Genomic DNA, 142623 nt, shown 5'->3' with positions numbered 1-142623 from the left:
ATCTGTGAATTAATTCAATGTAAGTCCATTTTCGTTTATTACAAGATATTTCGAACAATGCTTTTGTCTTGTATTGTTTTCCTGCATTGTATTAAAAGTTGCATAATTAGATCTGGACCGGCCTATATATTTGTGAACTGATATTTAGAACAATTCTATCAATTAATACGTTTACCTTGCATTTTATTTTCACAAAAAAAGGTACACTATATTATTAACTGATTCCTTCGTCAGCTGTCTTAACAAATCTACGGCGCCCTCGCAGGTCTGTCCATTCGCTGACCGGAAATTGAAGCGAGCGCAATGAACTGGGCAGGTGAAAGGTCACGAGGGCATCCTAGCACGTGAACGGCAAGGGGCGTAGACCTTCTCCGTCCCCTGTTCTCCAGTCACCCGTCAGTCACGGTGGGGCTTAAGGTAGGAAGGCCATTCATGTTTTGTCCATGGCGCCTTTTGAATGTGTTCACTTCACACTATTCACAGCATTTGTGAATACTTACGCATTCACACGACAGCTGCCCTTTTAACCTGGCGCTTTCATCTCGTCGGATGGTCGCCCTTCGTACCTTCTCTCACTGTCCCCGTGTTTCATCTCCACTGGTTGTGTCCGCCCCATGTTCCCGTTTATTAGACACGAATTAGCCGAAACCTGATGGTTTGTCTCAAGTTTCTGAATTCACGCGTCTATCTGTGCAGCTATAAGAATGAAAGTGCGCTGATGTTAAATGGGTGGGATTAATTAGACCCTCTTAAGAAGCTAACAACAATCAAGTCACTGAAGCAAACCCCCCACTTCATTCCGTTCTGTTCTGACCGTCTAAGCCAAGCACAGTGGTTGGTATGGGAGCGCTTTTCTGCAAAAAAGGGAATTGAAAATTTGAATATACAATAAAAATGCTATCTTTCTTTTGGCATTTATTTTTCAACGCCTACGCGCAAGGATGTAGCAAAAACTAAAGATAAAATGAAATAACACCATCTGCAATTTCATTTTCCACAAACAGAAGAGTCATTTGAGAAATTCTTAAAAATAAAATTAAATCACCCTTTTGTCATTTCATTTTCCATACGCATCTTGGTGTGGCAGTGTCATAATTAAAATGAAAATGCAATCCCCACTTTAGATTTGCCTTTTCTTTATGACCTGCATAATAACTGTTAAAATGAAAATAAAAATCCAATATATATTCATATTTTCTTTTCCATTAGGTTTTCAATACATATGTGAGAAAATATAAACAAAAAGTCAAAATGGAAAAATCAATCACAAAGTCCCCTTTCGGATATTCATTTTTCAGCCTCAACAGCAATGGGGCAGCGAAAATGAAAAGCCAAATGCAAATAGGCACTTGAATAAACTGCTGCTCATTGAATTTTCATTTTCCACTTTGCATTTTTTGTTAAGTTTTTAACATGCAAATATAATTTAATTAGTGTGGGTCGACGTTTGGGACTTTGCACCTTGATTTCCCATAATTCTTTGTACAGTACTTGCAGCCATTTCTGGGCTGGCCTTGGGGTAGAAGTAGAGATTGAGAATGCATAATGTACCTACTCCACATACAGAAGATTGATCCTGCATTTGAACTTGTGCTGCACGATTAAATTAAAACTGAAAAAGCAATTTGAAACTGTGCAATTACTAATCCATAAAAGGCTGTGATTTATTATTGTCAGTGTTATATGTAATGCATCTTCATCTGTCGCACGTATTTGTAGTGAGTTTTGCTTCCAGTCTACTGAACATGAACTATGCCAGTGTGGAAGTGATGGTGAAACTGACCAATCAGAAGCCTCCTCAATTAGTAGCGCAGTGGAGTATGTGAGCTTTTGGAGATGTCAGAATGAGCTCATCTATCATTTTTGTTGCCAACATGAGTACAACAGATGAGAGCTGGTGACTTGGTTCCAGAAAAGTCCACTTCTGTCATTTCTTTTATTTAAATGAAGCAACATTGATCCGGTGAAGATATTGTGCAACATCTGCAGAGTTAAACATGCTGTGTCATGTCGAAACACAACTAACTAGTACCAGCATAACAGACAGCATATATAACTCTACAACTATTGCATTGCAAAAAAGGTAAATGCAAGTAAAAGTGTTGTAACCAAAAACCCAGCTGAGCCAAAACAAACAATAATATTGGAGGATTTGTGAGTGTTACACCATATGAGAAAATGTCAAGGAGACAAAAGATCATAGATACTGTCACATATTACTAGGTAGAGGACATGCTGCCCTTATATGCTATCAGTAAAGAAGTCTCAAAAATAACCAACAAACTCTATAGTAAGGAAACTAGAATACTAACAACCCACAGACCTTTGGTCAAGCAGGCTGACCCAGCTTTACATCAGAATAACAGTGCATGACATAAATGATGAATTTAAACTTAGATATTGATGCTTGCAGACATCATTTTCCAGTGGATCATACATTGCTCAAGGCTAGAAAGAAGTCTTTGCTGCATTGTGACAATGTGAGGGGCATTCAGTAGCTGTAAATGTTGAAATGGTGGAGCAGATTTCAGTGTTTCTGCCACAGGCTTCACCTTTCAGTCGGAAAGTCGCAAAATGTAATCAACCTTCATACTCTGAATGTAATATAAATCCAATTATTACATTTATTATATTCCATCCACAGTATTTGTGAATACTTGTACAAATCTATGTCTTACATTACACTACTGGTCAAAAGTTTTAGAACACCTCAGTTTTTCCAGTTTTACTTCAAATTTAATCAGTTGAAATGCAATGAATGAGCTAAATTGGTAAAAACGTAAGTAGTAAAATGCCAGAGGATTAAATTTAAAGTTTAGGTTAGCAAAAACTGAAAAATAGGACATACCAAAATTTTACATATGGGCCTCCTTCAAGGAACAAATAGTAAGTTAGAACCTACAGAAGTTCAGCAGCAATTAAAGTAAATTAAACCTTGTCAGTTGACGTAAACAATTTAAACAGGTGTCCCACTTCTGTCAATTACTTAAAAACCCTGTCTGTCTTAAAGTAGAGTTGGAACAGACGGTGTTACTACACCCTCTGAAGTACTACTTGGACAATATTCCAGTGATAATGGCAAGAAAATGGTAATTAAAAAATGACACGCGACAGAGCCTTAGAAGTGTAGGCCTTTCATTTTGAGAAACTACAAAAAAAGATCAAGGTGTCAATGAGTATGGTGTCCTACACAACCCAAAGGCAATTGAAAACTGGAAGAAACTGATAGGAAGAGATCTGACAGACTGAAAGTCACTACTCAATCAGAAGACAAGTTTCTGAGGGTCACCAGCTTGCATGATAGGTGCCTCGCAGCAAAAGAGGTTCAGCTTAACAATGGTCGAAAAAAAGCAAATCTCAGTTTCTACTGTGAAGAGGAGACTTTGTGCTGCCGGTTTGACAGAGCGAGTGGCAGTAAGAAAGTCATTCCTTGTTGGAGAAAATAGGGCTTTGAAATATCGACTGTGGACTGCTGCAGACTGGACAGACTTGCTCTTTTTGACCAATCTTAAGCTGTACTTGACAGGGAAGAACTTGTAAATGCAACAGTGAATCTGCCCTGCAGTGCATTTGTTTAACTTTATGGCTGGATTGTGTGGGTATGAAAATTGATGCGTCGCAGACTATACTTCAACACACTCAGCACATAGAAGCTTTCTCATGAAGAGGCATGACAGTGTATGAATATATACATAGATCAAGTGGCAATGGAGGAGAGGAAAACAAACTTTAGTGGATGCAGATCACTGGCCTGGGGGACCTTACTGCCCAGCTTGAGTTATGCATGTCTCAGACGATGTGGAGATTAATCCAAGTCAGCTTGAGAGCTTTAGGGTTCCACAGAATAGAATTAATGGATAAATGGAAGATGACAATCTGAGACTGAGGTATACTGCATGTGGCCAAAGATGTAAAACAAAAAAAAAATCCCAACAATTAAAAAAAAGAAAAAAACCAAAACTGGTTATATTTGTGTGAGTGAGAGACGCACCTCTTTTACCTTTGTAGTCCCCGACACCCAAAGGCAATGCATATCAAGAACCAGCTGAGGCAGTCAAGCAGTTTCTCTGGTATTTTGTGCACCTATTGGGGATTTTCTGCCGATGCCCAAGGGATCATGGTTAATTGATTGATTGATTATAAGCAAAACCAGTTCTGAACAATGAAAGCTTTATTAATGTTGGTCAGAGTGTGTCAAAAGAGTGGTTGCTGCTTCACAGTTTTTAGTCCTGGGTTCAAATTCAGACCGTCGCCTGCTGAGCCAAAAAAAATATACAGTATAAATAACTGAATTAAGCAGTTATTAGGTTTGCTCGTAGCTCCCTCTTCCTGCCCCTTTAAATTGGAACGATCAGATTCTGAAAACGAATGGGTGATTTTTGTTTACGTCTCTAAAGTGGCAGCTCAGTGTTTGGCACTGTTGCCTCACAGCTCCAAAGTTACAAGTTCAGTTTGCAGTCAGCCTTGATCTGCGTGGAGCTGACATTTCTTCTTGTGTTGGCATTTTTCTGTGAGTATTCTCTACAGGTACCCCATGCAGGATTGTTTCCTGTCTGGTGCCACCTTAATTACATAGTGAATGTAAGCATCAGTACCACCTATATTGATTTTAAATTTCAAAGCAGCATTTTCCACTGCTTATCCTGAAAAAAATTTAGCACAAATTGCCAAAGGGCCCATTCATCCATACACTGACACAGGACCAGTTTAAAATTGGCAGTTAGTCTAATACAGATGTCTTTACAAGGTGGGTGGAGAGTCAGAGAAGCCACTTAAAAACTTACACAGACATGGGGAGAGCATGCAAACTCCACATAAAGAACCTATAAAAAGTCTTTACATTTAATTGTTATCCAACATTGAATTATAGTGGATTTAATTTGGCAGCAGAAAAAAGACATGTCAAGATAACAGATCTCTGCAAAGTAATCTGAATTAATTATAAAAGTAGCAACCTAGAACATTATTTGAATCCTTGTTCTGAAAAATAGTTTGTCCGTGTTCAAACCGTTTGTTCAAACATTATTTCTTTGATTATTTATTGTACATAGAGATAACTCATTTCTTGATTTCTTGGTTTATACTTGCATCAACTCCAAGGAAACTCCATTTACTGTTAAAATGGGAGGGAAATGTTTATTAGTAGATTAATTTCTGTTCCTCAATGCAGTTATGGTTGGGATTGGTTGATTGATAAGGCAGAAAAGAAAGTGGCAAAAATTGGTAAGAAATAAAAGGATGGGCATGCAAGGAGGAGGCGTGCTGGCGTGGAGAAAAGGCATGTGGGCCATTTATTTTTGAATGGAGGGTGAATGAAAAAGAACAAGTAGAATAATAGTAAAATGTGATGAAGGGAAAAAAAAGATGACAGAAGGATGGGGTAGATTTGAATGTGTTTGGTGAACCAATTTGAAGATGAATTGGGGGTTTGAAATCATGGTTGTGAGCTAACATGAACCTGGATGAAGTGGCGGTTGGCATACTCTGCTAGAGTCAAGCAAGAGAAGGGCTTCTTAAACAGACCAGGAATATTGAAGTCTGGGCAGCGGGCTTTATGGAGTTCAAAGTGCTACTAAAAATACTGCATCTTTATTTTCTTCGTCTAGATGCAGCTTGTTGGAAACAATAAGACTGTTAGTAAAGGATTTTCTTTTTTTTTTTTTTTCTTTTTTCATTTCATCTGAGCTCGAACACACAGCAATGATAGGTAGATACCTCAAGCTTTAAAGACTCCAGTCACTTTACTATTATAATATGATGTTGCTGTTTGGGTCTGGATTTAAGAATGGCATGCCTGCTGAATAATGAATGACAACTTTGGGTTTTTTTTTTTGTATATTTATTGATCAAGTTATTTTTTAGACGAGAAGGTGGATGTGCTGAAGATTTGGGTTCGTTTCACTTTATTATATTCATGAGAAAGTTGACTTTTTTTCCTTTTTTTTTGCATACTCAAATTGTGATGCAACCCAGGGTCATTTTTTTTATCACCGGGGTGGGGGGCTCCCCTTTGGTGCTCTGAGTATGTGTGTATTAGTATATGATATCAAAATGCATCCCTTGAAGCTTCAGGCACTCAGAGTAGCACGGTGCTACATATACTGTATGTGGGTGCTCTTGTCATTCTAACTTTCTGTGTGATGCACTGATCAGGCTGCCTTCCCTCAATTACAGTGCAGTTCTACTAAGCAAGCTACGCTTAGTAATCCCATGCACCTCTTACTATGAATATAAGTGCATGATAGCTTTCTTGTGAGAGGTGCAAGTTAAAAAAAAAATGAATAAATGTACTTTGGAATTTTGAGGAAATTTTCACAAATGTTTGAAGCCAATTGACGATGTGTCCAGCCAGTTGGCAATTGATGAGATCATTGACCATTGGCTCAGCCCTACCTCCAAATCCTCTTATACTGTAAATGTTGCCTGTTCATTCCTTTTCAGTTGCACACCTGATGAAAGCTATACAGCAAAAATGTTGTGTCTTTTACCTTCTAAGTTTTTCAGTGTGGAAATAACATTGTACTTTTTTTCTTGGCAAGTGTTCGCTAACACAATTCGACACTAGAATACAAAATAATTAACTGCATAAGTATTCACCCCTTTTAATGTGACACATCTAAATTCTCATTAAATTCACTTTGATTCAATATTGTATAACAGGAAAATGTGAGGATTTCCAAGGGTGTGAATATTTTTTATAGGCACTGTGCATAGTAACCTCCTTTGGAACTGAACCCCGAATTCTGGGTCAGTGAGACAGCAACTGTGAGGACTACATCAATTCTTCACTCCTGTTTTCATTTCATTTTGTATTTTTAATCCTCATCTCTGACTTCATTTTATTTAATATTTTTTGCTTTTGCTTGATCCTTTTCGCCCAGTTGCCACTAGAATATTCAGGAATGAGGCCTCTTCTCAGATGAATTACATGAGGTGCTGCACTTATTAGGGCCGCAGTTTCCTGAGAGGCCTATTTAAGACTAACTGCCAAAGCCCACTTTGTTGTAACATGTATTTGCATTTGCAGCTTCTGAGATCTCCTTTATTGGTAATGTATGTAGTCTGTTAGACTTTTTTTTGAGATTCTTTAGTTACAAATTATAATTTTGTCTTTGAGAATTTTGAGTTTAGAATTTTGGGCTTTGTTGTTTAATCTGTTTTCTTTGTTGTTCATTTATTTCTGAGCTTCCGTTTCATTTTCTTTCTTAGACTTCTTTTTCTCTTTGTAATTCAGTTTCTTTTATACAGTATTTTTTATTTTTAGCATTTTTCTTTTCTGTTTTTTTTAAGCATATAGTTTCTTTCGTATTTCATTTATTTTAATTGGTTCTTTTTTAATTCACTAGTTGTTAGTGACATTGATATTAATGTTATGATTTTGCTTTTTTTTTTGTTTGGAATTCATTTTCATGTTTTTTATGTTAATTTTGACGTACATTTCTATTTTTTTTGTTCAGTCATGTTATTATGTCAGCATCTGGTTTTCGATTCACAGCTAAATTGCTGTTAGCAACATTACATCATTGCTACCATGTGATTACTAGCAATGTAACATGTGATGACATCACAACACCACTATTTAAAATGCAGGTGCGCTATCACACGCTTTCAATTTTCTGGTTTCAAACCAAATAATTTACAGTGTGTTAAGCATAGAGAGGACTCCCACTTTACTTTCCTTACCTTTCTCTGTAGTTGGGGTTTCTGGCCAATAGACTTATATGAAGGTAAATGAAGCACACTCGTTTTAAGAAAAAGGATAGTATATTTTTACTAATAAACACAAGGATTAGAGAAATTAAACTGCATGTATATCGACACAGAAGATAAGAAAGCAAAAACAAGCCAGACAGACAGACATGCAAAACAGAAGAGGCTGGCTGTTTGCTACATATTTAGAGTTCTTAGTACAGACAGTTTAACGATAACCAGCCTTTATAAGAATGTTGTCCGATGCTGTGTGGATTTGCAAATTGATTCTCTAGATTCAACTGGTGGACTCTTCTCGTGTTGGAGTGCATTCTTGATTTTTGTTACATAGTTCTTTGTCTGTGGTGTGGTGTGGTGTGGTGTTGCTTATGTCAGCTCACTGTTAAGCTGTGTACTGTGACCTCTGTAACTTCATTGGGAAAAACTTTACTCTTTCTTGCACAAGAGTGTTGGTACTGAAGTTCCCATCTTGAAGTAATGCTGCTTTTCTGTTTCTCAGACAGGGCTCAGTCACTGGCACAGAGCTTAGCTTGGCAAAGTGGATCTTAGAGCTAGTTCAGGGTGTCCAATGCTGTATGAAGTGTAGCTTCCAGGACAAAGAAACTTTGTGATATTTTTCACCCACAGAGAGTGGGTAGCTATTCATCTCAAGGAAAGTGGCTCGTTAGCTTTCAGCTCCCCAAAAGAGCCAAATGCAGCTTGTTTTAAAGGAATAACCTCTGGTGATTGGATCAAAGCCACATGCAATTGCTGACCCATTGACTGCTTATAGTTGCCTTATTTTGTCCATCACACCCAACTAGAGTTCTGTTTGTTGTTATAATCCTAAAATGAATGTCCATTTGGGTGCATTTTTGTCTAAAAGAGTATCTGGGAAGATGTCAGCTCAACTTTTATTTTACACCTTTACTATGAGATGAAGTACAAAGCTGACCAAAGTGTTGATAGAGCTGCAGTTAAACCATTCATTCTAGAATGCAGATTTGGGTGCAAATGGCTGTCTGCTTTCCCTGTTAAATATTCTCTGTTAACAGGCCTTGTGTGCCACTAAAATCCTAGCAAAGTGGGCAATGCTATATTTAAATCTTAAATATATTCAAATTTTTTACCTTTTAGTTTTCATCTCCATTTAAATCTTTTGAAAACATATTTTGCTTTATTTTCATATATTGTCTAATTCTAAATAGTACTTTAAGTAGTAAACATTTCCATTTTTTGATTGTCCATGTCTTGTAGACTGCTTTTTTAAATGTTATTATCTCCTGTCCCAGTCTTGGACTGGCCCACTATCTATGATTGCTTCCTGTTTTGTGCTTGATGCCACTAGAAGAGTTTGTGTCTCACTCTGACCCTGCAAACAAATTAATTGGCTTCAATGAATGCATAAGTAGATGGATGGCTTCTCTGTTATCCATTTATCCTTTGGTTATGCCTCATCCTTTTTTTATTGCCAATTACTTCACTTTAAATTTGAAATATTTAGAGTGTCTGGTTAACTTGCTTTAGATATTCCTTAATAATGCATTTTGATTCATGTTTAGGTGATTTTCTCCACATCTCAGTGTCCTGAGTTCAACTCCTATGCCCCATTGTTGTTCTTTCACAGTTCGTGTATCTTCGTGGTGTCTTTGGCTTTCCTCTAGTTGCTGTGATTTTCCTTACACATCCTCAAGGGGGTGCTATTTAGGTTAGTTGTCACCTCTATGTCTGTGAGTGACCTCAGCGATGGACAGGTGTCCAGTCTTGGGTAGGTCCATGTCTTGTATCCAGTGCTTTTTAGGGTTAGGGTTAGGGCTAGAGATGACTTTAAATTTCATGATTGGCCCAGTCATCTCAATTGACCTTTTTTAAAAGAAAAAAATATTCTTCTAAATCTCATTATTTTTGTTCCTTGGTGTACTTTTTCTAAACTGATGAACAATCAGATGCCACTGACCTTCACCTTAAAATATCCTGATTTTATTGCTGTGATATTGCATATTGCCTTAGATTCCATCTTCTTTAGTGTCTTTTTTCAGTTCCTTAGGGTGGATGCGTAGTACATTGTGATTTTTCTCATGTGATTCAACATCAGAAGATCATCCTCTCACATTTAATGACTTATTTTACTGATAGCTGATCGGGAGCAGGCATACACTATGCAGTTTTACAAGCGCATGAATGGGTGAAAGCCTTTTACATAATCTTGTGTAACTGCTTGGCAAGGCCATTGGGTGAGACTTTTGTGATACTTGGACAGTTTTTGACACTGTGAAGAATGGATGTGATATTTTTCTGTGTCTTTGTCTTCATGGTAGTCCAAATGTAGCTATGTTTGCTATTTAAATGCAGTATTTTGTTGATTGGCATTTTTATTTTGACTACTGAACTACATTTGTTATGCTAAAAATAAAGCAGGAGTACTAGAGTCAGCTACAACCTCACACCCTTATTGCACAATCATGCAGTGCTACCAGGAATTTGTACATGCTGGGCAATATCCCTCTATATTTCTTCTTTGAAGACCCAGCCATGATATACCTCAGAAGAAATATAATATAGGAGATGGCTTTCCTGCCACAACTTGACTAATCTGTCTGTCTTCACGTGCATCTGCAAACATTTTGTAGCCGTGCTTGCTAAAACATAAGCATGGATTTACTTCTTGATTATTCAGTGGAAATTGAAATGCTGAATTGAGTCAAAGAATCAGTCAAACGTGACAAACTCAATCCAGCAGCCCCCAAATACTTATCACTTTGTAAGGCACTAAAAAAATGACTCTTCATCTTTCTATAGTTGCAATTCCAACAATGGAAGCAATAGCACAACTCTGAAAGCTGTCCTGGCCAGGACATTAGTCAGAATAACAAATTAAGGCTATACTGTGGGGAAGATATTCAGACTCAGACCAGCACTGTGTAGTTGATCAGTGTCCAGTGCAGTGTAGAATGAACCCTAAACGCTCAGCCACTGTGCAACTTGTTCTTTGTAATCTGTTAATAAATAAGTGAAAGGTGTTATTTGAAGCTCATTTATATCAATTGTATTTTAAATGAAACATGTAGCTTTATATCTGCATTTTTAACTGAGTTCTTTAGCAATGGTAAGAAAGGGACACAGTTGTACTGAGAAAGTATAAGCAAGAGAGGTGGGGAATTGAGCTTGTATAATGCCTTCTATTATTATCAAGCAGTTTTCATTTCACTGCCTTCAAGTGGTGTCCTGTGCATTTCATATAATGTGAATATACACCATACACTATGCGCATTTTCTGTGGGCCACAATTATGATGTTTGACTGGCAACCTCATGGGTTCAAGTCCAGTGTCTTTATCTGTTTGTTGTCTGATTGCTTAACCCTCTTTAATTAGCTGTGTTGGCAGCGACAGACAGCAGGACGGATGAAATGAGCGTAAAGAGTTTTTTTATGGCTAATATACACAATGAGATTTTTTTCCTCTTTAAGTTAAAAATAGACATTAAACATTTGCTGTCCTGTGGGAAGCATTTTTCTTAATTCCATGCTAAGCCTTGTGGTGACATTACAGAAGATATATGTGACGCCACTTTGTTTTTTAAAATGTTAATTATGGAGGACAAATCAGCTTTCACGTGGTGTTATCATGTCTGCAGCATATGTTTGGAGGAGAGGGTCTCCTTTTGATGATCCTCTAAGCTCAGAATAATAGCAAGGTAGCCACAGACGCCAAAATGATGCATTTATTAAAGCTAAAGAACACAAAGTTAGAAACATTTGGTATACCCAAAGTAATACAAATAAAATGGAGAAAATAGAAAGCCCTAGCTTTGTTGTAGCACCTAATGATCAGAGCTCTTGAACTCTGACTACATATTTGCCCATCTCGGCAGTACTGCCTAAACTCTCCCAGCTATCTTTCTGTTAGAACTCCGATTTTGTCCACCCTCCCAAAGAGTGTTCACTATAAACACTTTCTCCGGCTCATCTGTCAATCTGACATGTTTTTTGTCTTTTTAGCGGCCATGCTGACTTGATTCTGAAAACATACACAATATACAACAAATGTTAATAACTTCCTTTAGGACACTAGAGTTAGCATTTTGCCCACTTTATTCAAAATATCTGAATTAAATTTTCATTATGTATACTTGTGTATACTTGTGTAATATACTTGAACTCCTGGGTTTTCACGTTCTTCTTTTGACTGCTTTAATGTTCCTTCTTCATCTTTACTTTTTCTCTTGGGTTAAGTGGTGATTCTAGAACTGGCCCTGTGTAAGTGTGAGCATAGAGGTCTTTATGAGAGGGCACCATTCAGGTTGGGTCCTGCTTTATGCCCAGAATTGTACATACAGATGCTTCAGCACCCCTGCAACCCTGAAATAATTCAAGTGCATCTGAGAATTTTATACTTTAAACAAGAGTCTTTCACTGGCACTAGGTAGATAAGAAAGGCCTGGATGGGGCACATGTCCATCTCATACTTACACATACAGTAGAACTACACTTAATTATACTGTGTCAGTTTAGAGTCACCAGTCTAATCAGCCTGTGTGTCCTTGAGACATGAGTAGTAAACCTATGAGGATTTGGAGGGAATATTTATTCGAAAAGTGAGCAGACTGGAAATCAAACCCAAATTCCTTGAGCTGTAGGGGAGCAGCATGACCTGTCATGCAAAAAAAAATGTATTATTATTCTAATGGGTTGCTCATTTGGTTAAGGATGACAAGGGAAAGCTCATGCATGCAGCAGAAAAACGGTCCAAAGTGGGCAGTATGTAAATGAAAAGAAAAATATAATTCAATAAAATATGATACAATTTATTTTTGTATAGCCCAAAATCACACAAGGAGTGCCACAATGGACTTCAACAGTCCCTGCCTTTTGACAGCCCCTCAGTCTTGCCTCTCTAAGAAGACAAGGAAAAACTCCCAATAAAAAAACTTGCGGGGGGGAAAAAAATGGAAGAAACCTTGGGAAAGGCAGTTCAAAGAGAGACCCATTTCCAGGTAGGTTGGGTGTGCAGTGGGTGTCAAAAAAAGGGAATCAATACAATACACAGAAGACAAGTAATCCTTACTACAATATAATAGTGCAATAGAAATATTACAAGTACAGAGCAGAATTCAGCAGTAGATGATATAAAATAATATGATTTGGATTTGTTCAGAGTCCTCGAGACCTCGTCCATCACGCTGCCTCCCCTTTTAGCCATTCCACAGCTGAGTCAGCGCTGGGCTGGCCAATCCAATGAAAGAACCCCTCTACCCAATGATTCCTGCAATCCTCCATCAGAGATGACTTTACCTTAGGCAGGCAGAACAACTTGGCAGTAGGGCAGTGGCACCAAGTACCACATTTGAGTACCAAGAAGAGAGACAGAATAGGTGAGGGTTAGTAACAAATTATAACTATCGTATTACTTATGTTTTAATGCTAATGACTAACAACAGAAGTTTTGTATTTACAATTAATTAGCAACTTTAGTCAGAATATGCTAAACGTGAGTAGTGAGTGAAGGGGTATATCTTATAGTAGCAGACAGGCCATTCCACAATTTAGGGGCTAAAAGTACGACCTCCTACTGTTATTTTATTAATCCTTGGAATCCTAAGCAGACTGGCATCTTGAGATCTTAATGTACGTTCTGGTTTGCAAGTCACGGTAAGTTCAGATAAGTGAGCTAGACCTTGGCCATTTAATGCTTTATATGTTAAAAGGAGGATTTTGAAATCTGCCCTAAACTTAACCAGGAGTCAGTGTAAGTATTTAAGAACTGGAGTTATGTGTTTGTATTTTCTTGTTCTTGTAATAATTCTTGCAGCAGCATTTTGGATCAACTGGAAGCTGTCTAAAGAACAGTTTGAACATCCAGTGAACACCACATTTAACTCAGTTGGAATTACTATTAATTTTACTGAATCTGTCTGCAATCTAGTTATCTTTGACTCTACCATGTCATTTAAAGTGCACATTACAAAATTGTCTAAATCAGGTTTCTTTCATCTTAAAAATGTTGGGAAATTGAGGTCAATCCTACTAGAAATAAATGCATGAATTAATTTTTTCAGAATCCTGCTTATTTAGAAAACACCTCAATTTCCCAACATTTTTAAGATGAAAGAAACCTGATTTAGACAATTTTGTAATGTGCACTTTAAATGACATGGTAGAGTCAAAGATAACTAGATTGCAGACAGATTCAGTAAAATTAATAGTAATTCCAACTGAGTTAAATGATTAAAAAATATTGTTGCGATCAGTATCATTCTCTCCAATAATTAACATCTCAGTTTGTCTGTGTTTAAAGACAAGTAGTTCTCATCCATCGACTCCTTTAATTCACTAACACAACTACAGTGGTGTGAAAAACTATTTGCCCCCTTCCTGATTTCTTATTCTTTTGCATGTTTGTCACACAAAATGTTTCTGATCATCAAACACATTTAACCATTAGTCAAATATAACACAAGTAAACACAAAATGCAGTTTTTAAATGATGGTTTTTATTATTTAGGGAGAAAAAAAAATCCAAACCTACATGGCCCTGTGTGAAAAAGTAATTGCCCCCTGAACCTAATAACTGGTTGGGCCACCCTTAGCAGCAATAACTGCAATCAAGCGTTTGCGATAACTTGCAATGAGTCTTTTACAGCGCTCTGGAGGAATTTTGGCCCACTCATCTTTGCAGAATTGTTGTAATTCAGCTTTATTTGAGGGTTTTCTAGCATGAACCGCCTTTTTAAGGTCATGCCATAGCATCTCAATTGGATTCAGGTCAGGACTTTGACTAGGCCACTCCAAAGTCTTCATTTTGTTTTTCTTCAGCCATTCAGAGGTGGATTTGCTGGTGTGTTTTGGGTCATTGTCCTGTTGCAGCACCCAAGATTGCTTCAGCTTGAGATGACGAACAGATGGCCGGACATTCTCCTTCAGGATATTTTGGTAGACAGTAGAATTCATGGTTCCATCTATCACAGCAAGCCTTCCAGGTCCTGAAGCAGCAAAACAACCCCAGACCATCACACTACCACCACCATATTTTACTGTTTGTATGATGTTCTTTTTCTGAAATGCCGTGTTCCTTTTACGCCAGATGTAACGGACATTTGCCTTCCAAAAGTTCAACTTTTGTCTCATCAGTCCACAAGGTATTTTCCCAAAAGTCTTGGCAATCATTGAGATGTTTCTTAGCAAAATTGAGACGAGCCCTAATGTTCTTTTTGCTTAACAGTGGTTTGCGTCTTGGAAATCTGCCATGCAGGCCGTTTTTGCCCAGTCTCTTTCTTATGGTGGAGTCGTGAACACTGACCTTAATTGAGGCAAGTGAGTCCTGCAGTTCTTTAGACGTTGTCCTGGGGTCTTTTGTGACCTCTCGGATGAGTCGTCTCTGCGCTCTTGGGGTAATTTTGGTCGGCCGGCCACTCCTGGGAAGGTTCACCACTGTTCCATGTTTTTGCCATTTGTGGATAATGGCTCTCACTGTGGTTCGCTGGAGTCCCAAAGCTTTAGAAATGGCTTTATAACCTTTACCAGACTGATAGATCTCAATTACTTCTGTTCTCATTTGTTCCTGAATTTCTTTGGATCTTGGCATGATGTCTAGCTTTTGAGGTAATTTTGGTCTACTTCTCTGTGTCAGGCAGCTCCTATTTAAGTGATTTCTTGATTGAAACAGGTGTGGCAGTAATCAGGCCTGGGGTGGCCACGGAAATTGAACTCAGGTGTGATACACCACAGTTAGGTTATTTTTTTAACAAGGGGGCAATTACTTTTTCACACAGGGCCATGTAGGTTTGGATTTTTTTTCTCCCTAAATAATAAAGAACATCATTTAAAAACTGCATTTTGTGTTTACTTGTGTTATATTTGACTAATGGTTAAATGTGTTTGATGATCAGAAACATTTTGTGTGACAAACATGCAAAAGAATAAGAAATCAGGAAGGGGGCAAATAGTTTTTCACACCACTGTAAATAAAGACAACATTGGAGAAACTTTATTTGGTCTGGAAGAAAGGTATAACTGGGTGTCATCTGTATATGAGTGTAAATTAGTGTTATGTTATGTGTTATGTGAGCACTGTCAGCACATTTCTTTACATACTGGAATTGATTTGATAAGTCAGAACTAAACCAGGCAAGGGCAGTGCCTGTAAGCCCAACATAATTTTCTTGCCTGTGCAATAAAATGGAATGGTCAATGGTGTCCAACACAGCGTTTAAGTCTAACAACATAATTACAGTGGAGTTTCCTTCATCAGAGGATATCAGAATATCATTTGCAACACACGTTTGTGCCATTGCCGTACTATGACCAGGGCAGAAGCCAGACTGGAATTTCTCAAATAAATTATGATGTGTAAAGTGTTAGTGAAGCTGATTGGCAACTGTTTTTTCAAGTATTTTAGAGAGAAAGGGTAAATTTGAAATAGGTCTATGGTTATTAAGTATATATTGGTCTAGGTCTGACTTTTTAAGTAACAGTTTGATGACTGACACTTTTAGTGCATCAGGTACTGTACCATGCAATAATGAACTATTAATAATGTTAAGAATAGGATTAGGGGTAGGGTTAGAGTCCACTGCGCTTTTTACTAATTTTGTTGGCACAGGATCTGGGGAACAAGTAGTAGGTTTAATTTTAGAAATTAAAGTCAAGACGTCCTGCGCTGTTACAGAATTACAGTTTCTAAAGTGTTGAATGCAATATGAGACAGGGTCTGCCAAGCTAGTATGAGGTTTGTGCTGTGAGGCTGAGATCTGGGATCTTACACATTACTTACTGCTAATGTCTGCTGGTATTTTGCACTGTAGATCTGAATTCCTATATGTTGAATTAGCCACTGTTCTAAGCAGTACACGAGGATTATTATTATTATGATTTTGTGCTATACAAAAAATAAATTGTATTGTATTGTATGTATTATTTTAGAATAGTAGTCCGGGTGAGCTTTACAGAGAGCTTGCTTATATTTTTAACGCTCTCTGTCCATGCAATGTGAAAGACATGCAGCTTTGTTGTTCTCCATCTGCACATCTCTCAAGGTCAGAAATGTGAAAGATGTACTCATTTTGGCTTACCAGTTAGATAATGGCAACCACAATATATATAGTTGATGTCCTTGAACCAATGGTACACTGTATGACAACAACAACAACATTTATTTATATAGCTCATTTTCATACAAATGACGTAGCTGAAAGTGCTTTATAGGATCAAGAAAGAGAAAAAAGATCAAATATATAAGAAAATGAAATTAGGCAATACTAATTAACATAGAATAACAGTAAGGCCTGATGGCCAGGAAGGACCAAAAAAACAAATAAAAATCTCCAGCTGGCGAAAAAAAATCTGCAGGGGTTCAGAGGCCAAGAGACCTCCCAGCCGCCTCTAGGCATTCTGCCTAACATAAATAACCTCAATCAGTCCTCATTGTGTTCAGGGTTCACATGGAAGAACTTGATGATGACAGTCATGTTGGCTTCTGGCCTTTAATCCATCAATGTAGGGACACCACAGTGCTTTGATTAGGTGGTGGTGGCGCAGATCGCCACCTCAGAAAAACGGAAAAAGAACAGCAGAGAAAGTAGGGGGTAGTACGGATTTTGGAGCCAGTGTAAATCTCTGAAATCACTAGATGGCACATGCTGTAGAGCTCCAAGTCTTCTTCTGCTTCTTCATTCACATGCTCCCATTAGAGGTCGCCACATCGGATTATCTGGTTCCATATCTTCCTGTCCTTTACATCTTGCTCTGTCACACTCGTACAGAGCCTATATGTTATGGGTAACAAAAACTTTAGATATAAGCCAGGTCTCAGGGGCCAATGCAGATTATATAGCCCAAGGTAGCCTCAGCATTTTACAGAGCTCCCTCCAACTATGAAAGTGACTCTGTGTGTAGATGCCAGTAAAGTAGATCATATAACATGGTTACGCAGCACATTTAGCTGTGCACAACATAAATTATTAAATGAGCTTCTAAATCATTGGTAAAAAAAAAAATACATTGTTTAGACTGAGATGATTTAACTTGAAGCTATATCTAAGGTCTCAGAAAACCAGACCTGTGGTACAACAGAAGGTTAAGTGATGCAATGCAAAAATCAGTTTGCGGTGATCCAGATTATTTCTATTTTTTGTTGGGGCTAGCTTCAATACAGAACTGCCTAAAGCAAAACGTAGGCCTGTTCAGGACATTAGACTGTCATAGGGTACACTCACTTATACCGGACAAAGTTAGGATTTCTAATGTGCCTGACGTCCATATGCACCTTTTGGAGGAAATCAGAGTACTTTGAGAAGAACCCACAACAATAAGAAAAGTTGCCACATTGAAGTGCCCAGGCAGGATTGTACCCAGGTCCCAGAAGTTGTAACTACCATTTCAGCATGGAGTGATGTTATACACTAAACAGTAGAGGACATTGTGTGCTGCTCATTATAATAAACAAGTAAGTGATGTACTGTACTTATTCAGACAGGGGTATGCTTTATTATCAAAGTATATCTGCATAAATCTCAAAGCAAAATAACATCTGTGGCATATATTTCACATTTTCCAGTAATACCAGAAGAACTCTGTTTCAGCACTTCCGGTTAAAGATTATGCTTCACTAAATCCTCTTAACTTTTTAAAAACTGTCGTTCATATCCATTACATAAGATTCAGCGCCCCCTTGAGACCAATGACAAATAATTTAATATGCGCAAGAGACTGGTAATATCGGTGAGTTCAAAAGTCCAAAACCTGTGTACAATTACTCCACAAAAATACTTATTAAAATAGAGCAAGAATGGTGGACTGTTTGTTAGGAAGTGCAAATGAATAAGGAGTGATAAAATAAATCAGTGGTTTATAAGACAAACTAACAAATATAGACATACTGCAGAATGAAGGATTAGGAAGGAAAGGCAATAATAAGGTATTAGTTCTTCAAATTGGAGTCTTAAGAGATCTGTATGGATAAGCCTCTTTCTTGTAACTGTAGAATGCTAGCAATCAATTCAAAGGGTTTATTTTTGAGTAATTTCGTAAAACGTAACTCAGTATAAAAAGACATAGTACTGGAGCAACAATACATGTTCCTATGGATATAGACCAGGCAAAACGGAGAACTGTGATGCCATTGTCATCTGTTTGTTTTTTAATTTCTGGATTCTGTTAACATAACATACTTAAGCCTGCCTAATCCATACTATCCCTCTTACATTTAAATCTTACTTCACATGAAAATGGATCAACATGTTTAAAAGATTCCTTAAAAAACTCAGTTTGCTTTTTGGTTCTTAAAATGAAAATGGAAAAAAATGTTTTACTTCTGAAAGAATCCACTTGTTTCTAATATGAAATAACATTTTAAGAATCAATCCAAAAGAAGGAAAAAATAATTATTCTAGTCAGTATTCTACTAGTAGGGCAGTGTGGCTTGATGGGCTTCAAATCACAAAGTCACTGAAATAATTCTTACCTCAGCCTCATTATGTGACACCAAACAAGTAACCCAGTGTGCAAGTGCTCCAAACTGAAAAACAAAATACAGTAATAATTAAAAAAAAAAACAACAGCTGAGCCCTAAATCTGGTATGGTAAAGCACATTAAAGCCATGCAAGGTGAAGGGCTGCAGTTGCCATAATGGTAGCATGTAGGAAGTCATCACTGAGTTAAGTGTCATATAAATATGAGAAGTTTACAAGACGACTTGGGAGTCAAGATCACCATTGTGCTGTATGACTTTATATGCCCTAATTTGTGCACCAGTAGATACAAATTATTGCCAATTTACCAATAATCCAATTGTCCATCAACATGGAGAATATGGAACCAATGCAGGAAGTAGTTCAAGGCAGAGAAGCGTTTATCTGTCGCACCTCTACATGATAATCACTTTTTTCTGCCCACTCAAACCTACACAGTATTTATTGTTAAGAAAATGTCCAGGAATATAAGAGTTTGTATATTGATAATGTATTTGCATGTTATGAACAATTGGGTTCTTGTCTTGGCTCCACTCTGCATGGTGAGTGCTTTGAGTGATGTGAAAAGCACTATATAAATGCAAAGAATTATTATTATTATTATTATTATTAATTACATTTAACTTCCCAGCATCACAATGTTTCCACTACTTTCAAATCAGAAACTTTGCTAAAAGGAACCTACCCAATTTAGCTCTATATAAGCAAAGGATTCAATCATTCAACTTAAAATCTTTCATCAGTCACATTTATCATCAAAATTGTCTAAAATGTATCCAGGGCAAGAATCAACCTGTGAACATTGCTATCTGGCTCCAGCTTCACTGGGCTACATGTTTTGGAAATGCACCAAAGTAACATTTCTTATTCTTTTGGCTGTGGCCATTAGGGGTTTTCACAGCAGATCGTCTTTTTCAATATCTTCCTGTCATCTGCATCTTGTTCTGTTACACCCAGCACCTGCATGTCTTCTCTCACCACATCCATAAACCTTCTTTTAGGCCTTTCTCTCTTTCTCTTGCCTGGCAGCTTTATCCTTATCATCCTTCTCCCAATATACTCATCATCTCTTCTCTGCACATGTCCAAACCAATGCAATGTCGCCTCTCTGACTTTGTCTCCCACCCGTCCAACTTGAGCTGACCCTCTAATGTACTCATTTCTAATCCTATCCATCCTCGTCACACCCAGTGCAAATCTTCGCATCTTTAACTCTTCTACCTCCAGCTCTGTCTCCTGCTTTCTGGTCAGTGCCACCGTCTCCAACCCATATAACATAGCTGGTCTCACTACCTTCCTGTAAACCATCCCTTTCACTCTTGGTGATAACCGTCCGTCACAAATTACTCCTGACACTCTTCTCCATCCATTCCACCCTGCCTGCACTCTCTTTTTCACCCCTCTTACACAATTAACATAATTTAGAAAAAATATCTTTGAAATCCTCTCCTTGGTGTCACAATCACTCCATCCCATTAACAGCTACAAGTGTGTTTGGTATACTCCTGGATGGGCTTAAAGTGGAGAAGGACAAATTGATTGTAATTACCTTTACTCAACTACTAATTTGTAGACTTATCTTGCTTAACAGGAAGAACTCCAGCCCACCTATTACATATACTGTAAGTCAGTGGGTAACCGATGTTATAAACTATATTCAGTTGGAAAAAATCAAATTCTCACTTAGAAGATCTTTTTTAAAACATGGCAAGATCTAATTAGTAACATTTTTGAATAAGCATTTATATCGGGTGAAAGGACATTCTCCCTTCTTTGTTATTTTTGAAGATTTGGTCTTGCTGTTGACTCTCTTCTCTATCCCTCAGTTGGGGGCTGAATTCTATTTTGTTATGTTCGACTTGATTGTGTGTAATTTTATCTTCTTCGTTTTACAAGTTAGTCTTGATTGTATGAAATATTATTTTCTTCAAATAAAAAAAAAGATCACCATTGATCCTGTAGTCTCTGTTGAACACTGTGTAACTCAAATTGCTAAGGCAGTGGGTTGTAAAAATAGATGGTCTCTTCATGAATGAATAATATAGTTGTGGTATTTCTTAGTGAGGAAACTTTTATTCACAAGTACAGGAAAGTATTATAATAAATTATTTTAATAATATTCTTTTATCAACCCCCAGTGAAATGGATTATGCCCTCCAATGTATCACCATTCTTGAAAAAGGATTAAATTAAGAAAGAACTGTGTTGCTATAGTGGAATCTTTTCTGATATTACTATGATTCCTCTGAGATGCGAAACTCCTGATCTGAAACATCTTGTTTTTTAGAAGGAAAGTGAATGTTCTACTGCACAATGATAATGTAGAGCTGGAAATGGATGTAAGGTCTAAGGTGGAAGGTTTTGATTACATTGTTTTTATTTTGTCCCACTCAATGAAATGCTTCATTTGTGGGGGAGCAGAACACAAAGTCAGTGAGTGTAAATGGTTCAATGAAGTGGGTGAGGAAGAGTACTGCAAACAAGGAGTCTGATGGGTCAGATGAGTCATCAGATCAAGAATCCCATGTAGTGAAGCTTTCTGCAGGCCGTAGTAAGAGGTGTTAAGACAGATGTGCACTCATTTGAGATCAAACTCAATCTGGGTGATCTTGTGATAATTTTGAGCCAATAGTTTGCTGAAAATGCAGTGCTCCTGAAAGTGTCTACAAACAGCAGGGTGGACAATAATGCATTGGGTGAACCAGCTGTGGGTGATGGAACATCCAGAAATAAAACTGATCACCCCTCAAATTATCAGAATAAAAAAACTGATTCTGTTAAAAAGTAGTGTGCTGCCTGTCCATTGCAATGTTCATGGTGAGGTCCTGGATGAGTTCGCTGCGGCTGGTGAATCACCTTTTACTGATGCTGCAGGAGAGTTGACCGATGCTGGCATTGACCCTACTCCAGCTAATGCAAAAAAAAGCCCTCTTATGCATAACACAAACATATCGGGACTATCACAACAGGAGAGAATGGTTGGAAGTGAAATGGACACAGCTAAAAGAATGTAAGAAGAACAGCAATGGAAGACTCCCTGTACACAGGAAAAGGGAGGAGGTGTTGAGGCAGAAAGAATCAGTAAAATGAGTTTGAATAAAGAATCTGATGCTACAGTTTAAAAGAACCCTTCAGCAGGTGACGATGATGTAGAAACAGTGACTCTTCCTTGATGGGTGATATTTTATTGGGTTCTCAGAGTAGAGGTGGTTACAGCGCTGACAGTATTAGGAAGTTTTTACGTCATATTGAAGGTAAATACAATATTGGTGACCTTCCTGATTTGCAATTGTTTTTGAGCTCACCTAAGACAACTGTGTGTAGCACAATTGTGCTAGGAATGGAGGAAAAAAGTAAAAGTGAGATTAAAAATGTCATCAGTAATGTTTAAAGTTCCCATAAAATGTACGACAAATGGTCAGTATGCTCCATTCTTTTGATTTTTCTTAATAAGTCAGTCATTTCTTTGGGTTCTTTAAACATTAATGAGTGTAGTGATACAATGAAAGGAGCCACCCTGTTTGAATATTTAGCTCAGAACAACCTGAATATAGTGTTTTTTTTTTTTTATTTTGTCTTTTATTAAAACACACATAAATAGAAATAATGAAGCAAAGTGGCAAAGGGACTAATGTGGCAATTAGTTTTTTGTGTTTGCTCGAGTGTCAGTGGATAGATTGCAGTTCTCTTCAGACAGTCTTTTATTATGAATCCTGCATTCTCCAGAGACATTATTAATAGACACTCATTAAAAATCAGTATGTAGATGGGTAGCCAGTCCTTACTCGTCATTAATGTGTATGCCCCCAACAAGGGAAGAGACAGAATGATTTTTATGTAAACTTTAAATTAGTTACTGCTTCAGTGTAGTGGTGTAAACATTGTATATGTAGCTGGAGCCTTCAATTGTACAAAGCATACCAGGTTAGATGGAAACAGGGCTGAACCTAATCCATGGTCAGTGAAGACATTACAGTTGGTGTTACTGAAACACCAAATAGTAGAGGAATTTACATGCTGGGACCAGACAGTATATGTGGGTATGAATGTGTAGGGTTTCCGGTGTTGATGGCCAGGTTAAATTAGGTTTATGGCCTTAAATTTCAAACTAATTATGCTCAATTTCTCCCACTTGTTTTTTCCAACCATAGTTTAGTTATTTGAAGTTCCATCAAAGTCAATTTCAAATCTTATTGGCACACGGACTGATGATTACTGACAGATTCAGTTTTTGTGCAGCAGTTTTTCTGTTTTTTGGGAAATCTCAAGAAGTAGCAAAATTAATTTCTCCTCTTTGCAGCAGTGGTGGGGCATCTCCAAATTCCAGATCAAGATGTTCTGCCAGCATTATGGTGCCCACCATACCCCGCATTGCTAAAGGGCACGAGAATGCCATTGCCTCAATTTGTAGTACATTAGGGGAGTCTTTTTATCTTGCTCTTTTTGAAAGTCTACCTTCCAAAAAGATTTCACTAATTGACCCTCATGGACCAACAAGTACGTGGCACTCTAGTTTTTGAATATAACCTAGGTTGAGACCCTACTAGATTTTTTTTTTTTTTGTTCTGGGAAAAAAAGACTGCTCAAATTAAAGTTATCCACTGCTTAAAAATTACAATTTAAAGGCACTATACAGTTGATAAGACATTAGAAACCATTTTCAGATTTTATCAGTGGTTGTTCTCCGCTGAAGAAACCAGTTCATAATATTTTTTTCAGGATTTGTCTAAACTTTTGGATTTTGAAAGAAACATTTTAAATTCTCCCTTGTCTCTCCATTAATTTACATCAGCCCTTAAAAGCTTTAATCCTGGTAAAGGTCCAAGGATTGATGGGTTCCCTGTCCAGTTCTGTACGATTTTCTGAAGCTAGCTGGGTGGACGTTTTATTGGATAGCATAAAGAAACAAACTACCAATTAGTTGATGAATAGCAGTTTTAACACTGCTGCCAAAAAAGGAGACCTCTGCTGCCTCAGTAACTGCCATCCAGTCAGTCTTTTATGTGTGGATTACATTTTCTCCAAAATTTTAACCATTTCCAAACTGATGTGAATTGTCTTGTTTCACATGAACATACTGCATACCTGGATGATCCAGCAATGATAATATCATCTTTGTTTATGACCTGCTTGCTTCTTCTAAGATTTTAGGTTTCAAGGCTGTTGTGTTTCTCTCAGTCAGGAGAAAACTTGAGACATAGTACATCACCAGTATCTTTTTAAAGTTATAACAGCTTTTGGGTTTAGGCAATATTTTCGAGTTGTATAGGCCTGTTATATTCAAATGTATTTAGTGGTGGGCTAGCCTCCCCTTTCCAGTATCTAGGGACATTTGGCAGGGCTGTTCCTTGCCCAGAATATTATTTTCTCTGTCTTTGGAGCCTCTGCTTCTTCAGCTTATGTGCAAATAGCAGGGCCTGAGCATTCCTCGCTCTCCCAGAGTCCTTTAAGAATGCAGAATAGGCTAATGTCTCAAATCCATATCAGCTCGATTCACCATTGTTTAACAGCATTTGAAGTGGTGTCTTCAGCCACAGTGAAGAGATACTGTCATCTGTGATGTTTCCTCCCTGTCCTTGGTCTCCTTATAAGGAGAAGGTCAGGCATCCATGCCAGTAGCTCCCCCAGCATTCTAGATAAATATGTATTCTTACACCAGGCCATTTTCTCTCCCATTTGTACTTTCACTCAATGACCTTACAGGGAAATCTGATCTCATTAGCCACCTCTGAGGTCCCAAATTGGTCTGTATGACCCTGTTCCTAGTGCTAGTATGACTCTCCCTTCCTTGTGTACTGACCCTGGAAGATTTTTGATGGCCAGGCATTCTAACTATATATATACAGGGATCCAGCACTCTGGATTTGAACCTCATGTTCAGGTGCTGTCTGTTCTTGCTGGTTTTTTTTTTCCTCTGACTTCTGTAATTTTCCTCCCACATCCCAGATGTCCTTGTTAGATTCATTGGAACAGTGTGAGTGTGGGTGTGTGTTGAGTGGGCCCCATTTTGCTCTTAGTGCTGTTGAGACAGCCTTCAGAACCCCAAGATGCTAACGTGGATCAGGCTGGTTGGAAGATATGAAGTAATTTAATTTTGTACACATATCCCTCTTGGCCCTAATTGGATCAGCTTTGAAAATAAAAAAGAAGGGATGGATACATGCATATAACACACATGCAAAACAACATCAAAAAAACGATCAGCTGTAATGTTATTTCACTCCCAGAAAATGCACTGCTGGCCATTAAAATAGCAAGCTAGGAAAAAGTGTCATATTAGTCCAAAACCTGAAGGATGGATAAGTTATGGTTGAGTGACTACAAACACAGCCCATGTGCCAATGATATGTGTGAGTTACAGTGTGTTTACAGTATGTATAAAAGGTTCCTGCAAAGGGAACCTCACTGAGTAGCTGCTGGCTGTTAGTGTACTCTCAGGGACCAAATATGCCGGTTCGAAGAGGACAAAAGCCATATATTCAGCTCTTGGACTTTGAGTGAGGGAGAATTGTGGGAATGCAGGAAGGCATATTATCCTTCTTGGGCACCTGTACTTGTGTTGGATATAATGCGATGAGAGTATGGCATTGGTGGGTAGAGGAAGGTGTGACCCACTGAACCAAAGCATCCTGGAATACCCTGGTACACAAACATATAGAAGACAAACAGCAGAGATGGAGTGAACAGCCTCATCACAGACTCTAGCCCTACAATTTTGGTCTGTGACACATCAATGTGGGTCCTTACACTCAGTTTGACACTGTTTACAGAAGCTGGGCCTTCTTGCTGTTGTTCCTAAACTCTTCCACTTTCCAATAATACCACTTACAATTGACTGTGGAATATTCAGTAGGAATGAATTTTCATGAACGATCTTATTACAGAGGTGGCATCCTATCACAGTACCATGCTTGGAAGGCACTGAGCTCTTCAGAACAACCCATTTTGTTCCACAAATGTTTGTAAATGGGCACTATGTGCTTGATTTTCTACACCTGGTGCAATGGGTCGGATTGAAATACCTGAATTAAATAATTAAGAGATGTGCTCCAAAATGTTCTGTCCATATAGTGTATGTGTATGGACCAGTTCAGTGACCTGGGCACATGCCACTTAACTGATGTCACAAAGGCCCACTTGGAATGGTAACAAAATACCACCATGAGTGTTACAGGTGCTTTGCTCTATATAGATTCTAAATACAGCGGCCAGGTAGACAAGTTGGGAGGAGTGGAGCCTAAACAGTTGGATTAATTTGGGAGGGATGAGGAGTCCAGAAATAGTCTCCACATGAGTAGCTTCATCTGCAAGCACTCATTGATACCTGCACACCTAGAAAGAGTTTAATAAAAAATAAAATTAAAAAACCCACCACACACATTGACATGTGCCCCTTTTCTAGGAGGGAAAGTAAAGGAATTTGCCTTTTTGTAAGCTTCATTTCTGTGAGACAGGGTTTGATGCCATGATACAAAATTTAATTATTCTGCACAGGTGAGTTACTGTATCTCTCCATGTCGAGCACCTGTGCATCCCAAAGATTCACGTTCATTTAACTGGAACTAGCAACTTGGACAAGTACAGATTAGTTCCAGATCCTGTCCAGCTCTAATTTCAGCCCTGTCCCACTGCACTTGCTGCTTGAGTTAGCTAAATCAGATTTTAAATAGAATTAATTGTCACTTCTACATAGTTGCTGGAGGTTTATCTGTCCACTGTTTTGTTTATTACAATGAATGCTCCAAAATGTTAGCTACTTGCTTCAACGTATTGGGCAGTATATACAAAATTCAATGCAAACATTTACTCCTAGGAAGGAACTGGAATATTAGGTAGCAGGAAAAGTAATTTCACATACTATACAAGGGACTGAAGAATGTTACCATCCACTTAGTTTCCCCCACTCCCCAATCTTCACCATTAAAATCTTAATGATTATTTAGTTCTGAGTACATTTTAGGTTTTGTTGTAAATCCCTTGCTTTCCAGTGTCCTTGCCTCCTTTAAAAAAAAAAACAAAACAAAAAATCCCACTTAGAATATCAAAAAAGTTTTACAAATTCTGTTTATTTGGTGGGCATTCATGGCAAATTCTTTCACAATCAGCAATTGTTTGTGTAAGTAGACAGAAATCAAATCATACTTTCTCACACTCTTTCAATTTATGTAATCATCCCACTCCCCCAAATACAGAATACATCAGTGGCAATTTTTGAATAAATATCACAAGAATTACAAGATTGAATCGGTGCTTGAGGCTTAAATATACAAATCTAAATCTATGAACTAGAGTACACTTGCTCTTTGAAAGTTGTTTTTGCATAAATCCTACACAAAAGCTTTAGGCAGTACAGTTCTAAACAATCTGAAGCAAAATTAATGTCTGAAGCCTATTTATATTGACAAAGCATGTTGCTTTTGGGATGAGCCCAAAACACATTCTAAAGAAATTATCCTTCTTTTAAAATAAAGAGGAAATAATTACAGTAAGAAAGAATTAAAATAAATCACAAGCTATACCATACAATTATTAGAATGGAACATACATTATAATAATTACAAAGTGAACAGGAATGTACAGTACATTATATTTAACAGGTCCCAAGCTGGAATGGGAAAATACATTTGCATGGCTTTTAGATAAGGCACTCAAGGATATTTCTGTATTTTATATACAGATGTATAGCATATGAAAAATTCTAGAATATTCCAAAAATATATCTGCATTCTTCTTAAGCACAGTATGGTTCTCAAACAGGAACATTGTAACAGGTGGTAAGCATCTCAGGTTGCTTGCTTTCTGTGCCACATTACATGCCCATTCTAATGCTCTGAATAATCTGGAAGATAGCTGCACAGAGAAGAAAAAAAAAAAAAAGTACTTAGTATTACACTTTAAGATATGCTATTCAAAAGCATTTAAAACTACAGCAAAGAACAAAAAAAATAAAACTGCATTATTTACCAAATTAGTGAGATGTTAATTTTGTACCAAATATCAGATTGTTATGAAACCAAAACTTGACAATGCAATTCGGAGGGCAAGTGTATGGTCAGTAGCTTGGAACCATTTTCAGCACATGAGGGTTAAAGACTAGTAGCAGCCTAAACACCATCTTCAGGACTCCCGTTGTGCTTTTAGTGCAAACTGCACAGGCAGGTTTACTTTCATCTCAATTGTAGTACCTGGCTGAAGCATTTCTGGGCCACTAGATCTCACAGTGGATACATTTTATGCCCTTTTAAAAACAAACATACACAGTATAGACCCGAAAGGTTGACAAAGAGTTTATGAAACATCACCAAAATATTTATTACAAAAGATGGGGAATTACTAACTGAACTTTAACAGGGACAAATCCATTAAAGTGTATGTGAAAATAGGCCAGAACTGAAGACCACAGGGAGTGTGCAGCAATACAGATAAGATTTTGGGGAACTACTTTATATGAAATTTCCAAATGGGAGGGAGTACTACAAAAGAGTTTTTGGAAAGAACAACAGGTCAGCATTAATACCTTACGGCTCAGACATTTCATTAACCTGACTGTAAAGAAAGGAAGTTGGCATGTTGCAGTCTCCAGATTGTTTATTAAACCCATTGTTATTTGGCAAAGCAATCCATTTTAGACAGACTCTAAATTGTATATTAAACCCAAAAATTGACAAACTGCTCTAAATATATCAAAATTGTATTGACCGTGCAATCAACTGCTCCAGAGTTCCTGAATTTGCCTTCAGCGATTTAATGTAAACAAAGTGGTGTCCGTTTTTCAGCAGATAGCCCTCTTTCGGTTTTAACATTTATCCATCCACTTTCATAACATGCTTATCCAGAGTGGAGTCATGAGACAGCCTGCCTATCTCAGCAATTATCCTGCCCAAGGCAGGAACACATGGACAGGGTGAATATGGACACATGCCATTTTTTAACACCGCTATCCAAGCTGCAGGTCTTTGGACTGTGGGAGGAAATCCATGCAGACAAAGAAAACATACCAACTGCACACACACATGGAAAAACAGCAAATGCTTTACATATGAAATAGATCTGATGTTAAGTGCAATAAATGCATCCATCTTCAAATATAAATAAAACAAATAGCACACACATGCTTCAGTTCTGTTAACTTCAGAACTGGCTGTTTACAGATTGTGAAATGTTGGGTTAGCAAGGTCACTATGACATGCTCCATCTTAGAACGGTACCTGTATCAAAAAGGTAACCTTGAATCCAAACCTAGTGGGAAAAGCAACATCTGTATGTTATTATGCTTACCTTAGTTGAGGGGAAAATGTGCATACTGTATATGCTTTTGCAACTCCAACTGCATCTTGTGCTGTTTAGAGGACTGACAATCTTCAGTTTGATAATTGAGTGTATGGCATTCAATGTAGACAAATACTTAACATAAAGCCAGGACTGTACATTTACTTCATTAAATTTTCCCTTTAGTGCTGGTTTACTACTATTACTCCTTTCATGGTATTCCAGGGCTTATGCAATAGCTCTATACATCCAGAACAAAAACTACAATGTTCCACTAAAAGAGGAAGGGTTTTGGCAGATGCCCCAAATTACAATAAAAGGGTTACATTCCAACAAACATGGTTTCAGCACAAAAACCATTTGTGGTGCAGTCAACAGGGCTTTGTCAGAAACATCTAAATATTTAAGTTGTCTTTCAGTAGTGTGATACTTTTAAGCAGAAAAAAAAAGGATACAGAGTCAGATTTTAAAAGACATTACTTCTCCTGGACAGAATTCCTTTGACTATGTGTTTTAATAAGCACAATCAAATAAAAAAACACTTTCAAACATATGTATTAGTTATCTCATTTTAAAAATCACCATATTAGATATTACATGATTTTTTTTTTTGTTTTATATAGTCATTGTCAACTCCCAATGACCAAAAGAAACCAATATTAATTTTCTGGCACTGAGGTGGTTTTATATTCTTGGAACGGTTCTCCAGCATGCTGGGTTGTTAGCGGACAAATTACGTTTCTGCACTTTTTCAGTAAGCCAGCATGCACAAAGTGAGGTGGGCGGTCATCTTAACCAGGGAGGATTTCTGTCGCCAGCTCCAATTGTATCCCACTGGGATCCCGATTGAACTGTGCAGTTTTGATAATGGATGGTTCCTATGAAATTTGGAAACAGATGCCATCGTAGTGAGAGGTCACCTATATTAACAGTGTGTCAATATATACATAGCTTAAACTGAACGGGTGCCCAGGCTATGCCAATGTACACTCACGGTCCACTCATGTTAAATATTGCAGGGCAATGAGAATTCAGAATGAGCAAGCCATACTGCAATACTGACGGCTTATATACGTGAACTTTGCGCCAATCATTATAATGGTTCGTAATGTAAATGGTACGATTTGTTTTGACAAACAGAAAGCTACACGGTAAATAGCACTGAGAACAAGCACACATACCAGAACATAAAAAGAAAACTCACCTGATCCACAAACGACAAAAATAAAGAGCGCCAACAGCCAGGGTCCAACTGACACCTTGTCATCTTGGCTGTTTCTCTGAAACAAATAAGACGTACATGTAAACTCGGATATCCGGAGCGGCCAACGTGGTACAGAGCAAACCCCACAGACATGCAAGTCAATTCCACGCCGTTTCCTTGGGGAAGTAAAGGGCGTGTTGGTAATGTACTTCAGGCAGCCTCTAATAGAGGAGCCGGTCGGCAGGATAGTAAACCACGTAGGCAGGCACGTCCACCAGCGAAGGGGAGACCTTTCGCTTGGGGCCCGCACCACCAGATGCGCTACGTGTCTATTCGAATAACAGTGACAACCACAACGGCGCAATGCGACAGACTTACGGTGCTTTTTGCCACGTTGCCCCTCTGTGTGATGTTTTTACTGTGTTTCTCGTTGGCCATGCGAATCCTCTGTTTTGCCACCATCTTGCTTTCCTAATGAAGAGGAAGTATTAAAGAAAATAGTCAGCTCTTATAAAGATTATTCCTTTCCGGTACTGCTTCTATTATTGAAACGGAACTCCAGTGGGAAATCTGCACCTTCTCCAGGCCCTTCTTTCCACGACAGATGTGATGTACTCGAAACTACAAGCGACTGCCTGCGTAGACACAATCTGCGCTCCGCCCACTCCCGGAGGACACGTCGTCCACAACTGCATCCGCAGACATATATAGTGCGCGTCCGCCCACTCGGAAGACTCATGTGATCCCCTTGTTACACGTCAGAGTTTGAGCAGTTCTGAGCGACACGAGGCCTATGTTCAGAAAATAAATACCGTTAAGAAATAATACATTTCTTTATTATGAAAGGCCAGCACAACAGCTGTCTTTACAAAGCCTCAGTTACCACTGTATGCCGTTCTGCAAATTACCCTGTAACAGCTGACTTTGGGGGTGCTGACCAGTTGGTTGTCAACAAATGTGCAAGACATCCACAGAAGCCCAAATAATGCAGTAATTCTAATGAACTTACATGGAATTATACTAGATCATCATCAGTTACTACATAATGCTTCTTAAATACAGAAGCAAAGAACACAAGTAAGAACGCTCACTCAAAAACATAACTTGAGTCAGAAAACTGATTCCTTCTTCCATGATAAAGTAGTATCTGCTTATGTCTCCTCAAAGTTTTAAATGAGAATGTTGTGTCAAGAATAAATAAGCGTGCAGTTTCAAAAACAAGGTTAGAAGGTAGTAGCATTAAAAGGAGCTTTACATTACATTGGGCAATGACTCTCACCACCTGTAAGAGGTTTTGGCTAAACAGAGGAGCACCATTAGTAACAGACTGAGTCAAATGTGTTACTCCAAGGAGTGCTCTGTGAAGTAATTTCTATCCTCAACCAGCAGGCTCTATGATAACTCACCGTCTCATCTGAGAATGAATTATTTCCTGTTTCATGAAAATTATACTGAGATGGTCTAGAGGACTTCTTAACAGACAATGACATCATGTGTGATATACAGTGCCAATGACTGACATCCTATACTGTGAAATTGTAATTTCTAAGTATGTGCAATTCTAATCACTTTACACCTAATAAATGCCAATACTTTATTAATAAAAAACAGACACGTGTTGCAGCATTTTACTTTTGTTTAAACCATGCTATTGCTATCTGTCTCTCACTTAAAAATGTTCTTCCTTTATATGTTCCCGAGTTCAACATTTGTGCTTCTCACACAAACTATACTTCTCCTAGTCTCTATACAATTATACATTTTTTAGATTTCTTTTTTTTGTTCTCTGCATGCATACCATATTTCCCTCTTACATCATAAAGTCATGTTTTTAAGTTAATCTTAACAATGGAAGTGTATGAGCTAGCGTAAATGAGGAAATGTGTGAGTGTGTGTTCAAAATAGATTCTTGCTTTGCACCTGATGCTACTAGAAAAGGCTCTGACCCCTGGTGATCCTGTAAACAAAAAATGGGTTCAGAAAATTGGTGGATGGGGTATTTCTCTTTACATTTTGTCTCCAAAAGAATGAACCAAAATCTAAAAAGTATGTTTTTGATTGACCTTTATTGGGAGTTTACAGTCAATACTTTCATTTTGTAGTTCACACCATTTATCATCAGCTCCCTACTAGCACTTTTAATTTTAAGCTACCAGAGATTAAGAGGTGACATAAATGAAGTGTTTAAAATTATAAAAGGAAATAGTACAATGGATTGAGACTGTTACTTTAAAGCACGAGGGCACAGTTGGAAACTTGTTCGTTGTAAATTTCAAATAAACATTACAAAGTTTTTCTTCACACAGAGAAACATAGACACATGGAATAAGCTATCAAGTAGTGCGGTAGACAGTATGGTTTTATGCACCTTCAAAACTCAGCTTGACATTATTTTGGAGTAATTCAGTGAATAAGACTGCCAAACTTTGTTGGGCTGAATGGCCTGTTCTCTCTAAAATTGTTCTAAGGTTCTAATAACTTCTTCCAGTGAAGCAGCTGTATACTTTATAACATTCCATTCACTTGCAAAATAACATGCTCTTTAAACCCTTGTTGACTTTAACATGTTTCTGATATTTTTACTGTAGCAATAAATGTTTAAATCCATGAAATGGTCATAAGGAAAATTGATGTCGATCGAGCTGCCCTGTGGGACATCCTGAGGGCTCGCAGGATCCCCTCAAGGAACCTGGATATCATGGTCAGCCTATACACTGGTACTGTGAGTGCTGTGCAGAATGGTGTTTTTCCCAGTTGATTCTGGGGTTTGTCAGGGGTGTATTCTTGCACCTACTCTGTTCAATGCTTGTATGGACTGGGTGTTGGATAAGGTCATGGGGTTCAGCGGCTGTGGGGCATCTGTTGGTGAAGAAAGATTCACAGATCTTGACTTTGCTGACGATGCAGTGATCTTCGTGGCGTCAATGAAGGCTCTGATCGAGGCACTCGAGAGACTGAGCAAGGAGTCTGAGTGTCTGGGCTTACAAGTGTCCTGCATAAAAACCAAGACCCAGGCCTTTAATGACCTCTTGGGCACAGCCATCAGCAGTGTGTCTGTTTGTGGAGAGAGTGTCGACCTTGTCGAGAGGTTTACTTACCTTGTCAGTGACATCCATGTCTCTGGTGACTCTTCCTATACAACAACAAGAACAACAACAACATTTATTTATATAGCACATTTTCATACAAACAGTAGCTCAAAGTGCTTTACATAATAAAGAATAGAAAAATAAAAGACACAATAAGAAAACAAAAAAAAATCAACATTAATTAACATCGAATAAGAGTAAGGTCCAATGGCCAGGGGGGACAGAAAAAACAAAAAAACTCCAGACGGCTGGAGAAAAAATAAAATCTGTAGGGATTCCAGACCATGAGACCACCCAGTCCCCTCTGGGCATTCTACCTAACATAAATGAAACAGTCCTCTTTGGATTTAGGGTTCACACGGAAGGACTTGATGATGATGGTCATGTAGACTTCTGCCTTTTAATCCATCCATCATTGTTGGAGCATCATGAAGCTTTGATTAGGTGGAGGTGGTGCAGGCCACCACCACAAAGAAACCGGAAAAAGAAACAGAAAAGAGAGTAGGGGTCAGTACGGATTTTAGAGCCACCATGAATAGTTATTATGAGGAAATTGAACATACAGAGTATAAGGATTAAGTTAAATTAAGTTAAATTTAAGTTATAAAAAGGCCATGTTAAAGTAATGTGTTTTCAGCAGTGTTTTAAATTGCTCTACTGTATTTGCCTGGCGAATTCCTATTGGCAGGCTATTCCAGATTTTAGGTGCATAGCAGCAGAAGGCCGCCTCACCACTCCTTTTAAGTTTTGTTCTTGGAATTCTAAGGAGACACTCATTTGAGGATCTGAGGCTACGATTTGGAATATAAGGTGTCAGACATTCCGATATATAAGATGGGGCGAGATTATTTAAGGCTTTATAAACCATAAGCAGAATTTTAAAGTCAATCCTGAATGACACAGGTAACCAGTGTAGTGACGCTAAGACTGGTGTGATGTGTTCTGATTTTCTTTTCCTAGTTAGGATTCTAGCAGCTGCATTCTGCACTAGTTGCAAACGGATTTATGTCTTTTTTGGGTAGTCCTGAGAGGAGTGCATTACAGTAATCTAGTCTACTGAAAACAAAAGCGTGAACTAATTTCTCAGCATCTTTCAGTGATATAAGAGGTCTAACTTTACTTATGTTTCTTAAGTGAAAAAATGCTGTCCTACTGATCTGATTAATATGCGATTTAAAATTCAGATTACAGTCAACAATTACCCCTAAACTTTTTACCTCCGTCTTGACTTTTAATCCTAATGTATTCAGTTTATTTCTAATAGCCTCATTGTATCCATTATTGCTAATCACTAAGATTTCAGTTTTCTCTTTATTTAACTTGAGAAAGTTACTATTCATCCATTCTGAGATACAAGTCAGACATTGCGTTAGTGAATCAAGAGAGTCGAAGTCATCAGGTGCTATTGATAAGTACAGCTGTGTGTCATCAGCATAGCTGTGGATGCTCACGTTGTGCCCTGAGATAATCTGACCTAACGGAAGCATGTAGATTGAGAAGAGCAGCGGACCCAGGATAGAGCCTTGTGGAACACCATATCGGATATCATGTGTCTTCGAGTTGTAATTACCGCAACTAACAAAATATTTTCTCCCTGTCAGGTAGGATTCAAACCAATTTAAGACACTGCCAGAGAGGCCCACCCATTGACTAAGGCGATTTCTAAGAATATTATGATCAATGGTGTCAAATGCAGCACTCAGATCTAAGAGGATGAGAACAGATAAATGGCCTCTGTCTGCGTTCACTCGCAAATCATTTACTACTTTAACGAGTGCAGTTTCTGTGCTGTGATTTGTTCTAAAAATCAGTAGATGGATTGGAAGAGCATGAGGGTCATGAAGTCGCTGGAAAGGGGTGTGTGGTGCTACTGATATCTATGCAAAAGGATGAAGGTCCAAATCTTTAGAGTCCTGGTGCTTCCTGTCTTGCAATATGGTTGAGAGACATGGGCACTATCCAGTGACCTGAGATGAAGACTGGACTCCTTTCGTACTGTGTCTCTCCGGAAAATCCTTGGGTACCATTGGTTTGACTTTGTGTCGAATGAGCGGTTTCTCATGGAGTCCCAAATGAGGCACATTACCTGCATGGTGAGGGAGCATCAGTTACGGCACTACGGCCATGTGGCGCGTTTCCCCGAGGGTGATCCAGCTTGTAAGATCCTCATTGTTGGGGACCCTAGTGGCTGGACCAGGCAAAGGGGTCGCCCACATAACACCTGGCTACAGTAGATAGAGAGTCATTTCTGGAGGGTGGGACTGGACTGCGTGTCTTCCTGGGGGGGTTGCCAACCAAGATCCCGAGTTGTTTCGTTGTGTAGTGGGTGCGGCAATGCACTGTACCAGTGCATGCTCCCCAGCTTGACTTTACTTATAACATATGTGACCATAAATCTAATCAGATGACCTTCAAAAGCGTACACTTATTACTTCCAGTAAATGGTTATCCCCTTCACCCTGATCATTTTAGCCCTAAAGCTGCACCCAATACCCATTAAAAGATACATGAGCAGCAAATTTTTGAATATGCCACAATCAAACAAAGACTATCCAAGAGATCACCAAAATCAATTTAGGAATGGTGCAATTTTACCTTCATCCCATAACTAATAATGTAGACATTTAGATGGAATAACTCTTAATAGTCCATTTTATCCACTGGAAGTATTTTTATCATTATTGTGGAGAAATAAAATACTGTTCTGTCCAAATGCAGTTTAAAACCCTCCACATCTCTTCAGTGCCTTCAATCCAGGAAGTTTTCTTTGGTTACTTATATTAGTCCCTTCCTTTCATTTAACTATTTTGTTTGCCCTTTCAGTCTCCTTCTTTTTTTCTGTTCCCTCCATCCAACATGTGACACAAAGCATGTCCTATTTTTCTCCAGCTTTCTGTTTTTATACATTTGTCATTGTTATTTTGACAGCTTATTAACTGAGTATTCCTGAAAGTCCATGTTTTAAATGGTGTGGCACTGTGGTTAGTGCTTTGAATTTCAAACCCTGAGGTTGTGGGTTTAAATCATTCTACTGACAATGTGTGACCATAAGAAAGTCACTTTATCTCCCTGTGCTCCAGCAAAAAAATAAATAAATGTAACCATTTGTATCTCTCAAATGTTATAAGTTGCCTTGGATAAAGGAATCAGCCAAATAATAGTATTTGATGTGTTTGATTTGAATTACATTTCACTGCATTTCATGAAATATTTTTGCACTCTCTGTTAACTGTTTAATGTTTTCTCTTGTTCAGTACTAGTTTGGCCTTCATCTGCTTCATGTGCTTAATTTCACCTGTGTCTACTGTGAAACGTGTTTCATTTCTACCCATTTTTTGTTATATTCATTGTTAAATCTTTTAATACTGTCTCCATCATATTCTTTCTCATTGCACAAAGCCTGTCTGTATACACAAGAGTGGGCAAAACTAAGTTTACAGTTGTGAGTATGTGAAACACAGTTTATTCTTGTGTTATTATTTATTCTTTATTGTATTATTTTTATTATTTGTCTTCTTCTTAAAGTTATTGTAATAATTATAACCTGCATCTCTTTTTTCATATGAACAACTGTTAAACTACTATTGCCCACCCCTGTAATATATGCAGTACAGTATTTACTCGGCCCATCACACTTCACATTATTTGTAAGCCTACTTCACTATAACAAGGGACGTGTGTAAAATAAACAAGCAAAATTGAATTAATTTGAAACAAACCTCGAGTAATTTCTGAAAGAGACTGCATTGAGACATAAGATCAGTTAAAACAGAGATACAACTCAAATAAATAAACTAAGGATTAAATCCTCGTTTCGGTCTTCGGAATGAGGTTAAGTCCACACGATTTGGAGTTAAAAACAGCTGGCTCAGAATCAAGTTTTTCTTACTATTTTCAGCTCTTTATTAATAATTTGGATTAAGCAGGTTTTCCAAACATAGGTCAACTAATGTGTTGCATATTAGGAACATAACTGACTTTGAAAAAATATTTACCAAGTATTTATAAAGAAAATGTTTTAACTGGTCTTTTCTTTTACTGGAAAAATGGCTTCTAGGTGTAAATGTGAAAGTATATTACGCAAGTATAAATAGATGTGTGTACACGAAGCACTTAAACCAGCACAGTCCTCCAGTTGCGGCACGTCACCTAATCGAGCGCCAGACGCGCATTAATCTGCCCACCCGCAAGACGTAACGCGGCCTCGCCTTTGCCGACGTGTTTCTTCCCTAAAGTCGTCACGCGGTCCGTGACGACACTTCCGCTGCAAGATGGCGCCTCCCGTTCCACTTTTGGCAGGTGGGATTTACTTGCAAATGAACTGTGGTTATCTTCAGATATTGCTAACAGAAAAAAACTGTTTAAGCAGGCAAGCGAGGGAGACTAGCAGATTCTTTATTGTAGAAATGGGTAGTATCCTATTTGGTCTGCAGGGTTTTAGAACTGGTCCACTTCACTTTTGCTGTGGTGCTTGCACACGTGGAAAATCTGGCAGTTAGTGTGGAGCTGAACTTGCTATTAGCTTTGCTTACTTTTACGACTTATGATATTCTTGTTACCCATTAAGCTGTAGTGCTAACTACTTGAATCCTAGAGCTCATTACGATTGTTAGCTTTCTTTAAGGAACATAAACGGTTCAACGCATCATGAGTGCTTATTTATCGTAATGGACTTATAAAATAAGATAACTTCCACGCGAGTAGTCCCATTTTCTACTAACATTACAACTCTTATGCCTGTCGCTTTTGATTACGTACACTGTGGATTGCTGTCATCTTCACTGGTTTTATTCCGAGTCCGAGACTAGAGTAAAACCTTGTAGGCAGAGTCTGTTAAATACTCATCTTAACGTCGACTTGCCATTAATATATGTATATTATGTATTTTAATTTTTTAGACCTGAACCACACTTTTAAGCGTGCACGTAGCTTGGTAAAGCGAGGGTACCGAAGATTACATCATGAATGTCAGACACTGTATGTTAGAGCTGCCCAGTATACCGAATGTTTACAATGTTTTTGACAAGAACCTCTTACACGTGTATTTATGAAAGAGGAACAACGCACCGCACTAAAACAAAGTTTTATTTTTAGTGTCGGACTACAGCCAGATTTCGAGTACGATTTTTAACGATTTCATTACACCAGGGTTTGTTAAGACTTCAGGTATTACAAAAAGACTAGACGTTTAAAAAGTTAACAGACTGCTGGAAAGGACTTGGTATTTTTAAAACGTGTACTTATACCTCTTTTCCGATTATTTTTATATCAGTCAGGGGTACAGAAGGAATATTTATGCAAAATGGACCTCCACTATGTTCTGAAAACACTTCCTTCCAGAGGTAATCATCCTTTTTTCTCTTACGTGTTTTGTAGCTAGAGTGATCATTTATTATATTTTGTATTATTAAATAGGCCCGATACATTATTTTTGTATTACTAAATAGGCCTGTTATATTTAATGAAAGGTGGCATGGTTTTGCAGTGGTAGTGCTGCTGCCTTGCACTACGCAGGGCCATCTTGATGTATGGGCACTGGCCAGGGGTCCATGATGTTTCTGATGCCCAGGTATGTTGCTGTTTGGCTATCAAAATAGGGGCTCCAGTGCACTACTATGCCCAGGGGCCAAATATGCTGTTAAGACAACCCAATGGAGTTAATGTCCTGGGTCTTAACTGAATTTAGTTTGCATGTTCTTCCTTTGTGTGCTTTGCTTTCCTCCAAATGCACCAGATTCTCCACCTATTGCAAACAGAAAATAAATTAATAGATTAATGAGTTGAAGATATTGAGGACAACTATTATATTATTGTTATTAGAATGTTATTATTTGTTCGAACATTATTATTTTACAGGTGCCTTGCACCCGGTGATTGCTAGGATAGGCTCCAGCTGCCCTGTGAACCCTGCCATGGATAGGCAGTTTAGGAGAACGGATGGATTTATAGATTATTGTTATTATTAGGAAACACACTGATAGTGCTGCTCTCTTGCAGTGACGTAGAATAGTATTGTGTCCTGGGTGTTCCTTGTGTGGAGTTTGCATGTTCTCCCTAGGTGCTCCAGTTTCCTCCCCCAGTCCATAGTCCAAACAAATGCATTGTTAGGTAGAGTGGCATTGCTAAAATGACCCTATAGAGTGTGTGTGTGTGCGTGATAACCCAGTGATGGATTGGCTCTCAGTCTGGGAATTGTGCCTGCCTTGCGTATGTTGCTATCTAGGAAAGTCACCAGCTGTACCGTAAGCCTGCCGGGAAAAAGCGGGTTAGGAAGATGGATAGATGGATGGCTGTCATATCTGTTCAGCTCCTGTCACTTGATTACATGCTACGTGGAGTGTTTGAAGTGTAAGCTTATAACTGTCATTACAGTCTGCTTAGCCTGCTTGATCCTCCTTGCAATGTTAGAAATTTTACACTTGGAGCTCTTGCAGTTTTGAGAGCGCTAGTAGAAAGTTCTCTGCCACTGATGCACAAAAATGAAGGTACGGCATACCACAGCACTTTAAGCCCTGCCTATGTGCTTACAGAATATTCTCGCTCACTGACGCACACCCATACATTTTTAGTTCAGTGGCAGCAGGCAGTATTTTTGTGAAGTAAAGAAAAAAGCAGTCATATAGTTGAAAGGATGCAAGCAATAGTGAATTTTTCAGTTATTATATGATTGTCTACAGATCAGAGGCAGCAATTCACATCTGAGCATCAACACTCATTATCAATATTGGTGCTTGGCTATTAATTTCTGAAGTGAATCCAGGCCCCGGCATGAAAGATGCTGCTCTGCCAAAGAGGAAGATGAACTTCATAAAGTGAGGTGCACAGCTGATTTCCATTTAAAATGGCTGAATTTCACAACAGCGATGTTCTTTTTGCTTTTTTCCCCCCCTCTCTTTCTTAAAACAATAAGCATATGCTGTTTGGCAGTATTTGTGGATCTTAAGATGCAGATTGGTACTCAACAGTTTTTGCTTGAAAAGTGGGCATTTTTGTTGTGTTTTAAAGTTTGTTGTCACATTGAGACTCTGGTATCTTTTAGGTCCATTATAATATACAAGAGCAGGCTAGTCATTTTTTAAAATCTGTAGAGTTTGCTTCATTTTAAAATGCAATATCCTGTAGAAACAAATATATACTGTTGAAGTCAGAAGTTTGCATACACTTTGGGTGAATTCTTTAATCCTTTAATAACCCCCTGCACAGATTTTATACTTACAAACAATAAATTTAGTGTATAATTTAATACATTTACTTTATACAGAGCAAAGTAATCTTTTCAAACAATGTTCACAGACAGATTATTTAACTTTTTATTAACTATTATCGCAATTCCAGTGGGTCACAAGTTTACATACACTTTTAATATTTGGTACCATTACTTCTAAATTGTTGAACTTAAGCTAGACATTTTGGGTAGCCTTCAACGAGGTCCTTACAATAAGTTGCTGGAATTTTCACCCATTCCTCCAGTCAGAACTGTTGAAACTGGGACAGGTTTGTGGGCCTCCTTGCTTGCACACACTTTTTTGGTTCTGCTTTGTGATGGCCACACCAATACTTTGACTTTGTTTTACATAAGTCATTTTGCCACAACTTTGGAGGTATGCTTTGCTTGGGATAATTGTCCATTTGTAAGACCTTTCTGTAAAAGAGCTTCAAAGTCCTTGTTGAGCTCTTCAGATGTTGCTGCAGTGTATCTACATAATTTTCCTTCCTTATAATGCCATCTGTTTTGTGAAGTGCACCAATCCTTCCTTCAGGAAAGCACCCCAATTCTTGATGGTTGGGATTGCGTTCTTTGGCTTGCAAGACCCACCTTTTTTCCTCCAAACATGGCCAAAATGATGGTCATTATGGCCAAATGGTTTGATCCTGGATTCATCAGACCAGAGGACATGTCTCTAGAAAAGTAAGGTCTTTGTCCCCATGTGCCATTTCAAAGTGTAGTCTGGCTTTTTTTATGGCAGTTGTGGACCAGTGGCTTTTTCCTTGCTGAGCAGCCTCTCTGGTTATGTCGATATAGGAATCGTTTTACTGTGGATATAGTTGTTTGTCTGCCTGTTTCCTCCAGCATCTTCACAAGGTCCTCTGCTGCTGTTCTGGGATTGATTTACACTTTTCATGTCATATATGCTCTTCCTTAGGAGAGAGAATGCATCTCCTTCCTGAGCTTTATAATGGCTGTATGGTTCCATGTTTATACTTGCGTATTATTGTTTGCATAGATGAACGTGGAACCTTCAGATGTTTGAAAATTGTTCCCATTGATGAACCAGATTTGCGGAGGTCCACAATTTTTTTTTTTCCTGAAGTCTTGGCTGATTTCTTTTGATTTTCCCATTATGTCAAGTAAAGGCAGTGCGTTTGATGGTAGGCCTTAACCTACATCCACATGTTAAATCAAAGTAGGCTATTTGGCAATCAGAAGTTAATTGTCTAATTTCCTGAAGGCTTGACATCATTTTTTGGAATTTCCCAAGCTGTTTAAGGGCACAGTTAACAAAGTGTATTTAAACTTGTGTCCCACTGGAATTGTGATCTAGTCAATAAAAAGTGAAATAATCTGTCTGTGAATACTGTTGGAAAAAAATACTTACCTGCATAAAATCTGTAGAGGAGTAGTAAAGTGAGTTTTAAAGAATTCGCCCTAAGCGTATGTAAATTTAAGACTTCAGCTCTATCATGATTGTGAAGAAAAAACTTCACTTCATCTTTAAGGCAGAGTTTAAAAACTGACACCTTGTTAAAGGATTAAGAAATGATTACATTTGTTTTCCCTTTTTTCATTCACGTAATGTATTGACCCATCTTATTAGTTAACAGCTTTTTATTAGGTTTCTTCGGATTTTTCTACTTGATGTCAGTCATGGGCAACGAAAATTAAACCTTCCATATATGTTTTAACAACAATTCTTTGTCTAATAACAAAATAAGAAAAAGTTATGTTCACCTGTTACATTTATATATATTTTTTTAACAACTAGGATGTGAAAAGTTTCTTGTTTTGAGTTATATTAGAATAACTTTCTTTTATTAAATTACAGAGATAAGCAAGTATGCACTTGTTTCACCTTTAGCAGAGATGGGTCTCTATTTTCTTGGGGCACTACTGAGAAGTAAGTTAAATATTTATTAAAAAGTCGGCCAGAATTTGTTTCTTTGCTTCTTTTTGTAATGTATCCCAAAATATTTTTAATGCATGCATATAGCATATACTGTACATTAATAATACTCTTTTCAGTATATCTCTTTCTCTTGGATGTATTCTATTCCATTCATGTATATTAATTAACATAAAATACATTGTTTTGTAAAATTTTACTATCATTCCCAGATTACATGCTTTTAAAGTAGCAGATGGGAGAATGCTATGGTCGATAGATGTGCCAAAGGTAACTGCTGTAGAATTTTCTCCTAAAGGCACAATCCTCGCAACATGGAATTTGTATTCAAGTAAGCATTTAACTTATGTATTTTTTGTGATCTCCTATTCATTTTCATTGTATTTTTTAAAATTGCTTCCTTGTTTGTTAGAAACACCAAGGATTTTGATATTTATTGTGTTCATAACTGCATGTTCATTAAAACCTGTGGCAACCTATTTAAATCTTAAATAATCTTGATTTCACATCTTTTACCTTTGAGTTTTCATTTTGAAAAATCCATTCTCCTATACCAATCACTTTACCTTTCACAAGTGCTTCAGTAGTTGTTGATTTTGAGATTGTGCTAGGGCTACGTGTGTGGCACCACCATGCTAAACAAACAAAAAAAGACAATGCTGGTTATTAACATATACTTTCCACCACCTGTTTTATATGTATACAGTTTATGAACATGATAAAAATGTACACTGTACATTTTGTACAGTACACTGTTGTGTTCAGCCATACACAGACAGGACCGAGTATTTTTTTCCCTTTATAGGTATAAATAATTCAACTACTGTGAAATACATGACATCTAGCAAAAATCAAAAATGTTTTTTAATTCAACCATTTTCACTAACCTTCTATTTGTAAGGTTGCTAAAAGTAGGGCTCATGCCAGCAGCATCAAATAGAACGAGGGAGCAACCTAACTAAGAATAAGAAGATACATGCCCACTTTGGGTTATTTGCAAGTAACAGCTCACATAGTGCATGCTTTTCTGATGTGGCAGAAAACCCTTGTGCAGATATGAGAAGAACATGCAGATTATACACAGAGATAATGACTGAGGCAGGATCCCACTGCTTCCACACCGCGAGTACCACTATTGCACCCAACAAAAAATACATAATTAATTATATTCTTATTAGAAAGTGTACTGGATTAGTGATATAATAGACTAGTCAGGTGATTCTTAATTTTCCCTTGGACAGTGCCCTTTTGGCTTGTACTCAGTCATGTCTACCCTCACCCTAATCACCAGTTTATGGAAAAAAAATTATAAAGGTGTTTTTCTCTCCCCCAGATATGTTACTGTGTTATATAGGGTAAGTACAGTAGAAATACTGTAGTGGAATGCTTTGCAAGCAGAAATTCTTGGGGTGGGTGTCAGGGTATCTCAAAAATGACTGAAGTAGCCAGTCTTTTTTTTTTTTTTTAAATACATTTTGGTATTGCTTGCATGACAGTAAAATGCATAATGAGTAAGAGTACTGCTCAGCATTAAAGATATAGGCAATGAATATAGGTATTTGACTGCTACAGATCATATTAATTTGCTAAAACAAGTACCATAATTGATTTATAGGGTCATTTTAATCATATGTACAGAGTACTGTGAAATTCCTACTTGTATGTAGTATGGACTATCCTACCTCAAACTTTGTCTTCCTTACTGTGGCCATTTTAGTTTTATGTTTACCCCAGGAAAATTAGCCAAAATATTGAATTATTTTCCACAAGAAAAAGTTATTTCACATAACACATCTGTAACTACCAAAAATAAATTCAGTAGAAAAGTTACATCTGATGTCCACTGCTGTCCTAATGCAGATTTAGTACACGTCCTTTGTATGATACATTTTAAAACAGTCGCAAGTGAACATCCCGATGTTGCATTTGGGATAGTGGAAGCATGTTTCTTTGCACAATTTCCTTATGTTTGTTCTGTTGCTTGCACTTAAGAGGGTAAAATGTTGTTGCCTGACCTGCATAATCAGTGCACCCCTAGTAGCAGGCTATTGCAATTATTTTGCCTTTTGTCACGTAGCTACTCTAATACCATGAAGAAGACTAACATGACAGAATTCCCTGGGCATGTCATGACGGTTCAGTTGTACAGTGCAATATCGTGCATGAGTTTCACTTTTTGTGTCAATGTCTGATGACCAGTTCACACCATCATGCTTGATATGAGCAAGATTCACTTTCAGTTCATTCTTAACTGCCTTTAAGGCTTTTTGTTTGCCTATGCGTTTTTTTGTTGAAGGCTCAACCCTACTCATGAATATTGATGAGTTACTTTAGAGTTGCCATACAGTTACAGAAAGCATATAAATATTCCTTTTTTTCCACAGCATGATGTTATTTCATCCACTAGATTGCAGCAGAATATTGTCCTGAGAGTTATTCAGGCTTAACACTATAAAGCATATAATTATACATAACCCTGTACCGGGTTTAACCATAGTCACATAAAATTCTGAGCCTGAGTCTTGTTCAGTGTTAGCGCCAAGAAGGTTAAATTACTGCATTACTTTAAAACCCCTGCCTTTCTTCTCTCTTGAAGAAAAAAAAATAGACACATTTCTCATTACCTAGCAGCATAACAAAAAGGAGACAAATATCTTAATTGTACTCCTTGATAGTGAATATCATGAATTTTTACTTTGCTTTTCTAAATCGGGTATTAAACCCTAAATAATATGTGGAGAAACTGGAATCTGGAGTGTTATGGACTGCAATAGTGTGTTGTGTAAAAGAGGTACCAAGAAATGGCATAGAACAAACAGTACCAATGAAATGAATACAATTCTAGTGAATGTGAATATTGGCTTTATCAAATGGCCAGTAAAGGCTGTCCATAGATATCAAGCTGGTATACCAGTATGTTGTGTGACAAAATCTTTAAGGTACATGACGTTTTGCAGATCATTGGACATTAGGTGCTGTACAGGATTCATACTTAATTATTCTAGCAAAATTATGTGTGCTCAGAAATTAGTGAAATGAATGTGTGAGTGGTGGAAAGAAAACATGGTGGATGGGATTATTTATTTTTCTTTTTTTGTACGGTGAGCTGATGCTCATTTTTGCTTAATACTTTTGTATACATTAATGACTGATGTTGTCATGAACTGTTCCACCTTCATTTAGTATAAACTTGCTTGCAAGTGTCAAGATTTATAGTAATTTCCCGTGTGTTGTTCCCATTTGAAATGGGAAGCTACACAATGTTTTTTGCTTTGTCATGCTTTTAACTTAAATAATATGCAATACCCAAGACTTAAACATTACTTGAGAAGTTTGCAGTAAGTCCTTTGCGGTGCCATACATTCCCAGGTAATAACCTTTTGTATGAAGAAGGTATTTAATTCTTTTTAATATCCTTTAAAACTATTACTAATTTCTCCTGGTATTTTGTATTTAGAAAGGTTAAGGCAAGAAATGGCCTTTCTAGTGCCAGGATGTACAGAGTACCCTTATAGAAGCTAAAATAATTGTTAAATAAAAAAAAGTAACTTAAAATGAGTTGTTAAATGTTTACATGTATTGAACTTTTGCTTTTTGGTTGAAGAGAGAAAATTTAATTGTAGCTTGAGAAATCAGCTTATCAACAGGCCAGGATTGTATTTTGAAGAGATGTTTGCTAAGTTTGTAGTTAATTTTTTGCAATAAATAACTTTTGACAGTATAATTAAAATTCAGCAAAACAACAAAGTAGTTGTTCTTATAATGTTGTAAGTAAAGATTACAATTGTACCTGTCTGTTCGTAAAAATTTTAAATCTGACTGATGTTTTGAAACACGTGTGCTGCGGGATTCTTCTCACATTGCTTGCATCTATCATTTGCTCAGAATCTCTCTCTCTGCATTAATGTGTTGAATGATGAGGGGTTTTTTTTATATGAAGTTACTTCCAGAGTCTGTTTGATTGTAATGATTTTTTATGATAGTGTGTATTGTTTACAACTTATGGTTAAGTCTTCTAATGCAAGTATTTGCTATTAGTCTTTCTTTTTCTGAAGGATGATGTTTTCTTTACTGTCATTTTCTGTAGTGCAACGATTAGAACATTACATTGTATCCTAAAAGAGATTTTCTGAATGTTCTGTACAGCTATAGCTTCATTGTTTTATTTACACCCCTCTTTTCTGGATACTGTGTGTTAATTTTTTTCCAAATATACTCTGTTTCAAAGGTGTTATATTTTGTGGTATAATAGCTATATGTTCCATGGAATTAAATTATTATGTAATCAGAAAGGATTTTTAATTTTAAGAAAATACTCCAAAGAGAAGTAAGGAGTATTGTAGCTATTTTCATACATTTCATAATTTATGAAGAATGTAATGCTTACATATTGTCTGATTGCATATACTGTATAATTGGAGGTGTAAACAGATAAAATTATCTTGTGGGAAAATAAGAGTTATATTCTACAGTGAGAAATACTTTTATCTAAAATATTTTCATACTTCTAAACAGGCTAATTTTGTAGGAAAACCTATATACTAAATGCCAAGAAGCAAAAAACTGAAGTATTTATAAAAGTGACAAATTATTTTGGGATGGCCAAAATAATCATGTAGTGCATAGTATAAAGTGTAGTAGTGTTTGTTTGTTTTTTTAATACATTTTCAGAGTACACATTAAAGGACTGCAATTTGATTTTTCGAATAGTGGTGTGAACTGTTATGTATCATATAGAGTATATGTGTGGAAAAACTCTTGTATTGCTCTTGTCTAAGGCATTACTCATCTGAAAATCAAATGTGCTGAACTTTTTTTTTCTGTATCATATTAGTTTTTCTTTTTGTTTTCTAGTACTTCATACAGTAGTTAAAAATACAAAAGAGATACAGTAAAGTACTATGAATGTCAAAATGACAGGAATTTGTTCAGGTGCATTTTATGTATATTTACATCAATCTAAAAGTATATATATTGAAGACTTGGTTGGAATTAAACAGGGCAAGGTAAACCATTGTTTTAGATAAACATGTAAATGGCTAAGGACTTCACTTGATATGTAGTCAATTTAAAATTTTGTCGGAAAAATGTAAAAAAATTAATATGATGAGAGAGAAAATCATAATAGGAATGCATATCGTAGAATGTATACAAAGGCATTAAAGAAGGATGACGCTTTACATTTTTGTGAATGTACTCTGGGATAAGTAATATGCTTGTCTTAATGTATAGTACTTTTTTCTCATCTAGAATCAAAAGAAACTGCACAAGGAGATCAAAACCTTCACTTGTGGAATGTTCAGACAGGAGCTTGTGTTAAGTCTTTTTATCAAAAGAATCGTGAAAACTGGTAAATATCACCAACTACTTAATGGTGCTTGTTATAAGGAAAACTTACTGTATAATTGTAAAATGCTTAAGAATTCCATTGGAAGCATGCTTAATCTATTTAAATTTGAAAAAATTCCCAACTGAGGTGGTGCTGTTCCATGCAATGTTGTGACTTTTACCTGAAACGTATTTACATCTGCTTTTGACAGTTGATCTTTATTGTATGTAGCACTTTGCAAAGAGAACATCATTATAACACACTTAAGATACATAATAAAAATTATGGCAACTAGATAAGTCTAATAGACAATAAGGGAAATAAATTCTTAGAAGAGACTCCCAATTTAAAAAAAGGTTCTAAATGTACTGAACATAGTAAAAGGATGAAGGTAGTGGGTCAATAAATATCACTGAATAGTAAGCTTCAGTAAAGCAGGTATAAAATTAGATGGTTGAAACAAAAAACAACTGTGGGCAAAATAAGATATAAAATGGGCTTTTGGGAAATTTGTGCATTAACAGAGGGCCTTATGAATTGATCTGTCAGAAAGTGCTCATTTGACTCTGTAAAACTCTCTAAGAGGCTTATAATGGGCTTTAAAATGATAAAAGGCCGGCATTTAATAATCTAAGAAATCAAACAGGTTAAAGAATGGTGAAGAAATTATATTTTTCACCATATTCTAAAGTGAAATGTACAGCTTTTGTCAGTCACTGATGCTTTATTTTAGGCTGTAAAACCAGGGAATGTTTTACATTTTTGGTGTCAATAAGGGCTCTGACTGCAGAGTTTTGATCCTTCTGTAATCCTTTAGGCAAGAAAAATAATTGTTGTTGTCCAAACAAAATAAATGAAGGCCTGTTGATTTTTATGTCTTTAAAAGGTGGCAATGTGGCTTGGGCCATGACAGTCTTTATGGTTATAGAAAGAATTTCTCATTGTTCCTGGGATGTGAACTTTAGAGTGCTTGTTGAATAGCTATGAGATTGGTGATTTGGGACTTTAAAGCAGATATAGTATGTAAAGTTTGACTTGTTCATGGCCATGTTGCACTTCTGCTAGCTACCTCATGTCTTTCAAATTTTAGGCATTTATATAACAATTAGTGACCAAGTTAATATTTTTCCCAACATTCCAAGTATACTTAAGTTTATAAGAATATACTCAATGATAAACTAGATACTGTAATGTGTTTTATAATTTTTTTTCCCTGCCGTTTGTTTTTAACATTTCAAATAAATGGTTTCATTATCTAATTATTTTTTAATGTTATTGTAAAATGCTTCTGAACAGCAGTTTTGTTTTTGTTTGTTTTAGGTGTCCTGTTTGGTCAGATGATGAAAGCATTAGTGTTAGAAATGTAAATAATGAATTACACTTCTTTGAGAATAACCAGTTTGGTAAGCAGTATTATTTCATGTAGTATTCATTTTTTTTCATCAAATTTAATTGTTTAGTTATAGGATTAGTGTTTTTATTTATTTATTTATTTATTTATTTTTTTTGATAAATTCGTTTTTATTTTCTAATAGCTATAAAACAGCCTTTCACAGTATTTAAGTAAATAAGTAGCTGAAAGAAATGCACATTATTATTTTTTGGGTTTATACAACATTTTGTACAGCAATGTGTACATTTAAAGCAAATCACTTAAATTGTGACACTGGGGGCTGACCTTTGAAGGCAAAATTGCAATTTTTGCTGTATGCAGTACAATCCCTCTTAACCGGCCACCTCGGGACTGGACCCATAGCCGGTTGCCATTTTGGCCGGTTAATCCGACGCATACCTATTTTCATGTAAAAAAAAAATATATTTCTAAGGTATGTACTGTACCTCTTCGACGTTCCTGAAGAAACTATATCCGCAAGGCTTCATCTACGATTTCACACACGGGTTTTTTTCTCGTACAACGACTGGACGGTGTGGTGTAGCGGGAGGTTAATGGAGAAGGAAGCAGATAGAGGAAAACCGGTGCTGGAGAGCAAGAGAGAGGAGATTCAGTGGAGCAAAGGAGGCCGCTGGGAGGTGAACCCCTGCAGATGAGTGTTTGGCCGACACTCGGTGGGGCTGAAGAAAGCGGTCGGTCCCGCTTAGCGATCACAGAGCTGGAGTGACCGGTATTGAGGACGACTGGCCGTCGAAAGGCAGCAGCAGTCGTGAAGGCTTTGGGCTGGTTTAGCCCCAGCATGGGGAAAGAACCCAAGTCTCGGTCCGGATGGAGCCTGACATAGCCAGGGATCGAAGGGTTACCAGACCAATGTGGAAGGCAGCTGCACCTGCAGGTAGGGTGACTCCCCTGTTGCGAAGCCCGATGGGAGAAGCAGGGGAGCCACCAGGTAGAAAGAAGGCACAGTGGAAAATTCATAAAGACATATGTAAATGGAAATCACTCTGAGCGTAGGAGCCCTCTCACCTTCCATGAAAGAAGGAAGTATAATATAAAGAAGAACTCCGGCTTAAAAAATTTTATTTCATTTTATTTTATTTTATTTTAACAGGCCGGTTAATCCGTCGGCCGGTTAATGCGAGGCCAGTTAAGAGGGATTGTACTGTACTTGAGCTTGGATATTTAATGAAAATTGACACTATGTATTCATTATTTTTTCCTCTATGTACTATTTTTTACATTGTTTCAGAGTAATATGAATAATTTTGTAAGCATGCATGTTACCATACATAATAAGATGAAGTTAAAGTACATTTTGTTGGGTTGCAAATCACAGAATCAAGTCCACAGACTTGGATGTCACCAAAACTCTTGGTTTATTCTTCTAAGACTTTTCATAGACATGGAGCTTGATTATATTTTAACTGGATTATATAGATGGCAATGTGTTTTTAAGTTGTTTTCTTATTGCATTATAAACTAGGCATAAATTTGATTCGGGAAGCAATTTTTCATTCTGCTAAAAAATATTAAGGGAACACTTAAATCACATATCAGATCTTGATGAACAAAAAATTCAATGGAAAAATCTTTACTAAGTAATACTGTGTAACTAGTTGAGGAAAAGCGATGCAACAACAGTCAATAGAAACCAAAATCACAATCACCAACCCATTGAGGGCTGGAATTAACATCACACCAAAATGCAAAGTAAAAAGTTGTAATCACGGGCTAATCTAACTTTTCTGAATTTCATCACTGCAGCTCTTAATGTGGCTCAGTAGTGTGTGCGTCCCCACATGCCTTCATGTATTCCTGGCAATGTCTGGGCATGCTCCTGATGAGAAGGCAGATGGTGTCCTGGGAGATCTCCTCCAAGACCTGGATCAGGGCATGAGTGAGCTCCTGGGCAGTCTGTGGTGCTACTTGGTGGCATCAGATGCACCAATAAACATCCCAGAGGTTGTCAGTTTGATTCAGATCTGGGGAACATGTGGGCCAGTAAATAACATAAGTGCCTTTGTCATCCTGGAACTCCCCACACACACTGGCCACATGGGGATGGGTATTGTCCTGCACCAGGAGGAGCCCAGGGCCCACTTCACCAGTATAAAGTCTGACAATGGCTTTGAGGATTTAATCCCAGTACCTAATAGCAGTCAGGGTACTGCTGTTGAGCATGTGGAGGTCTGTGCAACCCAGACCATCACTGCCCCATCTACCAAACTGGTCATGCTGGGTGATGTTGCAGGCTGCATAATGTTCACCATGGTATATCCAGCCTCTGTCACATGTGCTCAAAGTGATCCTGCTCTCATGTGTGAAGAGAATGGGATGCCAGTGTTGGAACCTGCAATTGTGGTATTTTCTGGTGAATGCCAATCAAGCTACACAGTGACACCCTCATGGGATAGCCATCTGGAGATCATTTGATAGGGCTTTGGCAGTGCTCCTCCTGTTCCTCCTTGCACAAAGGGGCAGATACCGGTGTTTCTTCTGGGTTGATGCCTTTGTAAGACTTTGTCCAGCTCTCCTAGTGTGTTTTAATGGCCCGTCTCCTGGTATCCCCTCCATCCTCTTCAGACTGTGCTGGGAGACACTCTTGTGATGTCATAGATAGATGTGCCATAATGGAGGAGCTTTGCAACTTGAATTGGCTGCAGATACTGCCTCATGCCAAGTAGTGACAATGCCACAAGCAAAATACAAAAATAGAGAAGAATCAGTCGGGAAGGATAAGGAGAGAGCAATTGCCTGTAGCCACCACCTGCAAAAATCATTCCCTTTTTGGGGGTTATCTTGCTGTTGCCTCTCCACTGTACCTGTTGTCACTTTCATTTGCACCAAAGAAGGTAAAGTTGATTTACAATTGCTTATGCTTCTTAACTGGACAGACTGATATCCCTGAAGTTTAATTGACTTAGTGTTGACTGTGATGATTAAGTGTTCCCTTAATTTTGTGAGCAGTGTACTTCATGGCAGATGAGATATTATTTATAAACCTCTGTAGTCATGCTGCAACTTTTATTTGTTAACCTCATTAGTAAACATCAGTGGGCTGAATGCAAATAATGCTTTATGTTTTGGATTACTTGTTCAACACTCTCTGGTTAAGAGGAGCAGATTGATTCAAGTTAGTCCATAGATTTTTTTTTTTTTTTTGGAGATATTTTTCTTACTATTGTCAGTAGCTAGAGATTTACACTTAAATCAAGGCAACCAAACCACACTTGATTTAAGAATCATAGTAATGCAGTTACTTGATAAATGTACGGGCTGCAGCAGAATTTAATTGCTTCTATATCAACATGAAAAACTAGACAAAAGAGACAATACAAATACATGTACAACACAGCAGTGGCTGTTCTTAATTCATATAGACAGTGGCATCTGTCAAGGGATGGGATACATTAGGCAGCAAATGAATGGTCAGTTCTTGAAGGTGAAGGCAACTTTGACAAGATTCAGATTCTGATAGCTAGACAACTGGGTCGGAACATTCCTAAAATGGCAGAACTTGTGTGGTGTTCCTGGTATGCAGTGGTTAGTATCAACTAAAAGTAGTCCAAGGAAGGACAAATGGGAGGCCATTATCCTTTTGCTTGTTCACCAAGGCTCATTGATGCTTGTGGGGAGTGAAGGCTAGTCTGTTTGGTAAAATCCCACAGAAGAGCAAAAAAAAAGTTCATGCTTGCCTTGAGAAAAAGGTGTCAGAACACAGGTGTCAAATGTAGCAACTGAAGTAGACGGCTTGGTCCAATGAATAAGATTTTCTTTTAGAAGGGTGAGTACATGTTCGTTGTTTACCTGTGAAAGAGACATGACAAGTGTTTCGCCCTAATTTGCTTCCCTACATGGGGATCAAACCACAGATGTCAGCTCCTGAGGCAAAGCCTCTGACGTTGTGCCAGGGCTGCTGGTTCGCTTACTCGACAGCGTGAAGATCAGAGTATTACATTCATAGGTCTGATTCACAATCTGATTACTTGGGTGCTTAACGATTAGGTAACGCTTGTTGTTGGCTGGCCAGACCCCAATTAGGGTGAAACAGGTGTTGTGTACTCTTTGTATTTGGCAGGTACTATACAACATATCTATGATCTGCTTCTCGCAACTGAGATGACGTGGCGGATGTCTTTCTTTCTCTCTGTTTCTTTCTTTTTTCTTTCTCTCTCTCTCTCCGTCTTTCTTTCTTAAATCCAGACTACCAAGATATATAAAAAAAATTGCTGAATTTTGACCTCTTTTTCCTAAAACCTATAACACGCACAAAAAAGTATAACTCTATAAACAAGATAGGAAATTAATTCTCCCTACTTTTTGCTTAAATGCTTAATGTAATTCTAGTAGACTTTAAGGTTAGTTAATGGATGAATATTCTCTAAGGAATCCATAATTTAAACCCGAATTTTTTGTATATCATTAATTTTTTTTTTTTTTAATCTACAAAGAGCTTGGTATTTTAAATTATGCTGATGACTTATGACTGATCAAATGAGTCAGTATTAATTGCAACTGTAATATCTACATCTTTATACATGTCTTTAATTTACTTTTGGTTTTGAATTAACACTTGTTTTTTGGTCTTCTTTTTCTGCAGATACTATTGCAAATAAGCTTCATTTGCAGAAAGTTTCAGGGTTTGTCCTTTCTCCTGGATCACAACCAAGCAAAGTTTGTATTTTCTTTTGCTATAGATTAATTTGCCTTAAAGATTCCTAATATTTCCAAAGGTAATTTTTTCCATTTTCTTTTCCTTTTTTTTTTTTTTTGTCCTTTTCTGAAGGTGGCAGTCTATGTGCCAGGGAGCAAAGGTGGCCCTTCCTTTGTTCGATTGTACCAGTATCCAAATTTTGGGGGGCCAACAACTGCTTTAGCTAATAAAAGCTTCTTTAAAGCAGACAGTGTGGAGATGCTATGGAACAAGAAGGGTATGCTTGTCACTTAATTTCATGAGAGAGACATGTCTCATTTGGAAAATTTGAATTCTTCAGTCTTCCTTTTGATAGTTCTGCTTTTTGTACATGTTTTAATGAACAGTACAGTTTTTATATACCTTGTAGTAATGTTGGTGCCAAATCTTTACTGTATAATAACAGTGTTATTGATGAATGTATTCCTTACAGGGTGAAAAAATGTATTTTGCATTTTTGTGTGCAAGACCATGAAACATTATACAGTATTGAGTATTATCATTTCAAGCACGTTTGCAGTATCTGACCACTGATTATGTCTTAATAGTTTATAGTATATAATAGTTTATATTCTGTATCTAATGCAGGTACGAATTAAAATTAATTGTCCATATTACAGTACCAATAACAGACTACGACTACACTGCCATATATTAAATGCAGCATCAGGTGATAGATACAGGAAAATGCCTACATAAAAATCCGTAGTTTAATAAACCACCAAGAAAAGTAACATTGGCACAATGCACGCTATGAACTGATCGCTGTAAACAGAACTGAAAACAAAAACAAGCCTTTTCTACCTTATGCATCCAGCCCTCCCTCGCTCGCTCGCTCGCTCTCTCTCTCTTTCGTGTGTGCATGTGTCTCTCTTTGGTGAGCCTGGAGTGTCTGTGCGCCTCTCTCTCTTGGCTAGCGCGCTCTCTCTCTCTCTCTTGCTGCTGCTGCGCGCTCTCTCTCTCTTTGCTGCTGCGCTCTCTCTCTCTCTTGAGGCGCTGCTCTCTCTCTCTCTCTCTCTTGCGCGCTGCGCCTCTCTCTCTCTCTTGCGCGCGCCTCTCTCGCACACCTGTGTGTCTCTCTCTCTCTCTCTCCCGCCTGTGTGTCTCTCTCTCTCCCCCGCGCCTGTGTGTGTGTGTCTCTCTCTCGCGCCTGTGTGTGTCTCTCTCTCGCGCCTGTGTGTGTGTGTGTGTCTCTCTCTCTCTCTCCGACGCCTGTGTGTGTGTCTCTCTCGCGCACCTGTGTGTGTGTGTGTGTGTCGCTCTCTCTCTCTCGCTCACTCGTTCGCAACACAGGAAATGCACAGGGAGAGACTGAACATGTACAAACCGAAAGGGTTTGTACATGTACCGAGAAGTTTGTGAACTGAGCTATATATACAGTATATATACATATACATACACACAGTACATCTGGAAATATTCACAGTGCATTACTTTTTCCACATTTTGTTATGTTACAGCCTTATTGCAAAATGGATTAAATTCATTTTTTCCCTCAGAATTATACAAACAACACCCCATAATGACAAAGTGAAAAAAGTTTACTTGAGGTTTTTGCAAATTTATTAAAAAAAAAGAGAAATCACATGTTCATAAGTATTCACAGCCTTTGCCATGAAGCTCAAAATTGAGCTCAGGTGCATCCTGTTTCCCCTGATCATCCTTGAGATGTTTCTGCAGCTTAGTTGGAGTCCACCTGTGGTAAATTCAGTTGATTGGAGTTGATTTGGAAAGGCACACACCTGTCTATATAAGGTCCCACAGTTGACAGTTCATGTCAGAGCACATACCAAGGATGAAGTCAAAGGAATTGTCTGTAGACCTTTTAGACAGGATTGTCTCAAGGCCCAAATCTGGGGAAGGTTACAGAAAAATTACTGCTGCTTGTGAAGGTTCCAATGAGCACAGTGGCCTCCGTCATCCATAAGTGGAAGAAGTTTGAAACCACCAGGACTCTTCCTCGAGCTGGTCGGCCATCTAAACTGAGCGATTGGGGGAGAAGGGCCTTAGTCAGGGAGGTGACCAAGAACCTGATGGTCACTCTGTCAGAGCTCCAGAGGTCCTCTGTGGAGAGAGGAGAACCTTCCAGAAGGACAACAATCTCTGCAGCAATCCACCAGTCAGGCCTGTATGGTAGGGTGGCCAGACGGAAGCCACTCCTTAGTAAAAGGCACATGGCAGCCTGCCAGGAGTTTGCCAAAAGGCACCTGAAGGACTCTCAGACCATGAGAAACAAAATTCTCTGGTCTGATGAGACAAAGATTGAACTCTTTGGTGTGAATGCCAGGCGTCACATTTGGAGGAAACCAGGCACCGCTCATCACCAGGCCAATACCATCCCTACAGTGAAGCATGGTGGTGGTAGCATCATGCTGTGGGAATGTTTTTCAGCGGCAGGAACTGGAAGACTAGTCAGGATAAAGGGAAAGATGACTGCAGCAATGTACAGAGACATCCTGGGCGAAAACCTGCTCCAGAGCACTCTTGACCTCAGACTGGGGTGACGGTTCATCTTTTAGCAGGACAACGACCCTAAGCACACAGCCAAGATATCAAAGGAGTGGCTTTAGGACAACTCTGTGAATGCCCTTGTGTGGCCCAGACTTGAGTCCGATTGAACATCTCTGGAGAGATCTTAAGCGTCGGTGCACAGCCATTTTCCCATCCAACCTGATGGAGCTTGAGAGGTGCTGCAAAGAGGAATGGGCGAAACTGGCCAAGGATAGGTGTGCCAAGTTTGTGGCATCATATTCTAAAAGACTTGAAGCTGTATCCATCCATACATCCTCCTCCACTTATCCAAGTTTGGGTCGCGGGGGCAGCAGCTTGAACAGAGAGGCCCATACTTCCCTCTCTTCGGCCACTTCTTCTAGCTCTTCCGGGAGAATCCCAAGGCGTTCCCAGGCCAACCGGGAGACATAGTCCTTCCAGCGTGCCCTGGGTCTTCCCCAGGGCCTTCTCCCGGTTGGACGTGCACGGAACACCTCACCAAGGAGGTGTCCAGGAGGCATCCTGATAAGATGCCCGAGCCACCTCATCTGACTCCTCTCGATGCGGAGGAGCAGCGGCTCTACCCTGTACCCCTCCCAGATGACTGAGCTTCTCACCCTATTTTTAAGGGAAAGCCCAAACACCCTGCGGAGGAAACTCATTTCGGCCCCTTGTATTCGCAATCTCGTTCTTTCAGTCACTACCCATAGCTCATGACCATAGGTGAGGGTAGGAACGTAGATGGACTGGTAAATTAAGAGCTTTGCCTTATGGCTCAGCTTCTTTTTCACCACGACAGACTGATGCAGAGCCCGCATCACTGCGGATGCCGCACCGATCTGCCTGTCGATCTCACGCTCCATTCTTCCCTCACTTGTGAACAAGACCCCGAGATACTTGAACTCCTCCACTTGGGGCAGGATCTCTTCCCCCCACCCCCAACCCTGAGAGGGCACTCCACCTTTTTCCGGCTCAGGACCATGGTCTCAGATTTGGAGGTGCTGATTCCCATCCCAGCCGCTTTACACTCAGCTGCAAACCGATTCAGAGAGAGCTGAAGATCGCAGCCTGATGAAGCAAACAGGACAACATCATCTACAAAAAGCAGTGACCCAATCCTGAGTCCACCAAACCGGACCCCCTCAACACCCTGGCTGCGCCTAGAAATTCTGTCCATAAAAGTTATGAACAGAATTGGTGACAAAGGGCAGCCCTGGCTGAGTCCAACTCTCACTGGAAACGGGCTTGACTTACTGCTGGCAATGTGGACCAAGCTCTGACACCGGTTGTACATGGACCGAACAGCTCTTATCAGGGGGTCCGGTACCCCGTACTCCTGGAGCACCCCAACAGAATTCCCCGAGGGACACGGTCGAATGTCTTTTCCAAGTCCACGAAACACATGTAGACTGGTTGGGCAAACTCCCATGCACCCTCTAGGATTCTGCTAAGGGTGTAGAGCTGGTCCACTGTTCGGTGATCAGTACGAAAACCACACTGTTCCTCCTGAATCTGAGGTTCAACAATCCAACAGACCCTTCTCTCCAGAACCCCCGAATAGACTTTTCCAGGGAGGCTGAGGAGTGTGATCCCTCTGTAGTTGGAATACACCCTCTGGTCCCCCTTTTTAAAGTTGGGGACCACCACCCTGGACTGCCAATCCAGAGGCACTGTCCCTGATGTCTATGCGATGTTGCAGAGACGTGTCAACCAAGACAGTCCTACAACATCCAGAGCCTTGAGGAACTCCGGGCATATCTCATCCAACCCCGGGGCCCTGCCACCAAGGATTTTTTTTGACCACCTCCTTGACCTCCGCCCCAGAGATGGGGGCAGCCCACTTCGGAGTCCCCAGGCTCTGCTTCCTCATTGGAAGGCATGTTAGTGGGATTGAGGAGGTCTTCGAAGTACTCCCCCCACCGACCCACAACGTCCCGAGTTCAGGTCAGCAGCGCACCATCCCCACCATATACGGTGTTGAAACTGCACTGCTTTCCACTCCTGAGACATCGGATGGTGGATCAGAATCTCCTTGAAGCCGTCCGAAAGTTGTTCTCCATGGCCTCCCCAAACTCCTTCCATGCCAGAGTTTTTGCCTCAGCAACCACCAAAGCCGCATTCTGCTTGGCCTGTCGGTACCTATTAGCTGCCTCCAGAGTCCCACAGGACAAAAGGGTCCGGTAGCATTCCGCACCGCCGGTGTCCACAAAACGGGTTTGGGGATTGCCGCCACAACAGGCACCAACCTCCTTACGGCCACAGCTCCGGTCAGCTGCCTCAACAATAGAGGCATTGAAAATGGCCCATTTGGACTCAATGTCCCCCACCTCCCTCGGGACATGGTCGAAGTTCTGCTGGAGGTGGGAGTTGATGCTACTTCTGACAGGGGGCTCTGCCAGACGTTCCCAGCAGACCCTTAACACATTTTGGCTTACCAGAACTAACCGGCATCCTCCCCCACCATCGAAGCCAACTCGCCACCAGGTGGTGATCAGTTAACAGCTCCGCCCCTCTCTTCACTCGAGTGTCCAAGACATGTGGCTGCAAGTCCGACGACACGACCACAAAGTAGATCATCGAACTGAGGCCTAGGGTGTCCTGGTGCCAAGTGCACATATGAACACCCCTATGCTTGAACATGGTGTTCGTTATGGACTTCTTGGACAATCCGTGATGAGCACAGAAGTCCAATAACAAAACGCCACTCGGGTTCAGATCCTTCGGGGTCATTCCTCCCAATCACTTCCTTCCAGGTTTCACTGTCGTTGCCTATGTGAGCATTGAAGTCTACCAGCAGTATGAGGGAGTCCCCAGAAGGTATGCCCTCTAGCACCCCCTCCAGGGACTCCAAAAAAGGGTGGGTACTCCAAACTGCTGTTCAGCGCATACACACAAACAGTCAGGACCTGTCTCCCCACCTGAAGGCGGAGGGAAGCTACCCTCTCGTCCACCGGGGTAAACCCCAGTGTACAGGCTCCACGTTGGGGGGCAATAAGTATGCCCACACCCGCTCGGCGCCTCTCACCGGTGGCAACTCCAGAGTGGTAGAGAGTCCAGCTCCTCTCAAAGAGATTGGTTCCAAAGTCCAAGCTGTGCTTTGGGGTGAGCCTGACTTTATCTAGCCGGAACCTCTCGACCTTGCGCACTAGCTCAGGCTACGTCCCCTACAGAGAGGTGACATCCCAAGTCTCAAGAGCCAGCTTCTTTAGCTGAGGATTGGACAGCCAAGGTCCCCGCCTTCGGCCACCACCCAACTCACACTGCACCCAACCTCCTTGGCCCCTCCCATAGGTGGTGAGCCCATGAGAAGGGGGACCCACGTTGCCTCTTTGGGCTGTGCCTGGCCGAGCCCCATGGGTTCAGGCCTGGCCACCAGGCACTCGCCATCGAGCCCCACTTCCAGACCTGGCTCCAGAGGGGGACCCCAGTGACCTGCATCCGGGCGAGGGAAAACGTCGTACAAATTTTTTATTCGTCATAGAAGGTCTATTGAACCTCTTTGTCCCATCCCTCACCTAGGACCAGTTTGCCTTGGGTGGCCCTACCACGGGCATAAAGCCCCGGACAACAGAGCTCCTAAGATCATTGGGACACGCAGACCTCTCCACCACGGTAAGGTGGCAGTTCGAGGAGGGGCTTGAGGCTGTAATTGCTGCCAAAGGTGCATCGACAAAGTATTGAGCAAAGGCTGTGAATACTTCTGTACATGTGATTTCTCAGTTTTTTTATTTTTAATAAAATTGCAAAAACCTCAAGTAAACTTTTTTTCACGTCATTATGGAGTTTTGTGTGTTTGGAGTTAATAGGAAATTTTAAAAAAATCTCAGCAGTTGGTGAATAGAGTTAAAAAAGAAGCTGCAAAGGAAAACAAAAAGGCTGTATAATGCATATAAGTCTAAAAACTCCAGTGTGAATCGTAGGGTGTACGAAAACATGACGGCAACCATTAAGAAGGATATTAAGGAGGCTACAAGACAGTTGGAGAGAATTGTAGCAGATGGGGCATAAGATGATCTAAAGAGATTCTTTTAGTATTTCAGTAGTAAAAGAACAGTCAAGGTGGAGGTGAAGTGTATCAGGAATAGTAAAAGGAAATTAAAAAAATAAAGAAAAAAAACTTGTGATTTGGAAATTGTAAAGGAAGAACTACTGCTTAGATTAAATAGGTTGAAGTGAAACACATCTCCAGGACAGGTAATATTTACCCTTAAGTTCTAAAGAAGATTAGCAAATACATATATAAATCCTTGATGCACACTATTAGAAAGTCACTCGCACTGTGGGAATTCCAAAGGACTGAAAAATGACAAAAATTATCCTGCTCTATAAAAAGAGTGATTGGGCAGATTATTTTATGCCCATTATTTTAATCATTTTATTATTTTATGACATTATGCTTAAAATGCAGCACAAGAAAATTAAGGGAAGGAATTATTAAGGGAAAGATTGAGCAACACATGGCAAGAACAGGAGTTTTAGTGAACATTCAGCATAGGTTCAGAAGAGGAAGGTCATGTTTTACTAACGTGCTGAAATTCTATGAGGAAGCAACAAAAGGGTATGATCAGTGCTTTCAAAAAGCATTTGATAAGGTGCCACGAGAGGTTAGGCTTCAAACTAAAAAAAGGTGCACGTTCAGGTTGATGTTTGTAGATGGTTGCAAAATTGGTATTGTCACAGCAATCGGAGGGTGATGATGCGAGGAACCTTATCAGAATTGGCTTATGTTAAGAACGGTGTTCCACCGGGGTCTGTGCTAGGGCCGCTGCTATTTCTAATATATCTATCTATATCTATATCTATATGATTTGGATAGGAATATAAGTAACAGGCATGCATAAGTATTCAGATGATACCAAGATGGATTGGCGGATAATCTGAAATTCATTGAATCATTAAAGGGAAACTTGGACAGCATACAGGCTCGGGCAGATTTCTGGCAGATGAAATTTCATGTCAGTAAATGTGAAATATTACATGTAGACAGTAATAATGTTGGGTTTGAGTACATAATGGGAGGTCTGAAAATCAAAAGTACATGTTATGAGAAGGATTTAGGAGTCATAGTGGACTATATACTATCAGCTTCCCAGACAGTGTTCAGGAGCCATTAAGAAGGCTAACAGAATGTATATTATATAGCACTGTGTGTAAAGTACAGGTCCAGGAAGGTTATGGTCAAGCTTTATAACTAATAATATTAATTCCAGATTTAATTCTAAAAAAAATATAAACAAAAACTACAAATATCGTATACAGAAAAGTGTTTGGTTAGTTACATTGTACTTTTGATACCCTTAGATAGCACTATAACCAGAGTGCATTGTCTTATGACATTTCTTTGGCAAAGCTAGGTAACATAGCTAGTATTCATTTAATTTCAGTAATTATATGTAATCCTGTCATGTATTGTGATTTTAACCCTGAAAAGGTTGCTTTTTTTGTGAGGAGAGGAATTGGTTATTATACAGATTTAAAAAATTAAATTAAAAAAATGTGTCAAAATAAAACATAAGTGCTATACACAATTGGAGAGAAAGTTCAAAACTATGTAATTAAAAGGGTAACAGTACTGTGCAATTTATAGCATAACAATATGTCTAGTACTAGTTAAGCTGAACATATCATAATTTGGATGCCTCTACTTCTTGAAGAAAATGTATTTACAAGCGTCATGGAGAGAACTTCTTTAAAAAACTTGCAGAGTCTCTGGATAAGCAGTCCGAATATACTTTATTACATAGCATAGAAAGTCATTGCAGAGCACATAAAGCCTGTCTCGGTTCAATGAAGTGAGCCGCGTATTTATTACAGTTCTTATCTCAGAATATCCCTGCTTCACACCATTCCTCATCATCTGCTTCACATGGTTTCTCATGATAATGACCTCCTTCCATACCTTTTCTCATAACAATCACCTGATCTTGTGGAGTTTATCATAACTATAACCTTGCCCCGCAGACTTCCCCATAACAATCTCCTTCCCAGTAGACCTTCTCATTACAATTTCATTGCCAAACTACACTTTCTCATTACAGCCACTTTAGGTCGAAGGACGTATTTGCCACCTTGAGGTGAGCATCACCCAATTACCCCTCCCTTCATTCTCGCGTTCCTAATCCTGGGCTGTTTAAAGTTTGATGGCCTTTTACTTAATCAGTTCTCATTATTAAGTTAGAATTGGGAGCGCCAAAATGTGAAAACTGGATTGGTCGTTTAATAATTTCTTTTTGCTCCAACATCCCTTAAGGCTAAAATTTAAGGCAGTTGTGTTGGTAAGCTATAGTATGCATCTTCACTGATAAGGGCTGAGCTGTCGACAGCCTTGAGCAGACAAGCATGGTGTTTCCCAACTGCTTGGAAGAAAGAAAAAATATAAGCCTTTAACGATTAATTCCTGCAAAGCTTAAAGCTAGCTCGTTTAATGCTGTAACTTGATTTATCATTATAGTGATTCACAAAGAGGCATTGTCATATAAGCTTAAATACTGTCTAAAATATACAGTATATGCATGCTAATATAGAAGCCGTTGTTCCGTTAGGCTGTGCTGTGCAGCCTCACACTCTTAGATTTGCCAGCACAGGGGCTGAGCTGCTGGGAATGGAAGCAGCGTGTATTAATAACACACCAATAAATATTTGTCCTTATTATTTATCCTGAATATTTTTAATTTTAATGCTCAGTATGCCAGCCTAGCTTGCTCTTGTTCTTCCAGATGGAAACAGAGTACTGGGGCACAAATATGGAAACAAAAATTAAATATGTCCTCTTGGAAGCAGCAAAGGTTTCAATCTAAGAAACGTGCCATGTTTCTGCGGCATGCTTAAGACCGTAAAAGGAAACAGTCAGAAATACATTCTATCACAGATTATTGGTACTATTTTCTTGAGGTAAGGATACATTTCCTGTTGGCTTTACTGCTTTGAGTGGTTTTTGTGTGTATGGAGTTTTGATGTTTACCCCAGATGTACCACTACTGCTGGCACATGTATCGAATCATCCAGAGGCTTATTCCTGCCACTAAAAAAATATTATGCAATAAATTTAGAGTTATTTCGTAAAGCTGTTGCTGGTATTATCATTCGCAGAGGAGCTTCATGTGACAGTTACTGGGAAAGAGGTCAAGCATACACATAGACTGTAACCAAGTGATAAGAATAGAAAATGTTCTAGGCATATATTTAGTTTTAATCAAGTTAAATGTGCTGAAGAAAGTTTAGTAACTTAGTCAGTGAAATAGTGCAGAGCTGCCATTCCTGCCTCACAGTGACAAGGGTCTACATGGAGTTTGCATGTTTTCCCCATGTATTTAAGGATTGATTGGTATCAATAGCCAAATTTCCATCTAGTTTTTTGCGACGTCTTGTTATCGACAAACAGAATATACGTAAAAAAAATGTGCGAAATTTGCTGTCTCCAGCCTGTTTCCATCTAACTGGCTTTTTATCGATAAAATGGTGTGTGTGATAACGTCATCCCCCCCAAACGAACTGTTGCATAAGTTTTGTTGTATCGCGAAAAAAAATCTGCCCTTGAGCCGTTTCCATACACAATTTTTTGTATGTCGCAAATTATCTACCTTTTCTGTTCCACGTTACACCCCTTCCACTAAACAAAGAAACAAAGAAATGGAGAGATTATTCAGACAGTTTTTTGAAATTTGCCAGCTTACTGTTATTTCAGTTTCACAAATAATTGGAATTGTACATAATATCCGAAGACGACAGCAGAATGAAGCAGTTGCTTGTCTGATAGCCCTAGAGCTCAAAGAAAGTACCCCAGTGCTTATAAAACCCACGGGTATGGGAGAGACGACGGAATAAGACCTTCTGGGAGGAGGTGGTGGAGAGACACTTCACAGAAAATCTCTGGCTGCAACATTTTAGAATGACCCGGCCGACGTTTGAGATGTTGTGTGGATTCTTCATTCCTGATGTTGCGCCCATCACAGGTTGCCACCGACCACCGGTTCCAACCCAAAAGTGGATTGCCATCGCAACCTGCGCCGAGTATAGAGTAGTTGGAGAAACTTTCGGGGTTAGTAAAACTACCGTCCATCGATGTGTGCACTGCTATTAAAGAAAAATTAATGCGCCGTTAAATCAGACTTCCAACTGTAGCGGAGGCCAATGAAATTGCATATCGCAATTCCTTGGTGCATCTTGTGCCACAGATTTATGGTGCGCTGGATGGCACGCATGTGCCTATTCTTCCCACGACGGAAGGCTACCGTGATTACATTAATCGCAAAGGGTGGCCATCTATTGTTCTCCAGGCCCTTGTTGATGACGGGTGCATGATACGAGACATTTGCGTTGGCACTTCTGGAAGTGCCCATGATGCAGCTGTGTTTGCAGCATCGGATCTGTACAGGTGAGCCTACCTTTCAACATCTAGTACTGTAACCTGCTTCCCTTAAGGTTTTTAATTAAAACTGAAATTTGAATTAATATAAAATAACGACATTTAATCAAAAAAAACTAAAGTTCATATTAATGAGAGAATTTCTCATATATGCTAAAACATCTGCCATTTAATAATAAGAAAAAAATGTTTAGATAATGAAACACACGGTTTATTAAGTATTTTGACTGGCACAGTAAATTACCTTTGCGGTTTTTGTATTGTTTAGACATCCTGAGAGACACCCCCAAGCTACAGTTGATGTGGAGGGAGTTCAGGTACACCTTTTAGTAGCAGGAGACCCAACCTATCCGCTACTGCATTGGCTCATCACGAGAAATAACGAGTCTTTTCATCAGACCATGCAAACCGCTCCGCCATTCTCGTTTTGATTGCACGTGATGAAAATGTATCATGTGACACATTTATTTATGCTTAAAGCCCTTTTTCTGACAAAAAGTGTTTCAAATGTAGTTTTTGCGACATCTGAAGTATCGATATGGAATTTATGTGCTAAACTTAAACGGAAAAATATTATGTCGACATGTACAACATTTTATCGATAATTAGCATTTCCATCAGCTAAAATTTGAAGCGCTAAATATTTTTTCGCAAAAACTCCTTAGATGGAAACCTGGTGAATCAGTGTGTTTTATTGTGAAAGATTACCTTATTTAATATTAAATACTAGAAATATGTCAGTAATACTTGTTTATTATGAAAAAATGCAGTCTTTTTCTGTCAATTAAACTTCATTATTCCCTTTTTCCGGTTGTACATGTTATGTATGGAAGTGTAAAGATTCTGAGTGATCATGTGACTTATTTTTTTTTAGATTTTGTTCTGTAAACAAATAATAGAGAGAGCAATAATCATCAGGGAATCAACAATTAGCAATGCCAGTAACAGCACAATTTTTCAAGGCGAAAAGTATACACAGGAGGTTATCATTTGTGACTTTAATTTGAAGTTTGGTCACATTTACAGTACAATTATTTTTAATAATAATTCTACTTTTTATTTAATAGGGACCTTTATTAGCACTCAAGGTCACCTTACAAAAAAATTATTAAACTTCAAAAATATAAACATAAAAGCAAATAAAAGATGAAATCAAATAGCAATAAAGGCAAAAAGTAGTACCAAAAATAAAATGGAAAATAAGTGGCTTTAAGAATTGTAAGATCATAGTTGGTATGTCAGTTTGAAGAGATATGTTTTGAGAGTAGTTTTCAGTCCAGTTGATGGACGTGAGAGAGAATTCCAGAGCTGAGTGACACTATTATAGAATATTCTAGCTCCCATAGAACAGAGTTTAATGTGTGTTACAGAAAGTAGAGCTGCTGATGAGGATCTGAATGATCAAGAAGTGCGAGTCTATAGGAGATAAGTGAATTAGGGAGGAGCAAGACTGTGGAAGGCTTCAAATGTTGAGAGCAGTATTTTGTATTGTATTTGGTAGTAGACCTAGAACCAGTGAGTTGGGAGAGAGCAGGTGTGATATGTTCAGTGGACTTCGAACAGGTAATTATCCTAGTAGCAGAGTTTTATATAAGTTGTAGACGATGGATACAGTTTTTTGGGATGCCAGATAGAATGGCATTATAATAATCTATATGTTAAATGACTAAGGTATTGACCAATACTTCAATGCTATGTTTTGTGAGAGCAGGACAGAATGAGAAACATTGTTAATATGGGATGAAAAAGGGAGGGTACTGTCTGGAATGATGCCCAGGTTCAAACCTGGGAAGAGATATTTGCAATAGTATTGTTAATTAAAATGAAGGAACTGTTAACCTTAGCAAGTATACACTCACCTAAAGGAGTATTAGGAACACCTGTTGAATTTCTCATTAATGCAATTATCTAATCAACCAATCACATGGCAGTTGCTTCAATGCATTTAGGGGTGTGGTCCTGGTCAAGACAATCTCCTGAACTCCAAACTGAATGTCAGAATGGGAAAGAAAGGTGATTTAAGTAATTTTGAGCGTGGTATGGTTGTTGGTGCCAGACGGGCCGGTCTGAGTATTTCACAATCTGCTCAGTTACTGGGATTTTCACGCACAACCATTTCTAGGGTTTACAAAGAATGGTGTGAAAAGGGAAAAACATCCAGTATGCGGCAGTCCTGTGGGCAAAAATGCCTTGTTGATGCTAGAGGTCAGAGGAGAATGGGCCAACTGATTCAAGCTGATAGAAGAGCAACTTTGACTGAAATAACCACTCGTTACAACCGAGGTATGCAGCACAGCATTTGTGAAGCCACAACACGCACAACCTTGAGGCAGATGGGCTACAACAGCAGAGGACCCCACCGGGTACCACTCATCTCCACTACAAATAGGAAAAAGAGGCTACAATTTGCACAAGCTCACCAAAATTGGATAGTTGAAGACTGGAAAAATGTTGCCTGGTCTGATGAGTCTCGATTTCTGTTGAGACATTCAAATGGTAGAGTCAGAATTTGGCGTAAACAGAATGAGAACATGGATCCATCATGCCTTGTTACCACTGTGCAGGCTGGTGGTGGTGTAATAGTGTGGGGGATGTTTTCTTGGCACAGTTTAGGCCCCTTAGTGCCAATTGGGCATCGTTTAAATGCCATGGGCTACCTGAGCATTGTTTCTGACCATGTCCATCCCTTCATGACCACCATGTACCCATCCTCTGATGGCTACTTCCAGCAGGATATTGCACCATGTCACAAAGCTCGAATCATTTCAAATTGGTTTCTTGAACATGACAATGAGTTCACTGTACTAAAATGGCCCCCACAGTCACCAGATCTCAACCCAATAGAGCATCTTTGGGATGTGGTGGAACGGGAGCTTCGTGCCCTGGATGTGCATCCCACAAATCTCCATCAACTGCAAGATGCTATCCTATCAATATGGGCGAACATTTCTAAAGAATGCTTTCAGCACCTTGTTGAATCAATGCCACATAGAATTAAGGCAGTTCTGAAGGCGAAAGGGGGTCAAACACCGTATTAGTATGGCGTTCCTTATAATCCTTTAGGTGAGTGTAGATTTAGAACCAACGAGGAGCACCTTGGTTTTATTGCTATTTATTTGGAGAAAAATTTGAGTCATCAATGACTTTATGTCTTGGAAACATGCAGTGAAAGTATTTGTGGGAAAAATATCTAGATTTAGTGGGTTTATAAAGCTATGTGTCATCAACATAACAGTAAAATTGAATGCCATGGTTCCGAAAGTTGTTGCCTTTTAGAAAGATGTAGATGAGGAGTTGGTCTCGTCCATTACAGGAGATGGACGTCTGAAGCAGAGCTCCGTTAGCAGTGGCTTTATTTTTTTCACTTATTTCTTACTAGCAAAATACCGGAGAAGTAGTGTGTTAAAGAAGCAATGAAAAAGAAAAGGAAACATTTTGAAAATAACGTAACATGATTGTCAATGTAATTGTTTTGTCACTGTTGTGAGTGATGAGTGTTGCTGTCATATATATATATATTTACACACACACACACACACACACACACACACATATATATATATATATATACATATCTATACATATACACATAAATATACACACACACATACATATATACATACATATATATATCTACATATATACACACAAATACATATATATATATATATATATATATATATATATATATATATATATATATATATATATACATACACACACACACATATATAAACATATATACATATACATACATATCTACATATATACACACACAGCTATTTCGGATCAGTGCAATACGCTGCTTGTTAAAACGGATAACTCCCGCTCTTACGTGCAAGTCTGCGTGGATATTATGAACTATCAGATTTGTTCAAGTTCTATTTAAATTTTAAATAGAAGGAATTTTTATTTAGTCGACAGAAATATCTTTGGTAGGAATGGTAAAACAGACAGGAATATTATTCGTGAATAAATCAACTCAAACCTTAAACAACTTATAATATTTTGCTCTCCATAAAAATATATCCTGTCTAAATTATACAAGTTAGAAATAAAGTAAACGTTAAAAGAACAAACATTCAAATTTCTTTACTCTTATGTAATTTTATATAAAAATAAACTTAGATTTTAAATATCCCAAAAGATTTTGCTCTCCATAAAAATATATCCTGTCAAAATTATACAAATTCAAATATGAACATGCTGCATAACAAAACCTAGAAATATAAATAAAATGTGTTCCTTTCAGCAATAACAAATCAAATCATTCAGTTGTCTTTGCTCATATGTCATTTTAGAGCTGGACGCCTGGCATCTTTTTTGGCCACAGGTTCGTTTCTGTTTGGTGTGAGGTTCTGTGTTGTGGAGATTCTCAGGATGGATTGCAGGTGCTCATCAGTGAGGCGACTCCTGTGTGCTGTTTTGTTAGTCTTTATCACTGAGAAGAGCTTCTCACACAGATATGTGCTACCAAACATGCACAAGGTTCGAGCCGCATGTAGACGGACTTTTTGTTCTTCAAAGTCACCAAAGCGCCGTGCAAACTCAGTGCGCTCAGTTTATCAGCAAAGTGCGATTTGGGAACACCGTAGTGACGACTTGGTTTAACATTACTTGGCAACAGGGAAAGTGGGGCAAGTTGCACTGGTGCATTTGTGTCTCCCATAAAAGCAGCTTCACTTGAAATCACTTTGTGATTGTGCACGGTAAAACGTCCGCTGAAGTGTCAGATTCTTATTTAATTCTTCTGCTTTCTGTATCTTCTGCATTGCATTCAGGTTACCCTGATGTTTTGTCTCATAGTGCCGCCTTAGATTAAATTCTGTTATTACAGCCACATTAGCTCCACAAATGAGACACACGGGTTCAGTAAACATATACTCAGCCTCCCATCGGTTTTAAAGGCTCTATTTTCAGAATCAACTTTTCTCTTCAGCATCGTGTGAGCTAGCTTCGCAATAACTTGCAGCATCATAAGCTAGACTTGATTAACGCGTAAGTGTTAGCAAGGCAGCTGAAGCGCTGCATTATGGGATCTGTAGTTTATTGTGTTACCAGCGCTTCATATACCCGGCCATTAATAACAATAATACAGTATATAAAATGATCTCGGGGCGGATATAATTACGCCGGGCGGATGTGGCCCTGCCCTTGAGTTTGACACATATGGACTAAATAGAACTTGAAAAGATATATTTTTTCAAATGTGATCGCAATTCAGATAGAGTTGACGCAAGACTACAGCCTGCATGCCTCAATAAGTCATCCTCCTCGCTCTTACTTTTTACCGCTCATCTAATGAATACACTGAGTATGGCTTTACCAAAACAATCATTGATGGCGAATAAAGTATCCATTATTCGAGTATGTAGATCGGGATATATATATATATATATATATATATATATATATATATATATATATATATATACCGCGTATCGCAGCGAGAAGTAGTGTGTTAAAAAGCTAGAAAAGAAAAGGGAACATTTTAAAAATAACGTAACATGACTGTCAATATACAGTATTTGTTTTGTGAGTGTTACTGAGTGTTGCTGTCATCAAGGATTTGATTATCATTATTTCTTTCAATCAGGTTCGTATTTGTAGGATGTGTTGTGTTCAAGTTACATTCCGTGTTTGTCAATCGCTGTAAAGATGACAGGTTTCATTCATCGATTCGCTTCTTACTGCATCAATAAACAGCTCGCCTTCTTCTTTATCTGAGACCTGACACACTGCATGCACGGGTTTTTACACTGTCTTCCTTTAGCGGACATTGACTTTTTCCAACGTGTGCTTTGTTTCCGCAGTAGTTGGATTTATGAATATGCTTGTATGTATCAGACGCTTCATATTTTTGCTGCCTTTTCAATTGTGTAATTCGGTTTTGTTCAGCTCTTTGGAACTGTTGCTTTTATCTGTGCACTCGCCAGTTCACGTGAGCCACTCGGTGTATATGCATCGAAGGTTCCCAGCTGTGCTGGTGCCATCTCGTGCTATGTCCATGGCTGTATTTAATGTTACCTTAGTCCTGGCACTTAAAACTTTCTCTCGCAGTTTCGCTGAGTTTGTGTCAAACACCACCCTGACCATCTCATCTTCCTCTCCATAAGCACAGTCCTTCACCCGTGAATATTTACCCGTGGCAGTTTGCTATTGGATTGCCGCTGACGGACGGCCTTATATGGGCAGGCACTAAATTACAAACGCCAGCGGCAGCCTGTCTATGAACTTAATTTAAAGTGTAGGTTTACATCGTGCTTTGTTTCCGAAGTAGCAGAACTCATGAATATGGTTGTATATGTCACTCGCTCGGTTCTTATTGTTTTGCTGCCTTCTCAATTATTTAATGCATGTTTTCTTCAGTGCTTTTTTGAGGTCTTCCTGGTTTTCTATGTACTGCGTGATTACGTGGGAGGCGTGATGATGTCACATGAAACTCCGCCCCGGCGTTGAAGCTCATCTCCATTACAGTAAATGGAGAAAAACTGCTTCCAGTTATGACCATTACGCGTAGAATTTCGATATAAAACCTGCCCAACTTTTGTAAGGAAGCTGTAAGTAATGAACCTGCCAAATTTCAGCCTTCCACCCACACGGGAAGTTGGAGAATTAGTGATGAGTGAGTGAGGGCTTTGCCTTTTATTAGTATAGATTATTTTGAGGTATCCTGTATTTACTCGACCTGAGGGGTTAAGGCCGGAGTTATACTTCACGCGACGCATGCTGCAGCGGACGCTACTGCTACGCAAGCGTTGTAGTGTTCATACTTGCGCGCGTACTTTACGTAAATCTGGAGGAATCCACCAGGTGGCAGTGCGAGATATCTCGGTGAGAACGTGTTCGGCTTCTCTGTGTTGTGAATTGCCTAGAACACCTATTAAATTCTGATGACACCTTACCGCAATATCTCTGAAAAGGATGTTTATTGATTAAATCCATCAATCCAGGGATGTGTCCATTCCAGCAAGCATTGGGCACGTGTGAGAAACAGTCCCTGGACGAGGCCTCAGCTCATCGCAAGGTGAATACAAGCACACACATACACTAGCGTCATTTTAGCGGCACCAGATCCCCAAATCTGCATATCTTTGGAAGGAAACCGGAGCACAGTATGGAATACAAGCAGGACTATCGCTCCACCACCGTGACACCCCCATGTGTGTAATTAACAGTATTCATTATTTAAAATGTAAAATGTAACATACACACTTTAATGCATTTCATCATGAAAGTGATATCAAGTATAAATCTAAAGATTCTAAATGTGCAGAGAGTTGGAATATCATACATTTCATTTATGTGTGTCGATCTATTGCTGCTTTCCGCTGCTGTCAGGTCCAAGAAGCTCGTAGCGATTAAAACTGGGATGACGTTTACGACGGTCTGTTTAATGATAAAGTAAACTACGAGGTTAAAGTGGACAATTCGAGATTAAAGCCGAAATTTCCACTTTAATCACAAAATACACGTTTTCACCGTGTCCTTTATTTTTTTCTCAGTGGTTCAAATATAACGCTATACATTATGTTGCTGTTGTTAAGTTGCAAAAATAAAAAAGACGACACAAAAGATGGTATGTGAGACTTTTAAAATGTATCGTGTCATTACGTTTGGGTACTATCTACATGTGACAGAAAACATCTATGCCAATCCTATAGGATGGATGCTTCGATGTGGTGAAGCAAAATGCCGACATACAGATGCATTCGTGGTGCTTTTACAGTAGGATGCAAAAGTTTGGGCAACCTTGTTAATAGTCATTATTTTCCTGTATAAATCGTTGGTTGTTACGATAAAAAATGTCAGTTAAGTATATCATATAGGAGACACACACAGTGATATTTGAGAAGTGAAATTAAGTTTATTGGATTTACAGAAAGTGTGCAATAATTGTTCAAACAAAATCAGGCAGGTGCATAAATTTGGGCACCACAAAAAAGAAATGAAATCAATATTTAGTAGATCCGCCTTTTGCAGAAATTACAGCCTCTAAACGCTTCCTGTAGGTTCCAAAGAGAGTCTGGATTGTGGTTGAAGGTATTTTGGACCATTTCTCTTTACAAAACATCTCTAGTTCATTCAGGTTTGATGGCTTCCGAGCATGGACAGCTCTCTTTAACTCACACCACAGATTTTCAATTATATTCAGGTCTGGGGACTGAGATGGCCATTCCAGAACGTTGTACTTGTTCCACTGCATGAATGCCTTAGTGGATTTTGAGCAGTGTTTAGGGTCGTTGTCTTGTTGAAAGATCCAGCCCCGGTGCAGCTTTAGCTTTGTCACTGATTCCTGGACATTGGTCTCCAGAATCTGCTGATACTGTGTGGAATCCATGCGTCCTTCAACTTTGACAAGATTCCCAGTCCCTGCACTGGCCACACAGCCCTACAGCATGATGGAACCACCACCATATTTTACTGTAGGTCGCAGGTGTTTTTCTTGGAATGCTGTGTTCTTTTTCCTCCATGCATAACGCCCTTGTTATGCCCAAATAACTCAATTTTAGTTTCATCAGTCCACAGCACCTTATTCCAAAATGAAGCTGGCTTGTCCAAATGTGCTTGAGCATACCTCAAGCAGCTCTGTTTGTGCTGTGGGCGGAGAAAAGGCTTCCTCTGCATCACTCTCGCATACAGCATCTCCTTGTGTAAAGTGCGCCGAATGGTTGAACGATGCACAGTGACTCCATCTGCTGCAAGATGATGATGTAGGTCTTTGGTGCTGGTCTGTGGGTTGACTCTGACTGTTCACACCATTCGTCGCTTCAGTCTATCCGAAATCTTTCTTGGTCTGCCACTTCGAGCCTTAACTTGAACTGAGCCTGTGGTCTTCCATTTCCTCAATATGTTCCTAACTGTGGAAAGAGACAGCTTAAATCTCTGGGACAGCTTTCTGTATCCTTCCCCTAAACCATGATAGTGAACAATCTTTGTCTTCAGGTCATTTGAGAGTTGTTTTGTGACCCCCATGTTGCTACTCTTCAGAGAAAATTAAAGGAGGAGGGAAACTTACAATTGACCCCCTTAAATACTCTTTCTCATTATAGGATTCACCTGTGTAAGTAGGTCAGGGGTCACTGAGCTTACCAAGCCAATTTGAGTTCCAATAATTAGTTCTAAAAGTTTTGGAATCGATAAAATGACAACGGTGCCCAAATTTATGCACCTGCCTGATTTTGTTTGAATAATTATTGCACACTTTCTGTAAATCCAATAAACTTCATTTCACTTCTCAAATATCACTGTGTGTGTCTCTGACTGTAACTGACATTTTTTATCGTAACAACCAACGATTTATACAGGAAAATAATGACTATTAACAAGGTTGCCCAAACTTTTGCATCCCACTGTATATTCAAGCATTGCATATTCCCGATCGTAATGACATGATACATTTTAAAAGTCTCACATACCATCTTTTGTGCCATCTATTTTTTTTTTTTTTTCAACTTCACATCGGCAACATAATGTATAGCGCTGTATTTGAGCCACTGAGAGAAAAAAAAAGACATGGTGAAAACGTGTATTTTGTGATTAAAGTGGAAATTTTCGGCTTTAATCTCGAAATGTCCACTTTAACCTCGTAGTTTACTTTATTATTAAAGCAGACCATCGTAAACGTCATCCCAGTTTTTAATCGCTACGAGTTTCTTGGACCTGACAGCAGGTAAAGTAAAAAAAAATTAAAAATAGATGGCACAAAAGATGGTATGTGAGACTTTTAAAATGTATCGTGTCCTTACGATCGGGAATATGCAACGCTTGAATATAAAAGCACCACGAATGCACCTATGTCGGCATTTTGTTTCACCACTTTGAACCATTCATCAAACAGCAAAGCGCACACATCGAACCCTGAAGGATCTCCATAGAGGCTTGCTGTCACATGTAGATTGTAAACAGAGACTCTGACGTCACGTTCCGACTTTTAGCACACTGCACCCCCCGACTTTTTGCTGGTACTGCAACTCGGGCACGTGTCGTGTTCATTTCTGAGGACCTACTCAGAGGACGCGTGAAATGAACGCTGGGAACGCGTGGCAGCCATGATGCGGGCGCGTACGCGTTCTGAGCGTGAAGTATAAATTGGCCCTTACACTACAATATATAAACATGAGTAACAAGAAAGGGGTCAGAAAGAACTGGAAAGGAAACTTAAAGCTACTGTACATCCAAGACTAGACAGACATCAAGCCTAAGTGCGAGGTACGACCTTTCAGAGACTGACCTGGAACAGGCAGGTGAATGCACATACTTCCCAGGAACCCGCTCCACTGCAAATTCTCCAGTCGAGAGCGAAAATGGGAGCAAAGGTGCAAGTGATGCAGGTCACGAGAGCTTGTCGATTTCAGTAGATCACTTGAAGCCAGAAATGGCCTTGACGTCTGTGCTTTCATTCATTCCTCGTGAGTCTGAAACATCGGCTGTAACCGGGGTTGCCACTCCACCTGCAGAGCACGAAAGCTGAAACAATTTCTCGGAACTGAAGGAAATGATCACAACATCGGCTACGGCCGTAAGTGAGCATAAGAAAGACATTCAGAAAAATATGAAGCAAGATATTAAAGAACTGGAAATGCGTCTATACAATTGTTTTGACGTGACCTTTAAAGGTATGCTGGGGAAAATTGAGGAACACATCCAAGAAAATACATCTAAAATGAAGAAACTTGCTGATCAGTTGGGTGACGTTAAGCAGACATTCACAGCCCGAATTGAAACAGCGGAACAACTGGCATCTAACATTGATGGAAAAGCTACAGCTGCGAATTCTAAATGCAAGAAACTCTGAGACAGACTTGCTGCCCTGGAAGATGGATGCAGAAGGAATAATATTAGAATTGAAGGTCTACCTGAGAATCATGAAAGTCTAACCCCAGTGAAATTCACAGTTGAACTTTTCTCTAAAATAACTGGAAAAGAATTTAAATCAGATGCCGAGATAACCGCAGCTTATCGCATAAGTGAATCAAATACCTTTAGACCTAGGTCTTTTATTGTCCGTTTCGTGAGATTATTATTTAAGCTAGATGGCACGTCTCAGAAACAAGCAAGAGATTATATTTGAAAATAACCACATTCATATTTTCCCAGATTTCTCTCCTGCAACAGCTGCTAAACGTGCAGCCTTCTACGACATTAAACGGCGGTTACGGCAAGCCGATATCAAATACAGCCTCTTGTATCCTGCCAAACTGAAAGTGGAATTGCAAGGTCAATTCTATGTCTTCGCCAGCATGGAAAGCGGGAAAGGAATTAAGGAAGCTAATCCCGACACTTTTTTGAAACACAATAGTGAGTCACATCCTCTCATGGTATGGCAAGTGCTGTAGATATCACCTGCTGTCTGATCCACTTTTAATGATACGGGTATTATAATTATACATTCTTTTCATTATTATGACACTTTTTACTTACAGTTTTTTTACTGCCCTAAAGGAGACTGTTTAACATCATACCCTTGATTTATTGTTACTGTTGCTGTTATTATTGCATTTGGATTTACTATGCTTATTCTGGACCACTTTTTAAAACCATTCCCTGGGTTTTTATTATCTTAATACTTTAAGATTGCTGAAGATTATATTTTATGCTTATAGTTTGTTATTGATTATATTTAGGCATATAGTATTTAGACTTTATTGGCAATAGATATCTCTACTTTTAACCCTCAAATGCCGCTGCTAGTGGGATTGTTCTACTTTGGACGTGCTCTGTCTCTAGGTATGTCAGAGGACCGGGACTCTGAAGTGGGGTCCAGCCTCACATAGGGAGGCAAAATGGGCTAAGGAAGGGAGGGAGAGAAAGAGAGCAGGCTATAGCTAATCTATCCTTTTAACCCTTATAATTACAACTATCAACGTAACAATAGGCTGCATGTCAATAGCTCGTGGGGAAATTGGAAATTAAGGTTAAAGCTGTCTCACTTCCAGTTAAGACTATAAAATGACATCAAAAATTCAGAATCAATGTCTCCATGATGGGACAGTTAAGTTTTGTGAGCTGGAATGTTAAAGGCCTGAATCACGAATTAAAGAGAAAGAAAGTATTCCCTCACCTAACAGGTTTACAAGCTAAAATAATATTTTTACAGGAGACCCACTTACTAAGCAAGGATCAGTTCTGGCTGCAAAAAGACTGTACTGGCCAAATGTTCCATTCTAGCTTTACGAAGAAAACTAGAGGAGTGGGATTTTCATACATAGAACAGTCTCATTTGTAGCATCAGATGTAGTATCTGACCCTGAAGGGAGCTATGTTATTGTCAAGGGCAACGTATTTAATTGTAAAGTGATTTTGATAAATGTTTATGCACCTAATATCGATGATAAGGAATTCATGCAAAATGTATTTGCATCCATTCCCAATGTGTATAATTATAATGGCTGGAGAATATAATTGTGTTTTAAACCCACTCTTAAATAGGACTCCTGTCACAGGGGGATGACATCTAACACTGCTAAGACAATTACACAGTTTGTAACTGACCACAACTTATCAGACCCCTGGAGGTTTCTAAACGCAAACTCAAGAACATATTTGTTCTACTCACCAGTACATCATTGCTACTCAAGAATTGATTATTTCTTTATAGATAATATTTTCTTGCCTACAATTAAATCTTGCAAGTACGACGCTATTGTTATCTCCAACCATTCACCTCTGATCTTGGAGCTAAAATCATTATGCCCAACACTCTCACCTTGCAGATGGCGTCTTAACCTGCTTCTATTAGCAGACAAGAACTGTACAGAATTTATATCCAGACAAATAGATACTCAGAGGTGTCTGCAGGAATACTCTGGGAAACTCTCAAGGCCTTCTTAAGAGGACAGATCATTTCATATCTTTCCCACAGGAATAAATTAGAAACCAAGAAAGTATCAGAGCTAAGAAGCAAATTTACTAAAATAGATGAAGAACATGCCAGGTGTTCAAGCGAGGCTCTACATAGGAAAAGGCAGGCTCTGCATTCAGAACTCAACTTCCTGACACCTAAAGAAACTGAACAACCAATTTATAAATCAAGACATCACTAATATGAACATGGAGAGAAAGCTAATAAGCTTTTAGCTCAACAAATCCATAAGCAAGAAGTTCGCAATGCAATCCCAGTAATCACCAACACGAACGGAGATGAAATCATTGACCATAAAAACATAATGTACACATTTAGAGACTACTATAAATCCTTATATTCTACTGAGTTTAAAGAAGACAACACACAATCTAATGCATTTCTGGATACATTACAGATACCACAAATAGACACTTTTAGTGCGGAGGAACTCGATAAACCTTTGGCGCTATCAGAAATACTAGAAGCTATAAAGTCACTTCAAGGCGGGAAAGCAGCAGGCCCTGATGGCTACCCTGTAGAATTTTATAAGAAATTCTCCACTCGGCTAGCCCCCCTCTTATTAGCAACATTTACAGAAGCTAGAGACAATCAAATTTTACCTCCGACTTTTCGCCAAGTATCTTTCCTAAACAAAATAAGGACTTATTACAATGTGCATCATACAGACCAATTTCACTTTTGAATAATGATGTTAAAATACTCTCAAAAATCATAGCTAGAAGGATGGAGAAAGTGCTGCCTTTGATAATATCACAAGATCGAACTGGATTTATCAAGGGTTGACACTTCCAATCTGCGACGCCTATTTAATGTAATATACAAAAGTATAGTAAAGTCAAACACCCCAGAAATATTATCATTGGATGCAGAAAAAGCATTTGACATGATTGAATGGAAATACCTTTTCACTACATTAGAGAAATTTGGGTTTGGCCCGAACATTTGTGCATGGATCAAACTACTGTATACCAATCCAGAAGCTTCAGTCTGTATTAACAACATTTGCTCAGACTACTTTAAACTAGAACGTGGTACCAGACAAGGATGCCCCTTGTCACCACTGCTATTTGTAATCACCATTAAACCACTGGCAGTTCACTGTCGAAATGCTTATCAAATAAAGGGGATTCTCAGAGAGAGACTGGAACAGAAAATTTCTCTATATGCAGATGATATGGTACAGTATATATCAGACCCACAAAATTCTGTGCCTGCAGTCTTAACAGCACTCACAGAATTTCAAAAGATCTCTGGTCTCAGAATTAATTTGAATAAAAGTGTACTCTTTCCAGTGAATTCTCAAGCATGTAATATTAGATTTGACACCCTACCTTTTATCATTGCAGATCAGTTTAAATACTTAGGTGTAAACATCACAAGTAAACTCGAAGCTCTTTATCAACAAAATTTTGCCATCTGTATGGAAAAAATTAAGCAAGACTTGCATAGATGGTCAACCCTTCATCTCACTCTAGCTGGAAGAATTAACGTTGTTAAGATGAGTATTCTTCCTAAGCTTCTTTTTTATTTCAAAACATTCCAATATACATTAAAAAATCATTTTTTAAGTAATTAGATTCAACAATAACCTCATTTATTTGGAACTCAAAACATCCATGTATCCAAAGAGCGACCCTACAAAGACCTAAGGCAGAAGGTGGCATGGCTCTACCTAACTTTCAGTTTTATTACTGGGCAGCAAACATACAAGCTATAAAAACCTGGACACAAATAGATGAACATACACAGGCTTGGTCCGCAATAGAAGTAAAATCCTGCAGTACTTCTTTATATTCCCTGCTCTGTGCCCCAACAAATGTAAGTTATCGCCATTTTACTAATAATCCATTAGTGCTTCACTCACTCAGAATATGGAACCAATGTAGAAAGCATTTTAGGATGGAGAATCTTTTATCTGTGGCACATCTGCAAGAGAACCACCTCTTTCAACCCTTGCAAACATATGCAGTTTTTAATATCTGGAAAAGATTTGTGATTAGATTGCTTAGAGATCTTTATATAGCCAACATCTTTGCATCTATGAACAATTACAATCCAAATTTAACTTTCCAGCTACACATTTCTTTCACTATCTTCAAATTAGGAACTTTGTTATACAGAACCTGCCCGATTTTCCTCATCTTGCACCCTCCTCCAGGCTGGAAGAAGTATTGCTCAATTTCGAGGACTTCGACACCATCACTGCAATATATAAAATTATTTTACAGTCCCTCCCTTTCAAAGATCCAGGAGGGCAGTGGGGAAAAAGATCTCTTAATCAATATATCAGAAAAGGAGTGAAAGGTAGCAATGCAGAGAATTCACTCGAGCTCCGTATGCACAAAGCATACAATTATTCAACTCAAAATTATATATCGAGCACATCTATCTCGCTTAAAACTGTCCAAAATGTTACCAGGTGAAGATCCAACCAGCTTCACTGGGTCACATGTTTTGGGCCCTTAGCAAATTAACATCATTTTTGACCAAATTTAAGAGCCTTTCAGACAGCATTGATGTCACAATCCCTCCTAACCCATTAACAGCTGTGTTTGGTATTCTTCCAGATGGGCTTAAAGTGGAGAAGGACAAACAAAGTGTGATTGCATTCACTACACTATTGGCACGCAGACTTACAGTGGCTTGTAAAAGTATTCGGCCCCCTTGAACTTTTCCACATTTTGTCACATTACAGCCACAAACATGAATCAATTTTATTGGAATTCCACGTGAAAGACCAATACAAAGTGGTGTACACATGAGAAGTGGAACGAAAATCATACATGATTCCAAACAATTTTTACAAATACTTTTGCAAGCCACTGTATCTTGCTAAACTGGAAGAATCCTAACTGTCCTCTTTTAAGTCAGTGGGAAACCGATATTTTATACTATTTGAAATTGGAAAAAATCTAATTGTCAGTTAGAGGATTGGTACAGAATTTTTTCAAAAAGGCAGGATCTAATCAATAATATTTTAGAATAAGCTCTTAAAGCACTGAGGAAGCAAGTCTTTCCACATTTTTTTCTTCTCCATTCATCTCTATTGCCCTTTTAAACTAATCAATTCAGGTATGTTTACAAGCTTTAAGTTTTACTCCATTGGCCATGCTGTCTTTCTTAGGGGTGGGGGTTACGTTGTTTTCATCCTATTTTTTTTTTGTAAAAATTGATTTATTTGTATGGAATGATTACAATAAAAAAGAAAGAAAGATGTAGATGAGAAAGAATCGTCCACAACACAAAGCCCTGCTGGGACTCCCTGTATTCTCTGATCTAAAGCCCTTCACTTGAACAAAATACCTCATGTCAGCAAGGTAAGACGAAAACCATTGGTGTACAAGTCCACAGACTCCAAAACTTTCTAGATTTTTCAAAAGTATCTGATGAGATATGGTGTCAAATGCAGAGCTGAGATCAAGAAGTACAAGAACTGTTAAAAGTTGTTTTTTTGCATATGAATGTTTAGGTTTTACAATTAAGTTCATCTCTGTACTGTATCTTACATTCTGTTGCTACAGAGTTCTGTAGCATGTAAGATTAACTTGCTTTTTTTAAAAAATATTTACAGGTACTGCGGTATTGATCACTGCAAGTACAGAAGTTGACAAAACAGGTGCTTCATATTATGGAGAGCAAACTCTACATTATGTTGCTACTAATGGTGAAAGTGCAGTTGTACAGCTTGGTAAGTATATTAGATTATGGATAACTATTTTAATAAGTACTAGTTGTTAATGTATCATTGTATGTAAAAAAAAAAAACCTTTTTGTTTAGAGAAATTACACTTAGAATGACTTTGATATAAAACATCTTTCTGTTCATGGGTCGCCAACTGCTGTCCTGATGGACCACCGTGGCTGCAGGTTTTCATTCTAACCCTTTTCGTAATGAGTGATCTGTTTTTGCTGCTAATTAACTTCTTTTCAGCTAATTTTAATTGAGTTGCTCTTGAAGATCCAGACCCCTTAATTATTTATTTTTCCTTAATTAGCAATAATGAGATACAAAATGAGCCAAAACAACTGGCATTCATCATACAATATCTGAAAATAAAGAAAGATGAAGGTCTCAGGAATGATGATCTGCTCAGGTCCCCAAAACATTTGAACCACTGCTCTTAGAAAAGAGAAAATCAATAATTCCAGAAATGTCTGCTAATGCACTATGAGAGCAGCAACAAGCCATGGAATTAAAGAACTGGTTTAATTAATGACAAGAATCAGGACCTCATTAAGCAGCTGGTTGGAGTTTCAGGCTCTGACTTAGGTCCTCTGTTGGCTCACTCACTTCACGTTTCATTTCTGTTTGGGTGCCATTTAAGGAATTCATTTCATAGGAACAATGAAGAAATTCCAGGGAACAAATCTTATAAAAGCAAGTTAATTAAAATTAATTCACAAGAGGTTAATTAGCAGCTCTAACAGGGCACTCATTAAAAAAAAAAAAAAAAGGTTAGAATGAAAACCTGCAGCCACAATGGTCCTCTAGGACCGGAGTTGGTGACCCCTGTTTCTGTTCATATCTTTAAAAATGTTTACATGTTTGATGGTAGAGTTTGAAGAATACAGTGTGCATATATTTGTGTATATTTTCATACTGTATTGTTATGTATAAATATGTGTTTATATGAATATATGAAATGTAGGAGATTTTCTGAGCAGTTAACACACGCTTTTTAAAAGGATACATTGTAGTTCACTGTAAATCAGTGGTAGTTCATTCACTAAACGGTTTGCTGTCAAAACAGCTATAACCTGAACCACTTGTTGCATTTATAATCCCATAATAGAGACTGCGAAGGGTGAGAAATACAAATAAAATTACTTGAAGAGTATATCCATCCATCCATTTTCCAACCCGCTGAATCCAAACACATGGTCACGGGTGTCTGCTGGAGACAATCCCAGCCAACACAGGGCACAAGGCAGGAACCAATCCTGGGCAGGGTGCCAACCCATCCGCAGGACAAACACACTCACACACCAAGAGTGCCTGGAGGAAACCCACGCAGACACGGGGAGAACATGCAAACTCCATGCAGGGAGGACCCGGGAACCGAACCCGGGTCTCCTAACTGCGAGGCAGCAGCGCTACCACTGCGCTACTGTGCCGCCCTTGAAGAATATATTCAGAATAAAATTGTCATTAGTCAATTTTGAAAATATTTTAAAACTGTGATTTAAATATTTTCTCCTTAAAGTATGTCAGCGTATAAATGATACAAATATAAACACTATCCATTAATTGTAAGAAGGAGGATGAAATAAAACATTTAGAAAAAAAAACAATTACTGCTAATGAATAAACAAAATTCTAAGTGAATAATGCTGTAACTAGTTGCAGAATAATTTGTAAATCTTGAAAATGTACAAAATTGGAAATATTCAAAATATCAATTTTTCATATAGCAAATTGCTTTGCAGAATATGTAATTAATATAAAACTGCAGTAAAATGTTGCAGAAATTCCACTGTAAAATTGCTTCTGAAGGCACAAACCAAAGCACAATGTACAATCCGCATATGCGTACAATAATTGTGCTGCACTCTTCCATCAGATTACTGGGAAATCTGGAGAAAATAGCAGAGTAGGATGTCATGACTGTCAACATTTTCCAGCACCTTAATAAAGTAAACAGTGGTGTTTTATATAATTGTAGCTAATGTAAAGTTACAATATTTGATAGCCTAGATCCAAAATATAATGGTAAGGCTTTGATTTGTTTTGATTTCAAAAGCTAATCTTATTTCTCACTGACATGCGGCGTTTATGAATTTATTGATGAAACTGAAATGAAAAATGGGGGGGAGGGGGATTTCAATCCACCTTTATTTTACATAAATACAATCTAAATTGCTAACCAGGGTGTATGGTGCTGCTGGGATGATCTGGCTTCCCATAGCCTTAAAATAAGATTAAGTATGTGCAGTCTGTGAATTACAGTGTTTTGCAATTTAAAGAAAAAGGCTAATGATACAGTTTAACTTTTATTATTTAGTTTTAGCTTTACCAATGGTTTATTGTCCGAAGTACATTTTTAAATAAGTTCTGAAGTTAGAATAGGGTATATTGATAATCCTGATTTATGTTCTCTACATTTTTTTGTTTAACAGCAAAGAATGGTCCGATTTACAGTGTTGAATGGAATCCCAGCTCTGATGAATTCTGCGTTGTATATGGATTCATGCCAGCTAAAGCAACAGTGTTTAATATAAAGTGTGAACCAGTGTTTGATTTTGGAACTGGGCCCAGGAATGCTGTCTATTATAGCCCTCAGGGACACATTCTGGTTTTGGCTGGTTTTGGTAACCTAAGAGGACATATGGAAGTATGGGATACTAAAAAATACAAAATGATATCTAAACCCCAGGCTGCTGACTCAACACACTTTTACTGGTGTCCAGATGGTGAACATATAGTAACTGCAACATGCTCACCACGTTTGAAAGTTGGGAATGGCTACAAAATTTGGCATTACACTGGTGCTGTACTTTATAAATATGATTCCCCTCAGAATGGAGAATTATGGCGAGTCTTATGGCAACCTTTCTTACAAGGGGTGTTTAAGGAGAAACCAATTAAATATCAGGCTGTACAAAGTGATATTTGCAGTACAGAGACCAAGCCAGCTCAGGCGTATAGGCCTCCTGCACTCAGGAATAAACCTTCCTCATTTTCCAAACTGGTGAGTTTTCTGTTAGTCACTCATAAGTGTGTTTTTTATAATCAAAAGTATGTATAATAATTTTTATTAAAACACTTACTGTGGCCAGAGTTGATTAAAAAAAAAAAATTAAGCAAAAAGATGTTGATTTGAGGTCATGGTTATATAAGAGTTTTGATTAGTTGATTTGTTTATTAAAGAAGTGCAAGAATTCAGATGTGCAGATTTAGTAGTCTTTAATGCTGATCTGTATTTTTTTAATTAGCATGAAGATGAACCCCCTCAGAATATGAAACCACATGTAGAATGCGACAAACAACTTTCAAAGTCAGCTCTTAAAAATCAAAAGAAACGTGAAGCAAAAAAAGCTGCCAGACAGGTAATTTTGCATATGAGAATGAGTGAAATATTATATTATGAATTTTGTTAGACTACTGTTTTGTATTTTTTAATTCTAAGTCAGAAAAAAATTAACTTTTGTTTTAATTTGTAAGGAGGCAAAGTTGGATGAAGGTCAAGATAAACACTTTGCAGAAGAGCCGAAACAAATTCAAACAGTTTTATCTGCACCATCAAGTTCAGGTGATCCTGAACTTGATAAAAAGATAAAAAATGTGAAAAAGGTATGTAGGATTCTTTAATGTCGTGAGGTATAGTATGTTAGTTGCTGAGGATTTGTTAATACTGAAAAGAGATTTTTTTTTTTCTGAAAATTCATTGTGCTCTGTCTTATCAATTCAAAATATACAGTGCATCCAGAAAATATTCACAGTGCATCACTTTCTCCACATTTTGTTATGTTACAGCCTTATTCCAAAATGGAATAAATTCATTTTTTTCCTCAGAATTCTACACACAACATCCCATAATGACAATGTGAAAAAAGTTTACTTGAGGTTTTTGCAAATTTATTCAAAATAAAAAAACGTAGAAATCACATGTGCATAAGTATTCACAGCCTTTGCTCAATACTTTGTCGATGCACCTTTGGCAGCAATTACAGCCTCAAGTCTTTTTGAATATGATGCCACAAGCTTGGCACACCTATCCTTGGCCAGTTTCGCCTATACCTCTTTGCAGCACCTTTCAAGCTCCATCAGGTTGGATGGGAAGTGTCGGTGCACAGCCATTTTATGATCTCTCCAGAGATGTTCAATTGGATTCAAGTCTGGGCTCTGGCTGGGCCACTCAAGGACATTCACAGAGTTGTCCTGAAGACACTCCTTTGATATCTTGGCTGTGTGCTTAGGGTCGTTGTCCTGCTGAAAGATGAACCGTCGCCCCAGTCTGAGGTCAAGAGCGCTCTGGAGCAGGTTTTCATCAGGATATCTCTGTACATTGCTGCAGTCATCTTTCCCTTTACCCTGACTAATCTCCCAATTCCTGCCGCTGAAAAAAGTCCCCACAGCATGATGCTGCCACCACCATGCTTCACTGAAGGGATGGTATTGGCCTGGTGATGAGCGGTGCCTGGTTTCCTCCAAACGTGACGCCTGGCATTCACACCAAACAGTTCAATCTTTGTCTTATCAGACCAGAGAATTTTGTTTCTCATGGTCTGAGAGTCCTTCAGGTGCCTTTTGGCAAACTCCAGGTGGGCTGCCATGTGCCTTTTACTAAGGAGTGGCTTCCGTCTGGCCACTGTACCATACAGGCCTGATTGGTGGATTGCTACAGAGATGGTTGTCCTTCTGGGAGGTTGTCCTCTCTCCACAGAGGACCTCAGGAGCTCTGACAGAGTGACCATCGGGTTCTTGGTCACCTCCCTGACTAAGGCCCTTCTCCCTCAATCGCTCAGTTTAGATGGCCGGCCAGCTCTAGGAAGAGTCCTGGTGGTTTCAAACTTCTTCCACTTACGGATGATGGAGGCCACTGTGCTCATTGGGACCTTCAAAGCAGCAGTAATTTTTCTGTGAACTTCCCCAGATTTGTGCATCCAGACAATCCTGTCTTGGAGGTCTACAGACAGTTCCTTTGACTTCATGCTTGGTTTGTGCTCTGACATGAACTGTCAACTTTGGGATCTTCTATAGACAGATGTGTGCCTTTCCAAATCATGTCCAATCAACTGAATTTACCACAGGTGGACTCCAATTAAACATCCCAAGGATTATCAGACGATACAGGATGCACCTGAGCTCAGTTTGGAGCTTCATGGCAAAGGCTGTGAATACTTATGTACATGTGCTTTCTCAGTTTTTTTTAATTTTAAATAAATTAGCAAAAATCTCAAGTAAACTTTTTTCATGTCATTATGGGGTGTTTTGTGTAGAATTCTGAGGGAAAAAATGAATTTAATCCATTTTGGAATAAGGCTGTAACATAACAAAATGTGGAAAAAGTGATGCACTGTGAATACTTTCCGGATGCACTGTATGTAAAAAGGGATAAATTAATTTCCACTTTTTTCATTACTTAAAAGATCATAGTTCAGATCTTAGATCAAATGTTTGAGATTAGATACTGTTACAGATTAGATGGGGCAACATTTTGTGGGCAACAAAAAATGTTATTAGCAATTGTTTTACAATTTTTTTTCAGCAGAGCTTTCAAGGCTTTAATCTCAAATAGACCTTTCCTGATCATAGCACTTTATATAGTTCACTATATTTTATGTGGATCAACAAATTCAACCTTACCTCGTAATGAGACCATTTCATATGGGGGGTGTTGATACTGGACACAATCAAAAGAATTCCTTAGACAGACACTCTGAAGTCACCATGCATTCTGTGTTATAGAATAAAGGGAACACTCGTTGGAATTTTTGGAGCAAAAATTAATGTGGGAGTGAAGACCACAGGGAGTATTTCCTAAAAACTCAGTTACTTTATATTCCATTAGATTATATTTGGTTCAACTTTATTGTCATTTTACAGGTACAATGAAATACCGTTTAGCATCTAACCAGAAAGTGCAAATAGAGTAAGCTGCAATAGATAGTGGGTGCAAATAGTCTAAGTGCAATAGACAGTGATGTGCAATAAGGCAGCATACAAAAGAGAATATCTATCTATCTATCATACAAGGAATAGTATATAGATATGTATACTGATCAGTAAGTACAGACACATGATAATAAATATAGATATGAAATATTTTTGCGTAGAGAATAGATATATGTAAACAGGTGAAAATATACGTAGAGTACAATCAGAAGTTATTGATATTTAGAAAGGTCGACTTTTGAGTGGTAAGGGTTGAGAGTTCAGAATGGTGATAACGTTATGAAAGAAATTGTTCCTGAGCCTGCTGGTGCTGGACTGTAGGCTCCTGTAGTGCCTCCCTAATGGAAGGAGGTTAAACAGTCCATGGTTGGGGTGTAAGGCATCCTTGATGCTGAGAGCCCGTCGCAGACACCGTGTAAGCTGTAGGCCAGTGGTAGTTGGCATTAGGATGCCAGTGATGTACTGGCCAGTTTTCACCACCCATTCCAGGGCCTTCCTGTTAGCTATGGAGCATATGCCATACCACATCATAACGCAGTTAGTCCATATGCTGTCAACAGTGTAGCAATAAAGGTTCAGTAGAACTCCATAGAAAGTAAAGTCACTTGTGCTTTTTTTTAACCAGACTGGAAGTATTTATTATCCAAGAAATGTCTTCAGGAATTTGAAGCTGGTTACACACTCCATCTCAGCCCTATTTATATGGATGGCAGCGTGTCTGTTGCCTTTAGTTTTACGATAATCCACAATGAGCTATTTGGTGTTATTGGTTCTTGAGGGCGAGGTTGTTGTCACCATGTTGCCAGGTATTGGACCTCCTCTCTGTAAGTTGACTCTTTGTTGTCACTGATCAGTGCTACTACCGTGGTTTTGACTGTAAACTTTATGATGGAGCTGGAGCCATATAAAGGGATGCAGTTATGGATGAAGAGGGAGTACACAACTCTGCGGAACTTCAATATTCAGGATGAGGGTGGAGGATGTATGGTTGTTTAACCTGACAGACTGGGGTCTGTTGGTTAGAAAGTCCAGTGTCCAATTACAAAGAAAGATGCCGAGGTTGCTGTTTTTTTACTAGATTGGAGATGATGATGATGGTATTAAATGTGGAGCTAAAATCAATAAACATCTTGACGTAGAAGTTGCTGTTACTTGGGTGTGTCAAGTCAGAGTGAAGAGGGGAGAATATGACATCCTCTGTTGACCTATTGGGACGATAGGCAACCTGGTAGGACCTAGTGTGATAGGTAGACTGGATTTGAGTTGGGTGAGATTCAGTCTCTGAATGCACTTTGTGATGATGGGGGTGAGTTCTTCAGGGTGGTAGTCATTCAGGCTTCCTGGAGAGGATCGTTTAGGCACTGGTACAATTGTGGACTTAAGGCATGCAAGGACAACAGCCTGGGCCAAAGACAGATTGAAAATGTTACTGAAAACCTCAGGCAGTTGCCCAGCACAGGCCTTAAGCACACGCCTGGGTATGCCATCAGGACCAGCAGCCCTTCATATGCTCACTTTGCTCAGTGTAGATTGTACAGCGGAGGTGATAAGTCTGAGGGGCTGGTCATCTGGGGAAGGGAGTGGTTTTGGTTGCAAGTGTTTTATTGTCACGATTAAAGTGAGCATAAAAGTTGTTCTGCTCACCAGGAAGGGGGAGACATTACCAGTAGTTGAGGTTGTACTTACATTCCAGTATTTTGTGATAGTCTGGATGACTTGACAAATAACGTGTGGAGTTGTAGTTTTTGAAGTAATCCTCAATTTGTTGCTTGTATTTTCTGTTTGGCTCTCCTGATACCCCTTTTCAAGTTGGCCCTGGATGTGCTGTATCTGTCAGCGTCACTGGATCTAAAAGCAGCATTACATGCTTTCAGCAGGAGTCTAATCTCTCTGTTCATCCAAGGCTTCTGGTTAGAGAAGTTCTTAATCTGTTTTAGCATTGTGGTTTTGTTAGTGCCTTGTATTAATGTAATCTAGGACAGAAGTGGTATACCTTTCAATGTATACCTCTGGGTCAAGCGTGGCATTGGTGGCAAACAAGCTCCAGTCTGTGTTCTGAAACTTCTGTTATAAAGTAGAGTCTGCCTGTTCAGGCCAGACTTTCACCGTATTCACTGAAGGTCTCATGCATCTGAGAAGTTGTGTGTATTTAGGGAGGTGTAGCAGAGGAAGGTCATCTGCTTGTCCAAATTGGAGTGGAAAGGCCTTGTACGTTTCAGCAATGTTTATATACATGAGATCTAAAATTCTGTCTCCTCGGGTGGGGCAGGAGACATTTTGATGAAATTTGGAGAGTTCAGTTTTAAAGTTGCAATGATTGAAATCACCGACAGCAATGAGAATCCCATCTGGATGTGCTGTTTGTTGTTTGCTGTTTGCTAACAGCAGCATGTAGATCTTTCATTGCAAGCTTAGTGTTGGCATTCGGTGAAACATACACGGCAGTGATAATAATAGACGTGAATTCCCAGGGTAAGTGAAAAGGTCTACATTTAATTATCGGGTATTCCAGATCAGCAGAGTAATGACTTTGTTACAACAGTATCCGCACACCAAGCATTGTTGACATAAATGCACAGACATCCACCTTTGATTTTACTGGTGTTCTGTATTGTTCTATCAGCCCTGAAGACGGTGTGCCCCTCTAGCTCAATAGCGATGTCTGTCTGGGATACAGTCATTTAGCCATGTTTCTGTGAAAATCATGATGTTACAGTCCACAATATGTGTGTGAGGTGATCCAGAGTCATAGTTTGTCACATTTGTTTGCCAGAGACCTAACATTGGCAAGAAAAATGCTCTGCAAAGGTAAATGGTGAGGAGTTTGCTGAAGCCATGCCCAAATACTCTGTGCTTTCTTATCCTTTGTTTGTGATCTTGATGCTGCAGCTGAGCTTCCTGTTTGTGGAGCTGATTCTCTAAACTATGGTATTCTGACCATCTCCAGCAAGTTGAACTATGGCTTCCTGTGTAAAAATGCAGCACTGAATAATATTTAAAAGTTCTAGTCGGCTGTACAATGTATTGGCTTGACTGTATCAGGTTAAAAAGTAAATGAAAATAGTAACAATATTACTACTAATTTGCAAAAACTGGGGAGTTGCAGGGTGTTGTGATGCACACGCATCGCCACCATCAGCTGTCTACTGGCATAAACTTTTACAGATTTAGTATGTTGCTGGGGAACTTGCATTTTACCTAGTACATTATTTGAATATGTTTATATATTTAAGTATATTATTCTTGCTTTTTACTTTGTTTTTCTAACAAAATGCTACCATAACTCTCAATGCAGAATCATCTAATATTGAAAACCCATTCTATTTTATCCTACATGAGGGAGTTATAAGTATTTTTATCATTTGTATCCTAAAATATAATACTGTAGCTAGCTATGCTGTGTTACTGCTTCATGCCAGCACCGTCTTACTGTTTAGGTAGAGATGCAAGAGTGCAGTCATGTCAGCTTCCAATAATATAGGATCTCTTTTTTTCATGAATTAACTGAATAAATGTTTTTCCTGTACAAAATTAACACTAAAACTTTGATAATTGAATTTTCTTCATTTCTAAATTGTTCTGCAAAGCTAGATACTTAATAAAGCATAATTTTATTTTAGAAAATAAAAGCCATAGAACAGTTGAAGGAGCAACAAGCAGCTGGGAAACAGTTGGAGAAAAACCAGGTAAGATACTGTTGCACAGAATTTGTTTTGTAGTATCTAATGTACCTAATATATCTAATGTAGTATGTAATGTACCTGCTTTTATTTATTTATATATATATATATATATATATATATATATAATTTTAATATAGTTGCCTTTTTAATAGTAAAGTGCTCTACTAGCATGTGTCCTGTAAATATGTGTACCAGATTCTGAATATCAAAATAAAGGGTTATTTTTGCCTAGTGCCAAGTATAAGAGAAAACCATTTACATTTACTTATTTGGCTGACAACTTTATCCAAGATGACTTACAACATTTCAGATGCTGGTTACTGAAGTATCACACAATGTCATTAGTGCAATTTGACCGCACAATGTCAGGGTGTGACTGACTTCAAGTCATTTTCATAAGCTTTTCCATGATTCTCTGTTAAGATTTAGAAACGCTGCTTCCTCTGTGTTTGCTTTGCTCTTGTTGTAACATGTTGGAAGTTGTCTTTTGTTTGATAATCCACTAGTAGTACTAATGCACTGCTCTGACTGAAGGAGAGACTGAACATCGCAGTAAAAAAGACAGGCTTTTAGGGTTAAAAGTGTTAATGGACACGAGTATTACTAGCATTTGCTGTACTGTCAAATTTAACCCTAAAACAGTAATATAAAGTAAAAATTTGACCAGCTGTTTGCTAAATATCAAGAGTTTTAAATTATTTTGGTGGAAAAAAGTTTTATATCGCAGCCATTAGTCTTCCATTCAGTGGACTAAAACTGTCTTTATGGGATCTGAGTTAAATGAAGAAAAATGATTTTTCCTATGATGAAGTTGGCACTTTATTTGATTCATTGCTTTTTGTACTTTATACAAATATTTCTCATAGACGTTTGGTCTTATTATACTTTGACATAATTTATTACCTTGTCGGACTGTACAAGTTTACATTGTTACTTCATACTGAAGGTAGAATGTGTCCTCAAACATGTGGTATGGCTGTCTCAAGTCTGGCACTCAGATTCCCCTCTTTAAGCAAGTCTTTGCTTAACTTTTAAGGTATATTACTCGCACAAAACCAGATCTTAATGACAAATGAAGAGCCTTGTACATCCTAGGCGTGATGCTTGTTTTAGTTGGAACCTTGTGATTAGAAAGCAGTCCTCTTGTAAAAACTGTGGGTGTTTGATCAATGCAAATTAGCAAAGCCTTCAAAGTTTTTAATCAGAGTACAAGATGCTGTGAAGAGGCAACAGTATGTGCTAGTCTTGATGTCTAGTGTGTGAGACAGGCAGCAGTTGACTTGATTCCCAGTTTGATGAACATGAATAGCCATCCCCGGAGAACCTGGAGAGCTCTACTTCATTTTCATTGTCAAAACCCATCTAAAATCAATTTCTGTGAAGTTCAGCCTTGAGGCTGGATATTCCATAATGTTCAGATTGTGCCAGTTACAGACAGGAATCTGGAATTTAGATTGGAAGGAAGGAACGAACAAATAGGAAAAATGAGGGCATCAGGATTATGAGTAGTGTAGTGTATATATCATTATTTTCTTTTAGCTGAGAGTGCTATATTGTTGGTGGAAACCATGGAAGAAGAGGAAATCATCTTTTGTTTACTGAATAGGTAATCTGTAATAGAGGCTGTGCTTAGTCCTAATCCAGGAGAACCTCAGTGGTAGCCTATCTAGAGAAATCATGTGACTTTTGGCAGCTGATAGACAAGTGTTAAGGCAACTCTGTAGACACGCTTGTTTTTTGGGAAGTTTCTCCTTCTCAGCTCATACCTCACTTGACTATCTGTGCAAATGTGTTTTTTATTTAAACCACCTTGATTTTTTTTTTCCTTTTTGGCACCATTCTAACTTGAGATTATACTGTATTTTTAGTGGTGTAAGTTGTTTGCTTCCCTTTTTGTTCATGTAGCTCTTAAAACGGCCAGCCTGTCTGACAATAAGTATGCAGTGATGCAATGTGATCTTGTAATTTTGTTTTATTGTGCCACTCATTGTGGGTTTATCTTATTTTTTTCTGTTTGATAAGAGTTTTGTGTTGAGCTTGCCCCTATGCATAAATATATTATTTATATTAATTATAGCTCTGTTAATGACCCTGCATACGCATGTAGTTGGCCATAGAAGGTTTTATTCCTGACTTAAATGCATATCCTGGGAAAAAATTTCCTGAAGTTGTATTTCACCTGTCATCTTTGGAGGAGAAGGTCCACCCTAATGTGGTGAGTGAGGTGTTGGTCATGCACAAATGGTCAATTAAATTCTGCTGCAGAACAGAAGAACTTGACATTCATTGCACATGGGCTCAATATTATGTCTCTAGAGTAAATATTTCAGAAATACGAACCTGCTATTACTTAAATATCTATTAATATTAATAAAATAACCAACCTTTAGATATCAATATTAATTTTTAGTTTAATTCCTAATTATTTTCTAAAAACTAAAGTTTTTCTTCCCCTCCAGAAGCAAATTCTTTTCCCATCCCAGGACATCCTGTTCTTCCCCATGCTTTCAGCAGGTGATGCCACCACAGTGGATTCTTATTCATAAGAACTTAAGGATGATATTAATTCCTTGCACTATGGGAAAACTGCAAGGGCCTGATGGTTTTCCTCCCAAGTTCCTTTATGCCTTTTTTTGTTGGTTTTAAGTAAAGCAAAGAGTGTTCTGATTGCTTTAACTATTGCTTAATCTTTTTGATGAATCTTGATGCAATGTAATGGCTTCCCTTATGCCATATGCAGTTGGCTAGTTAATTGCCTTCGATCAGATTGGTTTTATCATCTACTACATATTATAGAAATAAGCCCCAACTTGCAGCTGTTCTGGCGCTTGATGCTAAGAAGGTCTTGAACACATTAATTGGAAATTTGTTTGAAAGGTGTTGTACTCATTAGGTTTTAGTGAGAGCTGTATTTACTTGATAAGAATATGTAATTCTTCCAAGTGGCATCAATTCTAACCATCTCTGCTATTTCACAACCCATTTTTTTTATTCAAAAAGGGTGCAATATATGGCTTTCCTCTTACCACCACCCGTTTCTCCCCCTAAACCTTAATTTAAAATATTTAACATGTGCTCTTCACAATTTTTACTTGATCGCCCTTATTACAACTTCTGGTCTCTATCATAAAATCTCCCTCTGTGATGACAATATTTTCCTTTTTCTTAGTAATGCTCCCCCTGATCTGCCTCGCATCCTTAATTTATAGACCCTCTCAGGATATAAGGTTAATTGGTGAAAATCTGCGCTTCTTCCCTAAATTCGATCTGCCATCAGCCTGTTTTTTCACTGTCTGATACATTAGCTAGCTTATTTAAAAACTTGGTCATCAACATATATCTTTTCCTGCAGGATATTGCAGTATCTAATTACTGCAGTCAATGAATACATGTGTCAATGATTCACTTTCATTATGATCCTTTCTCACACTTATTTACTTCCAGATTAGTTATTATAAAAATGAACAGTCTTGTGTTTTAATTCTGTTAATATCATGTTCCTTCTACTCATCCACTGGTCAAAAGTTAAATTTATTCTCTCTGGATTTCTTTGGAATGGCAACAGATCTTCCCGATCTTCCATTTACAACTCTGTTTTAATTTCTGATTGCTTGAAACAGGGCTTGTTTATGGAAGGTTTCCCTGCCAGATTATATCATTAACCATTTTACCCTTGATTAGCGTGGATCTCCCTTTCCTTCAGTTAGGAACAACAATAATCATATCTTTCATAATCCTACTGTTTGTATTGGTAGACAACACATCTCTAGTAATATATTCAAAAGATTAAAAAATTAGATATAACTGCAAAATACTATTGAGAGTCCATTAGGGAGGCTTGAGTTTATGGTCGATCCCAATAGACAGTTAAGAACTGTAGCAAATCTCACTCAAACTCCTATATTCTATAGTATATAAGTATTTAAAATTTCAGAACATACTTTCTTTTTAGGAAGTGTAATATATAAAGGTCAAGCCTACTTCTTTTCTTTTACTATAATGTTTTTTTTTATAAACCTTTTCCATTGTACAGAGGTAGCCAATGAGGTTAGTCTATTTTAAGATCTGTACCTAACTGTCACTAACAGTCTGATCAGAATGTTATTTTACTGTATGTTAAAAAAAAGAAACAATTACTGTGTCAGGATGGCAGTCTGTGCAATCAGTTCCTACCTCTCAGCAGCAATGCTGTGCTGTACATTCGTAAAACTGGAAAAGCCTTTTAATCCTAGATTTAGTTTAGATATACTTGTTAGTTGGGGGCTCTGATGAGCTAAGGCAGAGGCTAAAGGAATGGGGGATTAGTAAGTGGCTTACAGACTAAGATTTGCAACTTAATGTACTGTATTAATAAAATAACACACTAAAATAGCTGTTGGATAATTGATATGTTTGTGCTTGTAATTTATTGGGGTGCTAAACTTGTTGCTTGAAATCAGCACTTTGGCTATATTATTTAAGTAATTTAATAAATATTTTGTCAGTTTCTCTTAGGAGGAAAAAACCTCTCGTTTTCACTCTGACCAGTTCATGGTATTGAGGCAATTGATAACATTAATGATAAATCTGGACTTCGAATTTTTACACTTACTGTTCTCCAGGTTCCTGACCCATGTTTTTCACTATTTATCTATCTTTAGCTTAGACTGGTCCTTCTTAGTTAGCTTGAATGTTTCCAGTGTGGATTTCAACCAAACTAACTGGAAATTGAAAAAGTAACAAATCACTCCCTACAATTAATACTTTATATGAAACTGTTTCATATATTTGGTCTTTGAGGTAATTAATATTTTTTGTGGGCCATATGTGACATGTTTTGAATAGTGATCATGCAAACTGCTTTAGAAACTTCCAAGGGCTGCTGTAGCTTGACTTTTATTATTTTTAAGAATTTTGGTGCTATTTTATATTTATTGCCAGTTATCTTGTAGCTCCTCTGGAAATTTACTGATGACCCCTAGTGTGCTGTGCCCCCTGTTTAAATAAACATGCCACTTTAATAAATACATATTCCAGTGCATTCTACAAAGCATAAAAATGAAGGCTGGTCCAGATCTAATTATGCAATTTTCATTATGCTATAACTTAAGTTTATTACATGGAAAATCCCAGACCATCGAGAAGTGAGTGAACTGATGACATGAAAAATCGTCTTTGTGCTGAATCGAAGTCATCCAAACGATCTGGATCTGCATAATCAGATCTGGACCCCCGTGTGTGTGTTTATATTTTTATATTTTTTATTATATTATATATATATATATATATATACACACACATACATACACAGTGCATCCAGAAAGTATTCACAGCGCATCACTTTTTTTCCACATTTAGTTATGTTACAGCCTTATTCCAAAATGGATTAAATTCATTTTTTTCCTCAGAATTCTACACACAACACCCCATAATGACAACGTGAAAAAGTTTACTTGAGGTTTTGCAAATTTATTAAAAATAAAAAACCAAGAAATCACATGTACATAAGTATTCACAGCCTTTGCCATGAAGCTCAGAATTAAGCACAGATTCATCCTGTTTCCCCTGATCATCCTTGAGATGTTTCTGCAGCTTAATTGGAGTCCACCTGTGGTAAATTCAGTTGATTGGAAATGATTTGGAAAGGCACACATCTGTCTATAGAAGGTCCCACAGTTGACAGTTCACGTCTGAGCACAAACCAAGCATGAAGTCAAAGGAATTGTCTGTAGACCTCCGAGACAGGATTGCCTCGATGCACAAATCTGAGGAAGGTTACAGAAAAATGTCTGCTGCTTTGAAGGTCCAAATGAGCACAGTGGCCTCCATCATCCATAAGTGGAAGAAGTTTGAAACCACCAGGACTCTTCCTAGAGCTGGCTGGCCATCTAAACTGAGCGATCGGGGGAGAAGGGCCTTAGTCAGGGAGGTGACCAAGAACCCGATGGTCACTCTGTCAGAGCTCCAGAGGTCCTCTGTGGAGAGAGGAAAACCTTCCAGAAGGACAACCATCTCTGCAGCAATCCACCAATAAGGCCTGTATGGTAGAGTGGCTAGACAGAAGCCACTCCTTAGTAGCAGCCCGCCTGGAGTTTGCCAAAAGGCACCTGAAGGACTCTCAGACCATGGTAAACAAAATTCTCTGGTCTGATGAGACAAAGATTGAACTCTTTGGTGTGAATGCCAGGCGTCACGTTTGGAGGAAACCAGGCACCGCTCATCACCAGGCCAATACCATCCCTATAGTGAAGCATGGCGGTGGCAGAATCATTCTGTGGGAATGTTTTTCAGCGGCAGGAACTGGGAGACTAGTCAGGATAAAGGGAAGGATGACTGCAGCAACGTACAGAGACATCCTGAATGAAAACCTGCTCCAGAGCGCTCTTGACCTCAGACTGGGACGACGGTTCATCTTTCAGCAGGACAACGAATGACCCAAAGCACACAGCCAAGATATCAAAGGAGTGGCTTCAGGACAACTCTGTGAATGTCCTTGAGTGGCCCAGCCAGAGCCCAGACTTGAATCCGATTGAACATCTCTGGAGAGATCTTAAAATGGCTGTGCACCGAGGTGCTGCAAAGAGGTATAGGCGAAACTGGCCAAGGATAAGTGTGCCAAGCTTGTGGCATCATATTCAAAAAGACTTGAGGCTGTAACTGCTGCCAAAGGTGCATCGACAAAGTATTGAGCAAAGACTGTGAATACTTATGTACATGTGATTTCTCAGTTTTTTTATTTTGAATAAATTTGCAAAAACCTCAAGTAAACTTTTTTCATGTTGTCATTATGGGGTGTTGTGTGTAGAATTCTGAGGAAAAAAATGAATTTAATCCATTTTGGAATAAGTCTTTAATATAACAAAATGTGGAAAAAGTGATGCGCTGTGAATACTTTCCGGATGCACTGTATATATATATGTATATGTGTGTGTGTGTGTGTATATATATATAACGAGTATCTTTACTTTTTTATGCATAACAGACCTGCTATGTGTGTCTGCTATGCAGTATATATATATATTTTTAATTCTGTTTCTTTCTTTCAGATTGAGAAGATACAGAAGGAGGCATTGTTATTAAAAGAGCTGGAAGATTTAGAATTAGGTTTGTAGGTTAGCTCAAACAGAATGATTTGATATTGTTAATGAAATACAAGAATAAAATGGCAGACCGGAGATATTCCTTACCTAACAATTCATTCATCTGCATTTTTGGACAACCATTGAACTTGTATTTTTATTATTTATGTTTGAGCTATTGATAAATGCTGTATTGTACAAAAAATGCAGTGTACCAAAAGCATGATTACTGCAATTGCAGTGAAATTATTTCAGTAGGCTTGGGCTATGAATGCTTTTTTGTAAAACTCTCAATGCACATTATTTTGTGAATCTTGTCTAGTTTTAATGTCCAAAATAAACCTCATGTATTCTGTTGTATTGTTAGTTTTGATGACTTTGAAAAGAAATACACTTGCACTAAGAAATAATACTCTCAAACAAACATCTGTCTTATTTTTCTAAGTGTTGGTAACAGTGTTCATTAGTCTTTACAGTGGTGTGAAAAACTATTTGCCCCCTTCCTGATTTCTTATTCTTTTGCATGTTTGTCACACAAAATGTTTCTGATCATCAAACACATTTAACCATTAGTCAAATATAACACAAGTAAACACAAAATGCAGTTTTTAAATGTTTTTTATTATTTAGGGAGAAAAAAATTCCAAACCTACATGGCCCTGTGTGAAAAAGTAATTGCCCCCTTGTTAAAAAAAATAACCTAACTGTGGTGTATCACACCTGAGTTCAATTTTCGTAGCCTCCCCCAGGCCTGATTACTGCCACACCTGTTTCAATCAAGAAATCACTGAAATAGGAGCTGCCTGATACAGAGAAGTAGACCAAAAGCACCTCAAAAGCTAGACATCATGCCAAGATCCAAAGAAATTCAGGAACAAATGAGAACAGAAGTAATTGAGATCTATCAGTCTGGTAAAGGTTATAAAGCCATTTCTAAAGCTTTGGGACTCCAGCGAACCACAGTGAGAGCCATTATCCACAAATGGCAAAAACATGGAACAGTGGTTAACCTTCCCAGGAGTTGCCGGCCGACCAAAATTACCCAAGAGCGCAGAGACGACTCATCTGAGAGGTCACAAAAGACCCCAGGACAATGTCTGAAGAACTGCAGGCCTCACTTGCCTCAATTAAGGACAGTTTTCACGACTCCACCATAAGAAAGAGACTGGGCAAAAACGGCCTGCATGGCTGATTTCCAAGACGCAAACCACTGTTAAGCAAAAAGAACATTAGGGCTCATCTCAATTTTGCTAAGAAACATCTCAATGATTGCCAAGACTTTTGGGAAAATACCTTGTGGACTGATGAGACAAAAGTTGAACTTTTTGGAAGGCAAATGTCCCGTTACATCTGGCATAAAAGGAACACAGCATTTCAGAAAAAGAACATCATACCAACAGTGAAATATGGTGGTGGTAGTGTGATGGTCTGGGGTTGTTTTGCTGCTTCAGGACCTGGGAGGCTTGCTGTGATAGATGGAACCATGAATTCTACTGTCTACCAAAAAGTCCTGAAGGAGAATGTCCGGCCATCTGTTCGTCAACTCAAGCTGAAGCAATCTTGGGTGCTGCAACAGGACAATGACCCAAAACACACCAGCAAATCCACCTCTGAATGGCTGAAGAAAAACAAAATGAAGACTTTGGAGTGGCCTAGTCAAAGTCCTGACCTGAATCCAATTGAGATGCTATGGCATGACCTTCAAAAGGCGGTTCATGCTAGAAAACCCTCAAAGCTGAATTACAACAATTCTGCAAAGATGAGTGGGCCAAAATTCCTCCAGAGCGCTGTAAAAGACTCATTGCAAGTTATCGCAAACGCTTTATTGCAGTTATTGCTGCTAAGGGTGGCCCAACCAGTTATTAGGTTCAGGGGGCAATTACTTTTTCACACAGGGCCATGTAGGTTTGGATTTTTTTTTCTCCCTAAATAATAAAAACCATTTAAAAACTGCATTTTGTGTTTACTTGTGTTATATTTGACTAATGGTTAAATGTGTTTGATGATCAGAAACATTTTGTGTGACAAACATGCAAAAGAATAAGAAATCAGGAAGGGGGCAAATAGTTTTTCACACCACTGTATATTGTGTATAGTTACTTAACATTGTACCATAAAAAAGAAGAAACATCAATCAACCAATCCTCTAACTTACCCAATAAAATATTGGGGATGGAGAGATATTAATGCAGAAATATGTAGTATATATTGAAAAACAAAAACAAATTGAAAGGACAAAAGCATAACAGAAAAAAATCTACAAATAAAAAAAACAACAGTAAAGCATTGAAAACAGATTACAAATCTCCAGTTTTCTGTTTTTTGGTTTTACATTTAGATCTTTAATTCTTTGTCTCTTTTATTGTAATTTGGAGAATGCAGGCTGAAACCCTGTAGAAAAATAAAGGTGAAGGAGGATTCTCCAGCTATTACAAAATATGAGATGAATTCAATTTGCAGTGAGGGAAGAATAATAAGAATAGGCTGAAGTCTTTGACAAATGATCCTCATACAGGTGATTATATAAAATGTTAGCCAGCAACAGGAAAGCTGATGTTATAAAATAAGGAGCAAGATAGCATTCAGATGTCAAATGTCTTTTATTCTGTCTTCACTTGGTGTGTGTTTTGACTGGTTTGGCAGATACCTAGCAATATCCTCCATTAAGATCCAGGAAATATCCTTTATTTCATTATTGAAATGAAAAACTGCAAAACCAGAACATACAACAGAAATATCACTTTTAACATCAGTGATCAGAAACTAACTTACAAAACTGAACATCGCCAAATAACAAATGTATATAAATCAATAGGGTTGTCAGTCTGCCTATGATTTCAACCCATACCCTATTTAAACCGTTGTTTCTGACAGTGTAAAATGTTTGAATTTGCTTGCTGTCGGCTGTCTTATTCTGTGGATTGTTTTTGTCACTTGAAGCTTTCGGTCAGTTTTCCTTTTAGGCTGATAGCCAATAGCAAAGCCTCCCCATTTTCTGATTTCTTATTCTGCGGATTTCATTGTCTGTCAGTTGTTGATGTCCTACTGGTTATCGGTCATTTGCAACCTTATCCAAACTTTAGGAAAAAGCCACTTCATGTTACACATTCTTCTGGAATATCAAGGTCTGTATTTAGAGAAATAGAGCCATGGAGGATTTTCAAAGTAGCTTGACTGAATATTCCTTGTATCAAATTGATATTGATGTTTAGAATGAAAAACAAAAAAGTAATGTCACATGTTGTCATCTTTGTATGCCAAATGAAGTAGAAAGTTCTGCAGACATTAACTCCACCTCCAGTTTACAAAAATGTGGTTTTCAGGATTTTTTAAAGCTGTATTCTGTTGTGTAGCTAGCTGGCCATCTTATTCTCCACGGAGATGGCAATCTGGAACCACTTCAATATCAGCGTTGCTGGGTTATGTAATCGGACTGTAGCTTCCTCTTGTTTGAATCTTCTTAGACACATGGATTTAAAAAAGGGTCTCTGAAGAGGAAACCTGCCCCTTCATACTTAAAGAATTGGCTGCGTGTCCGAAGTCCGTTGTTATTGGCCAAACGGAATACTGTCAAGTCGAAATGTTGCACAGAGTTTTCGTGTTTGGGCCTCATTTGAAGTGTTTGTTTAACATTTTGATTTAAGCAAAACACCGGCAAATGATGCATTTTGCTATCTTGTATAACAAAACATTAAACATGTTTTCTGGAACCACTTCAATATCAGTGTTAGCCCTGCAATGTTACTAACTTATTAGCATTGCTAGTTGCAAAAAAAAACAAATACCTTTTGAAAATGATCCTTGTCACTATCTTTTTTGACATCCCAAATTAATTTCTATTCTATAGCATTATTAAGCTGTCAAATCAGGTTTATTGGAAAATGATCAGCTGTTAAAGTGCTTGGAGTATTTCAGTCTCCATTTTGACACCACCCATAGTGTATAGAGGGTTGGTGTGGATGGTAGATGAAGAAATGAATTAGCACTGGGACAAGGCTGGTGGTAGGTATTCCCTAAATATGCTGTGGTCAATGCTTTTGGAGTGGAGAAGCACCTTGTAAGGTAGTCTTGCAGCCCAACCCCCCTCCCCTTCTCCATTTATGACCAACATCTCCATGGGCACTGCCCCTCCTGAGAGTACTTATACACCTGAGCAATGTGCCTTGTACTATTGTCATGAGCGTAATGGAAGTATGCAGGTAAGGATTCCATTGTACCATGCACATTGGACCACAAACTTAAACTAGACCAAACGGAGTTAAACATTTCAAACCGTTTAATGCTGTTCCTGGGGGTGTTCAGGGATTCCGGGATTCCAGAGACTGTCACAGCAGCATCTAACCATCGCAGGACCCATTCACACACATTTACACTAGGCCAGTTTGGAAGTGTCAATTACACAAATCTACCATGGGGATTGTGAAAGGGGAGAACGTTCATAGTCCATGCCGACAACAACCAAATGCTGGATCAATGAGGCGGCAGTGCTAAGTTGCTCTTTAACTTTTACAAATTGTATTTTAAAACGATTAAAAAAATAGTGCATTTAAAGTTTATTTTACATTTGTATAAAGTAAATTATGGACACGTCAGTGATCGGCACTATTTTTGTTCATGAAACCAGTTACTGGACAACACGTTGTAAGATGCAAATCGTATACTCAATTATCAGCGTTTCCTATTGAGAAACTAACCTCATCACTCGTGTGATATTGAATAGTAGGGGATCATTTTTTACAAAAATAGCATGGCATATTGTACGTAAAGCTGTTGTCAAATCATTAACTAACGGAACTGTAATGCTTAATACTTGATTGGGTTAAACATTACATACCAATCACCACTCAGTCTCCACATTAATGTTTGTTTAATACACTTGTTTCCACCTTAATCGGATTAAAAAAAGTAAATTATAACAGTACGTTTTAAAAGTACATTTTAACGCGTAAACCTGTTTTTCCGCGTGCTTGCAGAACTCCACTTCCCAGAAGCCTTTGCTGAACGGCGCGCCAGAGGCGTGGCATTCGGGTACGATTTTTTTTCCGCTTTCTCTGTTTCTCATCACGCCTGACTTTTCTTATTGACCCTGGAAGAGGATGGAGAAGCGGTGGTTACCTTTTTCTCTCCTATTTCTAGGGGCGCTTTTCGTGCAGTCCATCTCCGCGGAAAACGGCGGTACAGGAAAGAAACTAAAAATGCAGTTCACTGCGGGACCACTCCTGAAATTCCAGATTTGGTAAGAAAGGTTTCTGTATGTTGCACTGCATGGCGTGCGTTTGAGGAACACGAACAGGCCAAGGCTCAAAGCTCACCGGAAGCGGCGAGTCTCGTTTTGTAGTATACGCGAAATGCCTTAGTAATTCAATTTTTGAAATCTTGAAATTTGAATGATTCTTTTAAAATGGATATATGCCATTTCCGCAAGCACGTAGAACGTAAATCGTTAAATACTTGGCTGTTCCCACTTACCATTGAATTGCTGTGTTATGTAAACGGACTGTAGCTTCCTCTTGTTTGAATCTTGAGACACATGGATTTAAAAAAGGGTCTCCGAAGAGGAAACCTGCCCCTTCATACTTAAAGAATTGGCTGCGTGTCCGAAGTCCGTTGTTATCGTCCAAACGGAATACTGTCAAGTCGAAATATTAGAGTTTTCGTGTTTGGGCCTCTATTTGAAGTGTTCGTTTAACATTTTGATTTAAGCAAAACACCGGCTAATGATGCATTTTGCTATCTTGTCTAACAAGACATTTTAAAGTGCTAAATGTCATCTCGATTCTTCATAAAAGCCGAACCCAAAAAATTAATTGTCGAAAAACAAACACTAAAATGGTGAAACCTGTCGGGTATCTTGAAGTCAGGTGCTACACTGTTCGTCCAAAAATGTAAATGAAACCGACCGAAGGGGTGATCAGTATTTTTCATCAGGGTAGATTATATTAAACTCCTAGAAAAACGTGAATATCGTAGTGACAGGAAGAAGACGAAATATACGAGAATCATTGACCAGCCCATTTTCAGCTCCGTGTTAAACGACAGAGCCGTTTGAAGCAATTTGATCCAACTGAGCACAATCATTTTACGAGTAAATTTCGATTTTTATGCTTTTTTAATGCCAGTAAACATTCTGTTACATCGCTCATACACTCCACATTCAACAGATTGATTTGAATTCGTCCTGTGATGACCCGAGTTCCCCGGGCAAGGACTCTCAAATTAAAGGTGTGTACGATCGTATTAGAAAAATGCTTTTGTTCTTGCCGGTGTCTTTTATCAGTAGTTTTTAATTCATTAGTTTGGCTGTGTCTGTTTTGGCAGAATTTAGAGATTTTACACTTCATACAACTTCAGAGATTTCTATTATGTCTTAGTGCAGAGCAGTGGATTTCGTCTTTTTAGTCGGTTAGCGCTGAAACTTTACAATTCTTGGCAGGCGGGTGTCATTCCCATCCTTATTGAATTTGCATGTTGTCAGTTTTCTTTGACACAGTCCCAGTTCTCACCGTACTCCAAAGATGTGCTTGTTGGTTTAATTTCTAATTTGTTCAATGTGTTTTGTATTTTTTGGTGTGCCTTTTTACATTTGCTGGTGATTTAGTAATGGTAAAAATAGGATATCGGAGAGGTGAAAATGGATGCTTTAGATGAGGAACATTCCCACAGGGCTGCGGTTACTGCCAGTGATGTTCTCTAATCTATCAAACTACAGTACTTTCATTTTAAAGTTTGCATTTTATGTTGTACTTCTTACTGCATATCCAAGTGAGCCTGTTGTTTCTCTGTATCTAATAAATTAAGTAACCTTAAAGCCAGTGTCTGGCCTTTTCAAACCTAGAGGGCCTGCTAGATACCGTCTTTGCTGCATATCTAAACTGGTGCTTTTTCACACCTTTAATTGACTTGTTTCCTAATTGGTCTCCTGTTTGACTCTTCATATCTTGGATAGGTGTAGAAATTCTTTTCAACTAAATTAAGTCATCAGTGTTGCTACACGAGAATATATATTAATTGTGCTGTGACTCCAGGATTAGAGACGATGTTTGAATTTAGGTGACATGTAAACCATGCTGAATATGTTTTTGAATTGGGAATTGTCTGAATTGTATCTTGGATGATGCTCTGCTGCACTAGTTTTAGGTTCTGTTGCAGTACTCCAGGCACATGGACAGACCAGAAATCGAACCAACTGCCCCTGAGAGGCCTGCATGTGACCCCGAGTTGACCTAGCTTTTCTTTAGGCACTTCTCCATCCCAAACACACATTGTATTAAGTGGAACTATAAAACTGAGACATGGCCAGTGATTTTTGTGTCCTGCCATGTACTGATTTCTTGTTGCAGGCCAGTGTTGCTCAGTCTGAAATGTTTACATAAAACATAATTTGATAAAGCAGAGGAGACTATGGTCAGTCATGCTCATTTGTTTACATAATAGCTAAGCTCTCCCAATATCTTTTAAAGGTTGTCAAGGTTTCTGCTTCAAGTACACTTTGTTCTAGAGTCCCACGGCTCTTTTTATCACACATTCTTGGTCTTAGCTTCTCAAGTTAAGGGTATGTATGTTGTTAATTTTTCTGCTTGTAGTGGCCATTGTGGGTGAAGTTCTGACAGCCTGTAGCTTGCATGTGCACGATTAAAAAAATAAAAAATGCAGATTATGCAATAGAGCAGATTCAAGTGCCACACACCAGTTACTGAAATTAAAAAAAAAAAAATTCCATCATAAAATACAAGAATAGCTTATTTTTTATTTTCATAAAATATTCTTCACGGTGTTGCTATCTAATATGATTGTGAAGAAATAACTTTGAATTGAAATATATCAATTTTATCCTCTTAAGCTTTTCTTCTACAAATAAAATTATGGTCACATTTAACTATTTTGCCAATCATATATTCATGTAATGCAGGGGTTCTCAGTGTCGGTCCTGGGGACCCCCTGTGGCTGCAGGTTTTTGTTCCAACCAGATTCCTAATCAGTGACAGCACCTTATAGCACTGATCTCATTTCATTAGCCGTTTTTTTTTTTTCTTTTATTCGACATTCAGAAAAGCATAGCAGCATGATTTTTCACATTTATAAGACATTTATAAATATTTCTGCTTTTGCTCTAGATTTAAATGCTAAACTCTCTTTTGTTGATTTCATTATACTTTGCCCTTTCTCTGTGCAGTTTTTCCCTCTTCATTGTATCTTAATAATGACAACTTAAAACGAGCAGAGCAGACACGCTGGCAAACACTGAATAATCAAAGGCTGCAGCTACTTTAGAGTCAGACCCACTAATTAGTAAATAATGGATTAAACAATTAGAATACCTAGAAAAGTAGAATGAAAACCAAGATGAAAATATTGTTAAAAAGAAAAAAAATACATTATTCCTATATAACTGCTTGGTACATTTTAATTTTTTTTTTTTTAGCTAACTTAGTTTTCTAATTTCTTTATTGTTCCTTAAACACAGAACTTGGGAAATATCAATTCACTTAATTAGCCCAGGAGTTCAAATAAAAACAGAAGCTGTAAAAATCATGCTGCTATGCTTTTCTGAATGTCGAATAAAAGAAAAACAAAAACGGCTAATGAAATGAGATCAGTGCTATAAGGTGTTGTCACTGAATAGGAATCTGGTTGGAACAAAAACCTGCAGCGGCAGGGGGTCCCCAGGACCGACGTTGAGAACCCCTGATGTAATGTGACATGAATGTGCCTTCCTCCTATAAAAGCAGTTTGCGTGTGTGAGTGCACAAAAGGGATTACAAAGTCCTGACTAATTAAAAGCAAGTTTTGATTTTTTGTAGTGTCTCCTGAGGATACAAGCGGGTGTTTGAGGAGTACACGCGAATACTTAATCAGCGGTACCCCGACATCCGCATTGAGGGAGAAAATTATCTTCCACAACCCATTTATCGGTAAGTGGTTTTTAATTTTTAATTACAGCTGTAATTTAAAAAATACCCTTTATTTCTAATATTACATTTATATCTTTCAACTGATGTATGATGATCTTAAATCTCCCATCAATATGACTGCTTTGATATTTGCTTTTCACTTTACACGGTTCTTCGTTTTCCAGTCTATCTTGAGTTTTACCAGTACCAGACCCTCATTACTTATTCCCATTTTTAAATCCAAACAATGTTTTGACTATACATAGTAATTTATTTTCTGTAGATGTTCATGCTTCCATTAAGATAATTTTTGCATTATAGCTTATTTTTTTCTAGTTCATTTTACAAATTAGTAAATATTAATACTTAGTAATTTTCAGATAAACCTGTGGTGATTTTTAAAAAGGGCTGGGATATACTTAAAGCTGTGCACCATGTACACTTATGAACCTTACCCCAACACAAATAGTGTACTGTCTATACTTGTGTGTGTATACTTTATATAAATTTGGAAGATTTCACCTGGTGGCAGTGTTTGACATTTTCACGGTGAGAAAACAATGTTCAGTTTTGCTGTGTTATAAGTTGGGGGAATAAAGATGGCGAAGATTAAAATTCTTTGCATTCTGATGCAATTGTGAAGGTACAAAAAAGATGGCAACAGTGACACAAAAGATATGCGAGACCTTTAAATGTATTGCATCATTATGATGGGAAATATGCAATGCTTGTATTGCCTATGCGAGAATTGGATGTAGAAAGGCACCACAAATACTTTCATATGTCAGCATTTTAAGTTTTATGATTTGCTTCACTGCATCAAACCATTCATCAAACATTGAAGCAGGCACTTGGATCCTATTGGAACTGCAGTGCGCCTTCTGTCACACTGTTATATGTTGCAACATCCAAATCCTAGTAGTAGTGTTTTTCGTATTATACTTTTGAATATAAACTAAATGTGGTAGATGAATGATCCTAGTAGGAAAAGGAAAATGGCAGTTTTGCCATGAACAGCTTTCATGAAAGTTATATCAAAGAAGTGGTTTTACTTTGCATAACAGTTGTTGAATGAACTAATTAGCCAAGATGTTTTTATATAAGAATATAGGCAAAACGTAGTGGTGCAAAATATATATTTGTGTCATTTCTTTGATAGACACAATTTTCAGTAGTGTAGAAGTAGTCTGTATGTAGGTTTCAATGGTTTTTGCATTGTAAAAGCCCCATAGACCTGAATTTCCAATTGAACCTTTCTTGGAGTAATCTGTGGTTTTAGACCCCGTCCAAACCAAGTACACTTTTGTTTAAAAGCATAGACGTTTGTTTCCATTTTTCACCATTTGTCTACACTACCATGGTGTTTTCAACTGAAAAAAAAAACTTTTGAAAACACTCATGAGCCAAAGACTCTTCAAAATACCAGCACATAATTTTTTTGGGGATAGGTGAAAATGAAGATTTCTGAAAGTGCAGATTCCATCACATTGTTGTTGGTTCATGCATGTTACATGGCTCTTCCCTGATTGGATCCTGCTCATTGCAATCTCTCGTTTCCTGATTGGTTACCTTTCATAGAAGAAAAACATTTTCCAACATACTAAGCGTTGGAGATTTGCTGTTGTGTTGCTTACCTGTAAGCATCTGTATTGTGTTTTGTGCTATTTTTAGAAATCATGGTCAAGTGACTAGTTGCACTGCACAAATGCGTTGCCAGTAATAAATGTGCTTAAACTCCATGAGTACGTTTAGTCCAATTGACATGCCACGTCGTGAGTGCTCAGAATGTATTTTTACAATTCATACTCGCTGCGTGTGCTACCCAATGAATTTTGGGAAATTTGATTGCAAGATCAGAAAATAGGCTTGTGAGACTGCTTAACAATACAAGACAGCCTACTGAAATTTCTTCCATTCAGGTGACCGCCCCTTTGTGAGAGGCAATTGCACATTGCAACCATTTCATACTGCACATGAAATGATGATGTCTGATGAAGCTGTAATTCAGGCTGACTCAAAACTAATTGGCAACTACAAATTAGGCTTAAAATCATCATGCCAGTATTTCGTGTATGACCGGTTTAAGATGTCTGTTCTGCATGCATGCCCAGCGTAAGTGAATAATTGTTGTATGCTTTTTTGATCACTTTAGTATGGATGAAAATACTCAAAATACTTTCATAAATGTGAAAATGACAGTGTGAATGAAGGTCTTTTTTAAATGAAAGTGCAGTATTGTGGATGTAACCTTAAGGATCTGTTTCTCCTTTCTTGTGTCAGTGGGTGTGGTTTCATTGTTGTACCTTTTTGTTATCAAATCTTTCTGATGTTATTTTTGCATTTCCTTCAGACACATTGCTTCCTTCTTATCAGTCTTCAAGCTGGCAATAATAGGACTAATTATTCTTGGGAAAGATCCATTTGCTTTTTTTGGAATGCAAGCCCCTGGAATTTGGCAGTGGGGCCAAGAAAATAAGGTAGGTTGCTGTTCACACAATGTAATTTGGTTTTAAATAATGATTATTTTGAGATCATTCTAATGTGTGTTTTCTCTTGTTTAAGGTTTTTACCAAAGTTATGTACCAGAGCCAGAAATCTGCCTCCAAATGCTCTGTTAATCAGTAGTCTAATATGTTAAAAGGGGAAACCTGGATATTGGTGAACATTGATTATATATTTGATGTTGCTTTTTTTGGTCCGAACTTAATAGAAAATAATAAGTAACTATTTTAACTTTTTTTTTTTTAATTCAGATAAATTAATCTGATAACATTTAGTTTCTTTTTTGTAATCTTCAGAGTTACTGGTGTATTTATAATAACTTTACTAAGGTACAAGGAAATGAGACACCAAATTTTCATATTTTAAGGAAATATATATAAAGTCCATTTTGCTTTAGTTTTTGATAACTTCCACAGTGTGTGTTGGCCCTCCCTCAAGCTAAAAGCGCATTAAAATTAAACATTTTATTTAGCCAGACTAATGAAGCCACGAGAGCATGCTGTTTCTATTAATTACATCATGTAATCTCTGCAGAGGATTGTGTGAATTGTAAACAATAGTGTTTAGTACATAACGCTATTTAGTATGTAGTGTCTCATTTACCCCATATCTAAAAACATTTCAAAATGACATTGTACATATATACTGTAATAGCATTTATTATGTAACAGGTTAATTGTTTAGTATTAACATTACAATCCTAAGATGATGATTTTTCATTCTACTAGCATTACCCAAGATGTGTTGACACATGCATAATTACCTCTATTCTTAAAGTCTCTTGGCTCTCAGATTTGTTTTCTTTACAGACAAAAAAAAAGTTTTTGTAATAGTTTTTTTTTATGAATTATATTTTAAGTTTTGTTTATTTGCAGGTCTATGCGTGTATGATGGTTTTCTTCCTTAGCAACATGATTGAAAATCAGTGTATGTCCACTGGTGCATTTGAAATCACATTGAATGGTAAGTCTTTGTCTTTATTTTGTGGGCAGCACACAGCGACTGTATTCAATGCTGCTCAAGCATTTTGGGTTTGACTATCAGCATAGGCACTGCCCATTTAGTCTTTGCATGTATTACCAGTACTATGGATTTCCTCTCAGCGTCATAAGATCTGCTTATTGGGTTAACTGACAATCGTATTTGGCACAGTAAGAGACACAGAAAACCAGTACCTGTTAAGGGCTGGACCCAGCCTTGCGCCTTGTGCGCTCAGAATAGGCACCAGAGCCCCGTGACACTGGCCTGAGTATGCTAAGGTTATTGAAGAGATGGTTATCTACAATGATCATCAATTTGTAGCTCTGTCCAAGTCTCAGTAGTGACTTGGACTTTGGCTGTCATGTTGGTCTCCTTCCATCTAAGGTACAAATATATTCTACCACCACTCAACATTCTCAATTATTAATTGACTGTAACTAATAAAAATTCTTTGCTTACTGCACAAGACAATAAATCAGCTGATTGTTTTTTCTGTATTATGTTGTTTGGATACTTTGTTTTGTAAATATTAGATAAATTATGAAAATGTTACTTAAGTCAAAGAAATTGCAGGTACAATGTGTAAAAGCCATAAAGAGATATGACACAACAGCCTTAACCCTCTTGCTGCCCAAGTAATTAAAATGTATGTTGTAAGGTAGCACATCCAACACAGATCCTTTCACTTGTGCAGCTTTTCACATAACAAAAGTTTACAAACACTTGGACACTTGTCATTAAGGTAGTTTGATTTATGTTGTGTTGGCACATCTTATGTAATGCGGGTTTATTATTATTGGTGAGATCGCAATGGTTTTCATTTTAATCTTGGCACATTCTCCATGTTTGAATGACTTCGTTTAATTAGTTGGTGTGGAGTGTAATTATTTTAATAAAACAAAGAACTTGATACTCATAGTTGTCCTCTTACATCTTCATGTTCAGTTTTTTTGTTTTATGATGGATCACTTCATAAACTACAAGTAATCTATGCCATAGTTAAAGACAGAACATCAATGTAATTTTATTAACAACTCAATTTAAGAATTTCTAATTTAAAATTTTATTTTACGGAATACATGGAAATGGTTAAAGTAATGATGAAGCAGCTGACTGTTGGCTTGCATAGTCATAGTGCTTCAGTTTTATATATGGACTTGCTTCTCTCCATCTTTGCATAGATTACTTCCATCAAAATAAGGACACACCTTTATTTAAAGAAATACGCCCCCCCAAATTTTTTTTTTTTTTTTTTTTTAAATGTTACTTACCCCAGGTAGCTTGTAGTGATGGCCAACAAAAAAAAATTTTATCTCATGGTTTCACACAAAACAAGAAAAAAATAGAACCCAATAGTAACCAGCACTGTACAACAGCAAATGATGTGAAATAAAAACATTCTTGCATTACTCAAGTCACTGAATTCTGTCTTATGTGTTAAATGTTGCACAATGCTTGCATTTTCTATTAAATTAGTAATGGTTACTGCCTGAAAAATAAGCACACAATCAGGAAATGCATTCCTATAATATTTTGTGTTTGAATTGAAATCTGCCTTTACCCCTCATTCACTGTTCGAGAGTCCTGTCTTCAGTTCAAAAGCAAATTCTTAGGTTATAAGTTATTTGTGCATCTTGTTTTCAGGGTGTGCGTTGGAACAATGATAAGTAGACTAAAGTTTGAAATTAAATTAGAAATGTATTCAAACATAAACTGAGTTATTTGTTTACTAAAGAGAGCAGCTCCGCAGATGTGAAATTGACAACGATAGAGTATAGAAGTATTTGACAAGCTCCCTGTAGCTTTTATATTTCCTTGGTGTTCAGTCAAGAGTCTCATGAAAAGAAGCCTTTATTTTGTGCAGGGTGGCTTTTTTTGCTGTGTCTCCTACTTGAATTTTACAAACCGGATTCCAAAAAAGTTGTGACACTATACAAATCGTGAATAAAAACTGAATGCAATGATGTGGAGGTGCCAACTTCTAATATTTTATTCAGAATAGAACATAAATCACGGAACAAAAGTTTAAACTGAGAAAATGTATCATTTTAAGGGAAAAATATGTTGATTCAGAATTTCATGGTGTCAACAAATCCCAAAAAAGTTGGGACAAGGCCATTTTCACCACTGTGTGGCATCTCCCCTTCTTCTTACAACACTCAACAGACGTCTGGGGACCGAGGAGACCAGTTTCTCAAGTTTAGAAATAGGAATGCTCTCCCATTCTTTTCTAATACAGGCCTCTAACTGTTCAATCGTCTTGGGCCTTCTTTGTCGCACCTTTCTCTTTATGATGCGCCAAATGTTCTCTATAGGTGAAAGATCTGGACTGTAGACTGGCCATTTCAGTACCGGATCCTTCTCCCACGCAGCCATGATGTTGTGATTGATGCAGAATGTGGTCTGGCATTATCTTGTTGAAAATGCAGGGTCTTCCCTGAAAGAGATGACGTCTGGATGGGAGCATATGTTGTTCTAGAACCTGAATATATTTTTCTGCATTGATGGTGCCTTTCCAGACATGCAAGCTGCCCATGCCACACGCACTCATGCAACCCCATACCATCAGAGATGCAGGCTTCTGAACTGAGCGTTGATAACAACTTGGGTTGTCCTTGTCCTCTTTGGTCCGGATGACATGGCGTCCCAGATTTCCAAAAGAACTTTGAATCGTGACTCGTCTGACCACAGAACAGTCTTCCATTTTGCCACACTCCATTTTAAATGATCCCTGGCCCAGTGACAACGCCTGAGCTTGTGGATCTTGCTTAGAAATGGCTTCTTCTTTGCACTGTAGAGTTTCAGCTGGCAACGGCGGATGGTGTTCACTGACAATGGTTTCTGGAAGTATTCCTGAGCCCATTCTGTGATTTCCTTTACAGTAGCATTCCTGTTTGTGGTGCAGTGTCGTTTAAGGGCCCGGAGATCACGGGCATCCAGTATGGTTTTATGGCCTTGACCCTTACGCACAGAGATTGTTTCAGATTCTCTGAATCTTTGGATGATGTTATGCACAGTTGATGATGATAGATGCAAAGTCTTTGCAATTTTTGCTGGGTAACACCTTTCTGATATTGCTCCACTATCTTTCTGCGCAACATTGTGGGAATTGGTGATCCTCTACCCATCTTGGCTTCTGAGAGACACTGCCACTCTGAGAAGCTCTTTTTATACCCAATCATGTTGCCAATTGACCTAATTAGTGTTTATTGGTCTTCCAGCTCTTCGTTATGCTCAAATTTACTTTTTCCAGCCTCTTATTGCTACTTGTCCCAACTTTTTTGTTATTTGTTGACACCGTGAAATTTTGAATCAACATATTTTTCCTTTAAAATGATACATTTACTTGGATTAAACGTTTGATCTGTCATCTACGTTCTATTACAAATAAAATATTGACATTTGCCATCTCAACATCATTGCATTCAGTTTTTATTCACAATTTTAGTGTCCCAACTTTTTTGGAATCCGGTTTGTACTTCAGAAATCAGTTTTTTTTTATCTTTTTCTCTTCAGATGTTCCAGTGTGGTCAAAACTGGAATCGGGTCATCTCCCTTCAATGCAGCAGCTTGTGCAAATCCTAGAAAATGAAATGAAACTTAATGTACACATGGATTCACTTCCTCCTCATCGTTCATAACCAAAACCTCAGATGCAGAAGATCTTCTGTAAGTTCTTTGTTATAGTGAATATTATTCTTTTCAGCTTGTTTGTCTAATGTTAAACTACAATTTAAAAGATACGTGACTGAAGTCAGTGGAAGGTGGGTAACACCATGGTCATTGAAACCTTTGTGTTTATGAAAATCGCTTCTTTAGGGGGAAAAAACTGTTTAAGGAAAAAAAAAAATCTGTTTTCCTTCGACCTGTTTAAAGACGGAACACTGTGATGATGAAGTTGTACCTTGCACTTCTGTGTCGCCTTGCATGATGCTATCACCCAAATATAAAATAATATTTGTACTTGCTTTTATGTATATATTACTGATAGACTTTCAGAAGAGATGTATTTATGACATTGATGTTTATACTCCAGGTACACTTTGATGTGAGTTGTATCCCTAGTACTTAGTCTGCTATAGATTTAACCTATGTTTTACTTGTTTAGGCATTTAAAATGTGTCATATCTTCACCTTCCATGTTTTTTTTTTTTGTTTGTTTTTTTTTAAAGTTTTGGAGAAATAAAACAGGCATTGATGAATAAATAATTGTTTCAGAACCGCAGGTGAAGGTATTTGTAGTGTCGTGCTTAAAGAAAGCACCACATGCAATAGAAAGACATGAAAAATGGTTGTAGTGTTTCTTGTTAGTATGTGTTGAGCGTTTTGCATACCAAATGTGAGACATTTGTTCCAGTACAGGGCATGTGTTTTTACCACTTGGACCTTTTCACATTTTGTTTTTGTATAACACTAGGAGGCTTCACTCGCCAACCCCTGTGTTTGGTTTTCCAGATGCACACTTAAGATTTTTTTTTTTCTTTTTCTTTAAATTGTTGCTATTTCATTAGTTTCACTTTTATTTCAGAACTTTAAAAACAATATTCTGAATCTGTTAAATGAGGTCTGTGAGACTTGTGTTTAATGACTTTGTACCATAATTCAGGATAGGTTTTTCTGTTTGGAATTTCAGCACAGACAAAACAATCTACATCAGCAGTTAATAATTTTTTTTGCAAAGTAACCAATAAATGCATGTGAGGTAAACCTCATTTTTGAAATTCTCTGACTTAAACTTCAAAGCCTTAACAATACTTAAATGCTTCTGACATACCACCTATGTCCATATATTCAATCTCTATTCATCTTTTCGTTATTTCTCCAAGTAATTTCTTTTTGTTTGTGCTCATGCGATCTTTACTTTCTTTTTTTGACACTTTCGTTTTTTTTCTGCTTTCATATTTTGTATCTTGCTCTGCATGTGTATCGCACCTACGTTTTTTTATTTTTTTTTTTTTGAGTCTTTTGAATATCACTGTTTTAATTATCTCTAATCTGCTCTGCATGTGTTTGCCCCCCTTGTTTTTTTAACCTCTTTATGATGTTTTACTTTGTTTTCTACTCTTATTTCTGACCTCGCTTTGTCCTGCTTCATCCCACCCAATCCCCATGACACCTGGTCGGTGGGGATTATTTTCCCTTTTTTCGAGTAATAATTTCCGTTTGTTTGCACTACTGCAATCTTTACTTTCTTTTTTTGATACTTTCTAATTTTACTGCTTTCATATTTAACTTTCTCTGCATTTGTATTGCACCAACTTTTTTTTGGGACTTTCGAATTCCACTGCTTTCATAATCTCTAACCTGCTCTGCATGTGTATACCGTCAAAATTTTTGACAATCTTTATGAACTTCTACTTTGTCATTTACTCTTTGTCTTTTAATTCTGAGCCCAATTGGACGTGCTTTTGTTTTTCAGTTCCACTTGCTCCGAGCTGATTATTACTTTCCTTATTTTCTGAATTTGCACCTTATTCTTTTTCTTTTTTGCATTTTTTTTCTCCAACGCTTTTGAGTCTCTCTTCTTCGCTTAGTCGACGACATTTCATCTATAACGTATTGTCTTTATACGCTTTATATGTGCTGAGAGCCCTGGATCTGTGTGTGCTCAAAGCCTTTACACGACTGAGTGTTTTGCTGGCTGTGGTCTTATTTGATATTGGTTGTAAGTTGGGCGTGTCTTACAAGAATCTCATGTTCTACGTCCCCGCGAGACGGTCCTGGGTCAATCTCTTGGCACAAAGTCTCATGTTTAAGGTCTCTGCGAGACACTCTGTGGCCAATCGTTTTGTCTCGCGGGTCTTAAGTGTCTTCCGTGATCTTCACTTGAAGATCACGTCTCATCTCCCTAGTCTTTCTCTCCCAGGATTTTTTTTATAATAAGAGGGATTGAATCGATGTGCGTTTAATTCGGCTTTTTTTGACACTAATCAACAGAATGGCTCTTTATTATGGAAGTGAAAAGAGATCTATGCAAAATGGTCTAAATTAATTACAAATATAAAATTAAAAAAAAGATTCCATAAGTGTTTGCTCATTTAATACAACACACCTAAATCATTGTTAATGCAGCCAGTGGATATCGGAAGTCAGTTAGTTGGACCACACAGATTCAAATCTATAATGGCTACCAAAACTACTTCTGCTGAATACTTACTTGAAGGGGATAAAATGTGAAAACATCCAAGGGTTGTCACTGTAATAATATTTATTTACCATTTTATTCATAACTTTTTTTTTTATGTCTATTACAGGTATTAGGCTGGTTTTTCCTAAAGGTAGCAAACTGATTGTTATGAAGGACTGCGCTGAAAGCACATCATAGCTGGTGCGGCCTGGATGTTCTTAATCAGCCCATGGTACACTTTTGGAAATGCTTGTTTAAGACAGAGATCTTGTGCTGTCTACAATGTTAATTTTATTTTCATTAAACATGCAATAAAGTGTATAGTTTTGTCTTTATCTGATCTAAAATGGTATATAGATAACTCAGTACAGATATTAAATTGTATTTTGTATTTGCATTTTACAGAATCTAAAGAATCGTGTAAGATTTTAATTTAAAGATCATTTTTAATTTTATTTCTAATAAGTTGACTTTTTGTAAATGTTTCTGAATAACATGCAGTGCAACTATGGAAATAAACTGGATACTCTTACAAGATAGCTGTGTCTTTGATAAATGTTACCCTTAATACTGTATGTCTACGTGTTAAGCAGTACATAGTTACAGTAAAATGTGCAATTTATTATATATTTAAATAAACAGTTAGCTTCTTAAATGTCTTGTTACAACTGTTTCTTCTATAACATGTCAAACATACTTGTCTGCAGTATTTATGATTGAGATAAAGAAAACTAAATTTTTACAATAAAGTTTCAAACAGCTTATTCAGTCAGTTTCACTTTCACTGTTTAAGGACCTGAGGAGAAAATTTCATTAAATGTATTTGCATTTACCTTAGAAGTATTTTAAGATGAAACAGATTTATTTTCTAGCTTTAACATGCTGTAGATTCTGACCGTTTAAATGGGCAAACTATCCTTTTTAGTTAAGACTTTTTTTATGTGGTTACTGAGAAAGCTAAATATTTTGTTCATAGCTTAGCTTGAAATTTGACTTCCTAAAGGATTTTCATCTGTTCTGTTACACATGTCAGAAATCACTTTCTGCTGTAGTTTCAAAATCAATTACAAATAAATTGAAACCACCAGATACTGGCCACATTTTAATGTTGGGTTAAAGTCAAATCTTCCATTAGTAGACGCTATGCTAACAAATCGTTTAAGTAATATAATGTCCGCATAGCATTACACCTCTATCCAGATTCCAGGTGCTACCCTAGCTGGTGGAATGTGATGCCCACTTGCATCTGAACCATCTCACTGTGTTTAAGAAGTGCTTGAAGACCCTCTTCTGTGGTTAGTATCTTTGTAATTGATAGTGAGAGTAATGCTGCATTCTTTTGTAGCTTGAAAACCATAAAAAAAATAACTTGTGTTAAGAGAAATGATTTCACTTGTGATCATCAATTTTGAAACCTTGTCCTGAATCATTTGTTTCAAATAGTCTCAAATGTTTACTCATTTATCTTGACCTCTGCTAAATGAGGAAATGTAAATAACTTGTTACATATTAAAGACTTCAAACTAGTTTTATTGTATTGAATACTCTAAAATGGTATTTATTATAGCAGTTTTGCTTAGACATTTTGAGCACAAACTGCCATTTCCTTACTGAGATTTGAACTATGACATATATCATTTCTTTAGTTAATGTTTCCCCTGATAGTTTGGCCCGTCGTCTTAAGTTACATTTTTAAAGGCTAATGAGGCAGACTTGAAGTGATTTTAAATTGTAATACAATATGTTTACTTTTTAGTGATGTGTGAAGTGCATTCACTTGCAGATCGTCTGACCATCATTTCACATTTTTAGTTGATTTTTAGCAGCCTTTTTTCTGAATTAACTAATAATTATGATAGAATAGTCATATTGTGTGATTTTAATATTCACCAATGTGAGAACTGCATTTACCATTATATTCTTTTAATATATTTATTTATGCAAACTGGTCCTAGGCGACGGACGTGACAAAGAGCAATTCAGAAAACCTCCTATGATGCATACAAACATTGATGGCGTTTTCCCTCACCCGGATGTGGGTCACCGGGGCCTGAAGGTCGTCGGGCTCGATGGCGAGCACAAGGTGGCCGGGCCTGGCCAAAGAGGCAACGTGGGTCCCCCTTCCCATAGGCTCACCACCTGTAGGTGGGGCCAATGAGGTTGGGTGCAGTGCGAGTCAGGTGGTGGCCGAAGGCAGGGATCTTGGCGGTCCGATCCTCGGCTACAGAAGCTGGCTCTTGGGTTGTGGAATGTCACCTCTCTGAAGGGGAAGAAGCCTGAGCCTAGTGCACAAGGTTGAGAGGTTCTGGCTAGATATAGTCGTACTCACCTTGACTCACAACGTGGACTCTGGAACCAGCCTCCTTGAGAGGGGCTGGACTCTTTACCACTCTGGAGTTGCCTCCAGTGAGAGGTGCCAAGCGGGTGTGGGTATACTCATTGCCCCCCGACTTGGATCATGTTCATTAGGGTTCACCCCAGTAGACGAGAGGGTAGTCTCCTTCTGCCTTCAGGTGGGAGGACAGGTCCTAACTGTTGTATGCGTCTGTGTGCCGAACAGCAGTCTGGAGTACCCGCCCTTTTTGGAGTCCCTGGAGGGGTGCTAGAGGGCGCACCTGCTGGGGACTCCCTCGTTCTGCTGGGAGACTTCTGTGCTCACGTGGGTAATGACAGTGAGACCTGGAAGGGCGTGGCCCCCCGATCTGAACCTGAGTGGTGTTTTGTTATTGGACTTATGGACAATCCGTGATGAGCATAGAACGAACACCATGTTCAGGCATAGGAGTGTCCATATGTGCACCTGGCACGAGGACACCCTAGGCCTCCGTTCAATGATAGACTTTGTGGTCATATTGTTTGACTTGTGGCCACATTTCCTGGACACTAGGGTGAAGAGAAGGGCGGAGCGGTCAACTGATCACCACCTGGTGGTGAGTTGGCTTCAATAGTTGGGGAGGATGCCGGTCAGGCCTGGTCGGCTCAAATGTATTGTGAGGGTCTGCTGGGAACGTCTGGTAGAGTCCCCTGTCAGAAGTAGCTTCAACTCCCACCTCTGGCAGAACTTCGACCATGTCCCGAGGGAGATGGGCGGACATTGTTAATGGGCCATGTTCCGTGCGTCTATTGTTGAGGCGGCTGACCAGAGCTTTGGTCGTAAGGGGGGGTCAGTGCTTGTCATGGCGGCAGTCCCCGAACCTGTTGGACACCGGCGGTGAGGGATGCTGCCATCAAACTGACGGAGTCCTACAGGACCCTTTTGTCCTGTGGGATTCCAGAGGCGGCTAACGGGTACCGGCAGGCCAAGCAGAATGTGGCTTCGGTGGCTGCTGAGGTAAAAACTCGGGCGTGGGAGGAGTTTGGGGAGGCCATGGAGAATGACTTCCGGACGGCTTCAAGGAGATTCTGGTCCACCATCTGGCGACTCAGGATGGGAAACCAGTGCCATGTCAACACTGTATATGATGGGGATGGTGCACTGCTGACCTCAAGTCGGGATGAGGTGGGTAGTGGGGGAAGTACTTCAAAGACCTCCTTAATCACACTAACATGTCTTCCAATGAGGAAGCAGAGCCTGGGGACTCGGAGGTGGGCTCTCCCAACTCTGGGACTGAGGTTACCGAGGCAGTCAAAAAAACTCCTTGGTGGCAGGCCCCTGGGGGTGGATGAGATACACCCGGAGTTCCTTAAGGCTCTGGATGTTGTAGGACCGTCTTGGTTGACACGCCTCTGCAACGTCGAATGAACATCGGGGACAGTGCCTCTGGATTGGTAGACCGGGGTGGTGATCCCCCTCTTTAAGAAGGGGGACCAGAGGGTGTGTTCCAACTACACAAGGATGACACTCCTCAGCCTCCCTGGAAAAGTCTATTGGGGGTCCTGGAGAGGAGGGTCCGTCAAGATAGTTGAATTTCAGATTATGGAAGAACAGTGTGGTTTTTGTCCTAGTCGCGGAACAGTGGACCAGCTCTACACCCTTGGCAGAATCCTGGAGGTGACAGGGGAGTTTGCCCAACTAGTCTACATGTGTTTTGTGGACTTGGAAAAGGTGTTCGACTGTGTCCCTCGGGGAATCCTGCGGGGGGTGCTCTGGAAGAATGGGGTACGGACCCCCTGATAAGGGCTCATAACTTTTATGGACAGGATTTCTAGGCGCAGCCAGGGCGTTGAGTGGGGCTGGTTTGGTGGACTCAGGATTGGGTCACTGCTTTTTGCAGATGATGATGGTCCTGTTTGCTTCATCAGGGCATGATCTTCAGCTTTCTCCGGATTGGCCCACAGCCGCGTGTGAAGCGGCTGGGATAGGACATCAGCACCTCCAAATCCGAGACCATGGTTCTCGGCCAGAAAAGGGTGGAGTTTCCTCTCATGGTTGGGAGCGAGATCCTGCCGCAAGTGGAGGAGTTGAAGTATCTCGGGGTCTTTTTCACGAGTGAGGAAAGAATTGAGCGGAAGATCAACAGGCGTATTGTTGCCGCATCTGCAGTGATGCAGGCTCTGCATTGGTCTGTCGTGTTGAAAAAGGAGCTGAGCTGAAAGGCAAAGTTCTCAGTTTGCCAGTCCATCTATGTTCCTACCCTCACCTATGGTCATGAGCTGTAGGTAGTGACCGAAAAATCAAGATCGCAAATACAAGCAGCTGAATTGAGTTTCCTCCGCAGGGTGTCTGGACTTAAAGATAAGGTGAGAAGCTTGGTCATCTGGGAGGAGTTCAGAGTAGAGCTGGACACCTGGGGCCTCGTGCATAACGCTGTGCGTAGAATTCGCACTATAACATGACGGACGGTAAGCACAAAAGCCAAAATGTGCTTACGCACAGAAAAATCCTGATCCACGTTCTCCCACTACATAAATCTTGGTCAAGTGAAAAGTAACGCATATGCACGCGCCTGATGTCCCGCCCCAGTTCCTCCCAGAGTTACGCCTCTTTGAATATGCAAATCAATATAAATAGCCCTTAAGCTCAGCATTCTGTGAAAAGACAATGGGACAAGCACGGGGGAAAATATAAGAATTTCAGCGAATACCAAGTGGAGGCAAAGGAAAAACATACTATTTGTTGATTTAAACAGTGGTATAATCAACAAAAGGAAGTTGATCGAGTGACCTAGCGTTTCAGAGAAACTCGAAGGCTCAAATTCACAAAGTCGCACAGTGCCAAAATAAAAAAGAAGTCGCATATCAAAGTCGCCGTGAAAAAGCGAGTTGTAGCCCAACGCCTGAGACAGACAAAAAAAAAATAAGCACACAGTGGGGAAAAAAGCACAAAATATCAACTTTAATCTTGAAATTTCCACTTTAATCACATAGTTTATTTTGTCATTAAAGTAGAACATCATAAACTTCATCTTAAAATCGTTTAATTTACTAGTTTCTCAAATCCCATCGTAACTAAAGTAGCATGTTAATTGCTTTGTTTTGTATTTGATGTTCTATGTGTGTGAATCACTACATGCTTCTGTTCTTTCTCCGACAGTACACAGAATCCATTACATTCGTGATATTACAGCTCTCTGAATAATTAAAATACTGAGATGTATACGTGATATCATTTTCATGATGATTGGAATGAAAGCATGTTATTAAACATGGGAACGTGATGGCGCAGTGATTGTTCATGTCTCACACAAGATGCTGCTGCGCCATGCGATGAAATAATTTATTGTAGCAGTACTGTCTCTTTCAAATGTACTAATCTCCAATTCCTGTCCTTCCTTTTCTTTCTCCAAGTACCCAATCAGCTCTGTAACAGACATTAAGCCATCTGTAAGCTTACAATGACGATTCTTCAAAACTTTTAAGGAATATTGAAATATCTTCATAGTATGTGTTTAATTATTCAATCCTTCTATCCTTCCAGTGTTGCGTCAGCCTCAGTAAATATACAGCGCGAGGCAGGAACTTGCTAGCACTGCATCCTTACTTGTTTAATTATTAACAATACAGATTATTTAAATGAAGTTAAAAGTTTTATCTGTATAATATAATCAACATATTTTGCAGCATTTCATCTTAAAAATGATATCGTCATCATATGTAAATACGCGCTTTATAAAGTGGCGCAGGTTGTGCAATATTATAACTGTAGTGCTAGTAGAAGTGGCCAGGGAGAGAGAAGTCTGGGCATCTCTGCTCAAGTTGCTGCCCCCGCGACCCAATCTCAGATAAGCGGAAGAGGATGGATTGATTTAGTTGGGTTTCTCCAAACAGTGACATGTTGTATGTATTCTCGTCATACTTTTTGTCACCCATGGGATTAAATCCCTTCCCATTATTTGACTGCCTTTAATTTGCTTCTTCTCTTGGTAATGCTTAATTTGTAACCAAAAACATGACATATCCAAATACTGTTAAATTCTAGGCCAATTTCAACTTACATTTTCACTCTAAAGTTTAATAAAAATTATAACCATGTAACTTTTATCTTAAAGGATAAGTTTGGTATTTTTCAAGTTGGAAGTTACTTCTTTCTGTACATTGAGACAGGAATAACAGAAGTGTTTGCAGTATTAAACCTCAACCTGATTAAACTTAGGTTTCTAAAGTGGGCTGTGTGTGTGTGTGTGTGTGTGCGTGTTTGCCTTGTGTTCACATTGTGGTCCTGTCTTAGATAAGCCGGTTAGGAAGATGAATTAAGGTATGCCTGTAGTGTCTGTTCAGCTTTTGGCACTTGGTCATATACGTTCGTATGCTGAATTTTCTCTCAACAAAGCAGACGTGCACTCTGAATCCAGCAGCAGCAGGCAATATCTTTGTGAAATAACAAACCAAGTCTCTGTATGTTTGTTCTTGTGTAGTTGTCTACAGAACTGAGACAGATTCTCATCTGGGCATCAGCATTCAAGATCAGCAATGGTCCTTGGCAGTGACTTTCCAATGGGAATCCATGCCTCGGCGCCTCAAGGTTGCCGTAGAGGGAGATGAGCAGCAAAGTGACAAGTTGTGGTATAGCGGGTTCGTGACTCAGGAAAAAGTATCCATTTTAATAAATAAATCAATCAATTGGCCGACTCATTCTCCGTGGGTGTGCGCTCACACAGCTGCGGGGAGTTGGTGGAGTAAATGGGGTGAGACGCAGTTGCACGTGAAGGTGCTGTCTTTCTCAATTGCTTCATTGGCTTCCTGCAGTATGGGATTTGAGATGCTGCACCCATAGAGCCTTATAAGAACGAGCCGTCACAAGAACTGGAGGGAAGGAAAGAAAAAGAAAGGAGGTTAAAAGATGGAGAGAGGGAAGGCAGTAGATGGTGATCTGGTGCAAGTGAGTGTTAGGAAAGTGGAAAGGGCAGACACCTGTGATGAAGTCCCTTGGAGTGTTTAAACGGTGCTCGGGGGTTGATGGCCTGGATAGATAGGGTGGCTGCAACGCTGCTGAGTTGTAGTGACTTGCAGGAAAAGGAGAGACTGAGAGAGGTATTCAACAAGTGGTGCCGTGGACCACAGGGACACATGCCTGGCAGTGGGAGTCGGAGGCTCGATGGGGTGCACCGCCTGCAGCCCCAGAGGGCTAGAAGGGCCAAAACTTAGGAGCTACGCTAGAGTTGGGCTGAACTGCTGGATAGGCACCTCCTTGACTGCAAGGCCCCGCTCTAGGTTAAGTTACAGAGGCAGCCGAGTTTTAAAGGACTGCACTGGGACTCAGGATTTAAAGACAGTTTTCTGCCCCATGGTTTTTAACCTTGTTTTAATGGAATATTTAATTGATTGGATTTTAACCTCCACAGAGACACCTTTTTATATAGTATTTATTAACTATTTTACACTGCACTTTTTGGACACTTGGGGATTTTTTTTTTTGGATTGTTTATTAAAAGCACTGTTCATTTTTACACCATCCCTTGTCTTAGTGTGTGTATGTCCTCATCTGCTGGGTCCTCACTCAGAAACATTGGTGGTGTCAGGTTCAAGAGCCTTCCAGTGGCACCAGGTAGCATGGGTATAGCTGGACTCCTTTTAAAATGGCTGAATTTTGCTTTTTCCTTTTTTTTTTTTTCTTAATCAAATTGGACATTCTGTTTTACAATATGTGTGTTATCTTAAGTTGTAGATGAACAGTAACATTTTTGACTTGGAGAAATTGATATATTTGGAAAGTCTTCAGCTTTTTTTTTTTAAGGTTAGAATGACTGGTCAGCAGAGGTGGATAGAGTAGCCAAAAACTGTACTCAAGTAAGAGTAGCGTTACTTCAAAATAATATTACTCAAGTAGAAGTAAAAAGTAGTCATCCAAAAAATTACTCAAGTAAGAGTAAAAAAGTATTTGGTGAAAAGACTACTCAAGTACTTAGTAACTGATCATAATTATTTATTTTTTAGAAATGTTGTAATAAGACAGACAAAAAATATAAAATAATGTGCAAATTCTGCAATTTTCAAATTATAAAATAAAAAATGAGTAAAAAAAATAACATCTTTACAAAATAAAGATGCACAAATAACACAAAGTTCCAAATCCAAATTTAAAGCCAATACCTACAGTAGGTAACATGTATGTTTGAACAGTGCAAACTACTTACAATGAAGTGATGGTTAAGCTTCAGCAGGAGTTGGCTCTCATTTTTCATTTATTCTTTTCTTTCCTGTCAGCCATCTGTGAGGAGTTTGTGCTGCTATGCCACCACAGTTTGTGTGTGGTCATGTGACTCCGTGGCTACATCTGATTTTTGAAACAGAGTCTTGTGGTTTTTGTTACATTTGATTGGTGAAACGGAGTCTTCTGATTATTGTTGCTACGTCTGATTGGTGAAACAGTCATGCAGTAGATCCGCCGGCAGCTTCTCTCTGGCAAAAATATAGCGTATCTAATGGAACAAAAGTAGAGTTCAAGTGTTGCCCAATGTAGCGGAGTAAGAGTAGCATTTCTTCTTCACAAATGTACTCAAGTAAAAGTAAAAAGTATGGTGCAGTAAAACTACTGTCAGAAGTACAATTTTTAAAAAAAGTTACTCAAGTAAATGTAATGGAGTAAATGTAACTCGTTACTACCCACCTCTGCTGGTCAGTTTGAAACTCTAAAGGCAGGAGGGATGTGTCTATCAGGGAAGTTGGATATGTTATAGACAAAAATACTCTTGACAATATAACATGTTCTGTGCATACTGTTATGGTTCATATCTTAAGCAAAGCAATCAATCATTAGAACAATTAACCAGTTATCCGTGAGTAACATCACAGAATGCCTGCACAACTATAAATCAAGGAAGTATTCTCCATCCATCTTCCAAACTTGCTTATCCAGATGAGAGTAGTGGGACAGCTGGGAATAAGGCAGGAACAATCCCTGGACAGGACACCAGCCCATCAAAGGGTGAACACACAATCTCATCAGAAGCCAACTTCGCATCACCAATCCATTTAACCAGCATGTCTTTGGACTGTGGGAGGAAACCCATGCAGGCATAGGGAGAAGATACAAACTCCCTTCAGGGAGCATGTGAGACTTGAACCCCAGGCTCCTTGTTGTCATTCACTGCATTACCTTTTGTGGCAGAACTGCCTGGTGCCATTTTACAGCTGTACATTAATGGACAAAATAGTGCATGAAAGGGTGTGCTGAAAATTCATTTTCCATCCCATGTCATGATGCAGGGCCACTTACTTCCACACATTTATGGTTTCAGCTAAGGACTTGATTGCACAATCCATTTTTGGACCTTATTTGTGGTTCTTCCTGCTACTGTGTGTCACATACTTGGAACAAAAATTCAAAAATGTCAGACCTCCTTTTCTCACAGCTCATGTTTAAGTCATTATATGCCTCAGCCATTTATGTTGAATGTTAATTTTTTTATTATGTGTCCATTTTTAAAAAAAAAAAAACACAGAACAATGTTTTTGCATCCATCTAACAATTGCTCTTCAAATGCAAATTCTCATCAACACGGTTCCTCCACTACTTTCAAGCTGGAAACTTTGCTAAACAGAACCTTCCCAATTTTCCTCACCTTCCACCCTGTTCTATTCCAGAAGAATTATTGATTAGTCTTGAAGACTCAGATACCATCTCTACAATTTATAAAAATATTTTAAAGTCTATTCCTTTCAAAGACCCTCGATGACACTGGGTAAAGGATCTGTCATTCAATATTTCAGAGTTGAAAAAGCCATGCACAGAATACACTCGACCTCTATATGTGCAAAGCATTCAGTCATTCAACTTAAAATCTGTAATCAAGTATATTTATCTGGTTTAAAATTATCCAAAATTTTTTCAGGGCAAGATTCAACCTGTGAACATTGCAATCAAGCTCAAGCCTCACTAGGCCACATGTTTTGGGCATGCAGCAAATTAACAACATTCTGGACAAAAATCTTTGCCTATTAGACAGCCTTTGTGTCACAATCCCTCCTAATCCATTAATAGATGTGTTTGGTGAATTCTCTTAAAGTAGAGAAAGACAAACAAACTCATTTCCTTTACTTCACTACAAGCACATAGACTTTCCTTGTTCAACTGGAAGAATCCCACCCACCACTCTTAAGTCAGTGGGTAACCAATGTTCTGTACTACTTGAAACTGGAAAACAATCTAATTTCTAACAAATCTAATTATCACTTATCACTGATCTGTTCAGAACTTTGTAAAAACCTGTCAGGATCTAATCAATAACATTTTAGAATAAGCTTCCGTTGCGGGGAAAAGGATACTGTTCTTTTCTTCTTCCTTTTTATAGAGTAGTTTTGGTTGCTTGTTCCTCACTCATTTTCTTGAATTTTGCTTTGATTTGTTAATTTGTCTTGACTGTATGGAATATTATCTATTTCTAATTAAAATCAATAAAAATAATTTAAAAAAATACAGAAGTAACTTTGAAAATGTAAAATTGCTGGTTAGTTGCTATATTAGCAATGCACAGTATGTGGCTCTTGGTTAGAATTTGGTGCTTCTGCATTTCTCAGTATATCATGTTGCTGCCACACAAATCTAGCACCCACTTGTTTGAGTCACTCCCTTTGTGGGGCTGGCATCATCTCTGTCCTTCCACATGCATTTATGCCAAACGTTTAAGAGATGCATGTGTTATCTTGATGGGTCAGACGGAAGTGACTATGCGAGTCTGAATTTGAGTCTGCATCTGACCCACTCATGTCTACTGTAGGCCTCATTTCTGCCTAGCGCAGACTCCTTGTGAACTTGAATTGGATTACGCTGTTTCAGGAAATGGATGGATGTTTAATATGATACAGGCTTTATTACAGTTGTTAAACTTTATGCCACATGCTGCTCATTCAATTAGAAGAAACTATCATTTCCATCTCTTTATGGTATTATGTCAGACTTTTTTTTTTTGGCTGCATCTTGTTAACCTTAAAAGTGTGTGCAGTCAATTTATTTCTAGGAGATGGTTAAATGTTTTGTGCCCAGCCGACACATTTCAGAAGGCAGTAAAATCATTGAAGTTGTCATGCTAATGTGTGATGTGTTTCAAAAAAGTGGTTTGATTTTTTTCTTGTTGAACAATTGCCCTTAAAGACTATGAACCCAATAGCACTGAAATCAACACTATCATCCACACTATGTTTTTTTAAATTATATATCAAATCACTGGGCAGAACATCACAGAATGCAGTCCCACACACAGCCGATAGATAGATAGATAGATAGAACCAACAAACAAACTGTTTTTATCCCCAGGAAGAAATTTGGCTTTTTACAGAGTCTCTTTAAATAAATAAATACATATACATACACACACACACACTTTGGTCCGAACACAAATACATTATTACCACAATGGCATTATTATCTGCCAAAATTGCCCCCTTTACTGCTAAACTGATTAACTTCGGCACCTCTTTAGTTTGTTCAAGTTATTTTAGCCACAGTATAAAGACACATGAGTGACTATGGACAAATAATCATGCACAAAAAGACAGATGAATATACTTGCTATTTAAATAAATGTTATAAGCTGCCAGGTTCATCTTATATCGGCATAAAAATCATACACAAAACAAAACAAAAATGCAAATGATTCCAGGAAGACTGCTGAAGAAGTGGCCATTACTAACCAACTAGATTTGTCATTACCAAGCCAGTAAATCATTATTTTGTATAATGCCATTCACAGGCAGAAAAAAGCATGGACAGAACTACCAGACATTTATTCTAGGACTGTGATTGCATAATTGTTCTCTGAAATGTTTTGTTTTGGACAATAAAGCAGGGGGCCTCAAGATTAATCATGTGGGCTTTAGTTTTCTACTCAATTGGCTAATCAGAAGCTTATTATTGCAGCTAAAGTTATGACTCAAGTGACATTTTGTCTTTCATTTTAGTTGACTCATTTATTTAGATTCCCACAATTTAATTGCTTTCTTAGTCTTAAAAACATTCTCTTTTTTTAATTGCTTTGTTTTGTTAATCATCTGCCAGCTAACTACTACTACTTCTTCCTTTGGCTGCTCCTATTAGGGGTTGCGACAGCGAATCATCTTCTTCCATATCTTTCTGTTCTCTGTATCTTGTTCTGTTACACCCATCACCTGCATGTCCTCACTCACCACATCCATAAACCTTCACATAGGCCTTCCTCTTTTCCTCTCTCCTTTTTCCTGGCAGCTCTATCCTTAACATTCTTCTCCCAATATATCTCCTCTGCACATGTCCAAACCAATGCAATCTCGCCTCTCTGACTTTTTCTCCAAACCATCCAACCTGAGCTGACCCTCTAATGTACTTGTTCCTAATCCTATTCATCCTCATCCCACCCAGTGCAAATTTTAGCATTTTTAACTCTGCCACCTCCAGCTCCATCTCCTGTTTTTTGGTCAGTGCCATCGACTCCATCCCATATAACAAAGCTGATCTCACTACCGTTCTGTAGACCGTCCCTTTCACTCTTGCTGCTACCCATCTGTCTCTCACAAATCACTCCTGACACTCTTCTCCACTCACTCGACATGTAATCTTACTGACCTTCATTTCTCTCCTCTTTAGAGCATATCTCCACCTCTCCAGGGACTCCTCAACCTGCTCCCTACTCTTGCTACAGATCACAATGCCATTTGCAAACATCATAGTCCACAGGAACTCCTGTCTAATCTCGTCTGTCAACATGTCCATCATCATTGCAAATAATGTCCTCCTTCCTCTGTCCAGATGTCACACAAAGCACCCTTCTAGCTGTCTCTCTTTCCACTTCTGCTGTAGTTGCCCAGCTATATGGCAACTATTCATTGCCTCCCACTGCCTGTCTCACCTCCTCCCTAAACTCAACCTTGCAGTCTTCCTTTTTCAACTTCCACCATTTGACCCTTGGCACTGCCCTCACTCTCTTCCACTTGTTGCTTACCAACATCATCCAACTACTACCTCAGAAGGGAAACCAGAAATTGAAATTGTAACAATTTACAACACAAAGATTACTTGACATGGCAGAATGAAAGCACTAAATGGCCAAGTTCTCTAAGGATTGTCTTCCAGATAAGAAGAAATCAGATCCTCTGATAATTTAAAAAAGAAGCCTCTTGTATCCTGCCAAACTGAAAGCAGACATTCAAGGCAAGCTCTACATTTTTACTTCTACGAAGGAAGCAAAAAAAGAGCTTAAAAAACTGATCCTGACACTTTTTTTGAAATACGATCGTTGGTCAAATTCTGTTCAGGTATGATAAAGATCTTACCAGCTGTTTGATCTGCATGCAGTGATACTGGTACAGTAATTATACATCCTGTTCCCTTCTTGGCCACTTTTTATGTTTTAATTACAATTATATATATTAAAATTGCAATTATATATTATAGTTTTTTAAGGTGACTGATTAATATACCCTTGGTTTATTGTATTAGGGCTTACTATTCTTATCCAGGCCTACTTTTTAACATCATTCCCTGGGGTTACTCTCTCAAGACTGTTTAAGATTATATTTTATGCTTATGGTATTTGGACTGTATTGTCAATAGATATCTCAATTTTATTCTTCACTCACCGCTGCTGGGGGACTCGTTTTGTTTTGGATGTGCTATGTCTCTAGGTATGTAGGAGGACTGGGATTTTGTGAAGTGTGGACTAGCCTCATGTGGGGAGGCAAATTGGGGGGCAGGGGGAGAGAAAGAGAGCAAGATATTTCTAATCTATACTTTTAATCCTTATAATTATAAGTGCCAACGTAATTATAGGCTTCATGGCAATTAATTGTGGGAAAATTGGAAATTAAGATCAAAGCTTTCTTATCTTAAGACTACAAAATGACAACAAAAGTTCAGAAGCAATGTCTCCATGATCGAACAGCTAACTTTGTGAGCTGGAATGCTAAAGTTCTGAATCACAAATTAAAGAGAAAGAAAGTATTCTCTCACGTAACAGGTCTAAACGCTAAAATAGTATTTTTACAGTCGACCCACTTATTGAGCAAGGATCAGTTTCAGCTGCACAGAGACTGGATTGGCCAAATATTCCATTCCAGCTTTACAAAGAAAACTAGAGGTGTGGGAATTCTTATACATAGAACAATCTCATTTGTACTATCAGATGTAGTATTTAATCCTGAAGGGAGATATGTGATCGTCATGGGTAATTTATTTACTGTAACTGTAAAGTGGTTTTGATAAAGATCTATTCACCCAATGTGAATGATCGGGACTTCATCCAAAATGTATTTTCATCCATTCCCAATGTGAACACTTATAAAATTATAATGTGTAGCGCACAGCTGTGGCCCTTTCCCAGCTGGGACACCTCCATGCTGGGAGGACCGGGGGAGCAAGCGTGGCCAGAGTATTACCTCCCCCAGGACACTAGATGGCATCCCCCTGGGTGGCAGCAGTGCCTCAGACTCCCGCAGGACTCCATGGGAATTGGAGTTTGGTGCAGCCTTGTTGGGATCTGCAGGCGCCACCAGGGGATGCTGCAGCAGGAGCTGCTGATCCCTTATGGGCAGTTCTTCTGTCCAACCCGGAAGTGCTGCCGGAAATGAGTCATCAAGCACCTGGAGAACTTCTGGGGGCCTTATAAAAGGAGCCAGAGTCGGGAGGAGGTAGATGAAGCTTGATCGGAGTAGTGGAAAGGAGAAGATAAAGAGAAGGAAGAGAACTGTTTGGGTGCTGTGCTTGTGCTTTTTGACTGTGTTATGCCTGTGGGAAATGGGGAAGGTGTTTCCCATGTGGAAAAAGAGAAAAAATAAAATGTGTGCGCATTGAACTTGCATCCCAAACTTTTCTGTTTTGGGTTCAGGTGGCAGTGCAAGCCTGGGTGTTTCATAAATGGCTGGGGACTTAAATTGTGTTTTAAATCCACACCTAGATAGGTCATCTGCCACAGGGGTGATGACATCTAATACTGCAAAAAAAATTACACAGTTTGTAACTGATCACAACTTATCAGACCCCTGGAGATTTCTACAAACTCATATTCCTTCTACTTACCAGTGCATCACTGTTACTCAAGAATTGATTATTTCTTTGTAGATAAGTTTCTTTCCTATGATTAAATCTTGAAAGTACGACGCTATTGTTATCTCTGACCACACCCCTTTGATCATGGAGCTAAAATCACTATGTTCCACATACTCATCTCACAACTGGCATTTTAAGTCACTTTTATTAGCAGACGAGAACTGTACAGAACTTATATCCGAGCAAATCGATTTTTTATTAGACACAAATACATCCTGAGAGGTTTCTGCAGGAATACTCTGGGAAACCCTGAAGGCTGTCTTAAAATGATAGATTATCTCATATCTTTCCCACATAAGTAAATTGGAAACCAAGAAGGCATCAGAGCTAATCAGTGAAATTACTAGAATAGATAAAGAACATGCCAGGTGTCTAAACGAGGCACTTCATAGAAAAAGACAGACTCTGCATTAAGAACTCAACCTCTTGACAACTAAAGAAACAGAACAACTCATTTTTAAATCAAGATATCATTACTATGAACATGGAGAGAAAGCTAATAAGATCTTATCTCAACAAATCCACAAACAGGAAGTTAGCAATGCAATCCCAGCTATCACCAACACAGACAGAGACAAAATCATTGACCATAAAAATATAATGCACACATTTAATAACTACTATAAGTCCTTATATTCTACTGAGTTTAAAGAAGACAAGACACAATCTAATGCATTTCTGGATGCATTACAGATACCACAACTAGATACTCTCAGTGTAGAAGAAATGGATACTATCAAAATTATGAGATGCTATAAACTCAATTCAGAGTGGGAAAGCAGCAGGCCCGGGTGGCTACCCTGCCGAATTTTATAAAAAATTCTCAACTCAGCTGGCTCCCCTTCTATTAGCAACATTTACAGAAGCTAGAGAAAATTTCTACCACTACCTTTTCGCCAAGCATTCATTACCTTCTTTCCTAAGCAAAATAAGGACTTATTATAATGTGCATCATACATACCAATTTCACTTCTGAATAATGATGATAAGATGCTCTCCAAAGTCCTAGCTAGAAGGATTGAGAAAGTGCTCCCTTCATTAATATCACAAGACCAAACTGGATTTATTAAAGGCAGACACTTACTGTAGCTTCCAATATTCGATGCCTGTTTAATGTAATATATTCACCCACAAAGTCTAACACCCCGGAGATACTGTATTATTATCAATGGTTGCAGAAAAAGCATTTGATATGATTGAATGGAACTACCTTTTCACTACTTTGGAGAAATTTGGGCTCTCTTTCTCATGAGTGGGGGTTGATTTGTTTTGAACCTAGTTTTGTTAAACTTGACTTGCTTGTATGGAATGTTATTTGATTTTAATAAAGTCAAGAAAATGCTTAAAAAATAATGAATTACACTTTTTAGTGTAAGCTTCCTGAAGACCCTGTTTTATATAAGTAACTTTGGAAGATGGTGTGGGAGATGTCTGGGACCCATGCCCGGTCGGGACGCTTTGACACTGGATCCGGGGGAGCAGCCATGGGATGCACACTACATCCCCCGGAACACTTGGTGGCAGGCCCCCTGGGTTGCATCGGGGCCAATATTTTGGAATACCGGAGCTCATTCCTGTTGGGCTCTGTGGCCACCGCTGGTGGGGGCTGCATGGCCTAATAAGCTCATCTGGGTGGGAACACAGCCACACCTGGAGGTGCAGCCGGAACTAGGTCAACAAGCACCTACAGCACTTCTGGGTGGGCCTTAAAAGGGACCGACAGTCACCAGTCTAGCCGCCAAAGTCGGGAGGAGGAGAATGAAGCTGCTTTGGAGGAGTGGAGGAGAAAGAAGAGTGTTTTGTGGTGGTCTTTTGCTTTGTGCTTTTGTGTGTTTTGGGACTGTGTTAGGGCTTTGGGACACGGGGAAAATGTGGCCCCCAGCTGAAGAAAATAAATTTTTTTGTATCATTTTTACGTGCCTCCATTGTCAGTCTGTGTCGGGTCGACACCTATATAGTGCCTTTGCCACAATGGATGGATGAGATTTGCTGATTTTTTTAAAGTTTCTAATTTAAATTTTACAGTGTCAATGGCCAACAAGAACAAAAGATTTCTCTTACACTTTGTGCTCAGGTAAGAAATCGGAAACGGCACCTGAAGACTCTCCATCCAGTCTGCATCCAGAGGCCTGCAGAGTCACCATTCCTTTAAATCTGATTTGATTTCAACTGCAGTATCTGTCCACTAACGTATTAGCATCCCAAAGGCTTTGACCCTGTGATTTCATCTCTCTTCTGCCTGTCTCTGGAATCTATAGTGTCTTATCCTCAGGCAATCCCCAGTTGTGCTGGAGCATTAAAAGGGGCAGGCTGCATTTCTGTTCTATTACAGGCATAGACAAATAGCAGTTATTATGAACTAATGGAATAACAAATAAAAAAATGATGAAATAAAGTAAATTATAGCACAACTAAATAAACAAAAGCTAATTGCTAAGTGAAAAATACATCTGCAAAAGAAAAAAAGAAAGAACAGAAAAACCCAACACTGTAGCCCAGGGGTATCAGACTCAGATCCTAAAAATAACAGTCTTTCAGTGGCACTGTACGGGGCTGTGTGGTTTCTTCCACAACCACTGCACACCAAATTCTGGGAAGGGTTCTTTGTGTATTAGAAAGGGTCTTTAGGCTTTGAAAAGGTTCCTAATATGTGAACAAAACAAAAATCTGCAATGTGTAGTCAGCTATCTAGCAGGATATTAGCAGATCAAGAAAAATGAAAGTCTGGATTATTGTATGCAGCAAGAGTTCTTTTAAAATCGTAAACCCATTGGTATTTCACAAATCTGTTACCATCTTTTCGTGATTATGTATGGAGCTGTGTTACAGATCTCAACAAAAGGGTCTGTCTGAAACTATCATGCGGATGTCTCCTCTATGAACCAAAAATGATTCCCCTGTGGCATCACTCTTAAGAAGGGCTTTGGTACCTTTGTCTTCTCTAGTCCTAAAAGTATTTTGATAAGAAAGGAAATCAACAGTTACAGAAATGTCTGCCGTGGCAGAATGAGAGCAGAAACGAGATGTGTTAACAACAAGAATTGCCTTTGTATTACAGTTTTTCTGAACTGCTAAAACACATTTCCTAAAATCTCATCTCTTTGTCTCAAAACACTAAACACAAACTCTAAAATTCAAGCTACACTCACAAAACCTTTGACTTGTCTTGCAAAACCAAACATTTGACCCAAAACTATTTTAACTTTACTCAAAATGAAGCACTACTGTCAAAAACCATACAAAACCAGCCAATGTGCAAACACAACTTAGCAACAATTACACACTACATAAATATAAAAAAACACTGTGGGATAGCGGGAAAATAATATTTATTTATTCTTGTACTCACATTTTAACAAAAAAAGAACTGCAGCAAAAAAGTTATATATACAGTATATTAAAAAAAATTATATATTTTTACAGCATATTCAGATAATTTATTCTGCCTCAGCATCACACCTCTGTGCTGGGTCAGGCCACAGGACTTCATCCACATTGCATGCTATGGTCTCCCTTGCAAGGCAACGAGGAAAGAATCCTTTAGCATGCCGAATCCAGCCCTGGCAAGATTCCACTCCTATCTCACCACATGCTCCATTCATTGTTTGAAGTAGATTTTCCTAAGGGTTTCGGTTGTATACTTTCCATCTCCATGCAGAGAAAAACTCCTCAATAGGGTTCAAAAAGGGAGAGTATGGAGGAAGAAACACATTCATAAAATGCTGCTCATTGTGAAACCAATCGCGTATTCTTGGACCACGGTGAAAGCTCACATTGTCCCAAATGATAACATACGTGGAATGCTCTGCCTGCTCGTGATCTCTCTGCTCAAGCAAAGCATCCCGTAGACCATCCAGGAATGTTACTAGAAGTTTGGTGTTGTATGGTCCATCAGTAACATGACTGTGGAGAACCCCATAGCTGCTGATGGCAGCACAGATAGTTGCATTTCCACCACACTGGCCAGGCAGTTCAATAATGGCACGTTGACCTATGACGTTGCAACCTCTTCTTCTCCTTTTTGCTAGATTGAATCCAGCTTCATCCACGAAGATGTATTCATGAGGCCTAACCATTAAGTCAAGCTCAAAGATTCTCTGTACACAGTGACAACAAACTACATTTAGTTCTGTAAGTGACACAGTATGATGTATACATGTGCTACATCCCAGACAATACAGTATGCATTCTAGTACTGAGTTTACTGTAAAAGTTTACTTACTTGCACATATTGACATCGTTGCTCTTTCACTCTCTCACAGTTTCGCTCAAATGGTACTCGATAAACTTGTTTCATCCTTATCTTGTTGCGTTGCAGGACACGGTCAATTGTTGACAGACTCACACTATATATTCCCTCAAAATGTATTTTGTCTTCAATAATCCACTGCTGTCTTTCACGCAGTTGAATTGCATTATTTTGATGGACCATATCCACAATAAGTGTCTCCTGGTGTTGTGAGCACATGCGTGTTCTTCCACCCTCATGTGGCCGTCTTTCAATTCTAAAAGAAATACCATTTAGTTATAAGTATACTTTATATATATATATATATATATATACTTTATATATACAGTATATATATATATATAAAATATATAGTATATATATATTGTGAACGCTGGCCTGGACACACACAGACGGACATCTTAAGTTCACCCAACACCCGTTTATTCACACAATATTTACAATCCGTTCACTTCCCAGTGCCTCCAGCACCGTTCCCCCAATGTCCAGGGCACACAGTCAAATTGCCTTTCTGGCCGCCTCCAGTCCTCTCTCCAGCTCCATCTCTCTTCCACCCGACTTCCGCTCTCGACTGAAGGGAGGCGGCCCCTTAAATAAGAACCCAGATGGGCTCCAGCTGCTTCCCGGCACGCCTCCACAGACACGCCCCAGTGTGGTGGAAGTGCCGGCTGCGCACCCGGAAGCCCTTCAGGTGTCCCCTGTCTTCTTCCCCCCAGCACTTCCTGGTGTGGCAGAAGTGTTGGGCTCCAAGGTTGTTCAGGCACCGGGGCGCCGTCTGGCGGTGGCCACGGGTCCCTACAGCACTGGGCTTCCAAGTCCTTTACCCGTGGCCCCCAACATAACCAGGGCGGTCGCCCCCTCGCGATCTGGAGGAGGTACAAGCCCTCCTCCGGTCCTCCTGGGCATCCCAGCCTAGCTCCAGCCCCGGCCGGATGCCACAATATATGTACACATCTATGTTTTCAGTAAATGTTTTCAAATACAGTACCATGAAGAAATTATTTTTCGTTGTCCCCTTACTGAGACAAGTATACTTTTTACCTGTTTTCTTCTCTGAAGTTCCGGATTGTAGTAGCCATTGAGAACCTACTTAGGTTTGGTTGCACACATTGCCCTGCCTCCCTCATAGTCATGCCATGCACCAGTACATGATCTATGACAGTTGCTCGAATGTTTTTGAGAATGTGTTCAGAGTTTTGGTAAATGGGAGATTCAGATTTGCAAATTGTGTCCTAACCAGATGAATAGTGTTTAATATTTTCACATTTGTGGGATTGAGTTGATGAAAGAGTTTTTGTAGTTGACAGTTTAGTTTTTACAATGGGATTTAGTGGATTTAGTTTTAGCAATTCAGAAAAACTGTAAGAAACTGGTTGAACTGAAGAGGGTTAGTGTTGGAGACCCTCAACTTAGCTGGTCCTGTGTTGGCTCACTTCGCATTTCATTTCTATTTGGCTGCTAGTGAAAAAAAAAGGGTCAGAGTCTTAAAAAGCAAATCCATTAAAATTAATCCAAATGCAGTCTCTTCAGTTACTGGTCACAAATTATAAAGTACATATATATTTATTTGGCTGATGCCTTTATCCAAGGCGTCTTACTACATTTATGACTACATTTTTCTGGTGTTCCAAGTGGAGCACAGGCAGGTTAAGTGACTTTCTCATAGTCACACAGTGACAGTGGTGGGGTTTGACCCCACAACCTCAGGGTTTCAGGTCCAAAGCCTTAACTACTATGCCCCTCCAGTTTCTGAGTTTGACACTCTTGCTAGTACCCATGACACTGATTTGTCCCACACATCTATTGTTATTTCTTTGGTTTTATTTTTCATTGTTAGCTGCACATAAATTTGTTATGTATCCTAGTGAGTCCATCAATTTGTGACTACAGTAATCCCTCGCTATATCGCGCTTTGACTTTCGCGGTTTCGCTCTATCGCAGATTTTATATGAAAGCATAACTAAATATATAACGCGGATTTTTCGCTGCTTCGCGGGTTCTGTGGACAATGTGTCTTTTTACTTCCTGTACATGCTTCCTCAGTTGGTTTGCCCAGTTGATTTCATACAAGGGACGCTATTGGCCGGTGACTGAGAAGCTAACCAATCAGAGCACGCAGTTAAGTTCCTGCTTGCTAAATGCAGTGTTAACCAGGAAGTCTCGTCTCGCTCATTCAGTATCAACGTGTTTCTCTGTGTAAAGAGTTATGCTCTTTTGTATTTATCTTTGTGCATAGTCAAGCCCTTCATTATGGCTCCAAAACGATCTGCTACTGCTTCAGGGGCCGTGCCCAAGCGCAAACGGAAGATGTTAACGATTGCCGAAAAAGTAAACGTTTTGGATTTGTTGAAGGCTACGATTCTTTTTATTTAAAAAGTAGGAAAGGAATATAAGATCTATGGCCGCAGTGTCCTTTTAACCAGGGTGCAAAACGAGTTGTAAGTGGATGTAATAAGGCAGTAGTCTGGATGGAATCTGCTTTAGGGATTTGGATTGAAGACTGCCAGAAGAAGAGCAACGGCAGTGCCCTCCCTGCCGCAACTCTTCCCAATTTACCCAGGCTTGGGACAGGCACTAAGATTGTACTGACTTGTGCAACCCTGGTGGTGGGGTCTAAAATAACATATAGATATCTGTGGGTGATGTGTGCTTTAAGAATGTTGGTGGAGAAGTACAGAGAAGGTAAGGAGGAATTGCATTGTGTGTTTTGTGGTGCCAAGAGAAACGTTATGATACTGTATGAGGAAGTCGGGAGTAGCAGAAAAGTATGTGAGGGTGGTACAGGATATGAACGAGAGCAGAGTGACTGTGGTGAAGTGTGTGGTGAGAGTAAGATTACGTCAAGGATGGGCTCTGAGCCCTTTCCTTTTTGCAATGGTGATGGACATGTTGACAGATGAGGTTAGACAAGAGTCTCCATGGACTATGACATTCACAGATAAGATTGAAATCTGTAGTGAGATTAGGGAGCAGTTTGAGATGGCGGTAGGCACTAGAGAGAACTGGAATGAGAGTCAGTAAGATTACCACAGAGTATATGTGCGTAAATGAGAGGGAGGGTGGTGGAAAGGTGTGGGACTGCAAGGAGTGGAGTTGGTGAAATTAGACAAATTTAAACAGTTTAAACAGTCCAAACCAATGGAGAGGGTGACAGAGAGGTGAAGAAGATAGTGCAAGCAGGGTGGACTGGAGAGATAGGTGTGCTTTGTGATAGAAAAGTAATTGCAAGAGTGAAAGGGAAGGTCTATAAAATGGTAGTGAAGCCTGCTATGTTGTATGGTTTGGAGACGGTGGCACTGACAAAAAGAAAGGAGACAGAGTTGGAGGTGGCAGAGTTAACGATGCTAAGATTTGCACTGGTTGTGACGAGGATGGATAGGATTCGGAATGAGTACATTACAGGGTCAGCGCAAGTTGGACGGGTATGAGACAAAGTCAGAGAGGCGAGAGTGCATTGGTTTGGACATGCGCAGAGGAGAGATGCTGGGTATACTGTATTGGGAGAAGGATGTTAACGATTGAGCTCCAGGCAAAAGGAAAAGAGGAAGGCATAAGAGAAGGTTTATGGATGTGGTGAGAGAGGACATGAAGGCAGTCGGTGTGGCAGAGAATGACGTAAAAGACAGGAAAAGCGATTTAATTATGCAAACGTTTCCAATTTAATCCCTTCCTGAATGTCACAGATTATTTTACACCTGGCCGTTATTTTACAGCTGTGCGGGTTTTTTTTGTCAACGTTACTTCAGTAAACAATAATTATCAATTTAAAGTCAGCACTTCGTGGACAGGTGTTATTACTACAAATAAATCAAACCAAGTACCCCAATATGTAAATAAAGTGGAAAATAATATCCGTGTTTGTCAAGTGGTTTGCATTTATAAGGTTTACAAGATTGCGTCTGTGTGCTCGCCTGGTTATGCAAATTCACTGCATTCATTTTAGCCTGAGTGGATAGGTAGACGCCGGTGACGTCAGCAAGTCTACCACCAGAAAACGGTGCCTTAGCCTCCCAGGGCGGCGTGTCCTTACTGATCGGCGAGTGCTGCAGGGATCCACCGGAAAACTAACTTCAACATTTTCTTCATTTAATTTTGACACTTCAACTGCATTTTTTTCACGCGCAAAGAATTACTTCAAGATGCGATCTGAGTATGAATCAGCTATAGCGATTTCGCCCATGCACGATATGCTAAAGAACACAGTAATCTGGCCGTTTGTAACTACGGTTTCATCAAAATGACATCCTTGAACAGTGAGCTGAGGCTGTTCTGTATGAATTACCGTCTTTAGTAAATACGCTCTTGACACGAGTGAATGACTATACCACATGGACATCCATGAAGTTTTGATTTTCTTTTATGAAGGAAAAACATTTTGACAACAGGCAGAGAAGCTTTGCTGTCGATACTGCGATTTCACATAACACAATTTTTAAACAGGTGCTTGATAGCGAAAGAAATGTTAAATTTTATGAGTAAAGCGAATCTCACTGTTTTAGCACGTTAATTTGTTGCTCTTGAGACATAATTATGCCAGCACTGTTATACGCCGTTTTACATGCGCTCCTGGGGATCCTAATTCCTCTTACGAATGTCACTGTCATTGTCGTCGTCTATAAACTCCTTAAAAAAAAACATGCAAAAAGTTATATTTTCATCATCAACTTGGCTGCCGCCGATATGCTGGTGGGGTTTATGTGCATCGTTGAGGCGCTCGATGATTTGTACGACGACGATTTTGATAAGGACATCACTTTCTGTCTCATCCGGATTTGCTTGACCATCACACCTTGCATCAGCTCCATTCTGACTCTGCTGCTAATCTCACTGGACAGGTACCTGGCTGTCAGACATCCTCTGCACTACCACAGATTGGTCTGCACGAGGGCAATACTGGTCGTGCTCTTTCTCCTCTGGTCCTGGTCCTTCTTCATGGGGCATCTGCCACTCATCTCACCCTCGTTGCAGCAAAGCAACTATACCGGCTACTGTGGTCTTCTGTATTCAGCCAAAAGCGAATATCTCTTCATTCTCTGCTTCACCGTTTTCATTCCGGCCTTAGCGTCTATCATCTTTCTTCACTTATCGCTCGGCTGGATTGCTTTTATTCAACACCGACTGATTTGGAAGACCTGGCCAACTCCTACCCCTTCCATCATGCTATACCTGTGTCATTTCAAAGCAGCACGGACGGTGTTGATAGTCATCATTTGCTTCGCGCTGTCCTGGGGACCCTATTATATTACCGGCGTGATCCAGGCAAGGTGCCCCGACTGCGATCTTAAAGATTTGTTGAAAGATTTGCTCTTCTTACTCGGGGAGACGAATTCTCTGATGAATCCGTTGATCTACACCTTTTATAGCAAAGACATCAGGTCGTATTTGTCTAAACTTTGCAGGCGATGGTTCCATTAAAATGTCAAAAATTACAGCGGAGCAGAAAGGACAGGAGTTTAAATCGAAGCTTCTCTCACCCTGCAGAGAAAGAGGAATAACAGGGTGGGAATCAAAAAGAGATCCTTGAATATTCTACTCACACTTACACAAACACACATAAATCTGGATTTAATTACGAACTGGAATTTAACGGATTTTCTGTCCTTACTGTGAATACTCATTTGCATGCTTGCTGTTTCTGCTGATCCGAATCAAATATGTTATATCCGCAGAATACACCTTTAGGATGGTATTATCACTTCTTCTATCACGGACTTGCGCCCTGCCAAGGAGTGACGGGGTAGGCTCTGCCTTAATCCCCCAAGTGACCCTCAATAACCGGCTTTGAGAATCTTAAAACTGTATTACTTTTGTTCAGAACCTCGCCATAAAGCTTAAGTAGTAAGTGGCGAACTTACTGCCACCTGCCGGAAATTCCTGAAAAATACTGTGGCTTTAACAAAGAGTGAGTACTGCTGTACAGTATAAACTTAAACATTGATTGATTTTGCGTGTATTTTTCCAATAATGGTAAATGTTAACCCATTCTTTAAGAACTCCTCATTCCAAAATTGTTTTTGTCTGTGTTAAAATTGCTACTTTACATTTATTACATTCGACGAATTCAGTTGTCATCAACTACAACTACCCGTTTTTCGATCGGCACGAACAAAAATGAACGAATCCCAAACATATACTTTGAATATAA

At 38.7% G+C, this 142623-nt stretch overlaps 3 protein-coding genes across 4 annotated transcripts; 2 read left to right on the top strand and 1 right to left on the bottom strand.

The window, feature by feature from the left end:
• Positions 1-27201: 27201 nt before the first annotated feature.
• Positions 27202-31328, bottom strand: LOC120532156 (stress-associated endoplasmic reticulum protein 1). Of its 2 annotated transcripts, XM_039758040.1 has the most exons (4): positions 31205-31328; positions 31007-31099; positions 30629-30704; positions 27202-28005 (listed from the first exon to the last, which is right to left on the bottom strand). In XM_039758040.1, exons 2-4 carry the CDS (start codon positions 31088-31090, stop codon positions 27965-27967), a joined length of 201 nt encoding a protein of 66 aa, XP_039613974.1. In that variant the 5' UTR covers positions 31091-31099; positions 31205-31328; the 3' UTR covers positions 27202-27964. The 2 variants fall into 2 exon arrangements, with proteins under 2 accessions (XP_039613974.1, XP_039613972.1); XM_039758038.1 differs by having other exon boundaries at positions 31007-31320.
• Positions 31329-37916: 6588 nt separating this feature from the next.
• eif2a (eukaryotic translation initiation factor 2A) lies at positions 37917-98694 on the top strand. The gene is made up of 14 exons (XM_039758034.1): positions 37917-38016; positions 38990-39059; positions 42762-42833; positions 43052-43170; positions 48090-48189; positions 49489-49571; positions 54162-54235; positions 54348-54492; positions 81549-81665; positions 84095-84666; positions 84911-85024; positions 85140-85268; positions 91214-91279; positions 98302-98694. Exons 1-14 carry the CDS (start codon positions 37989-37991, stop codon positions 98365-98367), a joined length of 1755 nt encoding a protein of 584 aa, XP_039613968.1. The 5' UTR covers positions 37917-37988; the 3' UTR covers positions 98368-98694.
• Positions 98695-103372: 4678 nt separating this feature from the next.
• LOC120532137 (thioredoxin reductase-like selenoprotein T) lies at positions 103373-117603 on the top strand. Its single transcript, XM_039758030.1, has 6 exons — positions 103373-103570; positions 107136-107246; positions 109576-109702; positions 110603-110690; positions 114225-114377; positions 116963-117603. The coding sequence occupies exons 1-5, from the start codon at positions 103431-103433 to the stop codon at positions 114347-114349; spliced, it is 591 nt and encodes a 196-aa protein (XP_039613964.1). The 5' UTR covers positions 103373-103430; the 3' UTR covers positions 114350-114377; positions 116963-117603.
• The last annotated feature ends 25020 nt before the right edge of the window (positions 117604-142623 follow it).

Source organism: Polypterus senegalus, chromosome 1, assembly GCF_016835505.1.
Source record: "Polypterus senegalus isolate Bchr_013 chromosome 1, ASM1683550v1, whole genome shotgun sequence".
Taxonomy (NCBI): domain Eukaryota; kingdom Metazoa; phylum Chordata; class Cladistia; order Polypteriformes; family Polypteridae; genus Polypterus; species Polypterus senegalus.
Note: the sequence above shows the minus strand (reverse complement) of the source record. Positions and strands in the feature narration are given on the sequence as shown.

What these genes read in the sequence shown, in the direction of transcription:
- LOC120532156 (XM_039758040.1), bottom strand. Translation starts at nt 31,090, where the DNA reads ATGGTGGCAAAACAGAGGATTCGCATGGCCAACGAGAAACACAGTAAA. An exon ending in GCAACGTGGCAAAAAGCACC is followed by an intron (nt 30,705 to 31,006) that starts GTAAGTCTGTCG and finishes TATTTGTTTCAG; the next exon opens with AGAAACAGCCAAGATGACAA. An exon ending in TTTTGTCGTTTGTGGATCAG is followed by an intron (nt 28,006 to 30,628) that starts GTGAGTTTTCTT and finishes TTCTCTGTGCAG; the next exon opens with CTATCTTCCAGATTATTCAG.
- eif2a (XM_039758034.1), top strand. Translation starts at nt 37,989, where the DNA reads ATGGCGCCTCCCGTTCCACTTTTGGCAG. An exon ending in AACATGGAATTTGTATTCAA is followed by an intron (nt 43,171 to 48,089) that starts GTAAGCATTTAA and finishes TTTCTCATCTAG; the next exon opens with AATCAAAAGAAACTGCACAA. An exon ending in AAGTGCAGTTGTACAGCTTG is followed by an intron (nt 81,666 to 84,094) that starts GTAAGTATATTA and finishes TTTGTTTAACAG; the next exon opens with CAAAGAATGGTCCGATTTAC.